Source organism: Hypanus sabinus, chromosome 10 (assembly GCF_030144855.1).
Source record: "Hypanus sabinus isolate sHypSab1 chromosome 10, sHypSab1.hap1, whole genome shotgun sequence".
NCBI lineage: Eukaryota > Metazoa > Chordata > Chondrichthyes > Myliobatiformes > Dasyatidae > Hypanus > Hypanus sabinus.
The window spans coordinates 136,238,210-136,382,388 of record NC_082715.1 but is presented as its reverse complement, the minus strand read 5'-3'; the positions used below and the strand labels follow the sequence as shown (position 1 = coordinate 136,382,388).

General features: G+C 44.9%; 2 protein-coding genes across 3 annotated transcripts; both read left to right on the top strand.

The window, feature by feature from the left end:
* The first annotated feature begins 26,639 nt into the window (after positions 1 to 26,639).
* Positions 26,640 to 54,528, top strand: ifngr1l (interferon gamma receptor 1-like). The gene is made up of 7 exons (XM_059983493.1): positions 26,640 to 27,051; positions 36,907 to 37,036; positions 37,135 to 37,316; positions 42,052 to 42,215; positions 48,168 to 48,324; positions 50,930 to 51,036; positions 53,471 to 54,528. The coding sequence occupies exons 1-7, from the start codon at positions 26,640 to 26,642 to the stop codon at positions 53,699 to 53,701; spliced, it is 1,383 nt and encodes a 460-aa protein (XP_059839476.1). The 3' UTR covers positions 53,702 to 54,528.
* Positions 54,529 to 61,782: 7,254 nt separating this feature from the next.
* On the top strand, positions 61,783 to 113,934 carry LOC132401164 (uncharacterized). Of its 2 annotated transcripts, XM_059983082.1 has the most exons (8): positions 61,783 to 61,947; positions 89,015 to 89,141; positions 89,225 to 89,400; positions 92,566 to 92,720; positions 94,847 to 95,003; positions 104,746 to 104,886; positions 110,060 to 110,169; positions 111,569 to 113,934. In XM_059983082.1, the coding sequence occupies exons 1-8, from the start codon at positions 61,863 to 61,865 to the stop codon at positions 111,986 to 111,988; spliced, it is 1,371 nt and encodes a 456-aa protein (XP_059839065.1). In that variant the 5' UTR covers positions 61,783 to 61,862; the 3' UTR covers positions 111,989 to 113,934. The 2 variants fall into 2 exon arrangements, with proteins under 2 accessions (XP_059839065.1, XP_059839066.1); XM_059983083.1 differs by lacking the exon at positions 104,746 to 104,886 and having other exon boundaries at positions 61,784 to 61,947.
* Positions 113,935 to 144,179: the final 30,245 nt, after the last annotated feature.

Sequence of the window (144,179 nt, the reverse complement as noted above, 5' to 3'; positions counted from 1 at the left end):
GTTGGTACCAGTGACGTAGGTAGAAAAAGGGAGGAGATCCTGAAGAGAGAATTCAGGGAGTTGGGTAGAAGCTGGGAAGAAGGACCTCCAGGGTAGGAATCTCAGGATTGCTGCCTGTGCCACGTGCTAATGAGTGAAAGAATAGCATGATCAGACATATTAATGCATTGCTGAGAGACTGGTGTAGGGGGCAGGGCTTCCAGTTCCTGGATCATTGGGGCCCCTTCTGGGGGAGGTATGACCTGTACAAAAAGGCCGTGTTACACCTGAACCCAAAGGGGTCCAATATCCTAGCAGGCAGGTTTAACGTAGGGAGGGTTTCAACTAATTTGGCAGGAGGGTGGGATTGATAGGGCTAAGGAAGGGAGAAACAGAAATAAATCAAAGATAGCATGCAACAGAGATGATAGGAAGGATAGGCAGGAGATGAGGCATAATCATAGCCATTGGGATAAGGTACAGGGCAATAGAGGCATGGTGCAGTTAAAGCAGAAAGCAACAAATACTGGACTGAATGCGCAATATTTGAATGCACGCAGCATAAGAAATAAAATGGACAATCTTGAAATTCAGCTACAGATTGGCAAGTGTAATGTTGTGGACATCTCCAAAACTTGGCTAAAGGATGGCTGTCATTGGGAGCTGAATGTCGGAAAGATAGGTTAGTAGGCGGGGGGGAGGGGGGGGTGGTGTTGCCCTGTCTATAAGAAATGATATTAAATCATTAGAAAGGGATGACATAGGATCAGAAGGTGTAGAGCCTCTATGGGTTGACTTAAGAAATGGAAAGAGTAAAAGGACCCTAATGGCAGTTGTATACAGGCCTCCAAACAGCAGCCGAGATGTGGATTACAAATTACAGTAGGAGATGGAAAAGGCGTGTCAGAAGGGCAATGTCATGATAATCATTGGGGATTTTAACATGAAAACCTGGGAAAACCAGGCCAGTACTGGACCTCAAGAGAGAGAATTTGTAGAATGTCTAAAGGATGGTGTTTTAGAACAGCTTGTTGTTGAGCCCACAAGAGGTTCAGCTGTGCTGGATTGGGTGTTGTGCAACGATCCGGAGGTGGTGAGAGAGCTTAGGGTTAAGGATCTATTAAGGAACAGTGATCAGAATTTGATTGAGTTCACATTGAAAATTGAGAGGGAAAAATAAAATCCAATGTGTCGGTATTTCAGTGGAATAAATGAAATTACAATGGCCTGAGAGGGGAACTGGGTAAGTTGACTGGAAAGGGACATTAACAGGAAGGACAGCAGAGCAGTAATGGCTGGAGTTTCAGTGAAAAATGATGGAAATGAGGGAAAAACAAGACAGATATATTCCAAATAAGAAGAAATTTTCAAATGGAAGCAGGACACTACCGAGGCTGACAAGTGAAGTCAGAGCCAAAGTAAAAGCAAAAGAGAGGGCATACAAAGAAGCCAAAGCCAGTGGGAAGACAGAGGATTGGGAAGCTTTTAAAAACTTTCTGAAAGAAATTAAGAAGACAAATTATGAAAGGAAGCTGGAGACTAATATCAAAAAGATACTAAAAACTTTTTCAAGTATATAAAGGGTAAAAGACAGTTGAGGATAGATATAGGCCCAATAGAAAATAATGCTAAAAATATTGTGATAAGGGAAACAGAGATGGCAGAGGAACTGAATGCGTATTTTGCATCAGCCTTCACATGGAAGACATCTGCAGTATACCAGAAATTCAAGTGTGTCAGGGAAGTGAAATATGTGCAGTGAAAATTTTGATTGAGAAGATGCTCAGGAAGCTTAATAGTCTGAGGGTGGATAAATCTCCTGGACCTGATGCAACGCACCCTCGGGTTCTGAAGGAGGTAGCTGGAGAGATTGTGGAGGCATTAACGATGATCTTTCAAATTGTACTGGATGACTAGAAAACTGCAAATGTTACTCTGCTATTTAAGAAGGGTGGGAGACAGCAGAAAGGAAACCATAGCCTGACATCAGTGGTTGGGAAGTTGTTGGAATCGATTGTTAAGGATGAGATTACGGAGTACCTGGAGGCGCATGACAAGATAGGCCAAAGCCAGCATGGTTTCCTGAAAGGAAAATCCTGTCTAACTAACCTACTGCAATTTTTTGAGGAAATTACAAGCAGAGTAGACAAAGGAGATGCAGTGGATGTTGTGTACTTGGATTTTCAGCAGGCCTTTAACAAGGTGCACACATAAGGCTGCTTAGCAAGATAAGAGCCATTGGAATTACAGGGAAGTTATTAGCATGGGTGGAGCTTTGGCTGATCGGCAGAAAATAGAGAGTGGGAATAAAGGGATCCTATTCTGGCTGGCTTCCTGTTACCAGTGGAGTTCCATAGGGGTCAGTGTTGGGACCGCTGCTTTTTACGATGTATGTCAATAATTTGGACAATGGGATTAATGGATTTGTGGCTAAATTTGCCAATGATTCAAAGATATGTGGAGGAGCGGGTAGTGTTGAGGAAACAGAGATCCTACAAAGAGTCTTAGATAGTTTAGGGGAATGGGCAAAGAAGTGGCAAATGAAATACAATGTTGGAAAGTGTATGGTCATGCACTTTGATAGAAGAAATAAACGCGCAGACTATTATTTAGATGGGGAGATAATTCAAAATGCAGAGAAGCAAAGGGACTTGGAAGTCCTTGTGCAGGATACCCTAAAGGTTAACCTCCAGATTGAGTCAGTTGTGAAGAAGGCGAATGCAATGTTGGCATTCATTTCTAGAGGTATAGAATATAAGAGCAGGGAAGTGATGTTGAGGCTCTATAAGGCACTCGTGAGACCACACCTGGAGTATTGTGTGCAGTTTTGGGCTCATTATTTTAGAAAGTTTATACTGTCATTGGAGAGGGTTCAGAGAAGATTCACGAGAATGATTCCAGGAATGAAAGGGTTACTGTATGAGGAACGTCTGGCAGCTCATGGTCTGAATTCCTGGCGGTCAGGAGAATGAGGGGGGATCTCATAGAAACATTTTGAATGTTGAAAGGCCTGAACAGATTAGATATGGCAAAGTTACTTCCATGGTGGGGGAGTCGAGGACAAGAGGGCACGACTTCAGGGTTGAAGGATGTCCATTTAGAACAGAGATGTGGAGAAATTACTTCAGTCAGAGGGTAGGAAATCTATGGAATTTGTCGCCATGAGCGGCTGTGGAGGCCAAGTCATTGGATGTATTTAAGGCGGAGATAGATAGGTTCTTGATTAGCCAGAGCATCAAAGGGCATGGGGAGAAGGCAGGGGAGTGGGGATGACTGGAAGAATTGGATCAGCCCATGATCGGATGGCAGAGCAGACTCGATGGGCCGAATGGCCTACTTCTGTTCCTATATCTTATGGTCTTATGGGAGCGGGACCTGAGTAGGGTGGGTGGGATTCTTCATGATGTAACTGTGGGCCGTCATGGCCTTTCCATCACCATGATTGTTCTTGGCAAACTTTTCTACAGAAGTGATTTGCCACTGTCTTCTTCTGGTCAGTGTCTCTACAGGGCGGGTGGCCCCGATGGTATAAGCAGGGCTTGGGGTTACGTGCCCGCTGCTCGTACGATCGTCCACCCCTGCTCCCATGGCTTCACATTACCCCGATTGGGGGTGGGTGAGGGGTAATCTTACCCAAGGATGACCTGCAGGCTGGAGAAGGAGCAGCTTACACCCAACATCCAGACCCCACCACTCTTAAAAAGAAACTTCATAAATTTCCTTTTAGTTTCCACCCCCCCCCCCCCCCCACAACAGTGCTTGACATTTCTACCCAGGGAAAGAAGACTCTGTCCACCCTGTGTAAGTTTCTTAATTTTATAAACCTCTGACCGGTCTCCCCTGCGCCAGGGAAAACAACCCTGTAAATCTGAGCGTTGGTGAACCTTTTCAAAGCCTGCAAACCCCTCCTGAACTAGGTGAACCAGAAATGCTGAGGTGCAGCCTAGCTGAAGTTTTGCATAGCTGCTCGCTGACTTCTTGGCACTTGCTTCCTCTCTGAGCTGTCACCGGCTCACGTTGCATTTCCTGCTCTCTCTCCTGATTGGCTCTTCGTAGCAACACCTACAGACTCGGAGCATGTAAATTGTCACGAGTGTCATGGGACGCGCAGGCAGTGGGTGGTGGGACGTGCGGTTCAAGGGCATCTAGGGCTGTGGAGATCAGAGGCACTTAGGGGGATGGGTATAGAGGAGTTATGGGGGGGTTGTTGTGGGGTTAAGGGGCACCCAGGGAATGGGTTCAGTGGTGTCCCCACGGGGTGGGAGTTGTGGGTTTCGGGGCACCCAAGGGGACGGGTGATGTGGGGTTCCCGAGTTGTGGGTGTTGCAGGGTTCAGGGGCACCCAAGGGGATGGGTGATGCGGGGTTCCCGAGGGATGGGTCCGTTGGAGTGGGCAGCATTGACCGAGGTTGCACGGTAACGGGGACCGGGACTGGGAGTCCGAAGACCAGGCCCCACCAGCAGCAAGTCGGCGAGACAGCCCGGACGTCAGACGGGGCGCCGTCACATGACTCGGCTGCATCTACTCAGTTACCTGGCAACTGTCAGTCATTGGCGGAGAGGAGTTTAACCAGTCCCGATCCAGATTAACCTGGAACATTCTAATGCAAACGAATTACTGAGAGAGAGAATAAAGCAAAGTTAAATCAATTTCTGCCGATTTTCTGCAGCAATACACCCACACACAATCACATGTGCACACCCAGACTCACACAATACTGGAGGAGCTCAGCAGGTCAGGCAGCATCTGTGAAGCGAAACAGTCAATGTTTCAGGTGGAGGCCCTTCATCAGGACTGGAAAGGAAGCGGTCAGAAGTTGGGGGAGGGGTAGGAATACAGGCGATAGGTGGGACCAGGTGAAGGGGGAAGGGAGGTGAAAAGGAATGATTTAGGAGCCCATCTCCTCCCTCTGGTTCCCCACCTCCTCCCTTTCTTCCAAGGTCCACCGTCCTGTCTTATCAGATTCCCTCTTCGTCAGCCCTTCCCCCTCAGCTATTACCTGCCAGCTTGTACTCCCCCCACTTCCCCCACCTTCTGTCCTCTTTCCTTTCCAGCCTTGATGCAATGCCTTGGCCCGAAACGTTGGCTGCTTATTCCCCTTCATATAGCACACTGTCTGACCCTGCTGAGCTCTTCCAGTGAGTGTGGGTGTGTGTGGAGCTGGGTATTTGATTTAGACTTTACAAACGATGAAAAGGGCTTGCTATGCCTTCAGAATGGACTGTAGATGGGGCAGTGACAGTCACTGCGTTCCAACGGGGGGTGGGATTGGCGGCATAATCAATAAATTATTTATCCATTTATCCTAGTGGAATTATGTAGTGCATGCAGTCACTGAGTTAAAAATAGCAAAGGCTTCAGCAGTTATGTGCCTCTGGTGTATGTGCAAAATCCGTTTTATTCTCCTTGTTATTCAACTGCCAGGGCAGATGAGCACTATATAACCTTATGGCTGCTTCCTAGACATCCTCCCTTCGTGTGGATAAGACCATGCATGCACAATATGCTGTATACTCCATAAAGTTACAGTTCCAATGTGTAAGTAATTTAAAACAAGGCAAGGATCTGGCCCTGGCACATTCTCAGGTGATATTGGTTTTTAACGCACTTCACTCCTTACAAAAATATTTTAAAATTCCTTTGCTACTTTCTGATTCAGCAGCAAGAGGTGGCAACAAACATAGGAGGCACCATACTCATGTTAAAGCATATAAAAAGCACATTATTGGAATTATATGATGAATAAAATATGAAAAGAAGGAAGAATGCTTAATGAAGCAGAGAAGGAAACAACACAATATTGTCATCCATTTAATGGACTAATCTATACAATGCCAGTGGCAACTAGAAACAACAGTGGCAAACTTCTCTTTACCCAGTGCCAGGGAAGATTCTGATTCCACCAAGAATATGCCCCTTTTTATATTCTATTTACCCTTGTGCTTCCCAAAGGGACAGTGCCAGGAGTTATCTGCACCTGCAGAGTCAATTTTCCCTTCCCAGGGAAGCATGTTTTTCACCATTAAGGCTGTAGACTAGTTCTCACAATAAGTTCTCAAAACATGGCTATGGAATCGTTCCCTTGTACTTATTCAAAACATTCCTACACCTACACTAACACAATTCAGTCTTACAAACTTCCATTTAGTATTGTACATTTTAGCATACCAAGGGGGAAAAAATTTAACTCTTTCCTTACATACCCCTCGGGGCTGTATCCTAAGCCTTTACTCTCTGCGTACCCATGACTGTGTTGCTACCCTCAGCTCCAATTTGCTGATGTCACTACATTGATTGGCCTAATCTTAAATGATAACAAGGCAGCCTACAGAGAAGAAGTCATCACCCTGACACAGTGGTGCCAAGAAAACAACCTCTCCCTCAATGTCGCAAAAACAAAGGAGCTGGTTGTGGACTACAGGAGGAATGGAGATAGGCTCACCCCTATTGACATCAATGGATCTAGTGTTGAGAGAGTAAACAGCTTCAAGTTCCTCGGTATTCACATCACTGAGGATCTCACGTGGTCTGTACATACTGGCTGTGTGGTGAAAAAGACCCAACAGGACCTCTTTCTCCTTAGACTGCTGAAGAAGTTTGGTATGGGCCCCCAAATCCTGAGAAATTTGTACAGGGGCACGATTGAGAGCATCCTGACTGGCTGTATCACCACCTGGTATGGGGACTGTACTTCCTTCAATCGCAGGACTCTGCAGAGAGTGGTGTGAATGGCCCAGTGCATCTGTGGATGTGAACTTCCCACTATTCAGGACATTTACAAAGAGAGGTGTGTAAAAAGGACCTGAAGGATCACTGGGGACCTGAGTCACCCCAACCTGCTACCATCTGGGAAACGGTACAGCAATATGTAAGCCAGGACCAACAGGCTCCGGGACAGCTTCTGCCACCAGGCCATCAGACTGATTAATTCATGCTGACACAACTGTATTTCTATGTTATATTGTTGTACATACTATTTATTGCAATTTACTATAAATTGCATATTGCTCATTTAGACGGAGACGTAACGTAAAGATTTTTACTCGTGTATACAAAGGCTGTAAATAATAGTCAATTCAGACCATTACTGCAAACTTGAAAGTTCAAAATTTAAAGTACATTTATTATCACGTATGTATACATTATGCAACGTGGAGATTCATCTTCCTACAAGCAGCCACAAAAGAGTCCAAAATAACCCATAAAAAATAAGGCTGCCAAACACCCAATGTGCAGAGAGGGAAAAAAGAATCAAATGTGCAAACAATAAAAGTAAGCAAATAGCATTCAGGACGTAAGTTTCAATGTGTATCTGATAAATAAATCTAATCTAATCCTATATGGTTCTGTGCTGTGAAATGCCTATAGCAGGCAAAGATCTAGAGTGGCACCAGCCATGTTGTGATCTCAGAACATGGCCAGTACAGGTACTGTGGGCTTGTTCCTGTATCTATGCCAACCATGATGTGAATATAAACTGTATATCTGCCTGCACATGTCTTTGTCTTTCTGTTCTCTGCCCAGTCTCGGGTCTGACTCTAAAAATGTTGCTATCTATCTGTTTGCACAAGCAGCCCCTGGCAGCATGTTCCAGGCACCCATCAGCCGCTGTGCAGAGAAAACTTTCCTCAGAAAGTCCCTTTAACCTTTCCCCTCCAACTTTAAAAGCCCTCTAGTATTTGGCATTTTTCCCCCTGGGGAATAGTCACTGACTACCCCATCTGTGAGTCTCTTATTGGTGGACTCATCACTGCGACAGAACTAAATGAGGCTTTAAAAGATGCCAGAAGTGGTAAAGCACCCGGGCAAGACAGCTTTCCATCAGACGTACTGAAGCCAGGTGGTCCTGCTCTGAAAACTGAACTGTTGAACTTATATAATCCTTGTTGGCAGAATCAGTGTCTCCCTCAGGACTTCAAAGATGTGCTGATAGTCACCATCTACAAGAAGAAAGGCGACTGTAGTGTTCGTGGAAACCACCGGGGAATCTCCCTTCTGTCCACAGCTGGTAAGATTATGGCAAAGATACTGCTCAGCTGGCTCAAGATCATCTCAGATGACGTGCTTCCTGAAAGCCAATGCATCTTTAGTGCTGGAAGAGCAACCACTGACATGATTTTTACTTTGAGGCAACTCCAGGAGAAGGCGGTAGAACAGCAGCAACCACTGTACATTGCCTTTGTTGATTTCTCACAAATAGTTTGATACGGTGGACAGAGAAACACTCTGGGAAGTGCTCAAAACTTATGGCTGTCCAGATCAGCTGGTTACGATGATCAAGTTGTTCCATGGGAACATGTTCTGGCAAAGTATCTATCGGAGGAGACGTCAGCGAAGTCTTCACCATCAACCACAGGGTAAAACAGGGATGCGTTCTTGCTCCAATTTGTTCACACTATATCTTGCTGCAGTTTTGGGAATAATGGAGCATAATTTGGACAAAGGTGTGTACATCAGGATGGAAAATTGTTCAACCTGTCAAGACTCAAAGCCTCAACCAAATGGAGAGAGATGTGTGTCAGAGAGGTTCTGTATGCAGACGGCTCAGCCCTGGTTGCTACTGACGTTAATGTGATTCAAGAAATTGTAGACAGCTTCTCATTTGCTGCCACTCTCTTTGGCCTAAGAATCAATCTCTCCAAAACCGAACTTCTGTACCAGCCTCCTCCTCTGTGTAATCCCAGTGAGACTCAACCACCAGTCATATCAGTCAATGGGGTAGCGCTGAAATGCACTGACTCTTTCGCTTACTTAGGAAGCACCGTGACCAACACCGACTCATCAGATCTGGAAGTTGAGAGGAGAATTCAATCAGCTACAAAAGTCTTCTGTGCTTTACAGAAGCGACTTTGGTCTGCGCCACGGTATTAAAATGGCAACCAAGGTCAAAGTGTATGACACAGCTGTTTTATCATCCAACTGAAACGATGACATTGTATCAGAAGCACATCAAGAAATTGACCAAAACACGACCCAGGCAATTATGCCAAACATTACACATCAAGTGGCAAGAGAGGGTACCAGATATGGAGATGCTCATACATGCTGGGACAGTCGGTGCAGAATCGCTCATCAGAGCTTCTCAGCTGCGTTGGACTGGTCATGTCACAAGAATGGGCGGTGATCGTTTACCCAAAGCTGTTTTCTGTGGTGAGCTACATGAAGGAATGAGGAAGCATGGTGGGCAGAAGCTGCGCTACAAAGATGTGCTCAAGCTCCATATGAAGAGCACTGACATGAATGTCAACATCTGGGAGAAAGATGCTTTGGACAGAAGTAGTTGGCACTGCATTGTCAAGAAGTCAATCCCAGCTATCCAAGAGAAAAGGCAGAAGAAATATGAAGCAGGTCATGAACGCAGACATTTGGTGCTAGATCAGTCAAATCACAAATGCAACCAATGTGGGAGACAGTGCCGATTCAGTGCTGGTCTTGTGGCCCATAGACGTGCCTGCAGAGACTAGACTCTCAGCGCAGTCAACATCGAACTCGAAGGACAGCCAAAGAAGAGAGAAGAAGAATATTGGTCTAAATTCCTATCAGACCTTCTTCAGCCTCCTACGCGCTGGAGAAAGCAGCCCAACTTTGTCCAACCTCACTTCATAGATAATACACTCGAACTTCGACAACATCCTGGTAAACCTTGTAAAAATTGTGTAAAGCTGTTCTAAGTTCACGTGCTTATGTGCCTGTGATGCTGCTGCAAGGAATTTTTTCAGTGTACCTGTGCTCTTATGTATCTGACAATAAGCTTGACTTTAACCTCTTCTGCACTGGTTAGGCCACATCTAGAGCATTACACAGTGTTGTAGTCTCCCCACTATAAGAAAGAAAGGCTTTGGAGAGGCTCCAGAAGAGGTTTACCAGGATGCTGTGCTAGAGACAGATACATTAGAGGTTTTTTTGGAGACATTTGGATAGCCACATGAATGCAAGGGAAATGGAGGGATATGGACATTGTGTAAGCAGAGGAGATTACTTTAATTGGTTTGGTACAACATTGTGGGCCAACATGCTGTACTATGATGTACAATGAGTTCTGTTCTATGACTTATCATCAACAACCAACACATTAAGGATGTGCTGGGCGAGCTCACAAGTTTCATCAGAATGCTCCATAACATGCCAAACCTACCTAACCGCCTCATAAAGTAAAGGCTCTTTCAGATTCATTGCAATGTTTTCAATGCGACGTTGCAGTCAGGAATGCAGCTGAATATGGGCTGGGCAGCACATTTCCACTGAACATAGCGTGTCATTTCCCCAAAGAATGATGAATCGGTTAAACCTGTTCACCTTTATTCAGGGATCTGTTATTCTGTTTTTTTACATCAACAAGGCCATGCCTGAAGCAGTATTCCTGAGCAAAGTCATTTTAGATGCGTCACACTGACGGATGTTACACATGTCTGCTATTCACCTTGGGAAGCACTGCAAACTTGTACACCAAAGCCTCTGATCTTTCAACTTCCTTTCTCTATTACTCCTTCAAATCTCACCCTTTTTCCCTGCTGTGATTCCCTCTGAACCCAAATGATTATTTCATAGCCAAAGCCTCAGCTTTAACCCAGGATGCCCTACCTCAGTAAGGCCATTCGTGCTCTTACTGTCATTCCTACTTCCTTAACCAAGATCTACCCACCCTCCCCAGCTATCGCCACACTGTCTTGTGGGCACAGCTTTATAATTTGGATTCTGTTGGAGCCGTCCCACAGAACGTCTCCCCCCTATATTGGCTTTCAAGAACTCTTCATCCCATGCTCTTAATATTTATTGTTTATTTATTTATTTTTATTATTTTGGGCTTTTTTTGTACTTGGTCAGTTTGTTGTCTTTAGCAGATTGGTTGTTTGCCTTCTGTTTGGTTTCTCAATGATTCTATTGTGTATCTTAGTACTTACTGTGAATGCCCACAAGAGAGTGAATCACAGGGCTGTACATGGCGACATTTATATACTTTGATAATTAATTTACTTTGAACTTTGAAGGTGGCGCTGGCCTTCATTTCTACCACCCTCACCTCTCCCTCGGAGCCTGGACTCAAGTCCGACCTAACCATTGCCAGACTTCAACTGGCAAGGTTGGCCCCAGGGCAATGTAAAGAGGCCTTCAGGGGATATCGGCAAGTGGAGTGAATAAATGAACAGCATGTAAAAGGTGCCACACCTGACGGAAGAGAGATCAGTTTGTTCAGCAAGGAGACATTAGGTAGGATTGATGTTTAAAGAGACCTACGAATACTCGTCCCAAGTCACTAAAGACTGATGTGTTAGTCTAGCAAATGGCATGTTAGTGTTCATTTTACTTTTTTAGTTTATATATGTTATTTAGAAATACAGTACAGAACAGGCCCTTCCAGCCTAGGGAGTGACACCATCCAGCAACCTACCTATTTAACACTAGCTTTATCACCGGACAATTTACAATGACCAATTAACCTCCTAACCGGGACGTCTTTGGACTTGGGGAGGAAACCCACACATTCCACAAGGATGCACAGATAGTGCAGAGCTGAACTCTGATGCCTCAAGCTGTAATAGAATCACGCTAACCGCGACGCTACCGTGGTGGCTCTTCCTCGAGGGTTCATTATAGAAGGACTTAAACACCTTGAGGATGTTTTATTATAGTTGTCTTGGGTTTTGGTGCAACACGGCTTATTGCGGAATATACAACAATATAAGTCTTTTACTGCAGAAAGGATGTATTTTCCATGGAAGGTGCAGTTTCGAGGAATGGCGGATTTGAACATGTCAAGAATGGCTGTGGAGGCCAAGTCATTGGGTGTATTTAAGGCAGAGACAGATAGGTTCTTGATTAGCCAGGGCATCAAAGGGTATGAGGTGAAAGCAGGGGATGGGGATGATTGGATGAAGTGGATCAGCCCATGGTTGAATGGCAGAGCAGACTCGATGGGCCGAATGGCCTACTTCTGCACCTATGTCTTATGCTGTAAGAAATTGAGTTGGCCGGGACTGTATTCTATAGAGATTCAAGATTTAACGTTCAATGTTCTGGTTTATTTATCATGTGTACATTGAAACGTAGGATGAAATGCAGTTGTTTGCATTAACAGCTAATACACCCAAGGGTATGCCGGGGGCAGCCCAGCACCCGTTCCAGTGCCAACGTATCACACCCGCAATATTCAGCAGAACAATACAGAACACAAGCTGTAAGACAACAGCAAAGCAAGCCTCTTTCCTCTTCTCACCCCACCTACCCACATACACAGACCTTTAACCCCAGGACAAGCCTCCAGTGGACTCAGATTTTCAGACTTTGGGAGAGTTCAGATATTTCAGAGACCACACCACAGTTTCCTAATGGGCTTGATAGATACAAAACTGGTCTAGGACCAGAGTGTACAATTCCAAAAACTGCAAGCAGATGAGATGAATGTTTGGAATTCTCTACTCTGACTTGACTATTTGCTCATTCAACAGGCTTCTTAATGTTACAGGTATGCAAAATTATGCAGGGTATAGGACAGATAGATGCAAGCAGGCTTTCCCATTGAGGTCGTGTGGAACTACAACCAGTGGTCATGGGTTCAGGGTGAAAGGTGAAAAGTTCAAGGGGGACATGAGGGGGAACTTCTTCACTCCGAGGGTGGTGAGAGTGTGGGACGGCCTGCCAAGTGGTGGATGCAGGTTTGATTTCAACATTTAAGTGAAATTTGGATAGGTACATGGATTGGGAAGGGTATGGAGGGCTATGGGCCAGGTGCGGGTTGCTGGGCCTCGACAAGTTAATAGTTCAGCACAAGTTCAGCACTCAGCCGGGCCAGAGTGCCTGTTTTTGTGCTGTGGTGTCCATTGACTCAATAAGGATGCAAGGGCTTGAGGGTGGTATTGAAAATGGGCACTGGAAGAGGTCAGCCAAGAACGATGGAGCAAGCTGAAAGGGATGGCTGAAACATTTCTATTCCCTACAGACGCGTGTTTCAGATTCATCAACTCCATTTGATGTCTGCCACTTTCCCCAACTTCTTTGAACAACCACTCGAATTCAGTGTTATTTTACAGAGCCAGGTAGGCGACACATTCCTAATGACTGTGGACATGTGGTTCAGCTTTATCAACTCTGCTCTATCTCCGCTAACAACGCCACTTTCCATATCTTCTTTCAAAACCACTCAAAATCAGTGTTATTTTACAGAGCCAGATAAGCGACACATTCCTAATGACTATGGACGTGTGCTTCAGCTTTATCAACTCTGCTCTATCTCCGCTAAACACACCACTTCCCATATCTTCTTTGAACAAGCATGATAGTGCAGTGTTATTTTAGCACTCTACAGTCTACCAAACCCATTTCCTAATTCCTCTCTAGTTGAAATAGAGTCATTGTCCCACGACCCTTTGACTATGCTGCATCCGGTATGGTAAATCCCACTTATCTATACTGTTTCAACATAGTAGCCATATTCAGTGTTTATGCATCTGTAAACTGGCTTCCTGTATTAAATAGACTGCATGCAGCATGTAACTCACAGATGCACCACTTATTTATAATTTTATATTTCTTATTGTAACTTACGGTAATTTTTACATTTTGCTCTGTACTTCCTGCTGCCGCAAAACAACAAATACCTAGTGATCTGAAAAAGATGGCGCAACAACGCAAAGATGCCATCCTGCAGACAGTTCACAAATCTGCTCCTTTCACTTCTTTCAAATATGATTCTGCTAACTATTGGAACCTGTGATTTCGGGCCGATTGAGGGATCTGGCACTTTGCTGTCTCCGAGGGAGATTGCTGAGGTTTCAAGTGGTGCGTGCGGCCTGGAGGCCAAGAAGCCAGGGGACGAGGCACAAGCCCATGATCGACTCCACTTCTCACTGATCTCACCAATTAAAGTGCCGAGCAATGTTGAAATCAACAAGCATGAGAGCTGAAGGTGAGAGGGCGTCCAGCACTGTTGGCCTTCGTTTGATCAGTCTCTCTTTCCCTCTGGCTCGATGCTGCCGGAGAATGGTGCTGGAGTCTTGGGTGTTGGACAAGGTTTAATTGACACAAATTGTGGTTTGGACTCTGTAGTTCATGTTGTTATGTGTTTCTGGTTTCTGGTCACCGCTATTTTGTGCGATTTTGATCGGGGCAGGCTGGCTCTGCGGCCTGCAGTCAAGGCTAAATTGAACTAAACTGAACTAAACTGAACATTCCAAGACCATTTCAATGACTCTGTGGTTTGATGCTTTACGTACTGTGTTCTTCGCCTGCTGTTTGCCGTTTGCGTGATTTGTTCTTTTTTTTTTTTTGCAAGTTGGGCATTTGATGTTTTCTTTGAATAGTTTCCATGGTGTTTCTTTGTTTCATGTCTGTCTGTGGGAAGACCTATCTTAGGGTTTATATGTTGCATACATGCTTTGATTATAAATGTACTTCGAACTTTGTGCTTTGTAGTGGCCACTTGATTAGGTACCTACTGTACCTAATAAGGTTGCCACTGAATGTATACTTAGCCGGTCTACTTCAAGGTTCAATGTGCTGTGTGTTCAAAGATGCCCTTCTACACATCATTGTTGTAACCTGTGGTTATATGAGTTACTGTCACCTTCCTGTCAACTTGAACCACTCTGTCCATTCTCCTCTGACCTCTCTCAGTAACGAGGCATTTTCACCCACAGAAATGACGCTCGCGGGATGTTTCTTCATGTTTCGCAATGGTCTCTGTAAACTCTAGAGACCAATGTGCATGAAAATCCCAAGAGATCAGCAATTTCTGAGATACTCAAACTGTACCATATCGCACCAATAACCATTCCATGGTTAAAGTCACTTAGATCACATACTTTCCTATTCTGACATTTAGTCTGAACAGCAACAGAACCTCTTGGTCATATCTATATGCTTTTATGCATTGTGTTTCTGCCACATGATTGGATGATAGATTTTAGCAAGACATTTGATAAGGTACCCCAAGAAAGTAAGAAGGCATGGGATCCAAGGGAACATTGCTTTGTGGATCCAGAACTGGCTTTACTACAAGAAGGCAAAGAGTGATTGTAGACGGGTCATATTCTGCATGGAGGCCAGTGACCAGTGGCGTGCCTCGGGGATCTGTTCTGGGACCCCTACTCTTTGTGATTTTTATAAATGACCTGGATGAGGAAGTGGAGGGATGGGTTAGTAAATTTGCCGATGACACGAAGGTTGGGGGTGTTGTGGATAGTGTGGAGGGCTGTCAGAGGTTACAACAGGTCATTGATAGGATGCAAAACTGGGCTGAGAAGTGGCAGATAGAGTTCAACCCAAATAAGTGGGACGTGGTTCATTTTGGTAGGTCAAATATGATGGCAGAATATAGCATTAATGGGTAAGGCAGTGTGGAGGATCAGAGGGATCTTGGGGTCCAAGTCCATAGGACACTCAAAGCTGCTACGCAGGTTGACTCTGTGGTTAAGAAGGAATATGGTGCAATGGCCTTCATTAATCATGGGATTGAGTTTAAGAGCTGTGAGGTAACGTTGCAGCTATATAGGACCCTTCTTACACCCCACTGAGAGTACTGTGCTCAATTCTAGTCGCCTCACTACGGGAAGGATGTGGAAACCATAGACAGAGTGCAGAGGAGATCTACAAGGATGTTGCCTGAACTTGGGAGCATGCCTTATGAGAATAGGTTGAGTGAACTCAGCCTTTTCTCCTTGGAGCAACCAAGGATGTGAGGTGACCTGATAGAGATGAACAAGATAATGAGAGGCAGTGATTGTGTGGATAGCCAGGGCTGAAATGGCTAGCATGAGAGGGAATAGTTTTAAGGTGTTTGGAAGTAGGTACAGAGGAGATGTCAGGGGTAAGTTTTTTACGCAGAGAGTGGTGAGTTCATGGAACGGGCTGCCAGTGGCAGTAGTGGAGGTGGAAACAATAAGGTCTTTTAAGAGACTCCTGGATGGTTTCATGGAGCTTAGAAAAATGGAGGGCTATGTGGAAAGCCTAGGTAGTACTAAGTTAAGGACATGTTCGGCACAGCTTTGTGGGCCGAAGGGTCTGTGTTGTGCTGCATGTTTTCTATGTTTCTATGATAGACACTTGCATTAATGAGCAGGTGTACAGATGTCCCTAATAAAATGGCCACTGAATGTAATTACTCTGCAAATAAAATAATTAGTAGTTTAAAATTATGTCAACCAGTAGTGTCTTTCAATCACAGAAAAGACTTAAAGGACGAACAATTACCCCTCTGTTTGGACCCAGAGTGTCCACTGCATCTGAGCCATTTTACCAGAAGGATAAGATTCTCAAACCTCCCCCTCTGGTACCAACTGGTTCCACGATCAATGTCAATTCAATTACATTTATTTCCCATTCTAATTTGTGGTCTGAACAACAACTGAACCACTTGATCACACCTGCCTGCTCTTACGCATTGAGTTGCTGCTGCATGATTGGCTGACTAGATATTTGCATTGATGGGCCGGTGTACGAGTGTGCCTAATAAAGTGGCTACTGAGTGTACGTCATTAATAGTCAACCTGGTTCTGATTCTGGGAGATAGTGGCTGCAGCTGAAAGATAACAAGAAATGCAATCAACCAGAGATACATGACGCGTGATTAACAGCATTAACCAGCACTTTGCTCTTGTTATCTGTGAGCAGCCAAATTCACTTCCTTCCCTGCTGAACTTCCCCTGCAGCCACCTCAACAGAAGATCTTGGCGTTCCCTTCATCAGCTGAGTTTTCTGGTGGGAAGGTTGCCATCAGAATCAGGAGCACAATGCTGGGGTTAACTCAAATGCACGATACTGATCAGTTACAAGTCCTGCTTGCCTCACATGGCCAAATGCATTAATACTCAATTCTGTGGTAGATTAAATCTGACCTCTTCTTTGACTGTATGCAACAATTCAGCATGAGAAACCAAAGAGCAGAAGAAACCATAGCAACACACACAGAATGCTGGAGGAACTCAGCAGATGAGGCGGCTTCTGTGAAAATGAGCAAACAGCCGACGTTGCAGGCCGAGAGCCTCCATCCGGACTGTAAAGGAAGAGGGAAGGTGGCGGAAGAAGAAGGTTAGGGGAGGGGAAGGAGAGGAAGAAGGTGATAGGTGAAGCCATGTGTGTAGGAAAGGCTAGAGAAGAAGGAATCTGATAGGAGAGGAGAGTGGTCCATGGGAGAAAGGGAAGAAGGAGGGTAGTGATAGGCTGGGGAGATAAGAGGCCAGAGTGAGAAATAGTAAAAGAAGGAAGGGGGAGGGGCTGCCAACAGCGGAGTCCTCTGTCCGGGGCTAAAAGATGATCAGCACTGCATCTTCCACTTTCACCACATGACATCACAACTCTTTTAGGTGAAGAACCTTCCTCCCCAAGATTAGGTCTTCAGAGCTTATGTTATCTTTTTGAAGCACTGGGTTTGCAAGCTCCATGCCTACCCTTCCTCCTTTCGCAGCCGGGCTTGAGACCGTCCAAGATGCCAAGGAATTTTGGCCATCGTCAACCATAAATATAATCAACACAGAACTAGAAGCCCGCAACAAGACAATGGCTCCCAAAACGCAGTCCATATCATTGACATCAGCTCTTGCTGCAGATGCAATGGCAGCCATTCCACACAATCTGCCACTTTGAGAACATTATATACTGCGTGTCAGAGAAAGGAATAGCTAAATGACAGCATATTAATCTGAAAACAAAACCCCCTCCCAGGGCAAAACTAATAGAATGTTTTTCCGTAACCTTTGACAGAGCAAAACTTTGCAGAGGGCACTGAATAAATCTGAATAAATTCAGACTTATTCAAAGTTCAAAGTAAATGTATTATTCTTTGTTCTACATCCATGTATATGTCACCATATGGTACCCTGAGATTCAATTTCTTGCAGGCATTCACAGTAGAACAAAGAAATAAGACAGAATCAATGAAAACCTACACATAAATATGTAAATACTGACAAACAACCAATGCGTAAAAGAAGTAAAACTGTGAAAATACTAAAAAAAAGTGAATAGTTAACTCTGAGAGCATGAGTTGTAGAGTCCTTACAGGTGAGTCCATAGGTTGTGGAATCAGTTCAGTGTTCAGGTGAGTGAAGTTATCCACTTTGGTTCAGATGCCTGGTGGTTGAAGGGTAATAACTGTTCCTGAGCCAGGTGGTATGGGTCTTCAGCCTCCTGTACCTTCTTCCTAAGAAGAAGAAAAGAGCATGACCCAGATCAGATTCAGAGTGAATCTGAATAATTTTTTTTGGCAGACAAGAAGTCTACGTAACTCTGAGGTCAATTCACATAAAGCAGGGCTAGACTTGCTTTGCGTCTATACAATGGAAAAGTCAGGAAACAAATCTCAAGATCAGGTATCGATAAATGACCAGCCAGTAGGGCTGAACATAAATCCGGGCTTATTCCTCTCCATAGATGCTGCCTGACCTGTTGAGTTCCTCCAACGTCTTTTGTACACATTGACTGTTTATTCCTCTCCATAGATGCTGCCTGATGGGCCGATTTCCTCCAGCATTTTGTGTATGTTACTCTAATGTAAAAATAGCAGAGAGCTGATCTGCCAAAGGTTACAGAAGAAAATTCTAGTATTTATTTATGAAGATACAGGGCTGAATAAGCCCTTCAGGCCCTTTTAGACAAACCGCCCTGTAAACTCAGCCTAATCACAGAACAATTTACAAAGACCAACTAACCTACTAACCTGTCCATATATACTGCAGATAGCCACAAGTCTATCTCCATAAAAACTGAAGATACTAGTTTAAATAAGATGTTACATTACAATGAGCAAAAATAGAATTGATGATAGTCAGAACCAACTAAAAGAACTGGGCAAGGACAGGATAAAATACTGAAGATCAGTTGGAAAGGTGTTTAGTGTTCAGTTGGGTGCAGTTCTGGTCATGTACCTACAGGAGATATGTCAATAAGATTGAAAGAGTGCAGAGAAGGTTTACAAGGATGTTGTTGGGACTTGCAGACCTGAGTTACAAGGAAAGGTTGAATAGGTTAGGACTTTATTCCCAAGAGTATAGGAGAATGAAGTGAGATTTGATGGAGATATACAAAATTATGAGGAGTATAGTCAGGGTAAAAGCAAGCATTTTTTCCCCCACTGAAGTTGGATGAGACTAGAACCAGAGGTCATGGGTTAAGGGTGAAAGGTGAATAGTTAAGGGAAACTGCTTCCCTCAGGGGCTGGTGAGAAGGCGGAGCGAGCTGCCAGTGGAAGTGGTGGATGCGGGTTCAATTGTGACACTTAAGAGAAGCTTGGATAGGTGCAGAACGCGGATGAGGGGGATATGGAGGAATATGGACCAGGTGCAGGTAGATGCGACTAAATCAGGGTGGTATGGACCAGGTGGGCTGGAGGTCCTATTTCGGTGCTGTAATGCTCTGTGACTGTGACTGTAGACGAGTATTGCAGCGGGTCACTGCTACCCTCAAGGTCATGTCATTTGACTAATGCTGATAAAGGTTCCTCCCTTATCTGGGCACAGCTAGTGACTATTGCCAATGAACAATGATACTCTAATGGCAGCTCAGCTTGGAGGGACACCGTTATTAATCTAATTCTGGAGAGCACATTTGCAGAGATGGCCTGGAACAGCTGCCTAACACAGAGACCATGATCCAGAAACAAGCTACGAAAAATTCTCTCGCCTTGCCGTGCCCAAAAGCTTTCTGGGAAACGTTACACATTAAAGCCCTGGGATTGCAAGCCAAGGGCTAAAATCAGTGTAATAAACTTTCAAACTGTTTAATCAAAGTTCAGACTGTGTGCCAAGGTAAACCGATATCAGGCTGACTGGAATCACATGGTTTGTCCTGAAAATTATGGCATTTTAATACGATGTATATTTGAAAATATTATCAATAAAGTAACATTTTTAAAAAAAATGTTTCTTGGCTGTACCTCTTCCCATCCTGTCTCCTATAAAGATGTGATTCCTTCTCAGTTCCTTTGCCTCTGCCGCATCTGTTCCCAGGATGAGGCTTTCCTCTCCAGGACATCAGAGATGTCCTCCTTCTTCAAAGAATGGGGTTTTCCCTTCCTCCATCCGCATCTCCTCCATTTCCCACATATTCCTGCTCACTCCAGCTTCCTGCTGCCTTAACGGGGCTGGAGTTCCTCTTGCCCTCGCCTACCACCCCATGAACCTCCGCATCCAACACATCATCCCCCACAACCTCCGCCATCTCCAAAGGGATCCCGCCACCAACCATATCTTTACCTCGTCTCACTCTCAGCTTTCCACTGAGATGGTTCCCTTCATGATCCCCTTGTCCGTTCATCCCTCCCCGCCAGCTCCCTCCTGGCACTTATCCCTGCAAGCAGACAAAACGCTGCACCTGCCCCTACACCTCCTCCCTCACCTCCATTCAGAGCCCCAAACAGACCTTCCAGGTGAGGCAACACTTCACCTGCAAATCTGCTGGGTTTGTCTACTGTCTCTGGTGCTCCCGTTGCGACCCTCGCTCCATTATGAGATGCATCGTAAATTGGGGGACCGCTTCATCGAGCACATCTGCTCTGTCTGGGTGACCAAGCATTTTTGTTCCGATTCTCACTCTTGTTCTGATATGTCGGTCCATGGCCTCTTGTGCCACAATGAGTCCACCCTCGGGGTGGAGGAGCAACACCTTCAATGCTGCCTCTGGGTAGCCAACAACTTGATGGCTTGAGTATTGATTTTCACATCCAGTGAAAAACCTTTTCCGTCCCCCTCCCCTCTTCTATTCCCCATCCTGGCCTATTCTCCTCTCCTATCAGAATCCTTCCTCTCCAGCCCGTGATCTTTCCCACCCACCAATCAACTTCCAACCATCTTCCTTTGCTTTCTGGGTCTTCTCTCTTCCTTTCCAGTCCAGATCTTGGCCTGACATGTCAGCTTATTCCTCTCCACAGATGTTGCCTGACCTGCAGAGTTCCTCCAGCATTTTGTGTGTGTTACTCTGCATTTCCAGCATCTGCAGAGTCTCTTGTGTTTGTTCTCTAGTTGACTTTGTAATGGCATCCTGTTGTTCACCCAACTCATTGGAAACTGCTTTCCATTAAATAGCTGTGTGTTTTTTTGTCTCAAAACACTCATTGCAAACCATGCAGAACTAAACAAATGACCATGTTTCTGGCATAATACATACTTACTTCAGCAATATCCACCCACATAACTAACGACAATCACAGAACAACTTATTCATCAGTGTGAAATAAAACAAAACTTCCTGATGCAAAGTTTAAGTTTTATTATCGAAGTATGTATACTATATACAACCTTGTGATTCATCTTCTTGCAAACAGCCACAAAGCAAAGAAACAAAATAGAACCATCAAAAGATCCTCACACAACCAACAAACAACTGAATGCGCGAAGACAGAAACAAATTTTTCAAACAGTAAAACAAGTTAACAAATAATACTCAGAGCATGAACTGCTGATTCCCCGAGAGTGAGTTCACAGCCATGGAACCACGAAGCACAATTGGCATTTTTTAAATAATAAGATATATTTAATCACTTACAAAATTGATCAGTGAAATGTCTAATTGCTGTATGGGGTTTCAAAATTGAATAATGTGTTGAAAGTCATATCAGTAAGTAAAAGTGCTTACTTACTGTGGTTACCTAATAATTTTGACTTATGTTAATTAAAACACACCAAGATTGTGAGGACTACTGACAGAATCATCAGGGTCTCTCTTCCACCCATCCAACATATTGTGGCCTTTCTGGTCATTAGAAATGGTCTTTCTAATCACAAGACAATTTCTTATTGTTCTTGTGTTAAAATGTCTTTGTGAGATTATGATGGGAAGTTCCAGTTCATTTATTGTTAGCTCGGGTTATACCGTTATTTTGCTGGTGTATTTGTGGGTCACCCCAACTGTAACCGGGGTGTGTGATGGTCACCTCCCCTGTTGGTGTGAGAGTGGCTGGGTTCACTCTCCGGGTCCTGGTGCCCGGTCTGTTTTGTGTTTATCACAAAAAAACTGTTAAAGAGCTTCCTCGTCTGGACCAAATGCTCGCCACATTGGTGTCAGGAGTGGGATGCGAGATTGACGACGAGATTCAAGAGCTACAACGTTGGATGAATAACCTGGGGAATAAGATGAGGGACAAAGCGGTATGCCCTGTACGCACGGGCAGGGCTTGTGAAGACAAGACCCCGAGGGAGGACCTGGGAGCCGAGCATTGTGCCTTCCCAGAGAGCCCCGATGGGTCGAGCGTACCCAGACTCCCCAACCAGGGGGACAGAGCGGGGCGTATCACTCGCCTTCATAGCAACCCGCACCGGAGAACCCGTGATGCCAGAGCCATGCGAGGATGGGCACCATGGCAGACGCCACCGGAGCAATGTGAAGATCAAAGGGCCTCGCTGATTTGCGTCTCAAAGTCTACTGGCCGGTTACAACGGCACCGGCCGCCTGGAGCAAGACAACCTTGCCACGTGGCACAACAGGTGGAGCCCCACCGAGACGGCACCGCACCTCACCCTAGCACCGGAGGGAGGTGCCCCACGGGTCCTCCTCGTCCTCACATTGGCAAAGTAGTGTGACCACAGGGCGCTGGAGCTGTGCTTGAGCAGAGGCCATTGGCGGAAGCAATGAGGGAAGAACTGCAGCAGACGGCGTCGTATGGGAGAAAATCTGGGGGTGCTTGCAGCAGATCTAGCCCGAGTTCCCTCCCGCGGCCCAGGAAGAGCTTGGCCCACATGCCATTGTAAAGGCGCTGGCGCCGGAGCGCCTTCGGCAGCGTGTTCTCCTGACGTCGCCATCATCGCCGGACGAGGCGGAGAGAGCAGAAGCGATCTTGGCCCCCCCAGAGTGTTCCAGCACGCAGCGAGTCTGGGCTCATGTCACCGAGCGGGAGGAGGAGAAGGCCGTGAGTCGGGTCCGACCTGCACCGCGCCGACCGTGAAACGACCTCCGCCACCGATGCGGTGAGGCAGGTCATTTGGCCCGGGTCTGCCCCGAACCGGCACCACGCCACAGCTCAGAGCAGCCATCGGGAAACACCAACTGGGCAGCGCTGCCCGAATCCTCCCGCAGAGCCCCTCCATTGTCGCCCTTGCGGATGGGCCGTTTAGGTGAAGAGCAGGGCTCGGTGTTCTCCCCAGCTACCCGGACCAGCCATCCCCATCTGGGCGGACAACAGTGGTCCATCTGGCTATGGTCACTATGGACAGTGGTCCAGCTGGATATGGTCACTGTGGACAGTGGTCCAGCTGACTATGGTCACTGCGGACAGTGGTCCAGCCGACTATGGTCACTGCGGACAGTGGTCCAGCTGGCTATGGTCACTGCGGACAGTGGTCCAGCCGACTATGGTCACTGCGGACAGTGGTCCCGCTGGCTATGGTCAATACAGACAGTGGTCCAGCTGTCTATGGTCACTACGGACAGTGTCCAGCTGGCTATGGTCACTATGGGCATTGGTCCAGCTGGCTATGGACACTTTGGACAGTGCTCCAGCTGGCTATGGTCACTGCGGACAGTGGTCCAGCTGGCTACGGTCACTGTGGACAGTGATCCAGCTGACTATGGTCACTGTGGACAGTGGTCCAGCTGGCTATGATCACTGCAGACAGTGGTCCAGCTGTCTATGGTCACTACGGACAGTGTCCAGCTGGCTATGGTCACTATGGGCATTGGTCCAGCTGGCTGTGGACACTTTGGACAGTGCTCCAGCTGGCTATGGTCACTGCGGACAGTGGCCCAGCTGGTTACGGTCACTGTGGACAGAGGTCCAGCTGACTATGGTCACTGTGGACAGTGGTCCAGCTGGCTATGGTCACTGCGGACAGTGCTCCAGCTGGCTATGGTCACTGCAGACAGTGGTCCAGCTGGCTATGGTCACTACGGACAGGGACCAGCTGGCTATGGTCAATACGGACATTGGTCCAGCTGACTATGGTCACTGGGGACAATGTCCAGCTGGCTATGGTCACTGTGGACAGTGGTCCAGCTGGCTATGGTCACTGCAGACAGTAGTCCAGCTGGCTACGGTCACTGTGGACAGTGGTCCAGCTGGCTATGATCACTGCAGACAGTGGTCCAGCTGGCTACGGTCACTGCAGACAGTGGTCCAGCTGGCTATGGTCACTATGAACAGTGTCCAGCTGTCTATGGTCACTGTGGACAGTGGTCCAGCTGGCTATGGTCAATACAGACATTGGTCCAGCTGACTATGGTCACTGTGGACAGTGTCCAGCTGGCTATGGTCACTATGGACATTGGTCCAGCTGACTATGGTCACTGTGGACAGTGCTGCAGCTGGCTATGGTCACTGCGGACAGTGTCCAGCTGGCTATGGTCACTGCGGACAGTAGTCCAGCTGGCTACGGTCACTGTGGACAGTGGTCCAGCTGGCTATGATCACTGCAGACAGTGGTCCAGCTGGCTACGGTCACTGCAGACAGTGGTCCAGCTGGCTATGGTCACTATGAACAGTGTCCAGCTGTCTATGGTCACTGTGGACAGTGGTCCAGCTGGCTATGGTCAATACAGACATTGGTCCAGCTGACTATGGTCACTGTGGACAGTGTCCAGCTGGCTATGGTCACTATGGACATTGGTCCAGCTGACTATGGTCACTGTGGACAGTGCTGCAGCTGGCTATGGTCACTGCGGACAGTGTCCAGCTGGCTATGGTCACTGCGGACAGTGTCCAGCTGGCTATGGTCACTGCGGACAGTGTCCAGCTGGCTATGGTCACTATGGGCATTGGTCCAGCTGGCTGTGGACACTTTGGACAGTGCTCCAGCTGGCTATGGTCACTGCGGACAGTGGCCCAGCTGGCTACGGTCACTGTGGACAGAGGTCCAGCTGACTATGGTCACTGTGGACAGTGGTCCAGCTGGCTATGGTCACTGCGGACAGTGCTCCAGCTGGCTATGGTCACTGCGGACAGTGGTCCAGCAGGATATGGTCACTGTGGACAGTGGTCCAGCTGACTATGGTCACTGCAGACAGTGGTCCAGCTGGCTATGGTCACTACGGACAGGGACCAGCTGGCTATGGTCAATACGGACATTGGTCCAGCTGACTATGGTCACTGGGGACAATGTCCAGCTGGCTATGGTCACTGTGGACAGTGGTCCAGCTGGCTATGGTCACTGCAGACAGTAGTCCAGCTGGCTACGGTCACTGTGGACAGTGGTCCAGCTGGCTATGATCACTGCAGACAGTGGTCCAGCTGGCTACGGTCACTGCAGACAGTGGTCCAGCTGGCTATGGTCACTATGAACAGTGTCCAGCTGTCTATGGTCACTGTGGACAGTGGTCCAGCTGGCTATGGTCAATACAGACATTGGTCCAGCTGACTATGGTCACTGTGGACAGTGTCCAGCTGGCTATGGTCACTATGGACATTGGTCCAGCTGACTATGGTCACTGTGGACAGTGCTGCAGCTGGCTATGGTCACTGCAGACAGTGGTCCAGCTGGCTATGGTCACTGTGGACAGTGTCCAGCTGGCTATGGTCACTGCGGACAGTGTCCAGCTGGCTATGGTCACTATGGGCATTGGTCCAGCTGGCTGTGGACACTTTGGACAGTGCTCCAGCTGGCTATGGTCACTGCGGACAGTGGCCCAGCTGGCTACGGTCACTGTGGACAGAGGTCCAGCTGACTATGGTCACTGTGGACAGTGGTCCAGCTGGCTATGGTCACTGCGGACAGTGCTCCAGCTGGCTATGGTCACTGCGGACAGTGGTCCAGCAGGATATGGTCACTGTGGACAGTGGTCCAGCTGACTATGGTCACTGCAGACAGTGGTCCAGCTGGCTATGGTCACTACGGACAGGGACCAGCTGGCTATGGTCAATACGGACATTGGTCCAGCTGACTATGGTCACTGGGGACAATGTCCAGCTGGCTATGGTCACTGTGGACAGTGGTCCAGCTGGCTATGGTCACTGCAGACAGTAGTCCAGCTGGCTACGGTCACTGTGGACAGTGGTCCAGCTGGCTATGATCACTGCAGACAGTGGTCCAGCTGGCTACGGTCACTGCAGACAGTGGTCCAGCTGGCTATGGTCACTATGAACAGTGTCCAGCTGTCTATGGTCACTGTGGACAGTGGTCCAGCTGGCTATGGTCAATACAGACATTGGTCCAGCTGACTATGGTCACTGTGGACAGTGTCCAGCTGGCTATGGTCACTATGGACATTGGTCCAGCTGACTATGGTCACTGTGGACAGTGCTGCAGCTGGCTATGGTCACTGCAGACAGTGGTCCAGCTGGCTATGGTCACTGTGGACAGTGTCCAGCTGGCTATGGTCACTATGGACATTGGTCCAGCTGACTATGGTCACTGTGGACAGTGTCCAGCTGGCTATGGTCACTATGGACATTGGTCCAGCTGACTATGGTCACTGTGGACATTGGTCCAGCCGGCTAAGGTCACTGCGGACAGTGGTCCAGCTGACTATGGTCACTGTGTACATTGATCCAGCTGGCTATGGTCACTACGGACAGTGGTCCAGCTGGCTATGGTCACTGTGGACATTGATCCAGCTGGCTATGGTCACTGTGGACATTGGTCCAGCCGGCTAAGGTCACTATGGACAGCGGTCCAGCTGACTATGGTCACTGTGGACATTGATCCAGCTGGCTATGGTCACTACGGACAGTGGTCCAGCTGGCTATGGTCACTGTGGACAGTGGTCCAGCTGACTATGGTCACTGTGGACATTGATCCAGCTGGCTATGGTCACTGCGGACAGTGGTCCAGCTGGCTATGGTCTCTGTGAACAGTGGTCCAGCCGGCTATGGTCACTATGGTCAGTGTCTAGCTGGCTGTGCGGTGATGAGACCGAAGAGGAGGCTGCGCATTGTATTGGGGGAAAACACATAGTGGAGCATCATTGGGCTGTCCCGCTGGGGGTGGGGGGGGGGGCGTGTGGATGTGTCGGGGGCAACCTCGGTGCCGAAGCCGTGGCTCTCCAGCTGGGCAGCTCCAGGAAGCAGAGACTGCCACCAGTTTCACAGCGGCCCGGGGCAGCGCAGCGCGCCCGGCAGTGGCCCAACACAACACGGCTAAACCACGAGCAAGCGGCGGTGACAGTGCTCCAGGGGCCAGCCAGCGACGATGTCCCCACCATGGGCCAGCAGCGGACAGGTGAGCGATCCCGCGTCGGCCCGGGTGAGGGAATGGCTAACTATAGGACAAGGGCCGGAGTGGGCGAAGCCACTGGAAGGGGCCGGGAGAGGTGCTCGACCGCATCTCCGATGTGGTCTATCGAGTGCGGTTCCCTGTGCGGCGGAAGACAGTCGTGCTGCACCGGGACCGGCTTGCACCGTGTCAGCCCTTGGCGAGGCTGAAGGAAGTAAGAGACACTCCGACTGCCCTACCTCCTGCCTCACCCAAACAGGCGGCAGTGCCAACGCCCACCAGGACTTCCGGACTTTACTGTTGCCCGGGATAGCTGACCCCTCGGGCGGGGGCAGTGTGACACTCCGGGGGCGGGGGGGGGGCGCATTTTTGACAGCCCACCCCTTGCATTTCTAATGATCGGTGCTGTTTATTGTTCTTGTGTTAAAACACTTTTGTGGGATTATGGTGGGAAGTTCCAGTTGTTACATTTTAGGGTTATTTTGCTGGTGTACTTGTGGGTCACTTTAACTGCAACCGGGGTATGTGATGGTCACCCCCCCTGGTCTGCGTATGACTGGCTGGGTTCACTCTCTGCGTCATGGTGCCCGGTCTGTTTCGTGTTCATCACAATAAAACAGTTTCGAGCTAACGAGCTCCCTCGCCTGTCATTAGGATTACATGCTCGCCAGAATATTTATCAGGAGCCCTGTCAATGATCCCTCCCCTTCGTCCGACAATCTCTTTGACCCCGTAGAATCAGGCCGCAGGTACGATTGCATTTGGACAAGAATTGTTCAGATGGGAAACTGCTATTTCCCCCAGGCCATGAGGTGGCTGAACTCCCCGCCACCACCCAGGTCCCATCACGTATGAAGCGCCGGTAATATTACACTGTTCACTTTTTAACTTGTATAGTATAAGAGCCTTATTCTTTGATACTTTATTTGTGGTAATACTACTTTACGTGTTACATGCTTGAATGATATGTGCGGTGTTCTGCTCCTTGGTCTAAGGAAAGATAATTTCATTTAGTGGTATCATGTGAACAGTTAAATGACAGTGAAGTTGAACTGGAAGATACTCTAACAGGATTACTTAATGAGGTAAACAACTACAGTTTATAATGAAGTGCACTTCTGCTTGCTCCTGGGAGCTTTTATGTTTGTATTTATGTAAATATATTGAACTGAAATCCCACTTTCTCTCGGTGAAACCTTGGGTTGCTAACTGCAGTGGAAAGGACGTACCAGCTCTGAATATCTTTCATAAACCAGCTGGTTGTTTGATCGGCAACGTAATTATCTTTTTGCTGAATTGACACTGAAGATTCAAAAGTTCGCATTTTTGAGGAGGCTTTGCGTGGGGAGAAGCATTTGAGTGTTTTTTTGTGATAGAGTGCGGGATAGGCCGTTCTGGCCCTTCGATCTACTTCGCCCCAGGGACCCCCCCGAGAAACTCAATGAACCCGAACCAAATCAGGGGACGATTTACCATGACCAGTGAACCTGCCCAGTATGTCTTTGGACTGTGGGAGGAAGTGGAAGACCTGGAGAGAACCCACGCATTCCAAGGGGAGGACATGCAAAGACTCCTTACAGAACGGTGTGGAATTGGACTCCGAACTCCAGAACACTCTGAGCTGTAATAACATCTATGCTACCATGGAACATCCTGCCAGATGTGGTGCTTGGGGTAGACACATTAAGATACTCTTAGATATGTGCATGAAAGACAATAATAAATCAATGCCAATAATCGTGGCAGAGGAGTTGCTGCCGATCTTTATTGATCCTCTGAAGCTTTCTATGCAAAGAGAGGAAGCAGACAGCCTAATTGAGATACCTACACAGTGGGGGAGGGAGCATTCAGTTAGCTTTGTAATGACACCACCATGCACTCAAACTAAACGGTCTACGACACTCAGCATCTCAATGGTGTATGACCACAGTAACAAGCTCTGCCTTCCGTAAGCGCGTCGCTCTCATTGTATCAGCTTCCTTTACATCACCGCCTCAAACCACAGCGAGGCGACTGGAGACAAGTGTTAGCCACGGCGTCACGGCTCGCGGTCAAAACACTCACAGCTGGGACACGGCAAGAACCACAACGCCGCAGGAGAGTCTGCACTCACTGGCCACTTTATTAGGTACACCTCGGCACCAGCATCGTTAATGCAAATGCCTCACCAGCCAGTCGTGTGGCAGCAGCTCGATGCAGAAAAGCAGGCAGGCATGGTCAAGAGGTTCATTTGTGGTTCAGACCGAACATCAGAATGGGGAAGAAGTTTGATGCAAGTGACTTTGATCGTGGGATGATTGTTGGTGCCAGTTGGGGTGGTTTGAGTATCTCTGAAAATGCTGAAGTAGCGATTGGTACTTCAGCAAGTAATATAATTTCAAGGTGTTTAAAAATTCTATTGATACACAAAATTGACGGATCCTGGACTGTAGACTTGGTTTCTGGCTGCAGTTCCTCATTCAGAAAACAGAAGAGGGGAAGGAGTGCTGGCCTGCAGGAACAACTGAAAGACAGAAGACTTAGACCCCACCCCCACACCTCACAATCCTGCTGGCAATTGTACATACAGCCTCTGGAAAATAAATTTTTCCACAGCAAGATAGCTGTACCAGGGAAACATCAGATGCTGCTGTGTTGTTTGCTTCATGGAAACATGGCTTCCCCCGCCCCCCCATTTTGTTCAGAGCTCTGCAGCCTGAAGGCTCCGCCATTCTCCACCAACGCAGGGTAGCTCAGTCTCTTAAAGGAAGAGGAGGTGGAGTAAGCTTCATGGTACTGTGCACAGATGTGGTGGTTGTGTCTTAGTCCTGCTCTCCCAACCAAGAACATGTGGTGGATAAAATGTCATCCATTTTATTTGCTGAGGGAATTTTCCTCCATCATCCTGGTAGCGGTGTACATTCCACCTCAGGGCAACGTCAGATAGGCAGTGGAGGAGCTGAGCACCGTGAGTAGCAGTCGTGAAACATCTTCCCCTGATGCCTTCCCTATTGTTGCAGGGGACTTCAACCTGGCCGGCTGAAAGAAGTCCCTGAATAACTATCACCAACATATCACCTGTGGAAATAGAGTCAACGCACTTAACCAGTTATACCACCATCAAGAACGCTTCGCGTGCCAACCCACACCCACACTTTTGGAAAGACTGATCATCTGCGTGTGCTGCACCTCGCCTATAGGCAGACACGAAAGACTGCAGTGCCAGTGGTGGGGACAAAGAAGGAATGGACAAGGGAGAGCACACGTGACTGCTTTGAGTTGGTGGACTGATCAATATTCAGGGATTCATCTTCACCTCTGAATGAATATGTCGCAGTTGTCACCGACTTCATCGAGACCTGTGCAGATGAGTGTGTGCCTTCGAGAAGATACCAGACATAGCCAAACCAAAGTCCATGGATGAGCCAGGAGATTCAAAGTCTGCTGAGGGCTAGATCTGTGGCATTGTTCCAGATCTACAGAAGGGCAAGAAAGCAATTCCAATTGAGGTTAGAGATGCAATTGATGGACGTGAGCTCTGGCAGTGTTTACAACATGAAACCTAACATCACGATACTGCCCTCCCAGATGAGCTCAATGCCTTTAATGCACACTTGGAAAGGGAGAATAGGTCCCTTTCCAGATCCCTACAGTGTCAGGTGACCCTGTGACCCCTGTCTCAGAGGCCGACGTCAGAGCTCCTTTCAAGAGGGTTAACCCTTTCAGGGCGTCAGGCCCTGAAGGTTCAGAAACCCGCGTCAACCAACTGGTGAGAGTGTTTAAGGACATTTTCAATCTCTCACTGCCGAGGTTGTTGCTCATCGTATGATCATACCAGTGCCCAAGAAGTCATTATTAAGGACAAGGTTTCGGGGTACTTGGAGACTAATCATAAAATAAGTCATAGTCAGCATGGTTTCTGTGAAAGGAAATCTTGCCTGGCAAATCTGTTGGAGTTCTTCGAAGAAGTTACAAGGAAAGGCAGTGGGTGTCTTGGACTTAGCTTCTCACAACGCATTTAACAAGGTGCCTCACATGGGGTTGCTTAACAAGTTAAAATCCTAAGGTGTTACAGGACATACACTGGCAAGGATAGAGGAATGGCTGACAGGCAGGAGGCAGCAAGTGGGAATAAAAGCAGCCCTTTCTGATTGGCTGCCAGTGAGTAGTGGTGTTCCTCAGGGGTCAGTATTGGGACCGCTGCTTTTCACATCGTGTGTCAATGATTTAGATAGTGGAATTGATGACCTTGTGGCAAGGTTTGTGGATGATATGAAGACAGGTGCAGGGTTAGTTAGTGCTGAGGAAGCTGTGCAGGACTTAGAGAAATTGGAAGACTGGGCAAAAAAGTGGCAGATGGAATACCATGTAGAGAAATTTATGACAGTGCATTTTGGTAAAAGAAACAATTGTACAGACATCAGAGATGCAAAGCAACTTTGGAGACCTCGTGTAAGGCTCCCAGAAGGTTAATTTATAGTTTGAGTCCGTGGTAAAGAAGGCAAGAGCAATGTTGGCATTTATTCAAGGGGAATAGAAAATAAAAGCAAGGAGATAATGCTGATCAACACACAAAATGCTGGAGGAACTCAGCAGGACAGGCAGCATCTAGGAACAGAGAGATGAGATAATGCTGAAGATTTATAAGACACTAGTCAGGCTGCACTTGGATTATTGTCAACTGTTTGGCGCCCCTTATCTTAGAAAGGATGTGCTGTCATTGGACAGAGTCCAGAGCAGGTTCACAAGAATGATTCTGAGAATGAAGGGGTTAACATATGAGGAGCGTTTGGCAGCTTTGGGCCTGTACTCACTGAAATTTAGAAGAATGCGTGGGAAATCTTATTGAAACCTACCGAATGTTCAAAGATGGATGTGGAGAGGATATTTCCTCTGGTGAGGGTATCCAGAACTGGAGGGCGCAGCCTCAAAATTGAGGGGCAACTTTTTAGAACAGAAGTAAGGAGGGATTTTTTAGTCAAAAGATGGTGAATCTGTGCCACAGACAGCAATTGAAGCCAAGTCCGTGGGTCTCTTTAAAGCGGAAGTTGATAGTTTCCTGATTGGTCGGGGCATCAGGGGATATGGTGGAAGGGAAGGTGTATGGGGTTGAAAGGGATCCAGGATGAGCCATGAAGAAACAGCGGAGTAGACTGGATGGGCTGAATGGCATAAATCTGCTCCTATGTCTTATGGTCAAGAACAGGGGGAGCTGCCACCCAATTGCACTCACATCTGCCGTGATGAAATGCTTTGAGGGGTTGGACGTGGCCAGAATCAGCTCCTGCCTAAACAAGGACCCGGACCTGCATTTTGCCTATCACCACAGTAGGTCGACAGCAGATGCAGTCTCGTTGGCTCTCCACTCAGCATTCGATCAAACTTACATCAGGCTGCTGTTTATTGACAACAGCTCAGCGTTCAATAAAATCATAACCTCAGTTCTAATCAGCAAGCTCCAAAACCTTGGGCCTCTGTACCTCCCTCTGCAACTGGATCCTCGACCTCCTCACCGAGAGACTGTGCGGATCAGAAATAACATCCCCACCTCACTGATAAATCAACACCGGCGCACCCTCAAAGACGTGTGTGCTTAACCCACTGCTCTACTCTCTCCGCATCCACGACTGTGTGGCTAGGCGGCAATATTCATGTCGCTGGACGGAGTGGTTTGAGTATCTCAGAAACTGCTGCTGTCCTGGGATTTTCAAGCACACTAGTCTCTAGATGATGTGCACAAAACAAAATTTATCCAGTGAGCAGCAGTTCTCTGGGCGATAATGCCTTGATAGTGGGAGGGGTCAGAGGAGAATGGCCAGACTGGTTCAGGTTGACAGGAAGGTGGCAGGCACCAAAATAATCAGAATCAGGTTTAATACCATTGGTGTAAGTCGTGCAATTTACTGTTTTTGCGGCAGCAGTACATTGCAATACATAATAATAAAAACTATAAATTACAATTGTAAGTGTATATATATATAAAAAATTAAATAAGTAGTGTAAAAAGAGAGGGGGAAATGGTGAGGTAGTGTTCATGGGTTCATTGTCCATTTAGAAATCTGATGGCAGAGATGAAGAACCAGTTCCTGAAACACTGAGTGCGTGCCTTCAGGCCCCTGTGCCTCCTCCTTGATGGTAGCCATGAGAAGAAGAAACTCCCTGGGTGAGGGAGTCCTTCAGGATGGATACTGCCCTTTTGAGACATTGCATCTTGAAGGTGTCCTGGATGCTGGGGAGGCCAGTGCCCACGATGGAGCTGGCTGAGTTTACAACTTTCTGCACCCTTCTCCAATCCTGTGCAATGGCCTCTCTATAGCAGACAGTTAAAACGCTCTCCATGGTACATCTGTCTAAATTAGTGAGTGTCTTTAGTAACATATCAATTCTCCTCGAGCTCCTAATGAAGCATATTCGCTGATCTACCTCACTCCTACGCACCTCCTCATTGCTGTCGGAATTTTTGCCATCAATAGTTGTGCCATTTGCAAGTTTATAGATGATGTTTGAGCTAAGCCTAGCCACACTATTGTGGATGCAGAGAGACTAGAGCAGTGGACTAAGCACACAACCTTGAGATGCTCCGGTGTTGATTGTCAGCGAGGAAGAGATGTTATTTGCGATGTGCACAGTCTGTGGTCTCCCGGTGAGGAAGTCAAGCTCACTCAGTCTACCTTCATCACACATGCAAACAAAGGTTGGATTCTGTCTGTGTGGAGTTTGCATGTTTTCCTCCATCATTCCCAAAGCAAGCGGGTTGAAAGGTTAAATAAGCAGCCCAACGTGCTGCTGGCGAGTAGGCAAGTGGTAGATTGAGGGCAGAGTTGATGAGAATGTAGGGAGGATAAAAATGATCAGATTGATGTCAGATTAGTAAATGGGTGGTTGTTGGTCAGCAAAGACTCAATGAGCTGAAGGGCCTTTTCCATACTGTATAAGTCTCTGACTGGAATATGCAGCTACCATTACACAATGCATATAAAAATAGATGCTTTTTAAACATTGTTACAAAAATACAGCAACAATTCTCTTCCTGTTCTTCTCTTCAGCAGTGCCAGGAAATATCACGGGCTATGCTCTGGGGAGACTGATGCAGCAAGGTCAATAACAATTGAGATTGCATATCTGGGATGTTTATATGACCTGAATTTCTGGAACGTTGATCCAGAAATATACCCCCAAAAAAACCAGAAAGTACTGCAGGTTATTTTCTCAACATTAATCAGTGTGATATCCTGTTGGTGGGAAATTTTCAGTTACGGGATTTGCTTTGACAGATTGCAGATCAGTCAATTGATTACGTAATACCCTGGTTCGAATGCTTACTGTTATGCAGTATGTGTTTCATTTAGCATTTCTGTACGAGCAGTCTGTTCTGTTTTCAGCCTGTTTGTTTATTGTTGAAGGTAAGAGAGAGGCAAAATGTGTGCCATCCAGTTAGGATGGTAGAACTGAGGGGAGGTTTCTCTGGTGAGCGACACTAAGGTAGGGCTTGGGGCTTTTGTTTGGTGGGAGATGAAGAGGGAAAATGCTGGGGAGAACCAGTCGTAGGATTCGACCTGGTACGGGACCGTGATTCGACGGAGCCAGGGGAGTGATCGATGGAGGATCATAAACATGGGGAAACCTTGAGCCCCAACTTGTGCACATTTCACTGCTTAGTTAAAATGGGCTCTTTTCGCTTTGTTTTCCCTTACTAACCCTCTAGTTAAGTTAAGATTCATAAATATTATCCCTTTAATCACGTGCAGTGTGCTGTCTGTTATTTCGTGGCACTAATCTGTAACAGGGATAGCAAATTACGCGGCACCCACACAAACTGGAGTTTGGGGTGGGAGAGCCGTTTGGTGGGACTGAAGACCCTAGATTTATGCAGCCAAGGAAACCAGTGGGTTTCAATTACACGTACAAGGAGCTCTGCCCCAAGAAAGCAGCATCCACCATCAATGATCCCCACTATCTAGACCATGCTCTCTTCTCGTTGCAGCCATCGGGCAGGAGGTCACCACGAGGTTCGGGAACAGTTATTACCCCTCAGCCTTCAGAGTGCTGGGGGGTAACTTCACTCACCTCAACTCTGAACTGATTCCATAACCAGTGGACCCACTTTCAAGACTTCTGCAACTCATGATCTCAGTTTTGTTTATTTACTATTTGTATATTATTTTCTGTGTTTGCACAATTTGTCTTCTGCGCATTGGTTGTTAGTCTTTGTTTTTGTGTAGCTTTTCATTGATTCAATTGCAGTTCTTTTTGCTACTGTGAATACCTGCGAGGAAATTAATCTCAGAGTGTTATACGGTGATGTATATGTACTTTGACAATAAACTTGCTTGCAACTTGGAACTTCAAAGGACCCCTGCCATCCCCCTTCTCATTACCACCGTAAGTCGTTTCCAATATTATGTATTGCACTGTGCTGCCACTATAAAACTCCATTTCTGGGGGTTGATTGTCGATGGGGTTAGAAGTATGTGGTTGTTAGTGCTCAGAACTCTTTCAAGCCCAGTGACCTGAACATAGGTACTGTAGGTGCCAGAGTGGTGGGCGTGCCCCCCGAGGGTGTCCAAGCTCTCGGTAATGAAGGTTATTGCAGTAGAAGTTACTCTAGAGTCTACGGCCCGTCATTCCCAGCAGCATGTCCTGTTCCCTCCTGAGGCAAAGCTGTGTTTAGCTCCAAGGAGGAAAGGCAGACCGAGGGCCAGCAGACCCCTGCCTCATTGAGAGACCTGAGGTCTCAACAGAGGGATTGGGGTAGGGAACTGTTGGCAGAAGAGGCTGAGGCAGAAACAGGCAATGAGCAAGATGTACATGATCGAAGGGAGATAAAGGCCCAAAAGACTCAGGTTAAAATCTATGAAAGTGCCCGAGCAGAAGGAAACACAGAAAAGTGGAAAAGTGACATTAAAGTGTTCTGTTCTGACTAGGCAGTTGCTGCTTGGAGCAAGACTATTGTATGTGTGTGTGTGTGTGTGTGTGTGTGTGTGTGTGTGTGTGTGTGTGTGTGTGTGTGTGTGTGTGTGTGTGTGTGTGTGTGTGTGTGTGTGTGTGTGTGTGTGTGTGTGTGTGTGTGTGTGTGTGTGTGTCTGAATCCATGAGTAATACACAGGTTCCGGGATGTAGAGACAGAGGAGTGAAGCTAAGTGTTGCCAAGAGCTGCTGAGGTCACATACAGAATATACCTGCACGCAGTTCTGCTCTCGATATCAAGCAAATTATATATTTTTAGTGGATGCAATAAAAAGCAAGTTCAGCTGGTTGAGGAGATGGCATTTGGAGAGAGGCTGAACAGGTTGGGTATGTTTACTGAAGTTCCAAAGAATGACAGATGACTTTATTCATCTTAAGGCCCATGACCTTTGTCATTCCAACATATGTCAGAAATTCACAATTTCTTTTTCTTTGGGCTCAATAGCAATTTAACTTCTACCTACTGTCTATCTTTTTCTTAAAAAAAAACACCGTGACTGGTTAATTACTTTGACAGGGATCCATGATTTAGTCATAATTAGTCCTTTGATGGGAAGTATGGCAGATAGGAACATGAAAATGAATTGTGGCTAATAAAGTGCACTTACTCATCTTGTTTATGGTGGCACAATATTGTAGCAGTAGTGACCCAGGTTCAATTCCCACCGCTCTCTGTAAGGAGTTTGTACATTCTCCCTGTGACCATGTGGGTTTCCTCCGGGTGCTCTGGTTTCCTCCCACAGTCCAAAGACGCACACGTTAGTGGTTAATTGGGCACACGGGCATAATTGAGTGGCGCAGGCTCATTGGGCCGGAAGGGTTTCTTAATTGTGTTGTATCTCTAAATAGAATAACCTGCAGGAATCTTGTAAATTCATTCATCTTCCTTACACTTGAATGCTATTTATTTTGCAGATTACCAAGGGCTTCCTCCTCCAGTGAACCTCTCTTTATCATCTTACAACTTTAAGACCATTTTAACATGGGATTATGTAGGCCAAACGCCTGCGACGACAAGCTTTACAGTTGAGGCCAGGAATTATGAGTATGTATTGTTCATTGTTATTAACTTGCTCTGTTTGCTCCAGACAGGCTGTAATTTGACAAGGCCAACATGAATAACAAATATTTGTGTCTTTACAGAACGGCTCAGTGGGCGGTATTCTCACCTTGCTCAAGTATCTCATCACATTTCTGTGATGTCACCGAAGCCTTCAGTGTGAACCTCAGTGCGACTAGCTCATATTACGCTAAAGTCAAGGCCGTTACACAGTTACAAGAATCACAGTTCGCTTTGACTGACAGATTTTCTTTCAAAGACAATGGTATGTTGATTGTGTTAAACAGAACTTGGGAGAGTGACTTTCATAAGTAGTCATATAGCCCAGAAATACAACTTCTCGTCCACTGCGACTGTGCTGATTGTAAAGATGCTTTCTACACCAGCCGTTCCCTCTCAACTTTAGTAAAGCATTCAACAAGGTTCCTCACGGCAGAATGATCTGGAAGACTCTGTCACACGGGATCCACAGTGAGTTAGAAAGTTGGATCCAAAATTCTCAGTCGCAGAAGAACATAAGTCCAACAGACCACAAGACATAGGAGCTAAATTAGGCCATTCGGCCCATCAAATTTACTCTGCCATTCCATCATGGCTGATTTATTATCCATTTCAACCCCATTCTTCGGCTTTCTTTCCATAACCTTTGACACCCTGACTAATCAAGAACCTGACAACCTTTGCTTTAAATATATTCAATGACTTGGCCTCCACAGCTGTCTGTGGCAAAGAATTCCACAGATTCACCACCATCTGGCTAAATGAATTTTTCACCACCCTGTGGTAAATGGATGTCCCTCTATTCTGAGGCTGTGCCCTCAGGTCCTAGGCTCACCCACCATAGGAAATATCCTCTCCACGTTCACTCCAACTAGGCCTTTCAATATTCTATAAGTTTCAATGAGACGTCTCCTTATTCTTCTCAGCTCCAATGAGTACACCTAGAGCCATCAAATGCTCCTGATATGTGAAACCTTTCATGCCCTGAACAATTCACATGAACCTCCTCTGGACTCTGTCCAATGGCAACACATATTTTCTTAGATAAGGAGACCAAAGCTGCTCATAAGACTCAACGTTCTGTCTGACCAATGCCTTATAAAGCCTAGTATTACATCCTTGCTTCTATATTCTAGCCCTCTCAAAATGAATGCTAATATTGCATTTGGCTTCCTTACCACCGACTCAACATGCCAGTTAACCTTTAAGGAATCCTGCACAAGGACTCCCAAGTCTCTATGCACCTCTGAGTTTTGAATTTTCTCCCGATTTAAAAATAGCTACCCCTTTATTCCTTCTAACAAAGTGCATGGCCATACACTTCCCCTACACTAATATTCCACCTGCCATTTCTTTGTCCGTTCTCCCAATCTGTCTAAGTCCTTCTACAGACTCCCTGCCCCTGCACCTTTCTTCATATCATCCGCAAGCCTAGCCACAAACCATTGAACTGTCAAGGTAATGGGAGAGGGGTATTATTCTGACCAGATGTCTGTGGCCAGTGGTGCTTCTCGAGGATCAGTGCTCAGACTTCTGTAATATTTAAAAAAATATATTAATGATCTAGATGAAAAGGTGAGTGGTCTGGTTAGACAATGTGGATATTGGTGGAATTATGAATAGTGAGGAAGGTTGTCAAAGGATACACAGATCAGCTGAAAATTTGGGCAAAGAAATGGTACATGACGTAAAGTGCAGTAGTTGAGTTTCAGGTTGTATTCTGCTAGAGGGGAGGTTCAAAGCCACGAGATTAAAGCAGTCTCACGGTCTGTGGGAAAAGCCAAGAGATCCACGTTCCAGACGGTCTCCGTGCACACGAGCTGAGGTTTAGCTCTGTGTCTCTCCTTCAATTGGAACGGGTCGAAAACGTTTACTCTTGTTTCCCGATGTGTTGAGGGGCAGCCCGCATTGCAAACCGACAGCAAGTTCGCAATTTCATAGCGCATAGAAAGAAATAAAAATAATATTAATTGAGCAATAGATATCAAGAACGTGAGATGAAGAGTCCCTGAAAGTGAGTCCATTGGGAACAGTTCAGTGACGGGGTGAGTGAAGTTATCCTCTCTGTTCAAGAGGTGCAGGGGTAATAACTGTTCTTTTGGTTACCTGTGGGGTTTAAAGAGGGAACAGTTGTAAGCAGATTTGGAGACTTAGAGTAAAGAGGCTGAAAAAGCCTGCACCAACAAGTAGACAAAGCCTTCAGAATTAATTCCTCTGTCTTGCTTTCATACAAATTCAAGGAAAGCACGAGGAGTTATCAACAAATTCTCTTTGCTGCTCCATTCCAACAGTGACTGAGTGTATGATGAATTCCAAAACTTCTAAATAAATGAGTGCCTGATATTGAAATTCTCAGTTCCACTCAGACTCCATGCAATTCCTTATTGGGCTTGTCTGCACCACGACAAGCCCATGTCATCAACGTGAGATCTGACTGTACCATTGGAGCAAATGAAAAGATCAGGTTGAATTAGTTTAATTGTTCTATGAAAAGAAAACTCTGACTGAACTTTTGACAGATAAACAAACATGAAACCAGACCAGCTGTATACTCCGTGCAGATGGCTGGAATTTTTTATTTCTTAAGCACAGTTGGGAAGGAAAGTTTTTTTAATCTGAGTCATTGTTTGTATTTAACTGGGAGTGTTTTTCTTCTCCGTACATTTGCATTCTTGACACAAATAAGGGCAGATGAGTTTCACCTGGATTTCTAAGTTGTTATAATAGTGCAATCACTTGAGTTGAGGAAGATGTTCACCAAAGGGGCTGTCTGTTAGTGGCTCTTCATTCTTTATGCCAAGGAGTCTTACCATTAACCGAGGGGTCCATGGACCCCAGGTTGGGAACCCCTGATGTTGCGGCCGATCTGAGGTCCACATATTCTGTTGCAGTGGATAGTAGTTGGGTCTTTTGGTTGCTTAGTCTCTGCTTTCACGGCTGCTGCCTGTTCTCCACGGCACAGTGGAGGTGGCTCTCGTGTAGTGCAGCTGCCTCTTCACTGGTGAAGGAGACAGAATTTTGTAAAGTAAATCTACTTCACTTACTACAGTTTTGCCTCATTTAGAGACTTTTGATCTTCTCCAAATGATCTTTCAACCAGTATATTTTGGTGTGAGAAGGTACAAGACACGTTATTATTTTAAGACACAGGGAATGGCCAGAGAATATCACCATGAAATATCACCAGAGAGACTAGTGCCAGGACACACGGGCTCAAGAGTCGGCGTCACGGTAACGTAGCAGTTAGCGTGACACTATTACAGCTCAGGGTGTCAGGATTCAAAGTTTAGTGCTGGTGTCCTCTGTAAGGAGTTTGTACATCCTCCCCATACAATGTATGGGTTTCCTCTGGGTGCCCTGATTTCCTCCGGCATTCCAAAGGTGCACCAGGCAGTAGGTTAATTGATCGTTGCACATTGTCCCGTGATTGGGCTAGATTTGGACTGGTGTGTTGTTGGTGGTGCGGATCATAGGGCCAGAAGGGCCTATTCCAAACTGTATTTCCGAATTTTAAATAAATAAATAGATAGATAAATAAACATGTAGATATATAGATAGATAAATAAATAAATAGATATATAGATAAATAAATAGATAAAGTTTGGTGGGGTAGATTTAGGATAGAGGTCAGCCGCGAAGGAATGGCAGAGAAAAATCAATGGGCTGAATGGCCTCTGCTCCTCTGTCTTTTGGTCTTATGGAGATGAGGAGAAACTGCTTTTACTGGAGAGTAGAGAATCTGTGGAATTTTCTGCCCAAGAAAACAGTAGAGGCCACCCCATTAAATATATTTAAGAAACAGTTAGATAGCTTTTTGCCTAGCAGGGGAATTAAAGGTTCTGGGTAAGAGGCAGGTGAGTGGAGCAGAGCCCACAGTCAGATCAGCCATGACCTCATTGATTGGCAGAGTTCACTCGATGGGCCAAATGGCCGAATCCTACTCCTGGCTCTTCTGTTCTTTTGTTCCAATCAATATAGTAATCAGGACTATCAGAAGCAGAGAAAGAAAAGGCCCTGCAAGCCTACCTCACCATTTAGTCAAGCTGACTTTACGGTTCAAATTCACTTCTCCCTTGATCATGTTGGCGTTGAAGTCTATCAGTTGAATGTACATAAGCACCGAACATCTACAGCACTTTGAGAGAAAGGAATCTAAAGACTGACAACCCTCATTTGAGGATTAAGAGGCTGGCCTCTCTTCTGAGATCTGCTGCTGGATATAACAACCTCTTAGAATCTCACCCTGTCAATCCCCACATTCTTCTCAACTCCAGTGAGTGTAGGGTGCAAACCAATCTCCATCAAAGACTCACAAAGCTTCTTTCAATGAAGCATTAACTTCAATCATTGTCTCAGTTTAAGACAACTGGAAAAACGTCCAAAGCAGGAAGAATTAGTTTTTACTGATGCAGATATTTGGAACGTAGAATATTAGAGTATGAAGTTGTACCACCCTTTTAACCAACTCTAATGTCAATCTAACCCTTCCCTCCCATGTAGCTCTCCATTTTTCATGGGATCTATTACTTAAAGTGCATCAGGACCTCTGCTACTGATTGTGAACCGTAACTTCTATCAGAATAAGGTTTATTATCAGTGATTTGTGCTGTGAAATTTGTTGTTTTGCGGCAGCAGTACAGTGCAAAACTTAAACGATACTATAAATTACAATAAGAAGTATATAAATAAGTAGTGTAAAGAAAAGGGAAAAAATGAAATAATGTTCATGGGTTAAGGTCCAACCAGAAATCTGATGGCAAAGGGGAAGAAGCTGTTCCTGAAACATTGAGTGTGTGCCTTCAGACTCTTGTACCTCCTCCTTAATGGTAGCAATGAGAAGAGGGCATGTCCTGGATGATAAGGGATCCTTAGAGATGGACGCTGCCTTCTTCAGGCATTGCCTATTGAAGAGTCCTCAATGGTGACGATTCTAGCCTTTAAGTAGACTTGAGCAGGTTTCTGAATATTCTTTTATTATAATGTTGCCCTGTTTTATATAGCCACACTGGGTGCTCCAACAGTTGCTGTGGCGATTCGTGGACAAGAAGTTACTTTAAGATGCATTTATCCCCGTGTTGGAAACGTGACCACAAAGACCGGTTTGAACATCAACAATGACTTTAAGTGTAAAATTTGTGTTGAGCAGGAAGGGCACAATGTATTGGTGAGTGCTATTCAATAATTAAATGTCTTTTGTAAATCCAGATTTAATGCACTTATTAAGCAAAGCTGTTATAATTACATTGTGGTTATAATTTTCTAAAAATTATTAACAATATTTAAGCAATTATGTGAAGCAGGTTTACATAACAATATTATAGCATTATTTTTCCCATATCATTTAGAAGTTTTATTTAAATATTTATTCACAGCACTTTCTAATAAAGCTTTTATGGACATAGTATTTCCTTCAACTGATCAGAAGCAGGTTTATTCTCACTGACATACATCACGTTGTTTTGCGGGCAGCAGTACAGTCCAATACATACAAATTACAAAAAAGGTACGTTTTCACAAATCAAATGGCAGAGGTGTTTTACGTTTAAATGAAACCACAGCAACTCATTTATTGTACTCCAAGCACTGTGTTCAAAGCACAGTAAAGCTACTTTACGTAATTCTGTCATTACACCTTCAAGTCGGTGGTTGTGAATTATGTACGTTTCCAGCAATTATATTGTCCTACAGAGTCACACGCAGAATTCGGCGTGGTGAACCTGTCTGGAGCTGGGACGAGCTGTGTGGGTCAGGTCCTATGTTGCACGGGCGGAGGAACTGCAGGTGCCTCTGGCTCATCCACAGGCGTGTTGACACACTCATGGTCATATCGTGACAGCAGGGGCATGGTAGTGGAAGCCTCCAAATCTTGGTGGGCCGGTTTAAAGCCATCTACCGAACTACATCCAGGTTTACCCCCTCATCTGTGATAAAAGTCTTTTCTGTCTGTTCTAAAATGTTGAACAGGCCTATGGGGATGTCGGTGCGCATCGTGGCAGATGAAAACAAACGAGGCAGAGCGTAGGTCAACAGGAATGCAAGATTGCTGTGTACCATGAAGGGAGGTAGGAATAGGTGCAAAGGAATTGAATTTATTGAGAAGGGCGGAATGCTGTTGAGTGGCCGAGCAGGCAGTCAGGAATAGAATCACCTGGCAGTTGTATCAGCTGCCCATATACTGCAAGTCCTCTTAGGGAGCTGTTCTGAGCCCCAGCATGCCAACACTTATCAGTCAGGGAGGCTCTCAGGGCAGCCTTTAAGGAGCGGTGAAACCGCTTGTGTGGTGAACTACATATACCTGTCTGGACACGCCCCTCTGCTGACTGCTCCTGTGGCTCCTCCCACAGACCCCCGTATAAAGGCGATTGAGGCCTGAGCCCGGCCTCTCAGTCTCCAGGATGTAGTATGGTGGTCAACCACTGCTTGTTCCTTCTTCAAGTCAATAAAAGCCGATATCTCGCCTTTACGTCTCAGAGTGAGTTGTTGATGGTGCATCAGCTTGCTCAGGCCATTGGACTGGGGGTGATACACCATGGTGTGATGTAGCCTAACACCAAGGTTCTAGGCCATCGCAGCCCAGTGGTCTGATATGGGCCAGGGACTTGTGGTCAGAGAAAAGATCGGATGGGGTGTCAAAGTGAGTAACGCAGGTGCTGACGAACACCCAAGCCACATCTGCGGCTATTGTTGATGCTAGAGGATAACCACTGTGGTACAGTCCACCATGGTAAGGAGGTGTGTGAAACCACAGGAGGGGGAAAGAGGTCCAACAAGGTCCACATTGGCATCGTCAAACCTTCACTCAGGGTCCTCAAAAGGTGCCAATGGTGCCTGAACATGACCGTTACTTTTCACCCACTGGCACCCCACACAGGCTGCAGTCCAATCACACACACATTCTTAATAAGGCCGTGCCACAGAAAACTTCAGTGCAGCCAGTTTCTGTGAAACCCTCCTGCCTGGATGCAAGAGGTCACGAATGGAGATAAAAACAGTCCAGCTCCAGTTTGCTATGGGGTGAGGGCAACCGGGTGAGACACCACACAGCAGAGAAACCGCAGCTTCCCTGAACTTAATGTCAGCCGACCGCAGGCCTGTGACTGCTGTTCAGTAAGCCTGGGCCTCTGAGTCAGTAGCTTGGTTGGCTGCCATGTTGGCATAGTCAACCCCGATGTGTATGGCCTCAACAGCTGGCCATGAGGGGCAATCAGCCACGGCATTATTTTCCCCTTGATGTGCTATATATCAGTCGTGAACTCTGATTTGTAGGCCGGGGGGCATTGCTGCCGTGCAGACCAAGGGTCTGATATTTTGGCCAATCTGTGCACAAGGGGTTTGTGGTCAATGACCGTTGTGAAATGGTGACCCTCTGGAAGAAAACAAAGATGGCGGATGACAAGATAGAGACCAAGAAGCTCACGGTCTGACGTGCTTCACTTCCTTTCAGGAGGATGGAGCTGCCGGCTGAAGAAGTCAAGCACCCACAGCATAGTCTGAAACGTTACTAGTAATCGTTATGGGTGCATTGGGGAGTGGGTGCGCCAGTAGGGTCACATCGGAAAGAGCTTGGTTGACGTCATCAAATGCCCTGGTCATGTCCACTGACCTGTCAAGCGCTTGATTAGGGGTATTGTCTTTAAGTGAACTATATAGGGGAAGCATAAGTTTAGCAGTTCGTGGAAAGAAGTAGAGGTAGAAATTCACCATGCTTAAAAACTCATGTTTTTTTTAGTAGTGAGGGGTGGTGGGAAATCCATGATAGCAGCTATATTTGATGGGAGGGGTTTTGCACCTTCTGCGGAGATGTGAAGGCCGAGAAAGTAAATGGTTGACAACACACGCTGGCATTTAGCAGGGTTAATAATCAACCCTTGTTGATTTAAGCGCTTGAAGAGTATGCGGAGATGTTCAGACTTGGATGCACAGTATGTCATCCAGGTAAACAGAAAGAAGTTCTGAGTCTTTTAATACAGGGTCCATCAAGGGTCAGAAAACCTGCACTGCGTTCCTCAGTCCAAACAGCATGTGCAGACGCTCAAAGAGGCCAAGTCGGGGGGTTATCGCTGCCATTTTGGGAATGTCCTCCGAGCACACAGGCACCTGAAGGTAGCCTCTAATTAGATCGACTTTGGAGAAAATTTACTTTTCAGTTAAATGTGCTGAGATGTCCTGGATGTGTGGGACTGGGTAACGATCAGGGGTTACAGCCTCGTTAAGGCATTAGTAATCAACACATGGATGGTATTGGAGCTAGGGACCATATGGAGGGGTGAAGCCCAGGGGTTATTTGACCAGTCAGCAATGCTAAGTCTTTCCATGTTGGCAAACTCGGCCTTCACGGTTGCCAGCTTTTCTGGGTTCAGTCTACACACACGGGGGCATGGACTGGCAGGCCAGGTGTGGAAATGGGGTGCTCAACCCCATGTTTTGTGACTGTCATGGAGAATGCGGGCTTGGTGAGCCCTGGGAATTTGCCCGACCGTCAAGTAAACTCAAATGCGGTGGTGCATGCACGTGGCAGAGTTGTTGTGAGGAACTTACTGGGGGAGCAGGGTAATGACCTAGAGTCCTTGACATCCACAAGCCAGCTGTTCCGAAGATCAACTAATAGCTCTTGGGCACACAGGAGATCTGCACCGAGCAGAGGTCTGGCCACTTTAGCCAGGACGAAGCCCCCATGTGTAACGTCGTCCACTGAAGCTGAGCGTCACCTGTCGTGTCCTGTAAGTCTGGATCCTGCTGCCATTGGCGTCTTCCAGCGAGGTTTCAATGCTCTTTGCCTTCTGATCAATGTCATGCTGGCAGTACACTCACTTGAGCACTTGTGCCACATAAGAAGCATTGCCCTGAAAGGGTCTCCGCAATGACCAGCTGACATCCCTGGCAGCCGGAACCCATGGTGTTCACAGACCTCTGGCGTCCTGATGCGCTGGCACCATTGAAGCTGCAAGGCGGTCAGCACTTCCTAGCGTTCATATGTTGGGGTCCCTTATGTTGGGACCCCTTATGTTGGGGTCCTTTCTGACCAGGCTTATTGAGGTAGAGAAGGGAGCAGGAATGGTGCACTGCTGCCTAGCTGAGTGTACACTATCAGCCACTGTAGCAAGCTCTCTATAGTCATTCATGGGTGCAATAGTGAAGGCTACGTAAACTTGATCAGGCGCTTGCTGTATGAGGAGTTCCTTAAAAATAAAACAAGGATGGTGATTTCCCGGGAGAGACAGCATGCGGTCCATTAGCTTCAATGGCTTATCATTGCCAAGGCTGGGCAAGGAGAGCAGCTCTGATAGTCCAAAAGTCTGATAAATGTGAGTTTTCAGCGATCAGTATTTATCGTGTATAGGCAGGTGTTCTAGTAGGCGCACCACTCTCTCAGCTGTGGAACTGCTGAGTGATGCTACCACATAGTAGAATTTGGTATCATCAGCGGTGATTTCTCACAGCACGAATTGGGCCTCAGCTTGTACAAACCCAGCGATGGCATTTTACTCCCAAAACTCCAGCAGGTTCAAAGCGACTGCATTGGCCAACATATTCTATAGCTCCAGAATCGTTTGAGAGAAGCAGGTTCACCAATGTAAATAGTGTAATGTTTACAAAAATCTGTAGCAACTCACTTATTGCCATCCAAGCACTGAACACAAAGCACATAAAAGGACTTTACGTAATTATGTCATCACATCAGACCAGCCCCTTAAAGTGAGCCCCAATTCAGTGGTGGTGGCCATGAATTGTGTATGTTTCCATCAGTTACGTTACCCTACATAATTAGAAATATACAGTGTAAAAAGTAAATAGTCCAAAAATAATACCGAAAATAGTGCAAATAGAAAGCGAAACAGTGAGGTAATGTTCATGTGTTTGTGGCCCATTCAGAACTCTGATGGCAAAGGGAGAAGAATCTGTTCCTAAAAAGTTGGATGTGGGTCCTTACTCCTCCCTGATAGTAGTAATGAGAAAGGGCACGTTCCAGACGGAGAACAACACTCAAGCTCAGGAATTCCTGCGCTATGCCAATCTGCTTTTCTATGTCTGTCTCCTCTAACTTTTTTGTTCAAGTTTCTGGGTAACTGTTCTAATGCATGATGTGAGTCTTTGTTAATTTGGTAATGATAGTTCCCAGGTACTGTGAAGAACCAGGGAACAATCAACCACGCTCAGAAGCTACAGTCAGTTGTTGGCACTATTAATGAAAGGTCATAAATCTGAATCATTATCTCTCACTCTTCCTCTAAAGTTCAAATTCAAGTTTATTGTCATTCAACCATACACAGGGATACCACCAAATGAAACAATGTTCCTCTGGACCAAGCTGCAGAACACAATACATATAGCTCCCACACAACTTGCACAGTAATATTACCACAAACAAATTAACAGATAATAACGAAGGGTCTCAGCCCGAAACGTCGACAGCGCTTCTCCCTATAGACGCTGCCTAGCCTGCTGTGTTCCACCAGCATTTGTGTGTGTTGTTGTTTGAATTTCCAGCATCTGCAGATTTCCTCGTGTTTGCTAACAGATAATAAGGTGCATTTAAGACGTAAGTTAAAAAGTAAGCAGAATAATGACCCTGGTGTAACCTACATGGGTGAGACCTGGGTGGTGGCAGGGAGTTGAATGGTCTCACAGCCTGGTGGAAGAAGCTGTTTCCTATCCTGACCGTTAGTGTCCTAATGCTACGGTACCTCCTGCCTGATGGTAGGGAGTTAAAGAAATTGTTGGACGGACGGGAAGGCTCATTGTTTATGCTAAGGGCCCTGCAAGTACAGTCCTGCTGATTTACAATAGTATGTGTCCGAAGGGTGAGAAATGATCCTCTTAGGAGCCCTCGCAATCCTTTGTAAGGTCTTGCAGTCAGATACTATCTGACCTATTGAGTTCCTCCCGCATTTGTTGTTTTGTTTCAGAATTCTGAATATCTGCAGTATTTATATATTCTGCATTCCAACCTTTTTTCCGCCTAACAAGAGCTATTCTATTTTTTAAAAAATGGAATCCTTCCTTATGAACAGATTAATCAGAACATACAAACACGGAACTAATTTTAATTTACATAAAGCATTAATGTGTATCACCTTGTAATCTTGCTCTTTCATTTTGCTATCTCTAACCCAAGGCAAATTGCTCAATCAGAAGATTAAAACTGAAGTTTAATGTAACCCAGTCAAGAGTTACTTTATGTGTGTCTGCTCGAGTGAATTCAGAAAAATGGAAAATGAAAGCAGAATGGTCAAGGAAAAGATGCTTCAAAGTTTATTCCTTAAATCTACAAGGTAACGTGACCACTAATATAGTTAGAGAGGCATTTTGCATCACAGTGTAATTGTCCTTATAAAATGGCTGAATCAGAATCAGATTTATTTTCACTGCCTTCTATAACATGAAATTTGTTGCTTTATACAGTGCAAAGACATAAAGTTACTATTAATTATGAAGTAAATTAATATTGCCAAAAAAGTTCCTACGAGGTTGTGGTCCATGGGTTCGTGGACTGTTCAGGAATCCGATGGTAAAGGGAAAGCAGCTGTTCCTGAAATGTTGAATATGAGCATTCAGGCTCCTGTACCTCCTCTCTGATCATAGCAGAGGAGAGAGACAGGGCAGGTCCTGGATGGTGAGGGTTCTTCGTCATGCCCTGCATGAGACCATGTTAAGGATGGGTCCTCAGAGACCATGTTAGGGAACTGGAGCTGCAGCTCAATGACCTTTGGCTCCTATAGGAGAACGAGGAGGTGAAGAGATAGGAGCCACAGGGAGGAAGTCACCCCTAAGTTGCAGAAAGCAGGTACCTGGGTGACCGTTAGGAGGAGGAAAGGGAATAGCAGGTCGTGCAGAGTATACCTGAGGCCATCCCCCTCAATAATAAGTATACTGCTTTGGGAACTGTTGGAGAGGACAACCTACTGGAGGGAAGCCACAGCGACCTGATCTGTGACACTGAGTCTGTCCCTGTGGCTCAGAAGGGAAGGGGGTTGGAATCCAGTGGAGCTAGGGGATTTCATAATTAGAGGAGCAAAAGGCAAGCTTTGTGGCTGTGAAGGAGACACTGGATGGTACGTTGCAGGGGTGTATCAGATCGGGTCCACAGCATTCTAAAGGGGGAGGTTGAGCAGCCGGAAGTCGTGGTACGTATTGGCACCAACAACATAGGTTGGAAAAGGGGAGGAGGTCCTGAAGAGAGAATTTAGGGTTCTAGGTAGAAAGCTGAAAAGCGGAACCTGCAGGGTAGTTATCTCTGGATTGCTGCTCGTGCCGTGCACCATTGAGAGTAAGAATCAGATGGTCTGGTAGATGAACGTGTGGCTGAAGAAATGGTGCAGAGGGCAAAGTTTCAGATTACTGGACCATTGGGATCTCTTGTGGGGAGGGTACAACCTATACAGAAAGGATGGGTTGTACCTGAACCCCAAGAGGACCAATATCTTTGCAGCCAGATTGGCTGAAGCTGCTGGGGAGGGTTTAAACTAACTTGGCAAGGAGATGGGAGCCGGAGTGACTGGGCTGAGAATGGGTACTTGATATACAACTAGATGCAGTGAGACTGTGACGGAAGAACAGGCTGATGTTAGGGCAAAATTGCAGTTAGTTGGATTTTAAATTGTAACAAGGGGCCAAAATCATAAAGGGTAATGAGTACAGGACTGAACCTGTTATACTTGAATATAACCAGTATACAGAATAAGACGGATGATCTTTTAGCACAGTTACAGATTGGCATGTATGACGTTGTGGCCATTGCTGAGTCATGATTCATATCTCTATGGAATGAGCAGCCAGAGGGAGTGGCTGAGGGAAGTACAGCATTTAAAAGGTGCTTGGACAGGTACGTGGATAGGATAGGTTTCGAGGGATCTGCGCCATGTGTGGACAAAGGGGACTAGCTCAGACAGGGATCTTAACTGGCATGAGTCAGTTGGGCTGAAGGCCAGTTTTCATGCAGTGTGATTCTATGATGCTTTCAACTGTAGATCCCGTTTAATTGATATTTCAAAACTGCTGTTTGCCATCAAAGATCTTACTCAAAGTAGTCAATGTAGCTTGTATTAAGGTTACATCTTTTTGATCTTTTGAATCTTAGGTATGAAACCTTGGCATGAATTTTAAGCTGAAAAAAACTATGACGATGTACAATTAATGACTAAAAACTACATCTAATATATAAACTAAAATATATATAGAAGACACTGCATTATTCTCTCAAAGTTTTATTTCATTTTGATGTTAGTATAAGTGAGCTGCCTATTCCATTGTCCTTTACTCTCTGAACACATCCTGATTCCTTTTCAGACCCTAATTATCATGCAGTTTCCTTTCATTCAGGTGCCGCATAATATTGCCATCGAACTGAATGGCAAATGCAAAAGCTGTACCTAATTAACCTGCAATAGGGTACATAAGCAGATTCCCTCAACCTAAATGTTATGAAATCTATCTAGTTCTAGAGAACCACAGTAAGTTTTCTCTCTGCTGTACTCCAGTAGCAGAGCTGCCTAACTTACCAGTTGCAATCCAAGACCTCCAACTATAGTTACACACGCATTCATGTCTTACATTTGCTTACATTCCTAGGTGAAAAATGCCCACATTTTGTGTCAGCGTCTACCAGTAGAATTCAGCACAGTATATTTTATCTTTTCTATAACACATGACATCCAGCAATACTGGTATATTTATTTTTGATTTACTGTTATATGTGCAAATGATCCAATGCTTAAATTTGAAAGAGAGTCATGGACACCTTCATGAATTTCTGGCCACGATGCTACACTCTGACTTCAATTTAGATTATTCTAAGGCGATAGTAGTGTGGTAGACTTATTCCAACCTTATTTCCAAAAGCCTTCTCACAGTGGTTTTAATGGTTTCTTCTCCATCCAGAGATATTAATTGCCCTTTTGGCTGTGGTTGCCTTTGCCCTGGGGCTCGCCAGTGCAGCTATTCTCTGGAAACTTTTAAAGAAGGAAGCAGTCTTGCCAAAATCTTTGGTAAGTAGATCTGTTTTGAGTAAGTTGGGAAGATGGTCTCAGGGAAATGCACAGCAAAAATGTGAAGGTTGTTTAGGGAGCACTTGCAAGGGGTTATGGATAGGGTTGTCCCATTGAAGCAGGGAAAGAATGGTAAGATGGAGGAACTATGGTTGACAAGGTAAGTGGAATATTTAGACCACAAGATGTAGGAGCTGGATTAGGCCATTCAGCCCTTCAAGTCTTCTCTGCTATTCCATCATGGCTGATTTATTATCGCCCTCAATTCCACTATTCTGCCTTCTCCCTGTAACCTTTGATGCCCTTACTATTAATGAGCCCATCAACCTCTGCTTTAAATATACCCAGTGACTTGGCCCCACAGCTGCCTGTGGCAAAGAATTCCACAGATTCACTTTAGACAAGAGGAAGGAGGAAGTATACTTAAAGTTTGGAAAGCAAGGATCAGGAAGGACTCTTGAGAGTTATAAGGTAGCCAGGAAAGAGCTTAAGACTGAACTTAGGAGAGCAAAAAGGGGGCATGAGAAGCCCTTGATTAGAAGGATTAAGAAAAACTCCAAGGTGTTCTCCATGTACATGAAGATCTAGAGGATGACTAGAGTGAGAGTGGGACCAGTTGGGGCTAGAAGAGGAAAGATGTGCCTGGAGTCGGAGAAAGTAGGGGAGGTCCTTAATGAATATTTTATTTCAATGTTCCCCAGGGAGAGGTCAGTGTAGAAAAGACTGATGTAAATGAACGTGTGGTTAAGAAAGTGGCAGTGTTGGAGCTTTTGAAAAATATCAGAATAGATTAGACCATGGTTGCTACAGGAACCAGCCAGTGGTGTAGTGGCATCCGCACCAGTCTTCGAGATGAGTGGTCCTGAGTTCGAATCTGGCCAGCTCTTTGCATGCTTTCCATCCGTGCTGGGTGGACCATCAAGCTAGCTACTCAAGCTCATTAAAAAAACAGACAGAAGTCCTAAAGAAATGGCAAGGTTGCCACCCGATGCGCCACAAGGAACAAGTACCAAAAGTGAGTGAAGAGATTGCTGAGGCATTGAAGATGATCTTTGCATCCTCACTGGCCGTAGGAGTAATGTCAGACAACTTGACGGTGACAAACGTTGTTCCCTTGTTCAAGAAAGGTGATGGGGATAATCCTAGGATTTATAGACCAGTGAGCCTTATGTCAGTGGTGAGAAGACTAAAGCTGAGGTTTGTTATGGGCAGGATTTGGGAGCATTTGAGAAGCATAGTCTGATTAGGGATAGTTGTCATGGTGTTGTGAAGGGTGGGTCGTGCCTCATTAACTTGACCGACTTTTTTTGAGGATGTGACAAATCACAGTGATGAAGGTAGAGCAATGGATGTGGTGCATTTGGGTTGTAGTAAGGTGTTTGACAAGGGTGGTGGGGTGGAGATACAGCCCTACCAAAGGAGGTGTAAGGTGCTCCTTCCCTCTTCTAGCCTGCAGGCATAGCACCTGCTTAGACCCCACCCCCACCCCACCGATCAGGGTCAAGTGAAGTCATGGGAGCAGTTGGTGGGTGGTCGTACGAGCAGCTGGTGGACAGGAAATGGAAGGGTGGGTTAGCAAGTTTGCACGTGATACAAAGGTTAGTGGTGCTGTGGATAATGTAGAAGGTTGGTGTAGGTTACAATGGGCCATTGATAGGATGCAGAGCTGGGCTGAAAAGTAGCAGATGGAGTTCAACCTGGACAAGTGTGAAGTGATTCATTTTGGAAGGTCGAATTTGAAGGCAAAATACAGGTTTAATGGTGAGATTGTTAGCAGTGTGGAGGAACAGAGGAATCTTGAGGTCCATGTCCATAGATCCCTCAAAGTAGCCATGCATGTAAATAGGATGGTTAAGAAGATGTATGGTGTGTGTTGGCCTTTAATAGTTGGGGGATTGAATTCAAGAGTCATGGGATAATGTTGCAGCACTATGAAACCCTGGTTAGCCCACATTTGGAGCATCGTGTTCAGTTGTGGTTGCCTCAATTTAGTAAAGATGTGTACATCTTAGAGAGGGTGCAGAGATAGGTCATGAAATGTGTTGCATTACAGCAGCAGTACAGTGCCATACATACAATTAAAATGGGAAATACGAAAAATGAGTAAGTACAGCAAACAGAGGGCAAAAAGTGAGGTCGTATATATGGGTTCATTGTCCATTCAGAGATCTGATAGCGGTGGGGAAGAAGGTTTCCCTAAAGGACTGAGTGTGCCTGTTACCCCCTCTCTGATGGGAGTAATGAGAAGAGGGCATGTCCTGGCTAGTGAGGTAATGATGTATACCATGTCTTTGAGGCATCGCCTTTTGAAGGGTTGCACTGAAATCAGATATGTCTGTACTTACTATGTAACTCTATATTGTTACTATGTACTTGTTTAACCAGTCATAACATGTCTATTGTGTGCTCTGACTTTGACCCTTCTGCTTCCTAGATACTAATTGTAAAGGCCATCAAGCCACATGTAGAGAAGATTGAAGAAGACACTGTATCTATTGTGATTAAATATGAGGAAGTGAGTTCTGGTGAGCATGATAACATCACTGAGGAAGTTACTAAACCCAGCACAGGTCCCGAGGAGCCGAAACCACATGTTGCTGAACTGAAGTATGCTGGGAAGGTCTATGAATATGATAGGCCTCAAAATCTGGGGAATGTTCTTTAATTGTCAAGGATGCTGCCTCCTTTCATTGCACCTCCTTGTCCCAGGCAGATACTGTACATCATTATTGCCATGCTCTGGAGATGATTGGTGTGAAAAAAGTACAAAATAAATTAGAGAATGCTCTGTAATGAATCATAATCAGACTCACACTCAGAATTATGTTTATTATCAATTATATAAGTCATGATATTTATTATTTTGTGGCACCAGTATATTGTGATACATAAAATATTATTATAAATTACTGTAAAGAAATACTAAAACATTAGTTAAATCACCCTGAATTAGTTAAATCAACTTAGAAAGGAATTCCTAATGCAAGCCCAACAACTTAAGGTTTAGAATCTTTTCAGGATCCAGCTGGTATCAAGAACCATACAGCCATAAGACACAGGAGAAGAATTAGGCGATTCAGCCCATCAGGTCTGCTCCACCATTCCATCATGGCGGATTTATTATCCCTCTTACTTCCATTCTGCTGCCCTCTCTCCATAACCTTTGATGCTCTGACTCTTCAAGAACCTATCAACCTCAGCTTTCAATATCCCCAGTGACTTGGCCTCCACAGCCACCTGTTGCAGTGAGTTCTAGAGATTCACTGCCCCCTGAATAAAGAAATTCCTCCTCGTCTCTGCTCTAAATGTACATTCCTGTACTCTGAGGTTTCGCCCTCTGGTTCTAGACGCCCCAGCATCCTATAGGAACCATCCTCTCCACATCCATTCTATCTGGTCCTTTCAATGTTTGGTCAGCCCAGGATTAAGAGAAGAATGTTGGCTCAATATCCAAGTTTTAATAAAAATAGAGAAGGAACAAAAACATTTGTTTATTTTTTGTATATCATAATGTTGTGGTTTACTTTGAAGTGGTCATTATTGTTATGAAGGCAGGCACACGCTTTCACTCAGCAAGTAACATAAATAACCATTTTGGTGACATGGACTGAAGGGCAAATGTTGACTGGGAAAGATTCAAAGTGTTGTCTCCATCACCATCTAAATTAAGAGATTTCTATTTTCACCAGAATAGGGTGAGTGGATCAATCACCTGCTGGGGCTTGCAAGGCCTCAGTGGAATATCATCACAGGCCATGTCATTCCAGTGCTAACTCAAGTCTCCCCAAGCAGACCATTTATCCCCAGTAGGAGGAAGGTCAGCGAGCCCCTGGTGGGCAAAGGAAACGATTCAACGCTAACATTAAAATCGGTCTAAAGAAATTCAACATTACCTTAAAAACTGCAGTCAATAGATGCGAGAGAAAACCTGCAGATGCTGGAAGTCCAGGCAACACACACAAAATGCTGGAGGAACTCCGCAGGCAGGGCAGCGTCTATGGAAGAGAGTAAAGAGTCGACTGTTCTCTTTTGCATCGATGCTGCCTGGCTTGCTGAGCTCCTCCAGCATTTTGTGTGTGTGTTACTCAATAGATACAGCTGGAGGAAATCTGCTGAAGGGGAACTTGCACTACATGAGAGTGACCTCAGTTGTACTGCAGACAACTAGTGGCAGTTGTGAAAGGGGAGATTGAGCAACCAAAAGATGCAACCATTAACCACAGCCACCCCTTACTCCTGTCCACACTGCAACAGAATACGTGGATCCCAGATCAGCATCTACAACCACCTGACCACCCACCAACGGTCAACGCCTCAGGAGAATGTCAGACCCAACTCAAGTGATCATACTACTATTCCAGTGCAATTCTGTAGCTTGCCAGTCAGGTAAATGAGACATAAGCAAAGGGGAAAGCAAATTCTATAAGAGCATTAGGAGTAAATCCTCCAAACCAATTGTGTCCTAACATCAATGAGTCCCTGGCCTACTAGATTGGGAATTCTGGCAGTCTATCTAGTTTAACACACTATGGGGGAATGCAAATTTTAACAAATGAGCTACATTTAAATGAGACTTTCTCCCTGTTGTTTGAGGATTTCCCATCTCTATCCCTATTGGGTAATAGGGTGGTGATCCATCACCTCTTGGGCAAGGGGTAGCACTTGCTTAGACACCCCCCCTCCCCCATCATGTGAAGCCATGGGAGCAGGTGGTGGATGGTTGTATGAGCAGCTGGTGCATATCACAAGTCCTGGCTATGCGACCACTGACGCCAGGCAGACTATCTCTGAAGAGCTTCAATGAATGAGTCAGCCATCTTGTAAAGGCACTGCCCAGAAGAAAGCAAGGTCAAACCACTTATGCAGCCAAGAACAATCTTGGTCAATAGACCACAATTGCCCATGTCATACAACACGGCACATGATAATAATTTCTGTTGAAGTCCTATATTGGGATAGATATCTTAGTTGTGCACCTTTCTGCTGCAGAGCGTAACTTTTAATATGTTCACCTTCACACCTTATTCTTCTTCTGTAGTTTAGAAAGGAAAATCAGAATAATCCTAGAAACTATAGGCCATAAATTCCATTTTCTGGCCTTAAATCAGTGGCAGGGAAGTTTTGGAGAAGGTTCTTAGGAAATGGACTCACCCACATTTGGAAAAGCATGGACTCATGAGGGGCAGTCAGCATGGCTTTGTGTGGGGGATGTCACATCTCACAAACTCAACTGAAATTTATGTGGAGGTAACAAAGAGGAAACATGCAGTTCAGGAAAACACTTGACAAGGTCCCTCAATAAGATTAAACTGCATGGAATCTGCAGGGACTTAGTAGATTGGATTCAAAATTAGCTTGGTCATAGAGGATAGTGTTGGGGTTGTGTTATAGTGGCTGGAGGTCTGTGATAAAAGATCAGTGTTGGGACCCCTGTTTGTAGCATATATGTAGGTGGGCTGAGGAGCAAGCTTGGAGACAACAGAAAAATTAATGGAATTGCAGGTAGTCTACACCAGGGTTTAGTCTAGTTGGAAATTTGGGCAGAGAAATGGCAGAAAGAGCTTAATCTGGACAAGAATGAGATGTTGCAAGAATATAGTGAGTATCAGCATCCCTAGAAGTATTGAAGTACAAGGGTATCTTGGGGTGCTTCTTCGTCACACTGTCTACCTGTGATGCTATATTCAGGGGATCATACAAGAGACTCTTTCTGTTCAACAGCACTCTCTTTGTCTGTCCTATCCTTGCTGTCTTGTCTTGTGTCCCTTTCTTGATGCCACACGAAGGCATAACTACTACATCGACTCGGGCCTAGGAGGCCGGCATACCTTACAAGGCGTGAAACTAAAGACTGTGTGGCACGCCACTCCTCACACAAACCTTGGGACAAGATGCAAAAGTGACTAAATTATTCCAAAAATGAAGGATTTGAAGTCTATAGATAAGATCTGAGTCATTCTCCTTGGAATAGAAGAGATCGTGAGTAAAACAGATAAAGGTATTTAAAATCATGAAGGGTGTAGGCAGAGTAGATCAAGAGAGATTGCTCCTGTTGGTGAAAGGATCAAGAATTAGAGGACACTAAAGAAAGGTGACTGGCAAAAGAACCACATATGGAAGAAGTGGTTGAGGTTTGGAGAGGAACAACAGGCATTGTAATGCAGATAGGTTCAACTGCGGTGGTCAAAAGAAAAGTTAAGTATTGGAAAGAACTTGCAGGACAACATGGAGTGAGCAGCAAGGTTGGACTGAACCTGTACCTTTATGTTAAAGAACAACATGGTTAATTTAACAAAATAGTCACTGGATCTAGTCACAAACAAGAGAAAATCTGCCCATTGTTATGAACCCCGTAACTGGGTTACTTACCAACAAAGATAGAGAGGTCCGTTGAAGTCTGATGGTACTATTTTAACAGTATTTATTGATAAAAATACACAAAATAATATCAATGCAAACATACAGATGATATATGTCATCAATACTAAATCAAAAAGCGCGGGTATAATAATAATCAATAAGAAATAGCTCTATCGTTGTCTAGGGGATAATGTATTGTCCGATGGAAATATAAAAGTCACTGTTAGTTCGTTCAAGCTGCAGCGTTTTGGTTTGAGAGAAAGACGGGTTAAAACTTGCCCAATCCTTTTATGATGTTAATCTTTCGAGTCGTTGGGAGTTGGTTTCCCCGTTGTTAGCTAAAAGCCGTTCTTCCATGGTAAAGGGCACTGGTTCCGGGGCAAATGGAACTGAACGCACGTGACCTCCCCACCGGCTTCTGCTATTACGGGATCGCTAGCGTTTCTTCTGGTGCGTCTGAGGGGTTGTTCCCACAGACCCTCTTTTATCCTGACTCACAGGGTCTCAGATGTCAATCAGGTTGGGGTGTTGCAATCACTCCCTCAACCAGCCCACTTTGCCTGAGTGCTTCCACGTAGCACAGGATTGTAATACACAAGTCCGTCTCCAAGAGACAATGGCCGTTTCCCGTAGCTTTTATATCGCCGGGGGGGGGGGGAGTCAAGACATTCCGCACGTCTCTCTCTCATTTCCTGGGTCTCCTGACCCAAATCAATAGTGATCCTGCGATTCTCAAAAAGGAGGGGGCTGCAGGCGTAACACCAGGCTGTAAATCCAAGCAACACACACAAAATTGGGTATTGTTTATTGAATCTAGTCACCTTATATTGCACCAGAAAGCAGGGCAGGGGAAGGTAATCTGGTGCTGGGTCAAATTCATACTCGATTCGAGTTGAGCATGCATTTGCACATGCACTGTGGAGAGTTATCCACCCACATGATATCACATTAGCCTGATGTTATCTGATCTATGCTGTATGCACAGTGTTCAGTACGTTGACAGGAAAATAACTACGTGTGGCCATATTGAACAGCTAACCACATACTGTTGCCAAGGAAATGGCACCAATACATACAACTGTATTAAACTCATAATATTTTTGCTCCTGTGAATGCACTCTATTTTTCTCATGATTTGCATCTTTGTTCTTCTTGGAATACTGAAAATTAAACACACAGACATACAAATAAATAAGGATTGTTTGGGAAGAAATATATTTTTATATATTCATTTTCTGAGATCTAGATATCACCAGCAAAGCTAAAATTTTTTGCTCATTCCTGGTTCCCCATCTTGAATTCCTGCTGTCCTTTTAAAGTATCGCTGTTTGAGGATTTCCACAGAAATGGAATTCAGGTATATGTCTGTACTTACTAAGGAACTCCACACTGTTACTATGTCCTTGTTTAATCAACCAATCCTAACATCTACACTCTGTGGCCACTTTATTAGGCACACCCATACACCTGCTTATTGATGCAAAAATCTATTCAGCCAATCATGAGGCAGCAAGTCAATGCAGAAAAGCAATACAGACATGGTCAAGAGGATCAGTTGCTGCTCATAACAAACATCAGAATGGGGAAGAGATGCGGTGAAAGTGACTTTGACTGTGCAATGATTGTTGGTGCCAGATGGGGTGGTTTGAGTATCTCAGAAACTGCTGATCTCTGGGGATTTTCAGAGTCAGCTGCTTCTAGAGTTTACAAAGAATAAATAACATCCAATGTGAAGCAATCCTGGGGGCTAAAATGCCTGATCAATGAAAGAGGTCAGAGGAGAATGGCCAAATTGGTTCAAGGTGACTCAAATAACCATGTATTACAACAGAAGAGCATCTCTGAACGTACAACACATCTAACCTTGAAATGCTTGGGGTACAACAGTGGAAGACCACAAGCATACACTCAGTGGCCACCTTATTAGGTACAGAAATGTACTTCCACAGTGTAGCTGGGGATTTTTTGTGCGTATCTCTAAAACTTGTGCAACAGCACACGGCCCTTTTGTGCAATGAAGTGAACATTGTGCTCATCATGGAAAGGACATTAAATTCAAATCAGGACAAAAGATCATTTGATACATAAAATTTGTACTGGTGTTTTGAACAGTGAATGTTCCATATAGCTGCCTGATAAAGAACCACTGATATGTAAATGGACTGAACATCTGAACATCATTCGTATCGAGAAAATGTGTACAACCTGTCCTTTCATAGACTCTGCACAATTTATTTAATCACCTCAGGAAGAGACTAGCATAGGTTAAAAAATGCAATAAGTGCGTGAGATGGTATTGAGGATGAAATATTGAATAGTAGAACCTATCAGATGGGTTTAATGAGCTCTGTACCCTCCAGTAGAATTAATTTTAATAAACACTTCTGTTGCAACAGCCTAAAAGCTAGCTGCATTTAAAGTCATAGAGTTATAGAGGGCAACAGCACAGAAACAGGCCCTTTGGCCCATCTATTCTAGTCCCATAGAACTGCACCCAGACCATAGCCCTCCATACCCTCCTCATCCATGTACCATCACTGGAATTTAGAAGAATGATTGGGGGGAAGGAGAGGGAAATCTCATTGAAACCTATCAGATGTTGAAAGGCCTAGATAGAGTGGATGTGGAGAAGATGTTTCCTATGGGGGAATCTAAGATCAGGGGGCACAGCCTCAGAGCAGAAGAAGTTGACCCCACATCTACCAGTTCTGCTGGCAACTTGTTCCACACTCTCACCACCCTCTGTGTGAAGAACCTAGGTTACCCTGAAATATTCCACTTTTCACCCTTAACCCATGACCTCACCCAACCTCAGTGGGAGGGGGGGGGGAATCCTGCTTGCATTTACCCTATTTAAACTGGTGATAAAACACAGAATGTTGGCACATGGCCAAGTGGGGAAGTTTTTGGGCTGGTGATCTGAAGGTCATTAGTCCGAGCCTCAGCTGAGGCAGCGTGTGTGTCCTTGAAACAAGACACTTAACCGCACACTGCTCCTGCGTGTTTATGGCCAGTGGCAGCGGTTGGTGCAGTCCAGACAAGACAAGACTGCACAATCATCATTTTATATCAAAGTGTTAGATTCAGTTCAAGGACATTCTATACATTTGCCTATCAGCGTTCTTGGTATTCTTCTATTAACACATTTTCTAGTTTTTCTGTAGTTTGTCATATACTCAAAGTCCATGAGCATAATGTTGCACAAATACTATTACACTCTAGTACAACCCAGGTTCCATTTTGTTACAACAGGTAAACTACATTTCCACAGCACACTGCCCATCATAAATCAAAGTACTAAGTGCAGGAGATGGGATGTTATGTTGCAGCAGTACAGGAAGTTGGTGAGGCCTAACTTGGAGTACTGTGTGCAGTTTTGATCACCCAGCTGCAGGGAAGATATCAATAAGATTGAACGAGTTCAGAGAGTTCAGAGTTCAAAGATAACTTACAAGGATATTGCCAGGACTTGAGGACATGAGTTGTTGGGGAACAGGGAATAGGTTAGGACTTTATTTCCCAAAGTATAGGAGAATTAGGGGTGATTTAGTACAGGTATACAAAATAATGAGGGGGTATAGATAGGATAAATGCAAGCAGGTTTTTTTCCCCACTGAGATTGGGTGAGGTCATGGGTTAAGGTTGAAAGGTGAAATATTTAAGGGGACCTGCCTGTGAACTTCTGGAGAGTGTAGAACAAGTTGCCAGCAGAACTGGTGTTTGTGGGGGTCAATTTCAACATTTAAGAGAAGTTTGGATTACATCGATGGGAGGGGTATGGACGGCTGTGAGTTGATGAGAATAGACAGAATAACAGTTCAGCACAGACTAGATGGGCCAAAGGACCCGTTTCTGTGCTGCCGTGCTCTATCACACTATGCCTTGAACCTTGGTGCTCGGCTGCTGCGTTTGACTTCCTTGGTTGCCTGTTCCCATTCCCTTGAGCTAAAGGCTGGGGGGGGGGCGTCTCTTCCCCTCTTGCATCTTGTGTACAAGATGATGAGAGGCATTGATCGTGTGGATAGTCAGAGGCTTTTTCCCTGGGCTGAAATGGTTGTCACAAGAGGACACAGGTTTAAGGTGCTGGGGAGTCGGTACAGAGGAGATGTCAAGGGTAAGTTGTTTTTTACTCAGAGAGTGATGAGTGCATAGAATGGACTGCCGGCAACAGCGGTGGAGGCGGATACAATAAGAGTCTTTTAAGAGACTTTTGGATAGGTACATGGAGCTTAGAAAAAAAAGAGGGCTACGGGTAAACCTAGTCATTTCTAAGGTGTATTGTGCTGTAGGTTTTCTACGTTTCCATTACCCACGCCGATTCAGCCCTCTGCTCCAGGGAGTGTCTGAGATCTCGTGGCACGGAGAGGGTTAACTATGCGGAGGCGCTGACGCAGGAACCACCTCCCAGCCCCGGCGCTGTTGGATCGGCTGGGCGGTTGCCTCCCGGACCCAGTGAGTGGAGCTGAATGGCAGACAGCTGCTCCGTGTCGGCGGCCGCTGCGGTATGGCGCAGCCTCTGCCTCTGCCTGCTAATGGCAGCGCCGAGCTGGGGTAAGTGTCCAAGCCGCTGCCCCGTCCCGTCCTGCCGGCCGCCCGAATGGTCGCGTTGCCACACCGCCGTCGGGTGCAGCCTTGTTCTGGCTCGGTGTCGGGGCCGGGGGCCGGGGCAAAGCGGCAGCTCGGGGAGGGGGGCATTCGCTGCTGGTGATCATGGGTGGGGGTTCAGTGTTCAGCCGATCTCTGCTCGTTTTAGTAATTGAGAAGTAAAACGTACATGTGTGTATATATATATATATATATATATATATATATATATATAAAAGGCGTCCCTAAGGCAGCGCCACTTTAATTTTGTATACGTGCTTTAAGCAGTCAGATTTTCGCGCAGTAACAACGAACGCTGGGCCTCCAACAAAACGAGGGGAATTTTCAGTGGCGCAGGGGAGTTAGCAGTGAAGGTCATTTCCTTTTGGGAATTGGCACGGCACACAAAGAATGGTAGGAAAACCCCGGCCAAATGCGGCTTATTTATAAACGGGGCCCGGCTGTAATGGGCGAGAAGCGGGTCTCTTTCTCCGTGCTCTCTCTTTTTCCTCCTTTGCGAGCTCGCACAGTTTTGTTGTGTTTCGCACGTTGGTTATTTGTCGGTTTCTGTCATCAGTGGGGGTTTTCATTGTTTCTGTTTACTGAATACCCGCGGGGTGGGGGCGGGGGCGAATCTGAGGGTTGTATCTGGTGACCTGTAGGTATTTTGATAATACACTTACTCAGCGCACAGACTGCTTTTGGGGGTTGGCTGGGTCAGACTGTGGCGCAAGGAAGATTGCAAAATGTCTGGTGGCTCCGCTCTGGGCAACACGTTCGCCTAGATGTCGCGAAAATTGTTTTGCGGCAGCAGTACATTTTGTGAGAATAAAAAAAACCTATAAATTATAGTAGGAAGTACCTCTGTGTTAAAAATAAATCAAGTATTGCACAAAGAGGAGGAAGTACTGAGGGGGTGTACATGGGTTCATGGTCCATTCATAAATATGGTGGAGGGGAAGAAGCTGTTCATGAAATTGAGTGAGTCTTCAGGCTCCTGTACCTCCACCTTGATAGTAAAGAGAAGAAGGAATCTAACTGGGGTGGGGGGGAGGGGGTTGTGGGTGGGCTGCCTCCCCTGGGTGAGGTGGGCACCAGACATCACTTGGAGGCAAACCACTGGAATATAGAACATGGTACAGCACAGTGAGAGAGGCCTTTCAGTCCAGCAGGTCTGTGCTGACCATGTTGTCAAGTGAAATCACCTCAGCCTGGGTATAATCCATATCTTCCCCCACCCCTTTTTCATTTGCCTATCTAAAAGTATCCGGAAAAATAAGTATTTTGCATCAGTCTTCACTGTGTAAGACACCAGCAGTATGCTGGATGTTCAAGTGTGTCAGGGGGCAGAAGTGAGTGAAGTTGCCATTAATGGGGAAAAGGTTCTTTGGGAAACTGAAAGGTCTGAAGGTAGATACTTCACCTGGGCCTGCTGGTCTACACCCCAGGGTTATAAAAGAGGTGGCTACAGAGATCAGGAATGATCTTTCAAGAGTCAATGGATTCTGGCATAGGTCCAGAGGACTTTGGCTTTCATAAATTGATGTATTGAGTACAGAAGATGGAATGTCATTTTGAAATTGGGTAAGATGCTGGTGAGGACTAATTTGGAGTATTGTGTGCAGTTTTGGTCACCTACCTCCAGGAAAGATGTAAACAAGGTTGAAAGAGTGCAGAGAAAATTTACAAGGATTTTGCTGGGTCTGGATGACTGGAGTTATTGAATAGATTATGACTGTATTCTTCAGAATGTAGAAGATTGCAAGGAGATTTGATAGAGGTGTACAACATTATGAGGGATATAGATAGGGATATAGGGTGTAAAGAGGGTTTCTTCTTTTTGTTAACTAGCAGGAATGCTAATTTACTGATAACGAGAATGGTATTCCTTTGTAAACCAAATGGGGATTAATGTTCTTTCTTCTGAGTCTGTAAGCTTTTGTTGACGGGATTTTGGGCAGATCGGCGCGAGGGGGTCGAGAGAGAGGACGCAATGCTCTAAGCTGGGCGAGGATCGGACCCCAAAGGGGGGTCCGAGGCCGGGAGATTCTCTGGGGGGGGGGGGGGGGGATGAAGCTAGATGTGCTTGGTTGACCACTCGGAGGGTCCTGAGCTGTTTGGAGAGTCGAGGAGTTTGGAGGGTCCTGAGCTGCGAGTCGAGGAGTTCGGAGGGGAGTGAATGGTGGCCAGAAGACTTCAGTAATTGAGCTCCAACGGCTGTGCACGAAGTGGTTTGGACTTTGATAAGTTTGGCGTCTTTTCTTTAATTTTCTCTTCATATATTAATCACTTAGTTATAGTAACCTTTATAAATTGTACTCATTTAATCGCATATGGTGTACTGTCTGTTTTTGGGCGAGGCGGGGACATCACACAGCATCCACGCCAGCTGATTACCCAGTTTGGCGGGGCCGAAGGCTGCTCCCCCTAGATAAGAACGAGCTGAGTGAGCCTGAGGCGACCCAGGGGGTTACATTGTGGGGTGCTCGTCCGGGATTGATTTCTGTGGAAGCTGTGTGATCACCCTCTTTAAATTGTGTCTGCGGCGAAGAGCTGGTGTGCCTTTGAGGGTGTGTGATTGCTGGTTATCACTGCGTGTGTGTTGGGTGGGGTGGCTGCTGTTAGTAGCCTCGAGGTCGTTGTTCGAGTTCCGACTAGTGCTGACGAAATGGTAGTGGGACCATGGGTTGTCCGTACTGTTTGGAGAGTGAGGAGTGACAGGTTGGGATGTTTCAGCAGTGGTGGGCTCCGCCCGGTTATTGGAATAATGTCCAGCCCTAAAGGGGTGGAAGCGTGGGCGGAGCGGACCCCTCAGTTGTTGGGTGAGTGGCAGTGCTTGGCTGAGGAAAAGCAACAGGGACGGGCTGGTGACTTTGTTAGAACTGTCGGGCGCAATTACCTCGAAGTGACCGCTGCCAGTTCTGGGAAAGTGTGGGAAAATGCGTGTGGTTCGACTGGAAGTCAAATGCCGCAGCTGGGGGGCTTATTATATCTGTGGCAGGAGATTGGTGGGAAGTTTTTAGGGTATCCCTTTTTGCCTAGGGGGGCAGATAAATTGCCTGTGGTGCCAAGGGGATCTGTCAAGGGGATCAGTTGTTCCGTTGATTCGAGAGGTGTCGGGAAACTTAGAGGAGGCCCAGTGGGGGAACGGCTTGGGGTCTCTGGGGGAGCACGTTCCCAGCAATGTACCAAGGAACTCCCAAAAGGAACAGACCCTAGTCCTGAAGGCTTAGAGGGGCCATGCGCACAGGTGTTGTTACGGATGGATGGAAGTCAAGTTAAAGCCATCCTCGGCACCGGGGTGCCGGTGAAGTTGCTGTACAGTTTGTTTCATAACCGTTATTGGAAGCATTTACCCTTGACAACATTGAGGACACTGGAGATTCGGGGTACCAGTGTCGGTGATTATCCAGACGACGGTTGTTGGTCAGTGAAAATGGAGTTCTTAGAGGCAAATGTGGAGGAGACTGAGGTTCATGAATCGTTAATGCTGATGTGTCCGGACCCTGTTGAGACGGGCAGCGTTTCTGTTCTAGAGAGAACCAATATCCTGCTGGTGCGCTTGGGAGCCTGCCCGGAGGAGGCGGGTGAGCGCTGTTTGGAGGCATTGTCGATGCACCCAGGGTTTCGAGCTGCTTGTGCGGACATGTGTAGCAGCATTGGGCTGATAACGAATTCAAACAAGAGCCAGTGGTGGTACGGCCTGGGGGAAGTATCTGATGGTGAGACCCTCTTCGTGGACGCTGCCAAATACCACAAGGGAGGGGAGTTGACTGCTGAAGACACCTTGGAGAGAGAGAGGTTGCGGCGACTGGCCCCTGAAGCCGTGGAAGACGTAGGCAGCGTGTGTGTGGATTATATTGCGTTGAAGAGGCGCACTGTCAGTGACCAGAATATGGCCCTGAGGGCCGGAGAGGCGATGGCCTGTCTGAGTGGTGCGAAATGGTTTAAGGTGCTGGATCTGAGGAGTGGATGTTGCCAGATCCCGATGAGTGGGGCCAACAAGGAGAAGACGGCCGTTATAAATTCCCTAGGAGTCTTCGGGTCCGAAAAGATGCCACAGGGCATATCTGGAGCCCTTGCAACCTTCCTGCGGGGCAGGTGGAAGACCATAGGGGATGTGGAGGCGTTTGGAGTTTTGGTGTATGTGGATGATCTATTGGTATTTGGATTTGCCTCAGGAGAATATGAAGTGAGGTCGTTGCAGGAGCAGCTGAGAACTACCGAGTTAAAGTGTTTTCGGGACACGTGCCAGGGCTGGCGAAGGTCGCAGCTCGTGAGAGACTGTCTCTACGGAATCAAGTTTGAAATGAAGACGGAGAGACTGGAGAAAGTGATCTGGAACCATTCGGAAGACTTACAAGTTGGAGAGAATGAAGAAAGTTGTCTGACTGAGGGTAATAGCAAACTGAGAACCCGGAGAGGGGAGTTTGCGGAGGTGAAGAAATTACAGACGAATCTCAGAAGAGAGAAGCGGAAGCTTGAAGGGAACCTGAAGATGACCATCGACAGTTCAAATGAAGTGCAAAACCTGAAAGTTGATCTGGAAGAAGTCATGAGGAAGAAAAAGCTGGAGAGAAGTGCAGTGAATACTGAACAGGAGGCTGAAGAGACTGCAGGAGCAGTGCAGGCAGGCCACGTGTTTCCGTTTGGAGAAGATGAAACAGCAGCTACCGATCACAGGAATGAGGAAGAATACAGATTCGATGGATGATGTGCTGGATGTGTGGTACATGCTGCCTTTTGCTGACTTTCCCTCGATTGAGGAAGAGACCTTTGGCCCTTCTCCCATTGAGTCAGGTGTAGCGGGGAGGGTTAGCTGTGTGCAGTGTGGGGCATGAGTGAGAGGTTGAGAGAGGAGTTGGTAGTGGGCCCAAGGTATCCCCAGTTGTGTCCGAGCCTGAAGGGTTTAGGTGAGGGGGTACGGAGGTCTCAGAAGGGTTAGGGAACTCCCAGATAGTTGGCCTAAGTAGCGCCTGAGGAACAGGGCGTGAGGGTTACTGTGTGGGGAGGAGATGTCACTGTTTGTGCTTGGGTTACGGTGTGTTGGCAGGAAAGGTGGCGAGTTATTTAGTAGTCATGAGGACATGACTTTTATTTGGTGGAGGGAGAGTGTAAAGAGGGTTTCTTCTTTTTGTTAACTAGCAGGAATGCTAATTTACTGATAACGAGAATGGTATTCCTTTGTAAACCAAATGGGGATTAATGTTCTTTCTTCTGAGTCTGTAAGCTTTTGTTGACGGGCTTTTGGGCAGATCGGCGCGAGGGGGTTGAGAGAGAGGACGCAATGCTCTAAGCTGGGCGAGGATCGGACCCCAAAGAGGGGTCCGAGGCCGGGAGATTCTCTGGGGGGGGGGGGGATGAAGCTAGATGTGCTTGGTTGACCACTCGGAGGGTCCTGAGCTGTTTGGAGAGTCGAGGAGTTTGGAGGGTCCTGAGCTGCGAGTCGAGGAGTTCGGAGGGGAGCGAATGGTGGCCAGAAGACTTCAGTAATTGAGCTCCAACGGCTGTGCACGAAGTGGTTTGGACTTTGATAAGTTTGGCGTCTTTTCTTTAATTTTCTCTTCATTTATTAATCACTTAGTTATAGTAACCTTTATAAATTGTACTCATTTAATCGCATATGGTGTACTGTCTGTTTTTGGGCGAGGCGGGGACATCACACAGCATCCACACCAGCTGATTACCCAGTTTGGCGGGGCCGAAGGCTGCTCCCCCTAGACAAGAACGAGCTGAGCGAGCCTGAGGCGACCCAGGGGGTTACAAGGGTAAATGCAAGGAGGCTTTTTCCAGTGAGGTTGGGTGGGACTACAAGCAGAAGTTATGGTTTAAGGGTGAAAAGTGAAAAATTTAAGATGAACATGATGGGAAACGTCTTCAGTCAGAGGATCGTGAGAGTGTGAATGAGTTGCCAGCACAAGTGGTGCACGCGAGCTTGATTTCAACATTTAAGGAGAGCTTGGATGGGTTCATGGATCGTAGGGATATGGAGGGCTAATGGTCCTGGTGCAGGTCGTTGGGAGTAGGCAGCCTGAATGGTTCTGGTATGGACTAGATGGGCCAAAGGGCCTGTTTCTGTGCTGTACTTCTCTGTTACTGGAAAATTGCAAATGTCATGCCACTCTTCAAGAAGGGGCCGAGGCAGGAGAAAGGAAATTATAGGCCAGTTAATCTGATCTTAGTGGCTGGGAAGATGTTGGAGTCGATTGTTAAGGATGTGGTTTCGGGGTACTTGGAGGCACGTGTTAAAATAGGCCAAATGGGATGGTTTCCTTGAGGGAAAATGTTGCCTGACAAATCTGTTCGAATTCTTTGAAGAAATAATAAGGATAGACAAAAGAGAATCGGTGGATGCTGTGTGCTTGGCTTCTCAGAAGGCCTTTGACAAGGTGTCACACATGAGGTTGCTTAACAAGTTCTCATGGTATTACGGGAAAGATACCAGCATGGGTAGAGCATTGGCTGATTGGCAGGAGGCAAGGAATGGGAATAAAAGGAGCCTTTTCCGGTTGGCTGCAGGTGACAAGTGGTGTTCCACAGGGGTCTGTTGTGACTGCTTTTTAGGTTATATAATTTGGATGATGGAGTTGACGCCATTATGGCCAAGGTTTTGGACAATATGAAGATAGCTGGAGGGGCATGTAGTTTTTAGGAAGTAGAGAGGCTACAGAAGGACTTCAATGAGAATGGTCAAAGATGTGGCGGGTGGAATACAGTGTTTGGAAGTGTTTGCTCATGCACTTTACCAGAAGAAATAAAGGAGAGAACATTAAAAAAATCCGAGGTGCATGGGACTTGGAGTCCTCACGTAGGGTTCTCTGAAAGTTAATTTGTTGGTTGTGAGGAAGGCAAATGCATTCTTAGCATTCATTTCGAAAGGACTAGAATATAAAAGTAAGGATGTAACGTTGAGGCTGTATAAGGCTCTTGTAAGGCCTCATTTGGAGTATTTTAAGTAATTTTGGCCCCCTTATCTAAGAAAGGAAGGGCTGACATTAGGGAATGTTCAGAGGAAGTTCACGAGAATGAAAGGATTATTGTATGAGGAGTGTTTCTTGGCTCTGGGCCTGAATTCAGAAGAATAAGGGTGACCTTATTGAACATTGGAAGGGTTAGATAATAGTGGATGTGGGTAGTATGTTTCCTATTTTGGGTGAGTCTGGGACCAGAAGGCACAGCATCAGAATAGAGGAATACCCATTTAGAACAGAGTTGAGGAACTTCTTCAGCCAGAGAGTAGTGAATCTGTGGAATTCGTTGCCAAGTGGAGGCCAAGTCATTGGGTATATTTAAGGCAGAAGATTGGGGCTGAGGGGGAAATGGATCAGCCATGATGAAATGGTGGAGCAGACTCGATGGACTAATTCTGCTTCTGTGTCTTACCGTCTTATGAATGTGAATTTGTTATTACAAATGGGAGCCAATTTTGAACTGACTAGATATTCAGCAAGCTAATGCTGACCCCACTTTTTCCCCATTACCACTTGACCTCTGTGTTTCAGATGTCTGAATATATACAGTGACTGTCTCCGCAAGTTAATGTGGTAAAGAACTGCGAAGAGTGAAGAATGAGAAAAGAAATTCTTAAGCTCCCCTTGGATAGATAAACTTTTGGGTCTAAAGCTCTGACCCTGGATTTGGATATCTCACTTAAGCCCATCACTGCTACCCGTACATAGCCCTCTTGACAGCTTGCCAGAGTCCTCTATCCTGGGCCAGTCTTTCAAGTTGTCTCCAGGTGCAGCCCATCTTGATGTACCCTTCCTATCCCAGGGTTGAAGTCTTTGGAGCTGCTGTTGGCGTTTCTGTAGCTCTGGGTTTTTACGGAATGGGTTTCCTAGCCCCAAGTCCAACCCTTCTCCTTATGGGCTTGTTTTTTTAGTCCCTGGCGGAGTTAGTTTTAGATTTCCCCGCAAGCCTGGTATGAAAACACCAATAGCCTTGACTGGAGAGTCCTACAAAAAGTGGTGGAGGTGGCCCAGACCATCACGGGTGAAGGCCACCCCATCATCGGACACATCTACGTGAAGCGTGGTGACAGGAAAGCAGCATCCATCATCAAGGGCCCCCACCACCCAGACCATGCTCTCTTCTCACTGCTGCCATCGGCAGGAGCCTCAGGATGTCAAATGTTTTCATTAGTTCACTCCTTTCTACCTCAATGCATCAATCCCTTCATCCCCAATCGACCTCGTGAAACTGCTATCCACTGCAAAGTATCCTTTCTAAATTGTGGACAGCAGGCCTGTACGTGATAATCCAAGTGGAGTCCCACTGGGGCCCTGTAAACTTGTATCAGAAGTCTTCTAAGCTTCTGTGTTCAGAATCGGGTTTAATATCACTGGCATATGTCGTGAAATGTGTTAACTTTGCTGCAGCAGTACAATGCCATTCATTACAAATATAGAAGTCAAACTGAATTACAGTGAGTATATTAAATAGTTAAAATAAGTACTGCAAGAACAGAAAAAAAAAAGTAGTGAGGTTGTGTTCCTGGGTTAAATGTCCATTTAGAATTTGATGGCTGCAACACACTCAACAAAAGTTGGGACAGAGGCATGTTTACCATTGTGTTACATAACCTTTCCTTTTAATAACACTTTTTAATCGTTTTGGAACTGAGGATACTGATTGTAGTAGATTTGCAATTGGAAATTTTGTCCATTCTTGCTTGATATAAGACTTCAGCTGCTCAACAGTCCGTGGTCTCCGTTGTCTGATTCTCCTCTTCATGATGCGCCATACATTTTCAATAGGAGATAGATCTGGACTGGCAGCAGGCCAGTCAAGCACACACACTCTGTGTCTACAAAGCTATGCTGTTGTAGCCCGTGCAGAATGTGGTCTGGCATTGTCCTGCTGAAATAAGCATGGACGTCCCGGGAAGAGATGTCGCCTTGATGGCAACTTACGTCTCTCTAAAATCCTAATATACGCCTCAGAGTCAATGGTACCTTCACATACATGCAACTCACCCATGCCGTGGGCACTGATGCACCCCCATACCATCTCAGATGCTGGCTTTTGCACCTTTCGCTGATAACAATCAGGATGGTTGTTTTCATCTTTGGCACAGAGAACTCGACGCCCGTTTTTTCCAAAAACTAGCTGAAATGTGGACTCATCTGACCACAGCACAGGGTTCCACAGTCTTTCGGTCCATCTGAGATGAGCTCGGGCCCAAAGAACTCGCAGGCGTTTCTGCATAGAGTTGATGTATGGCTTCCTCCTTGCGTAATACAGTTTCAAGTTGCATTTCTGGATGCAGTGACAGACTGTGTTAAGTGACAATGGTTTTCCGAAGTACTCCCGAGCCCAGGTGGTTATAATTGTCACAGTAGCATGACGGTTTCTTAGGCAGTGCCGCCTGAGGGCTCGAAGATCACGGGCATTCAACAGTGGCTCCCGACCTTGCCCTTTACGCACTGAGATGTCTCTGAATTCTCTGAATCCTTTCACAATATTATGTACCGTAGATGTTGAAAGACCTAAGTCCCCTGCAATCTTGCATTGGGAAATGTTTCTTTTGAACTGACTAACAATTCTGTCACAAATTTTGGCACAAAGGGGTGAGCCACGACCCATCCTTGCTTGCAAAGACTGAGCCTTTGATGGACACTACTTTTATTCCCAGTCATGATACCTCACCTGCTAGCAATTAGCCTGCTTAATGTGGAGTCTTCCAAACCGGTGTTACTTGAATATTCTGTGCACTTTTCAATCTTATTTTAACTCTGTTAACTTTTGAGTGTGTTGCAGCCATCAAATTCTAAATTTGTGTATATTTACAAAATACAATTAAGTTGGTCAGTAAAACTATTGAAAATCTTTTCTTTGTGCTTTTGTCAGTTAAATAAGGGTTCACGTGAATTAACATATCACAGATTTTTGTTTTTATTGCATTTTGGAAAATATCCCAACTTTTCTGGAAATGGGGTTTGTATATGTCTGTATGTATACATCTGTGTAACACCAGGCACGTCTTTGGACTGCGGGAGGAAACTGGAGCACCTGGAGCAAACCCAAATGGGGCAAATGTATAAACTTCTCACGGACAGCAGCGGAAATTGACCCTAGGTCGCCAGTGCTGTAAAGTGTTATATTGACCACTACACCTTGATTCTTTCTGTGGAACCACGTATAACTACTGTCTTATGATTTAATAAAGATCCTGTTATAATCTTTAGTAAGGGATTACAAAATGCACCCTATGACAGATACTTAATAAAGTGGGCATTTATGGAATAACATGTTGCTTCCTTGAATAGGCTGAGAGGGCTATCCAGAATCTTGGAATTCCTGGTAGATTATGGTCTGCATTTTGGTCCGAATTTTGAAAGGCCTAGACAGAGTGGATGTTTCCTGTAGTGGGGGAGTCTATGTTCAGAGGGAACAGCCTCAGAATAGAGAGACATTCCTTTAGAACAGAGACGAGGAGAAATTTCTGTTTACCAGAGGGTGGTGAATCTGTGGCATTCATTACCGCAGACGACTAAAGCAGAGATCTTCGAGTCTTCTCCTTTGCCTGTCCTATTTCCATATTCTTCCAATGTCTAAAAGTCAATTGATCTGCATTTGGAAGGAAACCAAAGACGCACTGCATACTGAGTGAAGGAAATTCTCTTCCTTATTTTGAACCCGTAATCCCTTAGTTCCAGATTCCCACATCAAGGAATGATGTGTATTTGTCACATTCCTGTATTTATCCTGTTGTGATTCCTGTACATTTTAGATGTTCCAGTAAGGCCAACCCTTGTTTTGATGATGAGTAGAAGCCTAGACTATTGATCCTGCACCCCAGGCAGTCTATGCGGCAACGATATCAAAAATTTACCTTTCTTTTTATCCTGAATATTCTAAATGACTCTGCTCTACATTCCTCTTGGGCTGAGAATTCCAACAGTTTGTCACCATTTGTTGAAGAAATTTCTCATTGGTGGCCAGTGGTGTTCTCCACGGATCAGTGCTGGGATCTATTTATGATATATATTGACTTGGATAACAATTTTGTTGGACTGATTAATAGGTTTGCAAGTGACACAAAAATAGCAGAGTTGTGCATGGTAAGGAAGGTTGTCAATGGATTTGGCAAGGTGTGAATCAGTTGGAAATTTGGGCAGAGAAGAGGCAGATGCAGTTTAATCTGGACAAGTGTGAGATGTTGAATTTTGTGAGGTCAAATGTAAGGCAAAAGTATAGAGTGAATTATAGAACCCTTAAGGAGCATTGATGTACGAATGCATCTTGGGGTGCAAGTCATGGGTTCCTGAAAGTAAATCTGGTAGTAATAAACGAATGCAGCAACTTGCCTGCACATCCCAAATAAACAGTTGCCAAGGGGTGTTGCAGTTGTATCAAACTGAGGACTCTTGTGACATTTGGATTACTGCAAAACAGAAAAAGAGACCTTCAGTAACTTGCCAGGCAAGATGTTGTCTTGAACAGTATATAGTGTGGGAGGGTGCTACAATGTACTGATGTTCTGGCACAAATGGAAGGTCGGCTGGTGAGGGGTCTCGGCCTGAAACATCGACCTTTCAGAGAATGCTGCCTGACCTGCTGAGTTCCTCCAGCGTTTAGTGAGTGTTACTCTGGAAGGCCAGCTAACAGATGGTTGCTCCAGTCCCCAGCTGTTGATCATCTCCAATCTGAATCCGATGATGGGGCTGAATGTAAGAATTTAGAGATGATATAAAGTCAGGTGATGTGGATTGTAAGGAGGTTGCTGCATGGTAATAAAATATCTGGTACCCTTTGGAATTCATTACTCAAGTGGCGTGTGGCAACGTGAGCTGTGATATTCCTCTAGTTTTATTTCAATGGCTTCCTTCACCAGGCAGTCCCAAAAGCCATTGGCACAGCACAGTAGTCTTGTGTAGAATTTCAACAAAGATGAAGGTCTCGTTGTAAGAAATGAAATTTGATTGTAAACAAGGTGGGAAAGCGGAAACCTGATTGGATGAGGACTAACCAATCAGGAGGGACAGATGACAAGGGTATAAATACCACTGGACTAGATGTGCCCAGGCATCACACCTGACAAAGATGGCAGAGTTTGTCATCAAACTGTTGTGTAATCGATATCTGTACCTGGCTGGTAGCAGAGAAAGCACTAGATCCTTTTTCAGATAGGAGCCCTGGTATCACATGAAAAGTTTGTTGGATGCCACGTTTTTATTCAATCCAGGTGCTGTTTGGTTTTATCCGCAGACAACCTTTTAGATCATTTTTGAGAGATTTAATCCCAGGCTGGATGTGAAGGAGCCAGAGAGAAATGTGCAGTGGGGGAAAAGGCCATTTGGCCCGACGACTCTATGGCTACTACACTGATCTCATTTCCTTGCACTTGACGCATGTCCACTTACTCCTTTCCAAAACATAAGCAAAAGCTCTTCAAACACTGTACGCATACCTACCTTGACCACCACCTCTGGCAGCTTGTTTAATGTCCCCACATTCTGTGTGGGGAAAATCCGCTCTTCTGATCACCTTCAAATATTTCCTCTCTCTCGTTAACCCCACTTTCCCCTAGTTTCAAGCTCCTCTGTCCTTGGAAAAAGGTGACTATCTGTCCCGTCCATGCCTCTCAGTTTTATAAACCTCCTGCACTATGTTGTGAGCAGTCTCAGTGTGTTCAAGTTCTCCTTGTAATTAAAGCCCTCCATTCCAAACAACATCCTGGTGGTGAATCTCTTCAGCACTCTCTCCAGCGCTGCCTTTCTGTAGTGTGGTTACCAGGGCTGCACTTTCCAAGTGCGGCCTAACAACGTCTTGTACAACTGCAACAGAGTTCAGAGTAAGTTTGTTATCAAAGTACATAAACGTTACCATATACAGCCCTGAGATTTGTTTTCTTGCGGCATTTCACAGTAAATAAAACAAAGTACAATCCATGAAAAACCTTACGTGACAAATACAGGCAAACAGCCAGTGTGCAAGAGATAGACTCTGCACGTATATAACAAATAATAATAAGTAATAAATATCTAGAACAAGAGTTGTAGAGACCTTGATAGTGAGTCCATTGTTGGTGGGGGAAAAGATTGATGTTTGGGGTAAGTAAAGTTACCCCCTCTGGTTCAAGTGCCTTATGTTTGAGGGGTGGTAACTGTTCTGAACCTGGTGGTGCAGGGCTTGATGCTCCTGTACCTCATTCCAGATGGTAGCAATAAGAATAAGTCCTAGATGGTGGGGTCGATGATATTGGATGCTGCTTTCTTGCAACAGCACTCTTTATAGATATGTTCGGTGGTGGGGAGGGCTTTACCTGTGATGGACTGGGCCATATCCACTACATTTTGCAGGATTCAAGGGCATTGGTGTTTCCGGACCTGGCAATATATTCTCCATTGCGCATCTGTAGAAACTTGTTGGTTTTAGATGGCTTGCTGAATCTGTGCAAACTTCTAAGAAAGCAGAGGTGCTGCCAAGTCATTCTTTGTAATGGCACATGCTGGAACCAAGACAGATCCTCTGAAATAGAAACGCCAAGGAATTTAACGATGGTCCAACTCTTGTGCTTAATATCCCTGCCTATGAGTGGAAGCAAGTTAGTTGTCTTATTCACTGCCCTATCCACCTGTCGCAGTGTTTCTTAGAAGCTGTCACTTTGCCTGCCATGATCTCTCTGCACCTCATCCCAGCACGTATTCTAATCGGTGTTCTGTGCCAATGAAACAACAACACTTCATGAGGAGTCTCAATGCTCGATGACTCAGCAGGATGTTTATGAAACAAATCGCTAACATCTTTTACTGCATTCCAATATGTGGTAATGTCTGTTGAGCCTGACTTAGTGTCAGGACAACCATCGGACATCGAAGTAGAGGTAGGCCATTCAGCCCATCAAGTCTTCTCCATATTCAATCATGGCTGATTTATTATCCCTCTCAACCCCATCTTCCTGCCATCTCCCTGTAACCTTTTTAATGCCCTGACTAATCAAGAACCTGTCAACTTCTGCTTTAAATATACCCAGTAACTTGGCCTGCACAGTTGTCTATGATGAATTCCCCAGATTGACCACCCTGTAGCTTAAGAAATTCCTCCTCATATTTGTTATAAATGGAAGTCCTTGTGCTCTTCATTATTTCTTCCATGTGTTGTCTGAATGGGGAAAATACAAGGTATCTGTTGAACGTGGTAGAACTGAGTCAAGTTACCTACTGCATCAAGGAACATTCTTGTATTGGCTTGTTTTCATGTTCAGTGGTTTCTAAATGAACCCCTTTATCTCATTTCCATCTCCCTAGTTTTGTATCACACATTCATAGCTTATGTTCAAGCTGCTTGCAGAGATCTAATAAAAAAAATGCAAATTAGGTTTTATTAAACAAAAATAAGATAATGTATTTCTAACTGCAGATACTATAAGCATAAAATTGTGCATTTTCACACCAATGATGAGCTTTTTTACTATTCTTCCTTTCTTTTGTGTTTGAGAAATATTATTGGCAGAATTGAGTGTTACCTCTTACAGGATTAAATTAGGTGTCAACAACTGTTAATTTTCTCACAATAAATAGCCAGCTGAGATGCCTTTTGACCCATATCTGAGCATTGAGTGCCGAACAAAACACTCTAGAGTTTAGTATGACATTAGCTGTTAGTTCTCAGGTTACTGAAGCATGTCTATTCCACTAACACCTAATAATTTTGCATTTGGTTTACCGTTCCAGTTTATCGCTTCTTGCATTAAATCACAACTGCCTCTCTTCTCACTACTGCCATCAGGAAGAAAGAACAAGAGTCTCGGGACCCACACTGCCAGGTTCATGAACAGTTATTACTCCTCAACCATCAGACTCTTGACCAGAAGGAATAACTTCACTCACCCCCATCACTGAAATGTTCCCCCAACCAATGGACTCACTTTCAAGGACTCTTCACCTCATATTCTCAAAATTTATTGCCTATTTATTCATTATATTTTTTTCTAGTTGCACAGTTTGTCTTCTGCACTCTGGTTGAATGCTCTAGTTGGGCGGTGTTTCATTGACTCTGCTATGGTTATTATTCTATAGATTGACTTGTTTTGGCGCTTTATCTGGGGGTCAATGTTGTTGGATTTTCTTTGTGCAGTGAGGGGGTTTTGGGGTCTACATTCTTGAGGTTTTTTGTGCGGAAGAGGAGTATTTTGGGGCTGGTGTTCTTGTGTTTCATGCGGGGGGGGACTTGTGGGCTGATGATCGCATTGCTATTCTTGGTTTCGTGCCTATCGGGTAAAGAAGAATCTCAGAGTTGTATGCTTGGTTAATAAATTAACCTTTGAATCCTTTGAAAATGAATCTCATGGTTGCATATGGTGACATATACAGTGGCATACGAAAGTTTGGGCACCCCGGTCAAAATTTCTGTTACTGTGAATAGCTAAGCGAGTAAAAGGTTACCTGATTTCCAAAAGGCAAAAGGTTAAAGATGACACATTTCTTTAATCATTTAAGCAAGATTACTTTTTTTATTTCCATCTTTTACAGTTTCAAAATAACAAAAGAAGGAAAAGGGCCCGAGGCAAAAGTGTGGGCCCCCTGCATGGTCAGTACTTAGTAACACCCCCTTTGGCAAGTATCACAGCTTGTAAACACTTTCTGTAGCCAGCTAAGAGTCTTTCAATTCTTGTTTGGGGGATTTTCTCCCATCCTTCTTTGCAAAAGGCTTCTAGTTCTGTGAGATTCTTGGGCCGTCTTGCATGCACTGCTCTTTTGAGGTCTATCCACAGATTTTTGATGATGTTTAGGTTGGGGGACTGTGAGGGACATGGCAAAACCTTCAGTTTGCACCTCTTGATGTAGTCCATTGTGGATTTTGAGGTGTGTTTAGGATCATTATCCTGTTGTAGAAGCCATCCTCTTTTCATCTTCAGCTTTTTACAGATGGGGTGATGTTTGCTTCCAGAATTTGCTGGTAGTTAATTGAATTCATTCTTGCCACTACCAGTGAAATGTTCCCCATGCCACTGGCTGCAACACAAGCCCAAAGTATGATCGATCCACCCCCGTGCTTAGTAGTTGGAGAGGTGTTCTTTTCATGAAATTCTGCACCCTTTTTTCTCCAAACATACCTTTGCTCATTGTAGCTAAAAAGTTCTATTTTAACTTCATCATTCCACAGGACTTGTCTCCAAAATGCATCAGGCTTGTTTAGATGTTCTTTTGCAAACTTCAGGCGCTGAATTTTGTGGTGAGGATGCAGGAAAGGTTTCCTTCTGATGACTCCTTCATGAAGATCCTATTTGTGCAGGGGTCACTGCACAGTAGACCAGTACACCACCACTCCAGAGTCTGCTAAATCTTCCTGAAGGTCTTTTGCAGTCAAACGGGGGTTTTGATTTGCCTTTCTAGCAACCCTACGAGCAGTTCTCTCAGAAATTTTTCTTGGTCTTCCAGACCTCAAATTGACCTCCACCGTTCCTGTTAACTGCCATTTCTTAATTACATTAGGAACTGAGGAACCAGCTACCTGAAAACGCTTTGCTGTCTTCTTATAGCCTTCTGCTGCTTTGTGGGCATCATTTATTTTAATCTTCAGAGTGCTAGGCAGCTGCTTAGAGGAACCCATGGCTGCTGATTGTTGGGACAAGATTTGAGGAGTCAGGGTATTTATAAAGCTTTGAAATTTGCATCACCTGGCCTTTCCTAATGATGATTGTGAACAAGCCATAGTCCTAACAAGCTAATTAAGGTCTGAGACTTTGGTAAAAGTTATTAGAGCTCAAATCTCTTGAGGTTCCCATATTTTGTATGGTGCTTGTTTCCTTTTTTTCCCCACTCTAAAATTGTACAAAACAAGAATAATACACTAATCTTGCTTAAAATGGCGAAAAGAATGTTTCAGCTTTAACTTTATGACTTTTGGAGATCAGTTCATCTCCTACTCTCTTAACTATTCACAGTAACAGAAATTCTGCCCAAACTTTTGCATGCCACTTAGATAATACCACTTACTTTGAACTCCTAGTTTGGACTAGCTTCCTGTATGAAATCATTGCCATTGTTAGTGGATTTTAAACTTCCTTGTCTTTGTTTTCAAATCCCTCAAATTGTGTTTCGCCATCACTAAATGACTCACGGACACGTGTCCTTTCTGCCATTGATGGCCTATTGACCTCTGCTCTGAAGTTAATTTCCTGAACATTTCTTTCTATCTATCCCATTCCTTTACATTTACCTTGTTGACTAGACATGTAAGCAGCCATCCTGATTTTATTTTGTGGCTTAGTATTGCGAGCTTCTCGACTAATTTTTTTTTGTGCATTAACAGTGCCGTGTTGTTCAGGTGATATTGGGAGAAGTGACTCAGGATGCCAAAATCAAAGTAAACTTATTATTTAAGTATGCATATGTCAGCATATGCGACACTAGGATTCATCTTCTTACGGGAAAATAAACAATGGTATGAGAACTATGCATTGACATTGTGCAAATACATGCTAATATACTTTGTGTACTTGCATACTACACATGAACACATCCAGGAGTTGTAAAGAGTCCTTGAAATTGAGTCAGTGGGTTGTCAAATCAGTTCAGTGTTGAGGTGAGTGAAATTATCCACACTGGTTCAGGAACCTGATGGTTGAAGGGTTAGTAAGGCTCCTGTACCTCCTGCCTGATGGTATTAGTGAGAAGGGGACATGGCCTGGATGGTGGGGGTCTAATTAATGCTTAGAACTTTTGACTAGTGTTCTCTGTTTTCAAAATTAACCATGTGAAGCATATCATTGTCCAGACATGACTAAAAAAATTTTCAAATGTAGTCATATCCACTTAATCTAAAAAATATTTTATCTTGGAAATGAGTAAAAGAAGGTTGCCAGTATTTTCCTGTGGGTGTTTAATGTTATGCATAAAGTATGCTCATTGCTAGTTTTTGTGGTTACCATAAAATCTGACCTACTTTGTAAAAGTTGAATTAAAGAGATGTTTTCATATAAAGTTGATGACTAAATGTCAGAATGTCATTTTGGTCTTCTCCCACTACTCTTGGTACATAAGACCAGAAGACTCGGGAGCAAAAATAGGTCACTTGGCACATGGAGTCTGCTCTGCCATTCAATAATGACTGATCTATTATCCCTCTCAACTCTATTCTTCTGCCTTCTACCGTATCCTTTGATGCTCTAACTGATCAAGAACCTATCAACGTCGACAGCCAACTGTGGTACTGAATTCCGATGATTTGCCACCATCTGGATAAAAAAAAAATTCGTCCTCATTTGTTCCAAATAGACGTCTCTCAATTCTGAGACTATGCCCTCTGGTCCACTACAGGAAATATCCTCTCTACGTCCACTCTGTCTAGGCCACTAGATAGGTTTCAATTAGATTCCCCCTCCCCTTCCTCACTCTTGTAAACTCCAGGAAATTCAGGCCCAGTGCCATCAAACACTCCTCATATGTTACATGGGAAGTGTCTTCTCAAGTAGCATACTCAGATTTTGCTTACCGTTCATGTTGAAATGGCCAGTACATTCCTGACCATGGAACTAGATTGGCTGGTGATGTTTTGTTCAGTATTTCATGAATAAAATTTGTTAAGTTAAGCGCAGTGAAGTCCAATTCTGGGTTGCATTGCATAGTGAGAAATCTGACTGGACGCTCCTCAGCCTGACTCCTACGACTGAGTTAGTCAGGCCTTCTAGAGAACTCACTGCCCTACCCGGCATAGGCAACAAAAGCTAAAACATTTGCATTAATTACCATGCAATCAGATTTTAGAACACTTTTTGTCAGTGAAATAAAATGTTTATTGCACCATCCTCTGTAAACTCTATAGAATATTGTGCATGAAAATCCCAGGAGCTAAGCAATTTCTCAGGTACTCAAACTCTGCACCAACAATAATTTCACAGCCAACATCACTTGGAGCACATTTCTTTTCCATTCTGATGTTTGGTCTGAACAACAACTGAATCTCTTGACCACGTCTGCATGCTTTAATACATTAAGTTGCTGCCACATGATTGGCTCATTAGATACTTACAGTAACAATTAGGTGTACAGAGTACCTAATGAAGTGGCCACTAAATGTAATTAATCTGTGAATAAGATAATTAGTGGGTTAAAATTATGCAATTTAAGCAAAGTTATCAATAAAAACATGCATACTCAATAAACATATTTGCACCTGAATATTGCTGCCCCCAGACCATCCCTAAATTGTAACAGTTGTTAATGCAGCTGAGATATTTGAATGTACTTGTGAAGAATGAATTAATATGAACATTTAATATAATTTAAGCGAGTATCCACCTACACACAATATTGATTTCAATATTGAAGTTCCTTGGCAGACACTATAATTTGAATCCAGTGTGAAAATGTAAAGATTGTTTAGATCTCCAGTTCTGGAGCAGCTAACATGTGGTTGACCATGGGGAAAAATAATTGTTTTTGAGATCAAGACTAGTAAATTTTAGTGATCACCCTTGCATCTTCTTTAAAGTGCCAAGTTCAAAGTATAAGAAAATTACAAGAGCTCTGGGTACCACCCCAAAACTCTTATCTCACTGGTGGTGGCAATAACAGACTAAACTTGTATCCATGAAGACTGTTCAACGGTCGTGGCAGAATTTGAATACTATCTATAAAGTCAAGCGACACAGGTGACAACAGGGCTTCACTTCCAGGTGAGCTCAATGCCTTCTATGCTTGCTTTGGCTGTCAAAATATGGAGGAACTGTCACAAACTCCCACAGGCCCCAATAATCCTGTGATTTCAGCCTCTGAGGCCAGTGTACGAGCAGCCTTCAGAAGGGTGACCCCACGATAAGTATCCAGGCCAGAATGGGAAAACTGGCCTCGTAGTAAAGACCTGCACTGATCAACTGGCTGGAGTATTTACTGAGATCGTTAACCTCTCGCTTTGACAGTCTGAGGGGGAAAAAAAACCTGATTCAAGTGGTCTGAATGTATACTGATTCCTGGGAAGAACATGGTAACCAGCCTCGGTAACTACCATCCAGTAGCACTTGCATCCGCAGTGATGAAGAGTTTTTGAGGTTTGTGATGAAACTTATCAACTCCTGCATGAGGAATTATTGGATCAGCTCCAGTTTGCAAAAGGTCCACAGCAGATACCATTTCATTAGCTCTACATTCAACCCTGGAACATCAGTACAGTGAAGGTGCCTACATCAGGATGCTCCTTATCGAATACAGGTCAGCATTTAATACCATCATCTCCTCAAAACTAATCAATAAGCTTCAAGACCTTGGCTTCAATACCTCCTTGTGCAATTGGATCCTCAATTTCCTCACTTGCAGACCCCAGTCAGTTCGGATTGACGACAGCATCTCCTCCGTGATCTTCATCAGCGCGAGGCTGTGTGCTTGGCCCCCTGCTCTGCTCGCTTTACACTCTTGACTGTGAGTCTAAGCATAGCTCCATTGCCATATTCAAGTTTGCTGACAGTCACTGTCATTGGCTGAATGGAGGGTGGTGACGAATCAGCATACAAGAAGGCAATTGAAAACCTGGCTGAGAGGGGCAACAGCAACATCCTCTTACTCAATGCCAGCAAGAGCAAGGAGCTGATTAGGAGGAGGAAACCAGGGGTAAGGTAGAAGGAGATGAGTTATTAACTTCAGACTTTCTGCACTTTCACTCAAAGAGTTGAACTGCGCATGCATGTAACGAGAGCTGTATAACTCATCTCCTTCTACCTTAGGCCACAAACTTGTCAATCACCCATGCTGTGGACCACTTCTGGAGGTCCAAGACGCCGACTTCTACAAAGAAGGATCCGTATGCTCCACGACCGCTGGACTCAGTGTGTAAATGTAGGCGGGGACTATGTTGAAATATAAATGTGCTAGGTTTTCTAAAATGGACTCCTTCTGCCGTAGGCCGCAAACTTATCAATCACCCCTCATATTGCTTATTTATTTATTATTATTTCTTTAGTTTTGTCTTTGCACAGCTTGGTGTCTTTTGCACACCGATGGAATGCCCAAGTTAATGTGGTCTTTAATTAATTCTATTATGGTTATTATTCTATTATGGATTTATTGAGTATGCCCATAAGAAAACGAACTTCAGAGTTTTATCTGGTGATATATATGTACTTTGATAATAAACTTTGAGCATTTATTATCAATGCATGTATACTATATACAACCTTGAGATTCGTCTCCTTGCAGCAGCAAGGTTAATGCCCGTTTAAAAAAAAAACTAACTTTTAAGTTCAAATAAAAATTTTTATCAAAATACAGTATGTTTCACCATAAGCAACATTGAGAATTAAATCATAACTATGCTTACTACTGGTACACCAGAATTCCTGGGCAATGTGATTTGAGCTGCTTCAGTTCCCATCTCAGGTAGATAGGGTCCTTAAGAGAACTTTTGGCATGTTGGCTTTCATAAATCAAAGTATTGGGTACAGGAGTTGGGATCTTATGTTGAAGTTCTGTAAGATTTTATTGAGATCTAATTTGGAGAATTGTGACCAGAACTGCAATCTATGCTTCTTATCATCTTGTACACCTCTATCAAGTCACTGCTGATCCTCTTTTGCTCCAAACAGAAAAGTCCGAGCTCGCTCAACCTCATATTAAACATGCTCTCTCGTGCAGGCATCATATTCTTTGATATCATTCTTCTTGGAAAGGTTGAGCACTGTGGAACTAACGTTCTCCGTTTTCTCGATTTCACTGCAAGGAGTATTGGACGTCAGGTGGCTGAGCTTAAGGCATGGATCAGCATCTGGGGATTATGACATTATTGCCATTAGTGAGACCTGGTTAAAGGAGGGGCAGGACTGGCAGCGCAATGCTCAGGGGTTCTGTTGTGATGGGATGAGAGGGATTAAAGGAGGAGAGGTGGCATTACTAGTCGGGGAAAATGTTACAGTAGGTGCTCAGTCAGGACAGACTGGAGAGCTTGTCCACTGAGACTATATGGATGGAACTGAGGAATAAGAATGGGAGGACAGGCCAATGGAATTGTATATTATAGAATTTGGTGGAACAAATTACTAGAGAAGTTGCAGACAGTTGTAAGAAATATAAGACCCTAAGCACATGGGAGCAGAATTCGGCCATTTGACCCGAGTCTGCTCCATCATCTCATCATGGCTGATCAATTTTTTCCCTCAGCTCGATCATCTGCCTTCTCCCCATATCCATTTGTGCTTTGACCACTGAAGAATGTTGACGTCTGCCTTAAATATACATCGGGTTGTGATAGTAGGTGGTTCAAATTAGTAGAGAGATTGCAGGCAGTTGTCAGAAATAATACGTTGTGATAGTAGGTGATTTTAAGTTTTCACACATATTGATGGGGCTCCCACACTCTAAAGGGACAGTTTGTTCTGCTGAACTGAAGTCGTTGGGGCAGGTGAGGGTACAGCAGACTGTGATGTAATATTTTGAGACTGTCTTCCTGCGGTAATTCATAGCAAATAAGTAATGGTGACTGAGTTTCATTTCTGGATTTTCCCAAGCAGAGAACCATTGGGGGATCTACAAGGACTGCGGGGTTAAAGGAAGTGGCTCACAGCTGGACTGGGCTGTGGTTAGTTCCCAGCTAGACTAATGTGTCCAGTTCTGGGCACCAGACATCAGGGTTGTGGATCACAGGCTACATTGCTGCTGTGAAATAGGATAGATCCATGTTCAAAAGTTCAAAGTAAATGTGTTATCAAAGTATAAATATGTCATTATATCCTACCGGGAGATTCATTTATGTGTCTTATGTGAGTGTTACATACTGTTGTGCATCTCGGTCTGGAAGCCAAGTTCTTGAACATTGTTTTATTTGGCGGTGTGTGTGTATACGGTTAAATTGAGAATAAACGTGAATTAGAACTTGAACCTGATTTTCTTGCAGGCATTCACAGTAGAACAAAGAAATACAATTCAATGAAAAACTACACGCAAAGACTGACAGCCAATGCACAAAAGAAGATTAACTGTGCAAACACAAAAACTAAATGAGTAATATTGAGAGCAGAAGGTGAAGAGTTCATACTAGTAAATTTGATTAAACTTTGGCTTTGTAGCTAGCTGTCGAGGCCTGTGCTGGGTCCGTTGTTGTTTATCACCCGAGTTGTTAATGTAGATGACAATGTGCTTAACTGGATCAGGAAATTTGCCAATGAACCCAGAATGAGTGTGTAGTGGGCAGCGAGGAAGACTATCAAAGTTTGCAGCAGGAGCTAGACCAGCTTGATAAATGGCAGATGGAATTTAATACATCAGTTACACTTTGGGAGGACCAACCAGTGTCGGCCTTACACAGTGAACGGTAGGGCATTGGGGAGTGTGTAAAATCAGTGGGGGGATCTGGGAATACAGATCCATAATTCATTGAAAGTAGTAGGCCAAGAAGATAGCATCATGAAGAAACCCTTTGGCACATTAGCCTCTATCCATCAATGTATTAAGATTGTATAAGATGTTGGTGAGGCCTAATTTGGAATAGTGTGTGCAGTTTTGGTCACCTACCAACAGGAAAGATGTAGATAAGATTGAAAGGGTACAGCGGAAATTTACAAGACTGTTGCCAGGAATGCAGGACCTGAGTTATAGGGAAAAGGTGAATAGGGTAGGACTTCATTTTCAGGAGGAAGGAGAATGAGTGGAGATTTAATAAGGGAATATAAAATTACGAGGGGTGTAGGTAGGGTTAATGCAAGCAGGATTTTCCCCACTAAGTTTGGGTGAGACTACAAATGGAAATCATAGGTTGAGGGTGAAAGATGAGATATTTAAGGGGAAATTGCAAGGGAACTACTTCATACAGAGGGTGGTGCTTTTGTGGAACAAGCTGCCAGCAGAATTGGTGGATGTGCCCTGTAACCACATTGGCTTCCTATCAGTGGTGACGAATGTGTTGGACCAGATTCTGAGGGGCATTCTGCATTCACTTTGGAGAGGCAAGGACTCATTTGAAGGAGCCCGCATGGTTTTGTACAGGAAGATCATATCTCATGAATCTGACTAAATTTTTCTATTAAGTTAACTGAGGAAATTGATGAAAGCAGAGCAATAGACATTATTTACATGGACCAGGAAGGATTCTGATAGGGGTCCGCATGGTAGGCTGGTCCAGAAGTTAAGTCATATGGGACCTGAAGACTGTGGCCAAACTGGATTCAAAATTGGCTTGGTGGTAGGAGACAGAGGCTTGTGGACATCCATAACAAGTAGTGTACTGCAGGGATTGGTGCTGGTGAGACGGTGGTAGGGAAGGCAAATGTTAGTCTCCATTTTAAGAGGACTAGATTATAACACACCACTCTTGTGGGTTGTATCGAAGGCAGTGATGAATCAGCATACAGGAGGGAGAGCAAAAGCTTGGCTGAGTGGTGTAATAACAACAACCTCTCACTCAATGTCAGTGAGACCAAGGAACTGCTTGTAGACTTCAGGAGAAGGAAGCCAGTAATCAGAGGTGGAGAGTTTAAATTCCTGGATGTCCCTGTCTCAGAGGGCCTGTCCTGGGCCCATCAAGTAAATATAATTGTGAAGGGAACACGGCAGTGCCCCTACTTTCTCGGGAGGCTGTAGATTCGGTATGCCATTGAAAACCTTGGCAAAATTCTATAGATTTGTGGTGGAAAGTGTGCTGACTGACTACATTATGGCCCAGTATGGGAATACCAAGACTTTGAGGGGAAAGTCCTACAAGAGGTAGTGAATTCGGCCCAGTACATCATGGGCAAAACCCTCCCAACCATTGAACACCTCTACATGAAACATTGCTGTAGAAAAGCAACGTCCATCATCAAAGATCCTCACCACCCAGGCCGTGCTCTTTTCTCACTGCTAACATCAGGTAGAAGTGCCTCAGGACTCGCACCACCACGTTCAGGAGCTGTTACTACCCCTCAATCACCAGGCTCTTCAATGAAAGGAGATGACTACATTTCAATAACTCTTATCTTGTTGTTTAATGCTCATTATTTATTGCTGTTTAATTATATTTGCTCAGTTTGTTTACAGTTTACCAATCATGTTTACAGTTGCTGTTCTGTAGATTTGTTCAGCTTGCCCACAGAAAAAGAATCTCAGGGTTGTAAGTGGTGATAAGCACTGGGATATGAAGCTGAGGTTTTATAAGGCGTTGGTCAGACTGCACTTGGAGTATTGTGAGCAATTTTGGGCCCCTTATCTAAGGAAAGATGTGCTGGCATTGGAGAGGGTCCAGAGGAGGTTCACAAGATTTATCCCAGGAATGAAAGGGTTTGTTTGATGTACTTGCATGTAGGCATGTACCTGCTGAAGTTTAGAAGAGTGAGGGGTGGGGTGTGTCTCATTGTTGAAACCTATGAATATTGAAAGGCCTAGATAGAGTAGTTACGGAGAGGGTCCTTCCTGTAGTGAGGAAATCTCAGTCCAGAGGGCACATCCTCAAAATAGAGGATGTCATTTAGATCAGAGATGAGGAATTTCATTAGCCAGATGGTAGTGAGCCTGTGGAATTCATTGCCCTGGATGGCTGTGCAGGCCAAGGCATTGTATACGTTTAATGTGGAGGTTGATGAGTTCTTGATTAGTGTGTCAAAGGTTACGGAGAGAAGGGATGAGAATGGGGTTGTGAAGGAAAATAAATCAGCCTTGATGGAATGGCAGAGCAGACTCGATGGGCCAAGTGGCTTCATACAATCCTATGATTTTATTTTTGCACATTTTTCACTGGAATGTCGGTGGCTGAGGGGTGATTATCTTTGCATGTCACGTGTACGTCAAAACCTAGTGAAGTGCATTGTTTGTGCCAATGACCAACACAGCCCTGTAATTATGCTGGGGGCAGCTCGCAAATGTTGTCATGCTTCTGACACCAAAACAGCATGACCACAACCTGCTTACCTAACCTTACCTCGCGCCTTTGGACTGGAGCACTCGGAGGAATCACGGGGAGGACGTACAGACTCCTTGCAGAAGGTGGAGGGAATTGAACCCCAATCAGCAATCGCTGGCGCTGTAGAGTAATTGCACGAGCCACTGCGCTATCGCGACACCAGGTAAAACTGAGGGGCAGAGACAGAGAAAGGCAGTCTTTTTCCTAAGGCAGAGAAGTCGAGCACTAGAGAGCAGGTTTAAGGCGGGGGGGGGGGGAGAAACTTAAAGATCGCGGGGCCGAATTTTTTCAGAGGGTGGTGAGTGAGTCGGCGGTGGAGACTGATACAGCTGCAGCTTTCAATGGGTGTTTGAACACGAATGTAAAAATGTGTTCAGGAATATGTGCGTCATTCAGGCAAATAGGACTGGTGTAGGTAAGCAGTCAACAGGAAAGAGCTGGGCCTAAAGGGCCTGTTCCTGTGGTAAATGTTTCTGATTCTTCAAACAATTATGTTCCTGTTGTGTGTATGGAACAGAATTATGGGGCATCTGGTCAGTCTGAAATTGAACTAAATATGGTTTGCTTAAAACACACTCAGTGACCACTCAGTGCCTCTGGTACCCAATAAAATGCTGCCGAGTGTGTTCATGGCCGTCTGTTGCCATAGCCCATCCACTTCAGGGTTCGACACCTTCATTTGCGGGTGCTCTGCTGCTCACCACTGTTCAACGTGTTATTTCAGTGCGTGTCGCCTCCCTGTCAACTTGAACCAGTCTGGCCGTTCTCCTCTGACCCCTCTCGTTAACGAGGCACTTTTGCCCACAGAACTGCCGCTTACTGGATTTCCTTGTTTCTTGCGCCATCCTCCGCAAGTTCTAGAGAATGTTGTGCGAGGAAAATTTCAGGAGTTCCACAGTTTCTGAGATTTTGAAACCACCCCATCTGGCACCAACAATCATTCCACGGTCAAAGTCACTTAGATTGTATATCTGTTCTGATGTTTGGTCTGAACGACAACTGAACCGCTTGACCATGTCTGCGTGCTCTTATACATTGAGTTGCTGCCACATGATTGGCTGATTAGATATTTGTATTATTGAGCAAGTGTACAGGTGTACCTAATAAGTTAGCCACTGAAAGTGTGTGTGTGTGTGGGTTTTCGCTAATTCCAAGATTAGTTTCCAATCAAAAATGTAATTCTGTGAGGGGGGAGAAACTGACTCATTTTAATCAAAATTATTTTAAACAGGTCAGCTAGAGATCTCGACTCCAGTGAATCTCACAGTCAAGTCGCATGACTTCCACACTGTCCTGAAATGGGATGTACGTAATTCAAGTGAAAGAACTAGGTTTAATGTCGAGTTTCGTGAATACGTGTAAGTTTATACTTTCTTTTATGAGTTATGGTTAACAATGGAAGCAATCTGAATTGGAGGTTAATCGAAGCTTTTGTTTTCAGGACTGCAGAATGGAAGCCAGTTTGTGTCAATGTTTGGACACGTTACTGTGATCTCAGCAATGTTTTCATCGCCTCTGAGGATCAAGTGGGTGGTTACTATGCCCGAGTTAAAGCGGTTACGGGATTGCAGGAGTCAAAGTTTGCTTATACTAATCGGTTTACTTTTGCTCAAAATGGTAAGTTAGAATTCAAAGAACAGCCACAATCTTTATCTCAGCCAAAATCTGTCAATATTGCATAATGTATCTGAAGAATTATGACAATGAACATTGGCTTTGAGTGTAAACAAATGTGCTTTTGAAAATATTAAGGTACTTGTCTTTATTTCAGTTTTAAAAAGGGTTTTTCTAAGCATTCTATGCATTCTATTTTTCTAAGCATGGCACACGTGCAAACAAGGGGCAGGGGGTAGAGAGGGAGGGACGGACGTTGGAAATCTAGATTAGCACAAAAAACTGCTGGAAAAACTCAGCAGGTCAGGCAGTAAAATATTAATTGTGACACGGCGTGTCTCTTTAGAATCTCCTTTCTTAGCCGACTGCTTTCATAAGAGAACAGGAGGCAAACTGCAAATATTGTCAATGATTGTTAATCCTCTTCTTACCAAAGTAGCAAGAGATTGGGACAATTACTGAGTGACTGTTAGGAATCTGAGCCTTTCTCAGTTTTTACTTAAAATAAATCACTGTTACCTGTTAGTTTAAAAGGTGCGACCTTAAAGAATAAATTCAGATTTCTTTCTCCAATTTCACAATTCCAGTAGTATCATTTGAGTGTGGGGATGGATATTACCATCAGACATTTACTGTTCTTTCTCAGCATACAGTCATTGCCACACAACAGCTGTGTGTCAAGGAAGTGCAGATGTTAAAGAGAGTGAAGCTGCTGCCTCACACCTTGAGTGACCATTGGAAATGTACAAGGATGTTGCCGGGACTTGAGGAACTGAGTTATAGGGAAAGGTTGAATAGGATAGGACTTCAGTTCAAACTTCTCTAAAGTTATCATCACAATACATGTATGTCAGCATGTACAGCCCTGAGATTTATTTTATTGCAGGCATACATAATAAATCCAATAACTAATGGAATCAATGAAAGGCCACACCAACAACAAACGAGGGGATGATAGTATTGAATGCCAAAGTGAAGTCAGTAAAGAGCAACCTGACATATGCATCTTTGCTGTCCAGAATTTAAGGGTTGAGTGACGAACCAATGAGATGGACCTGTTGTTCCAGTAGGTAAATTGGAGTAGATCTAAGTCACTTTCCGAGCAGCAGTTAATTTTTTTTTATCACCAACCTCTCAAAACGCCATCACTGTGGATGTAAGCACTTACTGGACGATAGTCATTGAGGCGGGTTTTCACGTTCTTCTTGGGCACTGGAGCCTGGTTGAAGCAGGTGGATAGCTCAGACTGCAGAAGCAAGAGTTTAAAGATCTCAGTGAACGCACCGGCCTTTAGTACTCGGCCAGGTACCCGCATCTGTGCTGGATTCTTTCCGTGGGGTCAGCCTCCTGAAAGGTGCATGCACATTGGCCTCAGAAACTGAAATCACAGGATTATCGGGGCCTGTGGGAGTTTGTGATAGTCCCTCCAAGTTTTGATGGTCAAAACGAGCGTAGAAGGCATAGAGCTCATCTGGAAGCGAAGCCCTGTTGTCACTTTGAAGGAGATGATAGTCAAGCCTTGCCACAGCTGTCGAGCATCCTTCTTCAATTCAAGTTCAGTCCAGAATTGCCATTTTGCCCATGAGATGACTTTCCAATGATTGTAGCTGGCCCTCTTGTTAACTTCCTTGGACATCGAACTTGAATTCCTCTTAACTGGCCCTCCGCACATTGGGGATCTCGTGGTTCATCCAGGGCTTCTGGATGCAGAAAATTCATCAGCAAAGGAGAATGAGGGGAGATTAAATGGCGGTAACTAGGGAATATGCAAGTAGGCTTTTTCCAATGAGGTTGAGTGGGACTTGGAACAAGAGGTCAAGGGTTAATGGTGAAAGGCAAAGTGTTTAAGGGGATCATGAGAGGGAATTTCTTCACTCAGAGGGTGGTGAGAGTGTCAAACGAGTTGCCAGCAGCAGAAGTGGATTCAGGTTAACATTTAGGAGAAGTTTGGATAGGTACGTGGATGGGATCCAGGTGCAGGTGGATGGGACAGTGCCAGACAATAGCTCAGCATGGACTAGATGGGTGAAAAGCCATGTTTCTGTTCGGTGTGACTATGTGAGCAAATTTGGACCATGGTAGAATTGATGGGGGATTGGGTGGGGAGGAGGGAGGTGTGTAGAATGTTCAGTGGTAGAATTGAGACTGCGATTGGGAGGAATGGGGTCTGTGGAATGGTTTAATTGTAGAATTGATGGGGGATTGGTTGGGGAGGAGGTGTGTAGAATGTTCAGTGGTAGAATTGAGACTGCGATTGGGAGGAATGGGGTCTGTGGAATGGTTTAATTGTAGAATTGATGGGGGATTGGTTGGGGAGGAGGTGTGTAGAATGTTCAGTGGTAGAATTGAAGGGTTGGGTGAAGAGGAAAGGTGTTATAGAATGGTTTAATTGTAGAATTAACTGGGGATTAGCTAGTGAGAATGGAGGAAGGGTGAAGGGAATGCAGAGAGAAAGAAAGATTATGGAGGGATTAATGATGAAATATGATTGCTGAGGGAGCTAATTATTATGCCTTAGAGTTGGTTATTATTTCACCTAAATATCATCTCACTCCATAATACATAAATATTGAGCTTCATCGTTTGTGTCTGAAATACAACTATGCCAATAATTTTACAAGAACGGTCCATGGTTGTTCCATGTTCCTACCACTCTGTTGTAGAGTCAGACACGTTAGAGACATTTAAGGGACTCTTGGGTAGATACATGGATGATATAAAAATGGAGTTTATTTAGGGGGTTATGAAGGGTTAGAATGATCTTAGTTCTATAAGTTAACATTGCTGCACATATCAACCAAAATATTGTGGCAAAAGGAACCTGCAGGGCAGGATATTTTTACAAAATTAGGATTATAACTGATCAGCTTTGGGTAGAAAGATTTAACTTTTCATCCGTGATCATTGATTGAGTTGAACGCGAGATTTTCCCCTTGTCACGCATGTGGATAACTAAAATACAACTGTATGTATGTTGCTTCTTTATTTTAAAATGAATAGGCTAAGGTTGCGATTGATATCGAATAATGTGTTGCACAGAGATAATTGTTCTATCTGTTGGCACGTAATTAATTTGTTTCTTTCTGTAGCTCTAATGTCTGCTCAGTGTTTGTTGAAATTTTCACAAGGGGACTGTTAAATGTGTAATTGTAACTTTGTCTTGTGCAGCTTCCTTGGGAGCTCCTATTGTGTGGCTTAGAGCTGATGGCAGTCAGTTAACTGTGGAAGTCAAATATCCACCTCTTAATTCTACATCAAACAGCGGGCTTCAGGAATCTTTATCCTACCATGTGTACTGCAGGCGCCCCAACCAGACCGATCCGGTAAGATTTAACAAAAACTATTTTAATTTGTTGTCGCATTGAGTACTGCGATTTATTGTGCATCTTGAATCGTCCTTTGGAAGTAGTGGTGAGTCTGCTGTCTGTCTGGTGGGCACTGCTGCCTCGGGGCTAATGGGCAAGGAATCCCAGGATTCAGGCTTGGTGCTGAAGAAGGGTTGATGGTATAAGACTGCAAGACATGGGGATTAGGCCTTCAAGCCTGTTCTGCCATTCCATCATGTTTGATTAGTTGCCTCGGGGCGGTGTGTGGCTTAGTGGGTAACCAGCAGCAATGGTTTCTCATATGCCTACCACCCTCATCCTTTCCTGTGTTTAGTGGTCATGGGCTTGATGGCTGTGGTCAGACTAGCCTGGGTTAGTAACCAGTGCATTTTGTCAATAGGAGGTGAATATTTTAAGGTGGGTTATGTGGGGCCAATGACGTGAGCTGCCTTGCTCCGGAATTCTTTTGTTTTTCTATCAGCTGTCATTTTTGTTAATTTTTGATTAAACCATTGAAAATAAACCATTTTTGATTTGGTGTGGAAAGTGTGAACAAGTTCAATGAGTTCAAAGCAATTTTTCACACTACTTTCATTTAATTTTTTTGTGTAAAGATGAGCGCAGTACCAGTCCCAGAGAGCCCACAAGCTCTGTTACGCCCATATGACCATTTAACTTACCGACCCTTACCTCTTTGGCATATGGGTGAAAACCAGGGCACCCAGAGGAAATGCACACAGTCACGGAGAGAATGTGCAGACTCCTTACTGTAGTGGCGGGAATAGAACCCGCGTCGCTGGTACTGCAAGGCGGTGCCCAAACTGCTACACCACACTGCCGCCCCAAACTGTTAGACAGCATTGCCTCATCTTGTTTGTTCTGACTAAGGTCAGTAACCAAAATATTCTCTGTCCTTGCCACCACAGCCGCACCTCGACCATCATGGTTTGCATTTGTCTGTGTCTCACTTCTGATACTGCCGTAGCAATCCACAAGTCATAACGTGCAGTCTCAGCACTGGAAGCTGTGAATCTGAACTCAATAAGCCTGGTGGTTTGGAAACAAACATCAGGGCAAATCTTCAGTTTGCCTTGGATTACAGTCTCCCTTTGGGAGCTCAGCTCCAGAACTCCTGCACGTCTGAACCGCGCACGGGTTGTCTCATCGTAGACTCGTGCTGGTCTTCTGACAGCTCTTGAGACCTGACCTTGGGCATCTGGCCTGTCAGATGTGTGGGTGTGACCTGTATCTTAATGCCTATCCTCAACATTCACCGGCATTCAGACGTGCTTCTCAAAGACAAAGAGAAAAGTTGTTTTAAAATTCTTTGGCTTTGAAAAGCTCAAGGACACGACTGCACACTGAAGCAAAATAAGAAAAACATCTTAACACGTTAAAATGTAACATCACAGCTTTTGTCGTTCGTGAGTCCAAAAGCGTGGTCATCAGGTCGTCCATTTGTTGGGTTTGACCATGGATGTTGCGTCCTAGCTATCGTACGCAACCCCCAGTACATGAGTCAGGGCCGTGTGATACAGAGAGCAAGCCATTTCCCATACCGCAGGTTCCCACTCTCAACGCAGCTGATGCATCGAAACAAATGGCAGGGACTGGGACAGTTTGACAGCAACAGTGTCGCAGGAGTTGCCAGTCAGTGTAAGACTGACTGCCTTAGGGACTCTAGCTCTGGATTTTTCCTCGAGGATTACTCCCAAATTAACATATCACAGATTTTTGTTTTTATTGCATTTTTGGAAAATATCTCAACTTTTCTGGAAAGGGGGTTTGTAGATGAGCTGCCATCTACGGCTGATGAGCCCCATCTGCCCTAAGAGAATGGTTTTAGATGCCAGTAACCCGCCTTTGTCCCTTCTCCTTGTCCCTTTATTTGTACTCCAATAGGAAAATACAGTGGTGCCAGAAATCTGAAAAAGTAAAAAAAGCATTGGAATTGCTCAGTAGGTGACGGAGCATCTGGGATGTGTAAAACATCAAGAGCTACGTTTTCGATTCATGACGAGTTCACGGTTTCTGTCTCTGTGATGTTGTCTGTACTAACTGCACACAGTAAACTTGTGAAGTATTTCACTACGTTGACTAATCAAGTATTTCATTTGCCACAGATTTGTCTGGCACTGACTCCAGAGAACCCACTTCATCAAGAGGAATTTGTTGAAGGAACCGTTTGTGTATCTGCTGAAGTAGAAATATCGGCCATTCATCTTACTGGAAAGAAATCTAACGAAACGTGTTTGAGTATGTCCCAGAGAAGCTACTCAGGTACACTTTAATCTGGTAGTTTGCTGCTGAAATTGAAATGAAGTTGCACGTTATCACTGTTTTCTGATTGTGCACTGTTCCAGTGGCAGGCTGGTGCATCGTATCGGCCCCAGTAAGAGCATCTCTACTCAAATCTGTTGGGCAGGGCCAGTGTAGACTGGTGGAACTGTTAAATCAATTAGTTAAAATTAATAAAACAAACAGATGCAAGGCCTCTTGTTCTATATCCTACAGAAAATCTTGCTGATGAAGTAATTCAGGCATTGGTTGCAATTTTTCAAGAATCCCCAATGTTTAGCGAGGATTGTCAGATTCTCAAATGAATATCATGTCACCTTCAACGATATTGGCTCTGAATCCAGTTTACCATCACTGCCCTATGTGACATGAGATTTGTTGTTTTGCAGCTGCAGTAGAGTGCAATAGCATAAAATTACAAAATAAATCATGCTAATAAGAGAATAATGAGGTAGTTTTCATTGTTGGTTCAGAAACCTGACGGCAGAATGGAAGAAGGCCTTCCGAAATGTTGATTGTAGTCTTCAGACTCCTGTACCTCCTCCCTGATAGTAATAACAACTGAAGGGCCCTTAATGCCACATTTAAGCTTACTGAAATACTGTATTTCATTTTTCTGTAAATATCTGCAAGAAAAATGACCTCAAGGTGGTATATGGTGACATATATATATATATATATATACTTTGATAATAAATTCGCTTTGACTTTGAAATTTCATTATGGATGCTGCCTTCTTGTGGCAATGCCCTCAATGGTGGGAAGGATTGTGCCCATGATGGAGCTGGCCGAGTCTACGGCTGCAGTCTCTTTGTGCATTGAGGCTTCCATACCGGTCTGCGTTGCAAGCAGTCGGATTGTCCTCCACCGTATATCGGTAGAAATTTGCAAAAGAGTCTTTCACCTACCAAAGCTCCTCAAACACCCGATGAAATGGAGCCGCTGGCGTGGCTTCTTTGTGTTTGCATCAGTGTTGGGCCAGGCTAGATCTTCAGCGATGTTGATGCCCAGGAGAGTGCGAAGGCAAGGAGCAGGAGGCAATTAAGCTAACCTTACAGTCAGTCCCATGCTGCAGTAATAACAGGACACCAAGAAAACTCTAATACCATTAACGAGTCAACATAGAAGGAATAAAAATGCGGGGAATAAAAGCTTGGATATTAAGAGTTCCTCAACAATGTTAACTGTCGTAGTGGACAACAGAAAACTGGGTGAAATAATGGATTTGGATTTAGTAAAAGATACTTAATAAGACATTGTATAAAAGGTTTCCCCACAAGGGTTCACTTTATTGAGGATAATGTATTTACCATCAATGGAGGATTAGTAAATGACACAATGAATGTGTTAATTTCAGGTTTGAAAATTGTTATTAATCATATCCCAGTTGATCAATGCTAATTATTTTATAAGTAATATGGAGATTTCTCTGTCACATTTTGATTATATTTTAGATGAAAAATTTCTTATTTTTTTATTCCATTCCATTTTGATTAGAAAATAGCTGGACAGCAATCTTTTTGAAAGAATGACGGGCTTGAAGATGCCCAAGTCAAATCCCAACAACAGAAGCTTTAATTAAATAAATAATACGGGATATAAAACTGGTGTCACTAACAATGACAGGAAAATCTGCTGGATTGTCAAAAAAATATCCAAATATCTCCTGTCAGTAATCAGTTGTTCACTCCTGCGTCAGGAAGCAATTCAGACCTCTCTTGGACTGTATATTAAAGTATTGACCTTCTAATGACTACATCCCATGAATAGAGTAAAGGGAATATCAGGAGGATGTCCTGCTCCTTAAATGACGGTAACTCTCCCTAAGAGCAGAGAACAATCAAATACAGTACTCTCAAATCTATAAAATTTCACTGAAAACATGTAGGACATAGAATAGTGCAGCAGATGAACAGACTATTTGGTCCACAGTTTTATGTGGAACCAACTGAAAAGCAAACCAGGAACACCCCAATGCTAATCTCTCCTACCTAGACCTTGTCCATTTCCTCCATCTTCCTTACATTCATGTGCCTATCCAAACATCTCTTAAAAACCTCTAATGTATCTGTCTCTACCTCCATATCTGGCAGCACATTCCAGGCATCCATAACTCCTGAGTATAAAACTTGCCCCTCACATTCCCCTTGAACCTATGCCCCTTACCTTCAATGCATGCCCTCAGGTATTAGACATTTCGACCCTGGGAAACAGATACTCTCTGTCCACTCTAGCTACAGTGCCTGTAAAAAATATTCACCCCCTTTGGAAGTTTTCATATTTTATTGTTTTGCAACATTGAACCACAGTGGATTTAATTTGTCTTTTTTTGACACTGATGAACAGAAGGACTCTTTTGTGTCAAAGTGAAAACACATCTCTACAAAGTGATCTAAATTAATTACAAATATAAAACTCAAAATAATTGGATGCAAAAGTATTCAGCCCCTTAATATGGCAGACCAAATCATCATGCAGCCAATTGGTTATAGAAGTCACGTAATTAGGAAATGGAGATCACCTTTGTGCAGACAAGGTGTTTCAGCTGATTGTAGTAAAAATATACCTGTGTCTGGAAGGTCCAACTGCTGGTGAGTCAGTATCCTGGCAAAAACTACACCGTGAAGACAGAAGAACACTCCAAGCAACTCTGTGAAAAGGTTGTTGATAAGCACAAGCCAGGAGATGGATACAAGAAAATTCCCAAGTCACTGAATATCCCTTGGAGTACGGTTATGTCAATCACCAAGAAATGGAAAGAATATGGCACAGCTGTAAATCTGCCTAGAACAGGCCGTCGTCAAAAACTGAGTGACCGTGCAAGAAGGGGACTAGTGAGGGAGGCCACCTCGAGACCAATGACAACTCTGGAGGAGTTACAAGCTTCAGTGTCTGAGATGGGAGAGACTGTACATACAACAACTGTTGCCCGGGTGATTCACCAGTCGCAGCTTTATGGGAGAGTGGCAAAGAGAATGCCCCTGTTGAAAAAACTCACATGAATTCTCGGCTAGAGTTTGCGAGAAGGCATGTGGGGGATTCTGAAGTCAGCTGGAAGTAGGTTCTGTGGTCTGACAAAATCAAAATTGAGTGTTTTGGGCATCAGACTAAACGCTATGCTTGTGGCATAAGCCAAATACTACACATCAAAAACCACAGCATCCCTACCATGAAGCGTGGTGGTGGCTGCATCATGCTGTGGGGATGCTTCACTGCATCAGGCCCTGGAAGGCTTCTGAAGGTAGAGGGTAAAATGAATGCAGCAAAATACAGGGAAGTCCTTCAGGAAAACCTGATGCAGTCTGCAAGAGAACTATGACTTGAAAATTTGTTTTCCAGCAAGACAATGACCTCAGGCATAAAGCCAAAGCTACACAGGAATGGTTTAAAAACAACAAAGTTAATGTCCTGGAGTGGCCAAGTCAGAGTCCAGACCTCAATCCAATTGAGAATTTGTGGCTGGACTTGCAAAGGGCTGTTCACTCACGATCCCCAAGCAATGTGACAGAACTTGAGCAATTTTATAAAGAAGAATAGGGAAAAATTGCAGTGTCCAGGTGTGCAAAGCTGATAGAGATCTATCCACGCAGACTGAAGGTGTAATTGCTGCCAAAGGTGCATCTACTAAATACATGAAGGGGATGAATACTTGTGCAGTCAATTATTTTGTGTTTTGAATGTGTAATTAATTTAGATGGCTTTGTTGAGATCTGCATTACTTTTGAAATGAAAGGGTCTTTTTCTGTTGTTTGGTGTCAAAAAAAAAGCCTAATTAAATCCCTCAGATTCAATGTTGTAAAACAATAAAACAGGAAAACCTCTAAGGGAGACGTGGATACTTTTTATAGGCACTGTATGCCTGTCACAGTCTTGTAAATTTCTATCAGATTTCCCCATGGCCTCCAGTGCTGCAGTGAAAACAGCCCAAGTTTATCCAGCCTCTTAAGATAGCACATGCCCTGTAAACCAGGCAGCACCCTGTTAACCCTCTTCTGCAGCCTCTCCAAAGCCTCAACATCCTCCCTAGAGGGGGGTGGGGTAATAAGAACTGTACAGGGGATGTGGCCTAACCAGAGTACTATAAAGTTACAACATAACCTCTTGACTTTTGAGCTCAGTGCCTTCACAAATGAAAGCAAGCTTTCTATACACCTTTTTAACCACCTTATCAACCTGCATAGCCACTTTCAAAGAGCTATGAACTTGGATCCCAAAATCGCTCTGTTCAGTAACTAATACTGTGCTGTCTAGTTGCATTTATCCTCCCAAGGTGCAACACCTCACATTTTTCTGGGTTAAACTCCATCTGCCACTTCTCTGACCATATCTGCAATTGATCTACATTACACTGTACTCTTTGCCAGTCTTTTACATAATCCACAACTTCACCGATCTTGGTATCATCCGCAAAACTTGCTAACCCATCCATCAACATTTTCATCCGGGTCATTAATACACGTCACAAGCAGCTGAGGTCCCTGCAGGACATCCACTAATTTCAGACCTCCAGCTCGAATAAATCCCTTCAACCACAGCCCCCTGTCTTCTCTGTACAAGCCAGTGCTGAATCCAAACAGCCAAGACCCCATGCAGCTTAATCTTTTGGATTAGCCTCCCATGAGGGACTTTGACAAACACCTTATTAAAATCGACTTGGACACCATCCACATCAATCTTTCTCGTCACCTTGTCAAAAAACTGGTAAGGCATGACTGACCACTCAGAAAGCCGTGCTGGCTCTCCCTAATTAGGCCATGGCTTTCCAAATGCTGATATATCCTAACCCTAAGAATTTCCTCCAGAAATTTCCCCAACAGCTGAAGTGAGACTCACTGATCTATAGTTCCCAGGATTTTCCCTTGTTCCCTTCTTAAACAGAGGCACAACATTAGCCACTCGCTGGTCCTCCAGGACCTGCCTGTGGCTGGAGAGCACATGAAGATGCAGGTCAATGGGCTCAGCAACCTCTTCTCTCGCCTCCTTCAATAACCTAGTGTAATCCCATCATGCTCATTAGGAGGCCCAAAACCACCTCCTCCTCGGCCTCGAAATGGCCTAACTTATTTATGCACTCAGTACTGATCTCCTGGTCCTGCATCCTTTTCCTTGGTAAATACTAATACAAAGTTCTCATTAGGTATCCCACTCACATCCTATGCACCCAAACCAATGTTCTCGCTTCTCTCTCTCTCTCCTTCCCCACCCCCCCCCCCCCCCCCATCCTTGAGTGGTCTCACCCTTTCCCTTTCCCTAGTTATCCCCTTGCTCTTAATGTATGTATTGAACGCCTTGGGATTGGGATTCACTTTCCTCCTGCTTGCCAAGGACTTTTCATGGCCCCTCCTGGCTTTCCTAACTCCCTTTAATTCTTTTTAAGCTTCTTTATACGCGTATGCTTCCTTTGATCCTTCCTTCCAAAGCTCTAATACTTTTCCTTTTTCTTCCGGACTAAACGCATCTCCGGACATTCAAGGTTCTCTTATCATTCCATCCCCGTCCGTCCTTCTAGCACACCACAAGACCACAGCCAAAACACAATGACTGCAGTTGCTGGAAATTTTAAATCTGAGTACTGCAAGTACTCAGTGGGTCAGCCAGTATCAATGTCTTCCATGACTGTTCAGGCTTGACCAATGTCGGGAACATTTGGTAGCTGGCACGCAGCAGCTTTCCTGGAATCTTTCAACGGTTCATGTACTGGCATCTCCCTGGCCTCAGTCAGCCTGGTAGCACGTTCTTCTTGACCCATGACTTCCGAGGAGAAGAATTTACCCAGCCACAAAATGGGCGTGCATGTTAGATTTTTGGAGGGTGCAAGCAATTAGGATCAGCTTTGGGTCATTGTAACAGACGTGTCGTGAAATTTGTTGTTTTGTGACAGTGGGGTAAATTTTTAAAAATATTACACATTTCAATAAGGATATAAAAAATTTATAGCGTTAAAAAAAAAAGGAGCAAAATAGTGAGGTAGTGTTCACAGAAATACAAGATATTAAGAGGAATAGATAGAGTGGACAGCCAGCGCCTCTTCCCCAGGGCACCACTGCTCAATACAAGAGGGCATGGCTTTAAGGTAAAGGGTGGAAAGTTCAAGGGGGATATTAGAGGAAGGGTTTTTACTCAGGGAGTGGTTGGTGCGTGGAATGCACTGCCTGAGTCAGTGGTGGAGGCAGATACACTAGTGAAATTTAAGGACTACTAGACAGGTATATGGAGGAATTTAAGGTGGAGCGTTATATGGGGGCAGGGTTTAAGGGTCAGCTCAACATTGTGGGCCGAAGGGCCTGTACTGTGCTGTATTGTTCTGTGTTATAAATCTGATGGTGGAGGGAAAGAAGCCATACCTAAATAGTTGAGTGCGTGTCTTCAGGCTCCTGTACTTCCATGAAGCTTGAATTGAACGTAGAAGTGGAGCTAGGTTTACCTGACAAATTGCTGGGATGACAGGACTGCCGTACCAGGAGAGATTAGTTAGACAAGGTTTGTGTTCCCTAAAATTTAGAAGAATGAGAGAGGACCTTGTTCAGAGGTATAAAATTCTATAGAGCTAGGCAGACCAAATGAGGGTAGGATATTTCTCCTATCTCAGGGTGTACAGATTGAGAGTCACGATCTTGGCTTAAAGGACGAGAGAGACTAAACTGAGATGGAAATTTCTTCACCCACTCATTGGTGAACTTTACTACCTCAGAGGCTGTAGAGTCATCAAGTCAAAACACCACAGCACAGAAACAGTCCTTGAACCCATCTAGTCCATGGCGAACCATTAATCTACCAAGTCTCATTGACCTGCACCCAGACCATAACCTTCCCATCTATGTACCGCTCCAAATTTTTCTTAAATGTTGAAATTGAACCTGCACCTATCACTTGCAGCTTGCTCCAGTCTCTGACAACTGAGTGAAGATGTTGCACTTAAACATTTCATCTTTCATCCTCAACCCATGACCTCTGTAGTCCCACTCAACCTCAGAGGAAAGTGCAAACACGAGGAAATCTGCAGATGCTGGAAATTCAAACAACACACACACAAAATGCTGGTGGAACGCAGCAGGCCAGGCAGCATCTATAGGGAGAAGCACTGTCGACGTTTCAGGCCGAGACCCTTCGTCAGGACTAACCGAAAGGAAAGATACTAAGAGATTTGAAAGTAGTGGGGGGAGGGGGAAATGAGAAATGATAGGAGAAGACCGGGAGGGGGTGGGATGAAGCTAAGAGCTGGAAAGGTGATTGACGAAAGTGATACAGAGCTGGAGAAGGGAAAGGATCATGGGATGGGAGGCCTCGGGAGAAAGAAAGGGGAAGCACCAGAAGGAGATGGAGAACAGGCAAACAACTAAATATGTCAGGGACGGGGTAAGAAGGGGAGGAGGGGCATTAACGGAAGTTAGAGAAATCAATGTTCATGCCATCAGGTTGGAGGCTACCCAGCCGGTATATAAGGTGTTGTTCCTCCAACCTGAGTTTGGATTCATCTTGACAGTAGAGGAGGCCATGGATAGACATATCAGAATGGGAATGGGACGAGGAATTAAAATGTGTGTCCACTGGGAGATCCTGCTTTCTCTGGCGGACAGAGCGTAGGTGTTCAGCGAAACGGTCTCCCAGTCTGCGTTGGGTCTCACCAATATATAAAAGGCCACACCAGGAGCACCGGACGCAGTGTACCACACCAGCCGACTCACAGGTGAAGTGTCGCCTCACCTGGAAGGACTGTCTGGGGCCCTGAATGGTGGTGAGGGAGGAAGTGTAAGGGCAGGTGTAGCACTTGTTCCGTTTACAAGGATAAGTGCCAGGAGGGAGGTCGGTGGGAAGGGATGGGGGCAGACGAGTGGACAAGGGAGTCACGTAGGGAGCGATCCCTGCTGAAAGCAGAAAGGTGGGGGAGGAGGGAAAGATGTGCTTGGTACATCTGTCCGATACGCCCCCAATCTTGGTGGCATCCACAAATTTGCTGATCCGGTTTACCACATTATCATCCAGATCATTGATATAGATGATAAGCAACAATGGATCCAGCACCAATCCCTGTGGCACTCCTCTAGTCACAGGCTTGGAGTCAGAGAGGCAGCTATCTACTACCTCTCTGGTTTCTCCTGCAAAGTTAATATCTAATCCAATTTACTACCTCATCTTGAATGTCAAGCAACTAAACCTTCTTGAACAGCCTCCCTTGTCTCAGGCCTAGTAATTGTACCCACCTCTACCACTTTCCACATCCCCACCACCTTCTGCGCAGACAATGTTGTCCCACATGTCCCCTTTAACTCTTTCTCTATTCACCTTAAATCTATGCCCTGTAGATTTAGACTCCCCTGCGCTTGCAAAGGTCTGTGTCCATCGCACTGCATGTCCTCTTTAATTTCACCCTGCATCTTCCTAGCCTATGCAGTCTCGCCTTGTACCTCAGGCCTTTCAATCCCATAATAATCATGGTGAATCTCCTCTCCAGTGCAATCATACTCCCCCTTCTAGGGTGGCCCCCACAACTAATATTTTTAGAAGTCCTTCCAAGACTTCCACAGGTGTCCCATTGGCCATTTTCATCATCTACCTGTTTTTGCCTCCTTTGAGGGATCTCCATACAGGTAAAAAAAAAACACAATAATAAGAAAACGCAATAAATATAAATACATAAGATAGTTTATATACATAGATTGTCTCTCCATAAAGAGATACTAGGCACAGGAGTGTCTGTACAGAAGGTGACTGACAGTGGTGGTTGGAGGTACGGGGGGGAGGGTTAGTGGATTGAGGGGTTGATCAGTCTTACCGTTTGGGGAAAGTAACTGGTTTTGAGTCTGCTGGTCTTGGCGTGGATGCTGTGTAGCCGATGGAATTGGAACAAACGGTCCATGGGCAGGTGCCTTCTCCAGCACCTTTCTGAATATAGGTTTCCCCCGCTGTCCGAAGGTAGGGCATTCCTATGAGACCGTTCGTAAGCCGAAATGTCGTAAAGCGAAGAAGGAATTACCTTTATTTTATATGGAAAAAATTTTTGAGCGTTCCCAGACACAAAAAATAAACTGCCAAATCACATATAATAAAAGCAGGACTGATATGATAAATATACAGTCTATATAAAGTAGAAATATTTTATGTACGATGTAGTTTCACTTATCAAAATCAGGAACACAGTGAGCTGAAATCGATTTGGAGAAAAAAATTGGCGCATACACGCATGCGTACACAACTGCCCGCACAAGGTTTCACAGTCATGGTAGTCGTTCTTGGGGTAAACACATATAAAGAGGGCGTCTTTTTTTTCAGAAAAGCGAAAATTCTCTTTGGTTTGCGAAATCAGGTATGAATGTAGGTCTTTCAGAACAGCGAGCTGTCGTAAAGCGAACGTTTGAAAAACGGGGGCCACCGGTGCACATCCTTGATGGTGGGTAGGCTGGTGCTGGTAATACGTGGGCCAGTTTTGAACTTCCCGTCCAGTTTTTAACCGCAGTTCAATTTCCTGTCGAAAGGCGTGCTGGGGGCAGCCTGCCAGTGTCGCCACACAACATAGCATGTCCCACAATGTTTGACAGAACACAACAAGCAGCAACGCAGATCAAATCCACTCAGCTGTGTGCTCGGGGCAACTTCCAGTGGCTAATTAACTGGTCACCCTGCACCTTTTTATGATGTGGGAAGAAGCTGGAGCACTTGGCCCTGTTTGAAGTTCATCCACGTGAAAGTTAACGCCATTTCTAAATGCCGTACTATATTTTGTCAGATTCAGCAATTCTGACTTGGCCGTATCCACAAAAGTGTGACTATTATGATCAGAATGATGATGATGAAGAAGATTACGAAGATGATGACTATACCAGAAAGGATGATGATGGCAAAGTTAAGGATCCAGAGGATACCGTAGGTCAGTTGGAACATGGAGTCTCTCCCAGAAGGGAAACCCCCTTCCAGGGTTATGTCTATTATGCCTGGATATGTGTTTAGTTTGCATTGCTTCTGAGGTGCACATTCAAAGCTGCTGTTTTGTTTTCCCAAAGATTCTTCCCTTCATTGAAGCTGGCGAGCCATTCCTGCCAAAGTTGCCCTTTGGAACAAAACTTGCCTTTCATTATTATTTGTAACAAATTCCAGACTCGCATTTTTTTAATTTGCCCCTTTTAACCTCAGTTTTGTTCCTAAAGACTCCGAATTTCTGAAATGCCAGTGCAGCCACACACAAAATGCTGGGAGAAACTCTGAGCTGAGACCTAACGAAGGGGCCAAAATGTCGGCCGTCTGTTCGCTTCCGTGGATGCTGCCTGGCTGCTGCTGAGTTCCTCCGGCGTTTTGTGTGTTACTCTGGATTTCTAGCGGCTGCAGAACCTCGTGTTTAAAAGTTGCTTTGTATTTGCCTGGATCTGAAGAGGCAGCCAGTGGGGTTGAGCCCGTGTTGAAGACTTCTCTTTGGCCAATCCCACTGGTATCTGTGCCACACGGCTGGCCATGCAATTTATACCATTCTCCCCTGGCATCCATGCAATGCCTGCTGATGCCCATGTGATGTAACCTTTGGGATGATGGATTTGGGGCCAATGAAATACCATAATGAGCACCATTGCATTGACCTTCCCAATGCCACCAACTCCTGTTTCACCCTTCATTGCTTTTGTCGTGAGTTGTGCTGAGAAGTGGCCTTCAATGTACTGCCTCTTGTTGCCTGGATACTAACCTGCAGATGAGCTCGCTGCCTTGCCCAGACCTGTTCATGCGCAGTTGCTTCCGGCGAAATCTCTTCACACCTTCACTGCAGACTGGCGGTTCTCTGAGAACGCCACTTTGTTAGTACAGGCGCGAGTGTTCTGCCACATCCCAAGTAGCCCCTTTAAATATAAAGTTTTAAAAATACTTCGATTCTGCGCATGATTGCCTCTGTAAACGGTGCTGAGTGCTAGGTAGCAGTGAGGTAGAAGAGCAGGTGCAGTTGGCAAAGGCAGCACAGAATCACTGCTTACGCACACATTGTACACGTAGGTTGATCAGTGGCAGGTGAAAATGTATTACAGTGAAGTAAAGGGGTCTGCAGAGGCAGCTCTATGTCTTATGGCCTAAAATAACACTTCATACCCACAGGGAAAGCTGGGTGTAAGTTTTCATTAATAGAAAGGGAAAGAAAACCTCTTGATGCCAGATCTCGACCCATGTCTCCTAACTCTCTGCCTCCGCAAGTCTGCCCAACCCACTGCACTCCCCTGGCATTTTGTTATTTTGCTTAGCATCTAACGTACCTAAACCATTCAGAATAGCAGCGTAGGTTCACGAGGTTAATTTCCTGGGATGGCAGGACTGTCATATGTTGAAAGATTGGAGTTACTGGGCTGGTATACACTCGAATTTAGAAGGATGAGAGGGGATCTGATTGAAACATTATTAAGGGGTTGGATACGCTAGAGGCAGGAAACATGTTCCCGCTGATGGGTGAGTCCAGAACCAGAGGCCACAGTTTAAGAATAAGGGGTAGGCCATTTAGAAAGGAGTTGAGGAAAAACTTTTTCACCCAGAGAGTTGTGGATCTATGGAATGCTCTGCCTCAGAAGGCAGTGGTGGCCAATTCTCTGGATGCTTTCAAGAGAGAGTTAGATAGAGCTCTTAAAGATAGCGGAGTCAAGGGATATGGGGAGAAGGCAGGAATGGGGCACTGATTGTGGATGATCAGACGTGATCACAGTGAATGGTGGTGCTGGCTCGAAGGGCTGAATGGCCTACTCCTGCACCTATTGTCTAATAGCGGTCAACAAATTCTGCCCTCTGATGGAGTTTGCCAACTCCACATCCTCACCACCAGGAAAAACTGCTTTGCTCTTTTGCTTCTACAGGCCCAGGTGCTGCCGTTGTAGCTTGCTCCACAGCCCTATATCGCACCATTGACTAATATTGCTGTTCATGTCATAGCACAGGCACCCCTCATCCATGACCTTGTTCAGACACATCAAAAAAAGTTCCTTCAAAGACGTTTCTATTCCTTATTCTCCTTTCCTGCCCAAGCTTGCTACGATGGCATGCACATCAATTTCTCTAACTTCCAGTAATCTTTCCCCCCTCCTTTTCGCTCTTCAATTCTCCACTCTAGCTCCCCACTCGCCTCTCCTCTTCCCCTAACCTGCCTATCACTTCCTCCTGATGCCCCTCCTCCTTCCCTTTCTCCCATGCTCTACTCTTCTCTCCTATCAGATTCCACTTTCTTCAGCCCTTTACTCTTTCCACCAATCATCTCTCAGCTTCTTACTTCATCCCTCCTTCTCTGCCCACCTGGTTTAATCTATCACCTAGTTGATCCACTACCCCACCACCACCTTATTCTGGCTTTTTGCCCCTTTTCTCCCAGTCCTGATGAAACTTCGACTATTTATTTATTTCCACAGATGCTGCTGACCCGAGTTCCTTCAGCATTTTGCACTAGTTGCTCTGGATTTCCAAGATCTGCAGAATCTCATGTAACCGGGCTTGCTATCCTCTCGGAACAGTCTGATCTGTGCCTCTGCCACATTTTTCCCACACAATAGCTGTGCCTGGAGCCACAAAGAGTATATTCTTCAGAATTCTATTCTAAACCCCCCCCCCCCCCCCCCCCATATCTCCCATTTTATTTAGCGATACAGCGTGGAATAGGCCCTTACAGCATGAGTCACACCACCCAGGACACACCTACTTCAAAGGATTCAGTGTACACTTGTGAACAAAGTATGTATACATTACGCAACCTTGAGATTCACCCCCTTACAGGCAGCCACGAAAGAAACCTGAAAGAACCCAGTTTAAGAAAAAAAAGACGTACACTTAACCTTGACCTAATCACAGGACAATTTACAATGACTAACTACCCTACTAACCCATAGGTACAGTGTCAAAAATTCACCCTCCTCCCCCCCCCCCCCCCCCCAGAAGTTTTCATGTTTTAATATTCTACAACATTGAATCACTGGATTTAATTGGGCTTTTTGACACTGCTTTCGTGCCAAAGTGAAAGCAGATCTCTACAAAGTGATCTGAATTAATTATGAATATAAAACACAAAATAATTGATTGCATAAGTATTCACCACTTTCAAGGCAGTATTTAGGAAACTCACCTTTGGCAGGAATTACAACCTTGCGTCTCTGTGGATCGGTCTCTTATCAGCTTTACACATCTAGACACAGCAATTTTTCCCTACAAAACTGCTCAAGCTCCGTCAGATTGCATGGGGATCGTAAGAGAACAGATCCCTTTTCAAGTCCAGCCACAAATTCTCAATTGGACTGAGGTCTGGACTCTGACTTGGCCACTCCAGGACATCAACTTTGTTATTTTTAAGCCATTCCTGTGTTACTTTGGCTTTATGCTTGGGGTCATTGGTTTTCCAGCAAGACAATCTTCTACCAAGTCGCAGTTCTCTTGCAGACTGCATCAGGTTTTCCTCCAGGATTTCCCTGTATTTTGCTGCATTCATTTTACCCTCTATCTTCACAAGCCTTCCGGGGCCTGCTGCAGTGAAGCATCCCCACAGCATGATGCAGCCACCACCTTGCTTCACGGTAGGGATGGTATGTTTTTGATGTGCGGTGTTTGGCCTATGCCAAGCATAGCATTTAGTCCGTTGGCCAAAAAGCTCAATTTTGGTTTCATCAGACCATAGAAACTAGCTGATTTCAGTGTCTACCACATGCCTTCTGGCAAACTCTAACTAAGATTTCATGTGAGTTTTTTTCAACAGTGGCTTTCTCTTTGCCACTCTCCATAAAGCTGCGACTGGTGAAGCACCCGGGCAACAGTTGTTGTATGTGCGGTCTCTCCCATCTCAGCCACTGAAGCTTGTAACTCCTCCAGAGTCGTCATAGGTCTCTTGGTGGCCTCCCTCACTAGCCCCTTCTTGACTAGTCACTCAGTTTTTGAGGACAGCCTGCTCTAGGCAGATTTACAGCTGTGCCGTATTCTTTCCATTTCTTGATGATTGAATTAACTGTACTCCCAAGATATTCAGTGACTTGGAAATTTTCTTGTATCTGTCTCCTAACTAGTGCTTTTCAGTAACCCTTTCACAGATTTGCCCAGAGAGTTCTTTTGTCTTCATGGTGTAGATTTTGCTAGGATACTGACTTACCAGTGGTTGGACAGGTGTATTTTTACTACAGTCAATTGGAACACCTTGACTGCACACAGGTGATCTTCATTTAATTAATTGTGACTTCTAACTCCAATTGGATTTAGTGATGATTTGGGATGTCATATTAAAAATGAATGAATACTTATGCAATCAATTATTTTGTGATTTATATTTGTAACAGATCACTTTTTACAGATCTGTTTTCACTTTGACACGGGGGAGTCTTTTTCTGTTGAATGCCAAATTAAATCCACTGTGATTCAACATTGCAAAAAAAAATCATGAAAACTTCTGGGGGTGGGGTGAATACTTTTTTTTATACGCACTGTATTTGGACTGTGGGAGGAAATGGGAACACACAGAGGAAACCCACATGCAAACGGGAAGCTCGTACAAACTTTCTGACAGAGAACACTGGAATTGACCTCCGATCTCCGCCTGAACTGTAATAGCCTCCCGCTAACCGTTACGGTACCGTGACACCCACACATATATCATCAGATTTTTATCATTTATTCATTTTTGAGGATGTTACTGCCACCACTGGCACTTGGAAATGGTTGTAAAGCTGTGCTGACTTTCTTCGGTCCTGTGAAACTTTGAAACCCATTGTGCAATGTTATTCTGGACATCCCACCAACTCTGGGTGACTGGTTGGAGGGAAAAATTGGATAATCTGATGATTTATGTAGTTTACTAGCAACAAATTGCACCTGCGTAACACCTTAATGCACACAATATTTCAAGAGAACTCTCAGAAGCGTAACTTAATCTGAATAGCTTTGTGCTTTTATAGAAAACTTCATTGGAAAATGGTTAATTCACGACACTGTGATTTCAACTTTGATTAGGAATCGAAGTTTTTTTTGATTAGGCCTTTGAGTATGTTTCATGTGGAAAGGATGAAATGGCTGTTGTTCCTGTGTGACTGTTGCCTGACGTTCTTCCTTTGTTCTAGCTGCTGCAGCTGCGATTTCAACAGTGGTCATAGTCCTCTTGCTCATTTTCATATTTGTCGGTATTTACCTATGCAAAAGTAAAAAGAAGCTTGTACTACCCAAGTCTTTGGTAAGTTATGTTTTATTGGTAAGACTGATACAATGGTGTAAGATATGAGTGTACAAAAACCTGAGACAGCTGGACTGGGGTACGATATGAGGAATTCAGCTATTCTGTTAACCGGTAAACTATAAGCCGACCATATAGGAGCAGAACTGGGCATCTCGGCCCATTGAGTCTGCTCCGTCGTGGCTGATTTATTATCCTTCAGAACCCCATTCTCTTGCCTTCTCCCCATATCCTTAGAAACCCGGACTAATCAAGAATCTATCAGCCTCTGCTTTAAATATACCCAATGATCAGGTCGTCTGTTGCAATGAATTGCACAGATTCACCACCCTCTGGCTAAATAAATTCCTCCTTGTTCTTGCCCTCTATTCTGAGGCTCTTCGCTCTGGCCTGAGACCTTCAGAAACATCCCCTCTATCTAGGCCTTGCAATGTTTGATAAGTTGAGTGAGATCTTCCACACTTAGCAAGTACAGGCCCAGAGCCATCAAATGCTCGTCACATGTTAATCCTCTCATTCCTGTAATCATTCCCATGTACCCTCTCTGGACAGTCTCTAATGCCAGCACATCCTCCCTTGGAGAAGGGGTCCAAAGCTGCTCGCAGTACTCGCAATAGTGTGGTCTGAACAAAATGTGCAGCCAGTGGTGTGTAACGTTGCATGTGTTTGTACCTTGCATATTTTGATTGCCCAGAGAGAGACTAGTGCAGAGCAGGCTGTGCACCTTTGTAAAATGGGGAAGAATTAAATCTGTAAGCTCAAAGGGAACAAAGGCTTGAGGTAGCTGATCATCACGGTGATGGGTGATTGGCTACCGCAGAGATAAGATCAGGAAAAATAGCTGGTGATGAATAAAGGCAGACATGATATGGAGCTCTAAATTTATAAGAGCGAGGTAGAAATCAGGAAAAAGGATGTCTTAATGAAGAAAAGAAAAATAATTTTTAAACGCATTTCAGGATTTAAGATTGCTTAATGTCCTTTCCTGCACCCAAGTGCAAGGAGAACGAAATATTTTTTTCCCTCTAGATCTGATGCAGCAAAAAGGCACATAGGATAGGTAGGATATTGACTGCATGTCCATAGTGACACTAGCCTGTATATAAGGTGACTGACATGAAATAATAAATTAGTGGTGGAGTTATTGGGTGGAGGTGTGGGTCAGCCTTACTGCTTGGGGAAAATAACTGTTTTTGAGTCTGAATACCTTTCAGAAGTGCTGTATGAGGTTAAAATTTGTGCACGGTGATACACAACTCAGGAAAAAGCGGCTCTTCTGTATTGTATTCCTGAGATTTTTATGTACAAGAGTTTAATGAAATACAAACATGAGAACATTTAAATAGAAGAGATTATGTGATGTTTAAATTTAACTTGAGGTTTATTATCTAACTTCTAGGTGCAGGTCATTGTGAGTGATCGGCAGTACAATGTGATGAACTCCAAACACGAGGAGAGCAGCGTGTGTGTAGTTGTAAAGCCAGAGGAGGTGACCAGCGTACCTGATGACTCACATGACTTTCAGGTTCAAGAAGAAACCCTCATCTCCTCAGACACTCTGGACCATAGTACAGCTCTTATCGATGGAGGGAGCAGTCAACATGTAAATACTGACTTGAGTGATCCTTATGCCGCAAAAATAAATATAGGTATCATAGATCAAAACTCCGACAGCACGGACCATATTGATCAAGAAGCTGGCAATAATCAAGGGAGCAGCCATGACTTGTGTAAGACACATTGTGACAGCATTAAGCTGAGTTGCACTGCTGATAACTGGGGCTATGATAAACCTCATGTACCACTTGATATGCTCTAAGTAACAGTGCAAAGACTGAGTTAGTACAACCGCACAGCATCATACTCTTCAGTGGAATGGACTAGAAACTGACCCCAGTGCTGAGGATGCTTTCATGAGAGGCCACAGTCCAGCTCCCACAGTTCCATTATCCAAAATGTGCCATTCTTGAGAGGATGCTTGGATCACATCTTTGCAGGTTCTGGTGACGCAACCAGGGGAGAGATGTAGGTTAAAACCGGCATGCTTATGTGGTTTGCAAGTACTTGACTGCTCCGTTGTGTGACTGAGGGTAAATTTGTGTCTGGAGAATATATGGAACAGGGAGCGTTTTTGATTCGGGGGAGCTGATTTTTCTTCCAAGTTAAATGGTTTGTGTATTCAAGCACTGCTCAGGAGAACTGAACTTGTAATTCAGACCAGCACTTTACTACAGTACTGAGGGAGAACTGCACTGTCACCAGTGTTGGCTCAAAAAAAAGTTAGTGTAGAGTTGTATTGGCAGGAACTGTAAACAATTATATCAAAAGACAGCACAAGCAATAGATCTAATTTTCCTTTCTCTAAAGCCAATAATAAAAAAAATGTAACATACAGAATTCTGTCTGTTATTACAGCCTGAGAGATTTATATCCCATTCAACCTAAACCTTAACTATTGATTGTCAATATTGATTACGGTTAATTGGGACCAGCACATTTTGGCCTAATTAGGTGGCTGCTCCAATTAGTTGAAATTTCATGGAAATATGGAAATAGTTAAATGGAATAAAAATGACAAACTATTTTTTACTGAGCAACAAATTATATATTTAAATGAAATACAGAACAAATTCAAACACTACCAATACTACTGCAGTAGTATAAAACTGTCCATTGGTTCCTCATAATTATCAACGGAAGAATCCATACAGTGCATTCTGCTGTGTTCTTTTGATTGTAAGCGACCAAAATTAGCCAGATGGGTATTGCAGATAATGGACCACCTTCATACAATACTTTCAATTATGTGTATCCTCCAAATTTTAATTTACCTTATAACGTTCAAGATGATTGTGTTCCTGTGCTGTACTGTTCTCTGATTGTCGATAACTTTAAATGTTTTTGTAGCTCATAACTGGAAGTAGTGAAATGTTTCATTTTCACTGCTACTCGTTTCTCACGTCTCAAGCCTGAATGTTTGAAACCACAGTGACCGAAACAGTTTTGAATTGACTTGCTGTTTAATTCTCACCAACTATTGGTGATATAAATAACTGCTTTTTTGGACACAAACACACGCAGCTAATAGTATTTTAAAAGCTGTTTGCTCTAAGCTCAGTGTAGTGTCTAACGGCCACACAAGTGCACCTGACCAACACTAGTTAGAAAGTATCCAGTAACCGACCCCTGTCCCGATTAAGCGGCACAATGTCCCAAATAAACTAAGAGAATCTCAGTTATTTTCCTGACTAGTTCTTGTTCTTTAAGGGTTGTCCAAATAAGCGGGTGTTCCAATTAACTGATGGTCCAATTAACCAGAACTATTGCGTATATACAAAAAAAATCGCAGGGTATTATTCAAATCCGAGGAGGAGAGTTGTGCTGTGTCACATTTATCCTTCAAGTAATACAGTTAAAAACATTTTATCTAATCACAATTTTATTGAAATCTAAGGCAGGTAATTGCTAACTACTTTTCACTCTGAAAACGTCTGCGCTTCAGAAACACTCCATTGGTTGTGAAATGGTATATTCTTTAATTTAGCAACACTGCACAATGCAGGCCATTCTAGTCTTTCAAGCCTGTACCGCCCAAACACAAGCAAGTGACTAATTGACTGACTAACCCACAAGTCTTTCAGATGTGGGAAGAAACTGGAGAAAACCCATGCATTCACAGGGAGAATGTACAAACTCCTTACAGCGACGGGAATTACACTCCCATGCCACCCTTTCTGTAAAATATATTTAAACTGCATTCCTTAAGTTTTGTGTGTGTGTGGTTATTTTTATCTCCAAACATCGCAATTGGGTTCCCTTTCAACAACCTCTTTGAAATGAAGTTAACATTTCACTCCAAGTTTCCAGCTGTGTAAAAAAAAAATAATAATAATCCATTGTTGGTTCAGCCAGAAGTGCTTTTTCTTCCTGCAAATCTTTTCTGTAAATTCCTCGTGAAAGGTTTGATTTATGTTTTAGACAGTGAAGGACTCATTAATGTTATAAACAGTTATGTTTCTATTCTGTTACTGCATAACAAGTCTCCAGCTAGAGAATGGAAAGTGCTGGCCACAGGTGAGATCCCAGACTCCGGGGAATAGCCAGTGTTGTTCCATTGTTCAAGAAGGGCAACCAGGACAATCCAGGGAGTTTCATAGCAAAGGACATTTGAGGAGATGATTCTTAAGGAAAGGATTAATTTGAATTTTGGGAAAGCAGAGAGTTACTACGCTTTGCAAAGGGGAATTTCTAGCTCACAAGTCTGATTGATTTCTTTTGAGGAGATGACAAAAATGATTGCGGGTAGAGCAACAGATGACAAGGCATTTGACAAGGTCCCTTATTGGAGGCTAATCCGTAAGATTGAGTCAGATGGTATGCAGTGAGTTGGGAGGTTCGGTACAGAATTGGCTTCATCATAGAAGATGGGTAGTGGTAAAGAAGTGTTGCATTTTGAACTGGAGGTCTTTGACCACCAGGCTTTCACAAGGATCACTGCAGTGGCCTCTTGTTTGTAATGTATATTAATGAATTGGATGAAAATATGAATAGTTTGATTAATAAGTTTCTAGATGACCTGAAAATAGGAATAGAGCTGTTGGAAAGTTGGGCAGAGAAATGGCGGATGGTGTTTAATCCTGACGAGGGTTTGGTGATACATCTTAGAAGGTCAAATGAAGGAGGAAAATACCTAGTGGATAGCAGGACCCTGAGAAGCATTAATGTACAAAGAGATCTTGAGGTGCAAGCCTAGCGCTCTCTGAAAATGGCAACACAAGTGGGTGGGATGGTAAAGAAAGCACTTGTCTTCATCAGTCAGGACATGTTGTATAAAAGCTGGTAAAGCTTCATAATGCTGCAGCTGTATGATAGATTGGATGAGGTTTCCATCAGTCGGGGTCAACCATGGGACATTGCATCCTAACTGTAGATATGCAAGCCTGGGCAGTACAATATGGACAGCAATATGAAGTCCATGTAGCAAGCTCCCCCTCTCAATGCATCTTGACGAACCCAAAGGAATGGCAGAGACTGATGCAGTTTGGTACCAGCAATGTCGCAGGAGTTGATGGTCAGTGCTGAACTCAAGACTACCGTAAGGACTCCTAATGTAGATGGACAATATTTGGAGTGCAATCTGGAGAGCATAGTACATGGAGGATTTGGAGAGGGGACTGACAGGGTTCACCAGAATCCTACCTGGATTGAAGAGTGTTGAGCAGACTTGGATTGTTTTTTCTGGAGGGTTGGCAGCTGAGAGGCAATCTGACAGTACAGGCCCTTCAGTCCACTTTGCTGTGCTGACCCTGTAATCAACTCCAAGCTCAATCCAAAACTCCCTCCATTTTTCTTTCATCCACGTGCCTATCTAAGAGTCTCTTTAATGCCCCTAATGTACCCGCTGCTACCATCACCCCGGCAGTGTGTTTCATGCACCCACCACTCTATATAATTAAATATCTACCTCTGACAGCCCCCCATACTTCCCAACAAACAACTAAAGGTTACAACCTCTCAAATTAATAATTTTCTCCCTGGGGACTATCCATTATATCTATGCTTCTTATTACCTTGTATCCCTCTGTAAAGTCACCTTTCAATCTTGTAGAAGTCCCAGAACAGAAGTGTGTAAAATTCTGGGAGGCAAAGGTAGGACAAAGAGAATCATTTATCCAGGCTAGAAATGTAAAATAACAGAGGGTATAAGTTTAAGGGGGGGGGGGGGGGAGTTTGAAGGAGATGTGTGAAGTAGTAAAAGCTCTGTTGGGGGAGTACGTAATCGTAGATATGGCAACAACATTTAGACAGACTGTTAAAGGGGCAGGCCAGGTAATGGGACTACTGCTGCAGGTAAATGGGATCTGTTAGATCAGGTCACTGGCACAGATGCGAGTCAAAAGGACTGTTGCTATGCAGGAGAGTGATTTCATTCTACAAGCATACAATGGTGACAGCCACTCCCTCTTCAAAGCAGCAGAATGTTTCATATACTGTTAGCGGTATTTATTGAAATAAAATGCAAAATTCGCCCTTCCTCTGCCTATTGACAACTAGTATCATAAAGGTAGAAAATCAACAGCTGAGACAGAAAAAGGGGAAACGAGCAAGGTGTGAGTGAAGGGTAAAAGACACTGAGGGAGAGCATTTCATATTAGCCATCAATGACTGAATAAGCTGCTGTTTGAGTAATCAACAGGAAACAGTGTGCGCACTCCAAAAGACTTGGAGATTTGAAATGGGTTGCTCATTTTGATAACTTGATGGGCAGGAGGTGATTAATCAGCCCTCTGAGTCTCTTCTCCTGGTGTTCTCTCAGAATCAAATGTCCTGTTCTCCAAATATCTCTTGAAGTCTTTGGTGTTGGGATGTCTATCTCAGACATATTCAGCAAAGTGCCTTCCATGGAGTTTTGTGGCTCTCTGGGTGATGCAATTTCTCCTTATCTTGATCTTAAATCAATCTCTTGTGCTATGCCAAAAGTCAGAGTCAAGTTCATTGTCATCTGCACAAGCATAATGGAAAAAAAATTGTTCGGAGCAGCATCACGGATGCAAAGCATCAGATAAGCAGCCTTCACAAGTAAAATATGAATTCTACACGAACTTACAAGAAATATAACACACACAGCGAAAACAAGCCAAGTTTACTGTGGTGCAGAGTGGTCATAGCATTGCCATGATGAGGGTTGTACTGGTTGGTTCAGGAACTGAATGGTTGAAGGGAAGTAGCTGTTCCTGATCCTGGTGGTGTGAGACTTAAGGCCTCTCTACCTCCCGTAATAAATACAAACCCTCAGTCAACCCCACAGTTAGTCCCATGTTATCCACTCGCTCTCTGGCAGTGGATGCCCTGGATAAAGAGACCAAGATTGCACAAAATAAACTCAAGATTGTTTAAAGTCATTTCCAGTACACAAGTAAGGGAGAACAAAGTAATTGTTACTCTGGATCCAATGCATCACAAAAAAAGTACACAGGATTGGCCACACAGTAAGTTTAAAAATGTGATAAATATAAATACAAAGTGTTTGTACATAACTTATATCCATAGATTGACTCTAGGCACAGGAGTATCAGTACATAAGGTGACTGACAGGAAATGATAAAGTTGTGGTGGTGGAGAGTGTTTTTCAGTTTTACTGCATTGGGGAAAGTGTTTCTGTGTCTCATGGTCTTGGTCTGGATGTTACGTAGCCTCCCTAATGGGAGTGGGACAAACAGTCCTTGAGCAGGGTGGGTGGGATCGGTCACCCCTGGAGTGTATTATAATTATAACAGGGTATCCTCTTGCAATGAATTCCAAATAGCCATTCACTGCCCTAACTGCTTGTTGTACCCGCACTCTTGATTGAGTCAATGATGCCCAGATCTCTGTGTAATTCAGCATTTCCATTCACCATCCAAATAAAGTTCAGCCTTTCTTTTTACTTACCAAACTAACACTTAACATTGTAAAAGCCACATATCTTCTTAATTCACACAGAGTACTGGAGGAACTCAGCAGAATCTCTAGAGGGGAATAAGCAGTCAACATTTTAGGCGAGGTCCTTTATCAGGATTACAAGGGGAACATGGCAGGAGGTTGATAGTTTGTGTAGCGGCTTTAGTGACTTCTTCCTCCTTAATGCTCTTTAGGTTTCAGCTGAATGCTCTTAACAGCTGCTTGGTTCCCCTGCCTGTCTCTTTGGAAAGTACCAAGGGATTCCCCCTCCCCCCATCTTATGTACAAATTCATGGTTTGTTCACAGAATGTGCTGAAGTCATTTGCTGTGGCCTAGTTTCCAAACCTGTCCCTTTATCAGATGGGGTCACACGAACAAGAAGGGTAAAAACAAGCAATATAGTACTAACTCTGTCATGCAGGGTCCCAAGCCTGGCCGTGAAAGGAGAAGAGTTGGGTACGGGGCTAGCAACCCCATTCCATAAAAACCCAGAGCTACAGAAACACCAGCAGCAGCTCCAAGAACGTCATCCGTGCGAGAGGAAGGATGCACCAAGAAGGTGGACAACACCTGGGAACAGCGTGAAGGGCAGAGGTCTGACGACCTGTCAGCGGCCTGTGCCCCAGCAGGGATGACGGGCTTAAAACTTGGACTTCTGTTATGAACTGAACATCAATCCAGTAAAATCTAGATGAATGGATAATTAGTTCTGAGGCAGTTGACATGGAAAAAAACATAGAAACAGCACAATACAGGCCCTTTGGCCCACAAAGCTGTGCTGAACATATCCTTACCTTAGCAATTACCTAGGGTTACCCATAGCTCTCTATTTTCCTGAGCTCCATGTACCTGTCCGGGAGTCTCTTAAAAGACCCTATCATATCCGCCTCCACCACCATCGCCGGCAGCCCATTCCACACACTCACCACTCTCTGAATAAAAAACTTAGCCCTGACATCTCCTCTGTACCTACTTCCAAGCACCTCAAAACTGTGTCCTCTCACGTCAGTCATTCCAACCCTGGGAAAAAGCCTCTGGCTATCCACACAATCAATGACTCTCATCATCTTATACACCTCTATCAGGTCACCTCCATCCTCCATTGCCCCAAGGAGAAAAGGCCAAGTTCACTTAACCTATTCTCATAAGGCATGCTCCCCAATCCAGGCAACATCCTTGTAAATCTCCTCTGCACCCTTTCTATGGCTTCCACATTCATCCTAAAGTGAGGCGACCAGAATTGAAAACAGTACTCCAAGAGGGATCTGACCAGGGTCCTATATAGCTGCAACATTATCTCTCAGCTCCTAAACTCAATTCCACGATTGATGAAGGCCAATACACCGTATGCCTTCGTAACCACAGAGTCAACCTGTGCGGCTGCTTTGAGCGTCCTATGGACTCGGACCCCAAGATCCCTCTGATCCTCCACACTGCCAAGAGTCTCACCAGTAACACTATATTCTGCCATCATATTTGACATACCAAAACAAACCACCTCACACTTACCTGGGTTGAACTCTCTCTGCCACTTTTCAGCCCAGTTTTGTATCCTATCAATGTCCCGCTGTAACATCTAACAGCCTTCCACACTATCCACAACACCCCCAAACTTTGTGTCATCAGCAAAATTACTAACCCATCTCTGCACTTCTTCATCCAGGTCATTTATAAAAATCCACGAAGAGCAGGGGCCCCAGAACAGATCCCTGAGGCACTCCACTGGTCACCGGCCTCCATGCAGAATATGACCGTCTACAACCACTCTTTGCCTTCTGCGGGCAAGCCAATTCTGGATCCACAAAGCAATGCCCCCTTGGATTGCATGCCTCCTTACTTTCTCAATAAGCCTTTCGTGGGGTACCTTATCAAATGCCTTCCTGAAATCCATATACAGTACGTCTACTGCTCTTCCTTCATCAATGTGTTTAGTCATCCTCAAAAAATTCAGTCAGGCTCACAAGTCACTACCTGCCTTTGACAAAACCATGCTGACTATTCCTAATCATATTATGCCTCTCCAAATGCTCATAAATTCTGCCTCTCAGGATCTTCTCCATCAACTTACCAACCGCTGAAGTAAGTTTATTAATGAACTGAGCTCAACTTGGGTAATTTCCCCTCGTGTCGGAAAGTGAAGGGTTCAGCCTGAACCTTGGGTCTTGTGTATGTAACTGAGATGGTTCATCGAGTACTGGGGGAGTGCTGCAGATCTGAGAAAGCTGAAGGCGTTTCTCTCTCAGGTGGAGGTGTAGGTGACTGGGGCACTATTTCTCTCAGGTGGATGTGCACTGCTTTGGAGAGGAGCCAGAAGCCCCTAGTTTCCTAGCAGATGGTTATTCCCTCACTGTACATCTCGGCAGCAGACCAGGTCGTTTTATCTCCTGGCCGTCTGTAGGAATTCTGAGAGGCCCCATTTCAACCACTGCCATGCTCCGGAGCTTGCTGCCATTCGCTAAAGCAGCCCCCTGTGTGGCCCGCACAGAGTGGTGGGAAGACTCGGCAAGTCAGGCAGCGTGTGTGGAGAGGAAACAGTCGGCGTTTCAGTTTGAGACCCCTTTTCTTGCCGGAACGTGGCTCCAGGCCAAATTCCGTGCACCGTCAGTTTTCAGGTGATGACACGCAGCAACTTGGGTTATGTGTTTTTTTTGTGACTGTTTGTTTCTCTGTTATCATAAGCTTACAGGCTACGTGCGCTGTGTGTGACTGTTGGTACAGTGCTTTGCACCCTGATCTCAGAGGATCACTATTTTGTTTAGCGGTATTCATGCGCACAGTTGAGTAAAATGAAACTTGAACTTGATCAGGACGGAATAATGCACATAAATTCCAAAGGATCTCAGCAGGTCAGGCAGCATCTGTGGAGGTTAAGACAGAGTCAACCTTTTCATCAGGGCAGAACCTAGCAACATTATTATGTGGTCTAGCTGTGTGTTTTCCCTGAATAGATTGCCTCTTAATTAAAAAAAACTCTTGGGAATCCTTGTGTGGGATTCTCTAAAGGTTATTCTGCAGGTTGAGTCAATGGTGAGGAAGGCAAATGCAATGACAGCATTCATTTCAAGAGGACTACAATACCAAAGCAAAGGTGTGATATTGAGGCTTTATAAGGCACTGGTGAGGCCTCTCTTGGAATATTGTGAAGTGTTTTTGGCCCCTTATCTAAGGTGGATGTGTTGACTTTGGAGCGGGTTCAAAAGGGGTTCAAAGAAGTGATTCCAGGAATGAAAGGGATACCATATGAAAACCAATTGAAGTCCCTGGGCCTATACTCACTGGAATTCAGGAGAACGGGGGGGGGGGGGGGGGGGGGGATCACATTGAAATCTGTCGAATGTTGAAAGGCCTCAATAGAGTAGATATTGGGAGGATGTTTCCTATATTGAGGAGTCTAAGACCAGAGGGTACCGCCTCAGAATAAGACCATAAGATAAAGGTGCAGAGGTAGGCCATTCAGCCCATTGAGTCTGGTCCACCATTCAATCATGGGATGATCCACTTCTTCCAGTCATCCCCACTCCCCTGCTTTCACCTCATACCCTTTGATGCCCTGGCTAATCAAGAACCTATCTATCTCTGCCTTAAATACACCCAATGACTCGGCCTCCACAGCTGCCCGTGGCAACAAATTCCACAGATTTACCACCTTCTGACTAAAGTAATTTCTCCGCTTCTCAGTTCTAAAAGGACGTCCTTCAATCCTGAAGTCATGCCCTCTTGTCCTAGAATCCCCTAACATGGGAATTAACTTTGTCATGTCTAATCCATTCAGACCTTTTAAAATTTGGAATGTTTCCCTGAGATCTCCCTTCATTCTCTTGAACTCCAGGGAATACAGCCCAAGAGCTGCCAGATGTTCCTCTTATGGTAACCCTTTCATTTCTGGAATCATTCTCGCGAATCTTCTCTGAACCCTCTCCAATGTCAGTATATACTTTCTACAATAATGAGCCCAAAACTGCACACGATACTCCGAGTGTGGTCTCACGAGTGTGTTATAGAGCCTCAACATCAAATCCCTGCTCTCATATTCTATACCTCTAGAAATGAATGCCAGCATTGCATTCACCTTCTTCACCATCGACTCAACCTGGAGGTTAACCTTTAGGGTATCTTGCACAAGGACTCCCAATTTTCTCCCCATCTAAATAATAATATGCCTGTTTACTTCTTTCACCAAAGTGCATGACCATACACTTTCCAACATTGTATTTCATTTGCCACTTCTCTGCCCTTTCCTCTAAACTATCTAAGTTTGTCTGCAGGCTGTCTGTTTCCCCAACACTACCTGCTCCTCCAGCTATCTTTGTATCATCCGCAGATTTAGCCACAAATCCATTAGTATTGTAGTCCAAATCATTGACGTACATCGTAAAAAGCAGCAGTCCCAACACCGACTTCTGTGGAACTCCGCTGGTAACCAGCAGCCAGCCAGAATAGGATCTCTTTATTCCCACTCTCTACTTTCTGCCAACCAGTCAAAGCTCCACCCATCCTAGTAACTTCCCTGTAATTCCATGGGCTCTTATCTTGCTAAGCAGCCTCATGTGCGGCACCTTGTCAAAAGCCTTCTGAAAATCCAAGTACACCACCTGTACTGCATCTCCTTTGTCTACCCTGCTTGTAATTTTCTCAAAGAATTGTAGTAGATTTGTCAGGCAGGATTTTCCTTTCAGGAAACTATGCTGGCTTTGGCCTATCTTGTCATGTGCCTCCAGGTAGTCCGTAATCTTATCCTTAACAATCCATTCCAACAACTTCCCAACCACTGATGTCAGGCTAACAGATTTATAGTCTCCTTTCTGCTGCCTCCTACCCTTCTTAAATAGCAGAGTAACATTTGCAGTTTTCCAGTCATCCGGCACAATCCCAGAACCTATTGATTCTTGAAAGATCATTGTTAATGCCTCCACAATCTCTCCAGCTACCTCCTTCAGAACCCGAGGGTGTATTCCATCAGGTCCAGGAGATTTATCCACCCTCAGACTATTAAGCTTCCTGATCACCTTCTCAATCAAAATTTTCACTGCACGTACTTCACTTCCCTGACACTCTTGAATGTCCGCTATACTGCAGATACCTTACACTGTGATGACTGATGCAAAAAACGCATTCTCTGCCTCTCTCATTACAATATCTTCAGTGTCATTTTGTATTGATCCTATATTGATCAATACATCATATTGATCATTTTATATTGACCCTTGACTCTCATTTACCCTTTATATACTTAAAAAAACCTTTTAGTATCTTCCTTGATATTAGTCGCCAACATCCTCTCAAAATTCATCTTTTCCTTCCTAATGACCTTCTTAGTTTCCTTCTGCAAGTTTTTACAAGCTCCCCAATCCTCTATCTTCCCATCAGTTCTGGCTTCCTTGTATGCCCTCTCTTTTACTTTTACTTTGGCCCTGACTTCACTTGTCAGCCATGGTAGTGTCCTCCTTCCTTTTGAAAATTTCTTCTTATTTGGAATATATCTGTCTTGCACTTCATTACATTTTTCTCAGAAACTCCAGCCATTGCTGCTCTGTTGTTCTTCCTGCAAATGTCCCTCTCCAATCAACTTTGGCCAGTTCCCCGTCATGCCATTGTAATTTCCTTTATTCCACTGAAATACCAACACATTGGATTTTATTTTTTCCCTCTAAAATTTCAAAGTGAACTCAATCATATTGTGATCACTGTTCCCCAAGGGTTCCTTAACCTTAAGCTCTCTTATCACCTCCGGATCATTGCACAGCACCCAATCCAGTACAGCCGATCCCCTAGTGGGCTCAACAACAAGCTGTTCTAAAAAGCCATCTTGTAGACATTCTACAAATTCTCTCTCTTGAGGTCCAGTACTGACCTGGTTTTTGGAGTCCACTTTCATGTAAAAATCCCCAACAGTTATCATGACATTGCCTTTCTGACATACCTTTTCTATTTCCTGCTGCAATTTGTAATCCACATCCTGGCTGCTGTTTGGAGGCCTGTATACATCTGCCATTAGGGTCCTTTTACCCTTGCCATTTCTTAACTCAACCCATAGGGACTCTATACCTTCTGATCCTATGTCATCTCTTTCTAATGATTTAATATTATTTCTTATAAACAGAGACACACCAGCCCCTCTGCTTATTAACCTATCTTTCCGATACACCGTATATCCTTGGACGTTCAGCTCCCAATGGCAGCCATCCTTTACCCAAGTTTCAGAGATGGCCACAGTGTCATATTTGCCAATCTGTAGCTGAATTTCAAGACTGTCCATTTTATTCCTTATGCTGTGTGCATTCAAATCTAACACTTTCAGTCCAGTACTTGTTGCTTTCTGTTTTAACTGCACCACACCTCTATTGCTCTAAAACTCATGCCTCTGGCTTTGATTAATAGGGGAACATCCATTCAGAACCAAGCTAAAGAGAAATTTCTTCAGCCGGAGGGTGGTGAATCTATGGAATCGATTGTCACAGGAGGCTGTGGAGGTCAAGTCATTGTGTATATTTAATGCTGGATTGTTCAGGGATGAAGGGATACGAGGAGATGGCAGGAAGGAGGTTATAGCTGAAAAGGAAATGGATCAGTCATGATTAAACAATGGAGCAGACTCAATGGACCAAATGGTCTGATTCTGCCTCTATATCTTACGGTCTTTTAAAATTCATCAATTTTCACGGCCATCATTCATGGAGAAGCAGGAAGTCACACATGTTTTCTTTGGGAGATGCTTGAGCCTGTGTAATATAATCACACGCGGGAATCTGTTCCAGTATGGTGCAAGTGGATGCAGAGCTTTCTCCAGGACACTGATGGGGACTGTTGACGTGATCCTGACCAAGGGAAAGACTCAAGGATTAAATGTGTTTTGGAAAATTGCTCAATATTTGTGTTACTGTATATTCTGAGTCACACAATGATAAAATGAAAGTGAGAGAGGAGGGGAGGAGAGGGGAATCCCTAGCGTGCCTGTCAAAGGTTTTCTGTGCGCTTATGTCGTAATTCTGAATTACTGTTACAGATGACTCATCCACCAGTGGACAGATTCCAGGAGCGGCAGGCACAAAGCTCAATTGTGAGCATTTGTTCTTTAAAAACATTGGGGACATTTTCCACAGCTGGACCCACGGGTAATGCGCAGTGAATGACAAGACTGTCTATACCGACCAGCCCTCCAGCAGAGCAACTTCCTAAGCCCTTTTTGTAACACAGCCCATCTTTCCAAACACAACGTACATACAGTTCCCTCCAGAAGTCCACAACAGGCTCTCCTTCTGAGAAACTGAGGATATAAAAAAAATCATTTTGAACCTATGTAACCTCTGGCTAAAAGAATAATTGGGACTGAATAGGAATTTTTGGACTGTTTCTTCAGCAGTTAGCTAAGACAGCCTCATTATCAATTCTCCACGGCTTGCAGAGGGACATTGAGAGTTTGATAACGTTGTACATTGTACCCTCGATTGAGTAGGGGAAAGAGGGCTCACTGATAAGGACTGGACATCACATCCATCTGTAATTAAGCCTTGATCTAACAGATTCTCTTATCTGTAACTAAGTTTTGCACCAACAGACTTGGTGGGCGTACCAGTTCAAATGCCACCTTGCAGCAGGCTTACTATGTATAAATATACGGCTGTAATCGGAGAGAGTTGGCCCACTTCTGGGATGGTGGCAGTACTTACGTGCCTTCCCTTCGACAACTGGGTCTCAAATTCCTGCAGGAGGGTGTGTGAGAAACTGTTGTAACTATAAGAAGCTGGTCTCCCGGGTTTTACTCAGATTCGACTTTAACACTTCCAGCATCAACTGGAGCACCAACTTTCCAGAATCCAGCATATGTGCCTTGTAAAAATACCTCAATAAACTACTCCTCCTTCTCTCTTGCACCGACTGGGAGAAGATTGAAAGACCCATTGACCAGACTCAGAAACCGTTTTGCTCTCAGTACCGGGCCAACTACCTGGTCGAAATCACCGTCCCACTGTTGCTGCCACCTTCTTGGACCCCTACATCGTGTTATTGTGACGTTGGCATTTCTTTTTGCATGACCGCTTTGTGGCATTCCTTTGTTTTGGACTCTCTGCTGCATGATCTATGACACTGTGACTCATACAGCACAGAAACAGGCCTTTCAGCCCATCTAGTCTGTGCCAAAATATTATTCTGCCTAGTCCCATCAACCTGCACCTGGACCATACCACTCCCATCCATGTACCCATCCAAACTTCTCTAAAGTGCTGAAATCAAACCCTCATCCACCACTTTCGTTGGCAGCTTGTTCCACATTCTCACCACCCTTTGAGTGAAGTTCCCCCTTATGTTCCCCTTAAATATTTCACCTTTCAGCCACAACCCACAACTTCTAGTCTCACCCAACCTCAGTGGAAAAAGACTGCTTGTATTCAAACCTATCTACACCCTCATAATCTTGTACACCTCTATCAAATCTCCCCTTATTCTCCTACCTTCTAAGGAATAAAGCCCTAACCTTTTCAACCTTTCCCTGTGGCGCAGGTAGTCAAGTCCTGGCAACATCTTGTAAATTTTCTTTGAACACAAGAGATTCGCAGATGCCGGAAATCCAGAGCAATACACGCAAAATATGAAGGAGTTCAGCAGGTCAGGTAGGGAGGGATCTATGGAAATGAATAAACAGTCAGCATTTGGGGCCTTCCTCAGAAATTTTCAATCATATTGATACCTTCCCTGGGGGTTGTGACCAGATCTGCACACAATACTCCAAATTAGGCCTCGCTATTTATTGTTTCATTTGTCAATACTCTATATACTGGTCACTCAATTTCACACAAGCAAAGGATTTCACTGCCGCCTAGCGTACACGAAGATAAATCAGTCTGACACGAATCTGCTGGATAAAAATGGACGACGGACATTGTAATGCTGCCAGTAGGTGGCGCTCTCGTCTCGTAGAAACCTTCGACGCTGACCAAGCGAACGAAGGAAACGTTCGCCAGTGCAGATGGATGGAAATTTTATTTTATCTGCACTGTGATCGATAATTGCTATCTGCAAGCTACCAGAAAGAAATCAGCCAGAGAGGATCTGCACAACTGTTTCCTTCTGTCAGCACGGACACACCCTTTCGGCCCATCTAGTCTGTCCTGAACAATTTAAACTATCTAGTCCCATCGACCTGCACCGGGACCAGAGCCCTGCACATCTACCTATTCACTTCTCTAAAATATTGAAATCAAAATCACATCCACCACCTCAGTCCACACACTCACCACCCTCTGAGTGAATAAGTTTCCACTCATGTTCCCCCAAACCTTTCACCTTTTACCATTACCCCATGACTACTAGTTGTTGTCTCAGCCAACCTCAGTGGAAAAAGCCTGCTTGAATTTACCCTATCTATACCCCTCATAATTTTGTATACCTCTATCAAGTTTCCCCTATATCCTCTATGCTGCAGTGAATAACCTAGTGAATAACTCAGGTCCTCAAGGCCTGCCAACGCCCTTGTAAATTTTTGCTGCATCCTTTCAATCTTATTTACATCTTTCCTGCAGGTCATCTTTTCTGACCAAACCTGGACACAACACTCCAAATCAGGCCTCATCAACAACATCTCAAGACCATAAGGCAATAAGGTATAGGAGCAGAATAAGGCCATTCAGCCCATCGAGTCTGCTCATGGTGGATCCATCAATCTATTCTGCCCCATATCCTTTCATGCCCTGACCAATCAGGAATCCATCTTCTGCTTTAAATATTCATAAAGTCTTGGTCTCCACAGCTGCCTGTGGCAAAGAATTCCACAGATTCGCCAATCTCTAGCAAAATAAATTCCTCCTCACCTCCATTCTAAAATGATGCCCCTCTATTCTGAGGCTGTGTTCTCTGGTCCTAGACTCTCCCACCAGAGAAAATATCCTCCCCACATCCACTCTATCAAGACCTCTCACTATTCAATAGGCTTCAATTAGGTAACATTTCATTCTTCTGAATTCTGGTGAATACAGGCCCAGAGCAACAAAATGCTGCTTATATGACAAGCCATTCAATCCTGGAATCATTTTGGTGAACCTATTTTGAACCCTCTCCAGTTTCAGCCCATCCTTTCTAAGATAAAGGCCCAAACTGCTCACAATACATGGTGAGGAGTCACCAGTGGTTTATAAAGCATCACCATTAAACCCTTGATTTTATATTCTAGCTCTTGAAATGGATGCTAACATTGCATTTGCCTTCCTCACCAGTGACTCAACCTGCGAATGAACCTTCAGGGAACTCTGCTCAAGGGCTCTCTAGTCCCTTTGTGACTCACATTTTTATATTTTCTCTCCACTTAGAAAATAGTCTTCACCTTTATTTCTTCTACCAAAGTGCATGACTTCCCAACACAGTATTCCATCTGCCACTTATTTGCCGCGTGGCCTGAAGGTCACTGGTTCGAGCCTCAGCTGAGGCAGCGTGTTTGTGTCCTTGAGCAAGGCATTGTTAACATTGCTCTGCGACGTCACCGGTGCCAAGCTGCATGGGTCCTAGTGCCCTTCCCTCGGACAACATCGGTGGTGTGGAGAGGGGAAGGCCTGCAGCATGGGCAACTGCCGGTCTCCCATACAACCCTGCCCAGGCCTGCGCCCTGGAAACTCCAGGCGCAGAACCATGGTCTCTCAAGACCGACGGATGCCACCACTTATTTGCCCAATCTCCTAATCTGTCTAAGTCCTTCTGTAGCCTCTCTACTTCCTCAATACTACCTGCTCCTCCACCTATCTTCATATCATCTGCAAACTTTGCAACAAAGCCATCAATTCCATCATCCTAATCATTGACATATAATATAAATAGAAGCAGTCCTATATAACGCCAGAAAGAATCGGTCCCAACACAGGCACCACTAGCCACTTGCACCCAACCAGAAAAGACTCCTTTAACTCCCATCTTTGTCTCCTGTCAATCAGCCACTGCTTTATCCATCCTAGTACCTTTCCAGTAATACCACAGGCTCGTAACTTGTTTAGCAGCCTCATGTTCATCACCTTGTCAAAAGCCTACTGAAAATCCAAGTACACAACATCAACCAATACTTCTTTGTCTATCCTGCTTGTTATTTCTTCAAAGAATTCCAACAGATTTGTCAGGCAAGATTTTCCCTTGAGGAAACCATGTCTATTTTATCATGTGCCTCCAAGTACCCTGAAACCACATCCTTAACAATCGACTCCAACATCTTCCCAACCACCAAGGTCAGACTAACTGGCCTATAATTTTCTTTCTTCTGTGTCTCTCCCTTCTTGAAGAGTGGGGTAACATTTGCAAATGTCCAGTCTTCCAGAACCATTCCAGAATCTAGTGATCCTTGAAAGGTCATTTCTTATGCCTCCACAATCTCTTCAGCCGCTTCTTTCAGGACCCTGATATGCACACTATCTGGTCCAGGTGACCTATCTACCTTCAAGCCTTTCGATTTTCCAAGAATTTTCTCCCTAGTTATGGCAGCTTCACACACTTCTGACCCCTGACACTTGGCTCTTCCACCATACTGCTAGTATCTTCCACAGTGAAGACAGATGAAAAATACTTACTCAGTTTGCCTGCCATTTCCTCGTCCCCCATTACTACCTCTCCAGCATCATTTTCCAGCAGTCTGATATCCACTCTCGCCTCAGTTTTACACTTGATATCTGAAGAAGCTTTTGATGTTCTCTTTAATACCATTGGCTAGCTTACTATCATATTCCATCTTTTCATTCTTAATGACTTCTTTAATTGCTTTCTGTAGAAATCTTACACAATTTCAACACTACATCCTAAATCCTGTACTCAATACCTTGATCTATGAAGGCCAATGTGCCAAGAGCTTTCTTTATGACCCTATCTACCTGTGATGCCACTTTCAATGAATGGTGGAGCTGTATTCCCAGACCTCGGTTCTAGTCCACTCCTCAGGGACCTTCCACTCACTGTGTAAGACCTTCCCTGGTTTGTCTTCCCATAGTGCAACACCTCACATGAGTCTGCATTAAATTCCATCTTCCACATTTCAACCCACTTTTCCAGCCGGTCCAGATCCCACTCTGATAGTCTTCCTCGCTGTCCACTACACACTCAGTCTTGGCAGTTTACCACATTATTAACCATATTGTTGATATAGATGACAAAGAACAATAGACCCAGCAGTGATCCTGCGGCGCTCTGCTAGTCACAGGCCTCTGGATAGTGAAGCAACCATCTACAACTGCTCTTTGGCTTCTCCCGCAAAGCCAACGTCTCATCCAATTTGCTCTTCACTTTCTGTTTTCACTGTAATTTATTTACTTCTTCTTGTGTTTGCAGACTGAGATACGTGACACAGTATGTATTGTTCAAATAGAACACACGAACGAATCTCACGGTAGTATATGGTGACACATATATATACTTTGATAACACATTCACTTTGAACGATTCAACTTGAATCTATCCTATATCACACCAGTAGAGTCATGGTCAGGTCCGTGAATTCTGCGTTCCGGTTCACGGTCCAGTCCGTGGACTCCGGACTCCGGGTCTTCTGGCTGTCCATTGTTTCAGTTGGGTTTAATCACAGGCACCTGATTCTCATATTGGGGCTGGAATATAATTGGCCCTGGGTTCGTGTGCGGTGGCTGGTTCGTCTTGTTGGTATCCTGACCTTGCCTCTGTGGGGTAAGTCAGGCGTCCTTGCTGTTACCTCACGGTGGGATCTGTCCCTGCCTCCATTGGGTAAGTCAGGCTGTCTGCTGTTACCCTGAGGCTGGACTGTTCCCTTCCTTCCCTCTGAAGCCCTGCTAGCTACCCACACCTGAAACCCAGCCAGCAACTTCGCCTGTGTCCTCGCCTGTCCTGAGTCTGTTTAAAGCCCCAGCCCTATGTCCTGCTCCCGAGGAGGGGTCCCAGCACTGTGTTCTGTGTTCCTGTGCTCCAGTCCAAGGCTCCGAGGAGGTTCCAGTCCGTATCCAAGTCCAAGTTGTAGCCTAGACCCTGAGTCTTGGTCTTGTCCTGGGCCAGTGTCTGTGTCCAGCTACACCTCTCCCCGCTTCTGCTTTGCTCCCCCTCGACCCAGGCGCGGGGTTCCTGCTCCCCCTCGACCCAGGCGCGGGGTTCCTGCTCCCCCTCGAGCCGGGCGCCGGGTTCCTGCTCCCCCTCGCCCCGGGCGCCGGGGTCCTGCCTCCCCCTCGCCCCGGGCGCCGGGGTCCTGCCTCCCCCTCGCCCCGGGCGCCGGGGTCCTGCCTCCCCCTCGCCCCGGGCGCCGGGTTCCTGCCTCCCCCTCACCCCGGGCGCCGGGTTCCTGCCTCCCCCTCGCCCCGGGCGCCGGATTCCTGCCTCCCCCTCGCCCCGGGCGCCGGATTCCTGCCTCCCCCTCGCCCCGGGCGCCGGATTCCTGCCTCCCCCTCGCCCCGGGCGCCGGGTTCCTGCCTCCCCCTCGCCCCGGGCGCCGGGTTCCTGCCTCCCCCTCGACCCAGGCTCTACGGACCCAGGGTCAATCAAGACCAAGTCTGAGCTTCATGTCCTCATCCAGCCTTGCAGTCCCACGTCCTGCCCCCACGTCCAGTCCTCGTCTGGATCCGGAGTCCGAGCCCGGGTCAAGAGCCAGGTTCCGGGTCCCTGTCCAATCTCTGGCTCGGAGTCCTTGTCCGGGTTCCTAGTTCTTAGTTCCCAGTTCCTAGTTCCTCGTCCAGGTCCTGCTTTTCTACTCTAGTCCTAGCCCATGCCCTGTCTCCTAGTCTTGGCCAGGGCCTGTGTCTTGTCCAGCGTCGTTTCTTCCCCACTTCCCTTGCTTTCTTGATACACCATGTCCTCTCCCAAGTACCTCAGTGTCTGTGTCTTTCATTTGGGTCCATTCCCAACGCCCACCTTATGACAAGTGTTGTCCACAACCCTGATGTCTGGTGCCCAGAACTGGACACATTAGTATAGATGGGAACTAACCACAGCCCAGTCCAGCTGTGAGCCACTTCCTTTAACCCCGGCAGTCCTTGTAGATCCCCCAGTGGTTCTCTGCTGGTGAAAATCCAGAAGTGAAACTCAGTCACCATTTCTTGCAGATAGGTGAATTAAGACAGGAATTCTTAGTCTCAGTTTTACATCTACCACAGCCTGCTGTGCTCTCACCTGCCCCAGGGACTTCAGTTCAGCTGAACAAACTGTCCCTTTAGAGTGTGGGAGCCCAGTCAGTACATGTGGAAAGTTAAAATCACCTACTATTACAATCTTATTTCTTATAACTGTGTGCAAACTTCTCTACTAATTTGTTCCACCAAATTCTACAATATACAATAAATTCCATTGGCCTGTCCTCCCATTCTTATTCCTCAGTTCCATCCATATAGTCTCAGTGGACAAGCTCTCCAGTCTGTCCTGACTGAGCACCTACTGTAACATTTTCCCCGACTAGTAATGCCACCTCTCCTCCTTTAATCCCTCTCATCCCATCACAACAGGACCCCTGAGCATTGCGCTGCCAGTCCTGCCCCTCCTTTAACCAGGTCTCACTAATGGCAATAATGTCATAATCCCCAGATGCTGATCCATGCCTTAAGCTCAGCCACCTGACGTCCAATACTCCTTGCAGTGAAATCGAGAAAACGGAGAACGTTAGTTCCACAGTGCTCAACCTTTCCAAGAAGAATGATATCAAAGAATATGATGCCTGCACGAGAGAGCATGTTTAATATGAGGTTGAGTGAGCTCGGACTTTTCTGTTTGGAGCAAAAGAGGATCAGCAGTGACTTGATAGAGGTGTACAAGATGATAAGAGGCATGGAGAGCCAGCGATTTTTTCCCAGGGAGGAAATGGCTAATACTCAGGGACATAATTTTAAGGTGACTGGAAGGAAGTACGATGTGGTGGGGTGGAGGTTTGGAGGATATCAGAGGTAAGGTATTTTCACACAGTGTGATGGGTGTGTGGAACCCTTCCTGGAGTGCAGATGCATCCGGAACTGATACACCTAGGTGATTGAAACGTGATGGGCAAGGAACGGCTGGGTTGATCTTAGAGTAAGGTAAAAGGTCAGCACAACACAATGGGCCCAAGAGCCTTACTGTGTTGTAGTGCCATATGTACTATAGCTCTGTGATGCACAGCTAAAGTGTCAATCTTTGCACAGGTGGAGAGCTAGGAAGAAAAATAGAATAGTAATTAATTTAAAAAGTAAGGATCTTGGGCACTTTTTTTTCAGATGACACATAATTTCTTCTTTTGTTTTGAACTATACAGAACTCTGTCATCACCTCGAACATATGAAACCTGAAACCCAATCCTCTTACTGCTTGTATACCCAAATTAACATCCCATGATCGCTGTTGATAAATATGGTGGAGAGAAGTCTGTGACACGGGGCATAGAGGGAGCCTGAATGGATAGAAATTAACAGATTTAACATCACCTTGTGGACTGCCAGGGCTGCTTTCAATTAAATGTAATTCTGGTAATAATATTCTGTAAAACGTTTGGGTAGGTATTTGTTTTATCCCCCTTTCCATCTCCATTCCCCTAATCTGTCTGCTTCCTCAACACTACCTACCCTTCCACCTATCTTTGTATTGTCTGTAAACTTGGCCAAAAAGCCATCAATTCCACCATCCAAATCATTAGCATATAGTGTAAAAAGAAGTGCACCCTGCAGAACACCACCAGTTATTGGCAGCCGACCAGAATAGGCTCTCTTTATTCTCTCTCTTTGCCTCCTGCCAGTCAGCCACTGCTCAGTCTATGCTGGTATCTTTCCTGGAATAGCATGGGCTCAACTTGACAAGCAGCCTCGTGTGTGGCAACTTGTCAAAGGCCTTCTGAAAATCCAAATAAACAACATCCATCAGTTCTCCCTTGTCTATTCTGCTTGTTGTTTCTTCAAAGAATTCTAACAGAAAGATCATTACTAATGCCTCCACAATCTCATCAGCGACCTCTTTCAGAGCCCTGGGATACAGACCTTCTAATCCAGGTGATTTAGCTTCCTTCAGAATTTTCAGGTTCCCAAGCACCTTCTCCTAATGGCAACCTCACATGCTTCTGACCCCTGACCCTCTTGAACTTCCGGAATCTCCTGGTGTCTTCCACAGTGAAAATTATGCAAAATACCTGTTCAGTTTCTCTGCCATTTCTTCCTCCCTCATTGCTACCTCTCCAGCATCATTTTCCAGTGGTCCAATATCCATTCTCATCTCTCTTTTAGACTTTATATATCTGAATAACCTTTTGTTATCATCTTTAATATCATTAGCTAGTTTATTCCATCCTTCTTTATGACTTCATTGTCTGTCTTCTGTTGGTTTTTAAAAGTTTCCCAGTCCTCTAGCTTTCCATTAATTTTTGTGCTATTATTTCCCCTCTCTTTGGATTTTATGTTGGCCTTGACTTCTCTTGCCAGCTACAGTTGCATCATCATGCCTACTAATTCTTTGGGGTGTATCTATCCTGCACCTTTTGAATTGCTCCCAGAAGCTCCAGCCATTGCTGCTCTGCCATCATCCCTTCCAATCAATTTTTGCAAGCTCTACTTTAATGCTTCTATAATTCCCTTTACTCCACGAGAATACTGATACATCTGACTTCAGCTTCTTCTTCTCAAGTTGCGGGGTGAATTCCATCTAATTATGATCCTTTACTCCTAAGGGTTCCTTAACTTTAAGCCATGGACCCCTACCATTAACCAAGGGGACCCCTTGGTTACCCCTGATAAAGAGTAACTTGGCCCCTACAAGTTGAGGCAGGAATTGGATGAACTCCGGATCATTCGGGAGGCTGAGGGAGGGTTAGATAGGACACATAGAGAGGTAGTTACACCCTAGGTGCAGGACATGGGTAACTGGCTGATTGTCTGGAGGGGTAAATGCACAGGCAGCCAATGCAGAGTCCCTCTGTGGCAGTTCCTCTCAACAAAGGGTATACTGCTTTGGATACCCTTGCAGGGAGATGACCTAGCACAACTCCGGCTCTGTGTCTCAGAAGGGAAGGTGAACTGCAGTGATAGGGGATTCATTAGCTAGAGAAACAGGAAGGAGGTTCTCTGGACAAGAGTGAGATTCCCGGATAGTTTGTTGCTTCCTGAGTGCTGGGGTTAGGGACAGCTCGGACTGAGAAAAGTATTCTTCAGTGGGAGTGTAAGCAGCCAGAGCTTTGGTCCACTTCAGTACCATTGACGTGCGGAGAAGGAGGGACAAAGTCCTGCAAAGTCAGTTCAGGGAGTCAGGTGCTAAGTTAAAGGACAGGAACTCCAGGGTTATGACCACACGATTGCTACCCCGGCCACGAGCTAGTGAGGCCAGAAATAGGAAGATCGAACAGTTTAACATATGTCTAAGGTATTGGTGTAGGAGCGAGGGCTTCAGATTTTTAGATCATCGGGCTCCCTTTCAGGAAAATACGGGACTTGTACAGAAGGGACGGTTTGCATCTGAACTGGAGGGGAATCAATATCCTAGTGGGAAGGTTTGCTAATGCTGCACGGGAAGGTTTAAATAGAGTTACAGGGGGATGGGAACCAGAGCCCCAGAACAGATAGTATAGTGGTTGTGGAGAAAGATGATGTTAGGCCTACGTACAAAGTCAGGAATCAGAAGGTTGAGCTTGGTGGGACTGATGTTCTGAGCTGCGTATATTGCAATGCAAGGAGTTTTGTAGGAAAGGTGGATGAGCTTAGGGTATGTATCAGCATGTGGAATTATGACATTGTAGCCATTAATAGGAGGGGCAGGACTGGCAGCTCAGTATTCCAGGGTTCCATTGTTTTAGATGTGATGGAGTGGGAGGCATGAAAGGAGGAGGGGTGGCATTACTAGTCTGTGAAAATGGATGAGCAGTGCTCTGTCAGGACAGACTGGAGAGCTCGGCTATTGAGGCTTTATGGATAGAATTCTTCTTGTGCCCTTAACTCCTGGCAGAGCCATTGGGGCGCCATCACGACAAGCTGTACACCAGTTTGGTGTGCCCATCATGCGACGTGTCTTGGGCATCTGAAACCTGGTGCAGCCCATCCCTCTCCAGGTTAGGGATAGAATTGAGAAATAAGAAATCCCTTGTCAATGGATTATATTACTGACCACCCTAAAGTCCACAGGATTTGCAGAGAGATTGCAGACTGTTGCAAGAAGTGTGAGGTTGAGATAATAGGTGCTTTTGCCTTTCCACATATTGTCTGGGACTCCCATCTTGTAAAGGGGCTTGATGGGAAAGAGTTTGTCAAATGTGTTTAGCAAAGTTTCCTTAATCAGTTCATGGATGTCCCAATGAGAGTGTGTGATACCAGTTCTCCTATTAGGGAATGAGTCAGGGCAGGTGGAAGAAGTTTGTGTGGGGAAACACTTTGCTTCTAATGATCATAATGCCATTACTTTCAAGTTAATTATGGAAAAGTATAGCTCTGGTTCTCGGATTGAGATTCTAAGTTGGAGAAAAGCCAATGTTGATGGTATTAGAAAGAACCTGGAAAGCGTGGATTGGGACAATTTGATTTCTGCCAGAGGTGTACTTGTAAAGTGAGAGGCCTTCAAAAGTGAAATTTTGAGAGCACCAGATTTATTTGTTCCTGTCAGAATAAAAGTCAAAATAACAGCTTCAGGGAAGCTTTGTTTTTGAGAGCTTGGCCCTGGTTAAGAAAAAGAAGCTGCATAGGAGATGTAGGCAGGTAGAAACAAATGAGGTACTTGAGGGGCAAAACTGATGAGGGAAAGTCAACATGGCCTTGCGCGGTCAGTCAAGCCTAACCAACCTCAGAGGAACTTACCAGGGAAGTTGATGAAGGCAAGGCAGTGGCTGTTGTCTTCATGGATTTTCGAAAGGCTTATCCCAGATGGGAGGTTGGTAAAGAAGGTTCAGTCACTCAGCATTCAAGTTGAGGTGGTAAATTATGGGCGAGGTTAGAAAGTGGCAGTAGATGGTTGCCCCTCTGACTGGAGGCCTGTGACTAGTGGTGTGCCACTGCGGTCAGTGCTGGGTCCATTGCTGTTTGTCATCGATGTCCAAGGTCTGGAGGAGAATGTGGTAAACTGGATGCGGATGACACCGAGATTGGTAGTGTGGTGAACAGCAAGGAAGTCCATCAATGCTTGTAGACGGACCTGGACCAGCGAGGGAAAAAAATTGGGCTGAAAAATGGCAGATGGAGGTTAATGCAGACAAGTGTGAGCTGGTGCAGTTTGGGAGGACCAGCTAAGATAAGTCATACAAGCAGAGGGGCCGAATACTGAGTAGTGCAGTGTAACAGCGATCTGGGTACGCAGATCCATGATACATTGAAAGTGGCCTCACAGGTAGATAGGGCCAAAAAGGAAGCTTTTGGTACATTGACTTTTATGAATCAATGTATTGAGTACAGGATTTGTGATGTTATGTAGAAATTGTATAAGACACTGGTAAGGCCTAATTTGGAGTATTGTGTCCAGTTTTAGTCACCCACCTACAGGAAAGATATGGATAAGATTGCAAGAGTGCAGAGAAAATTGACAAGAATGTTGCGAGGCCTTGAGGATCTGAGTTAAAGGGAAACATAAGAAATAGGAGCTGGAGTAGGCCATCTGCCTGTCGAGCCTGCTCCACTAGTCATAAGATCATGACTGATCTGAACATGGACTCATCTCCACCTACCTGCCTTTTCCCCACAACCCTTAATTTCCCAGATTGAATAGGTTAGGGCTTTAGTCCACAGAACATGGAAGATGGAGGGGGGATTTGACAGAGGTATAGAAAACTATGAAAGGCATACATAGAATCACTTATAAGCAGGCTTTTTTTCACCGAGCTTGGGTGAGACTACAGCTAGAGGTCGTGGGTTAAGGGTGAACTGTGAAAAGTTAAAAAGGAACGTGAGGGGGAACTTCTTCACAGCAGATGGTGAGAGGGTGGAATGTGATGAATTTGGGGTCGACTTCAACATTTAAAATGTAACGCCCTGGGTCGCCTCAGGCTCGCTCGGCTCGTTCTTGTCTAGGGGGAGCAGCCTTCGGCCCCACCAAACTGGGTAATCAGCTGGTGTGGATGCTGTGTGATGTCCCCGCCTCGCCCAAAAACAGACAGTACACCATATGCGATTAAATGAGTACAATTTATAAAGGTTACTATAACTAAGTGATTAATAACGATACAGTATATATGAAGAGAAAATTAAAGAAAAGACGCCAAACTTATCAAAGTCCAAACCACTTCGTGCACAACCGTTGGAGCTCAATTACTGAAGTCTTCTGGCCACCATTCGATCCCCTCCGAACTCCTCGACTCGCAGCTCAGGACCCTCCGAACTCCTCGACTCTCCAAACAGCTCAGGACCCTCCGAGTGGTCAACCAAGCACATCTAGCTTCATCCCCCCCCCCCCGGAGAATCTTCCGGCCTCGGACCCCCCTTTGGGGTCCGATCCTCGCCCCACTTACAGCATTACGTCCTCTCTCTCGACCCCCTCGCGCCGATCTGCCCAAAAACCCGTCAACAAAAGCTTACAGACTCAGAAGAAAGAACATTAATCCCCATTTGTTTTACAAAGGAATACCATTCTCGTTATCAGTAAATTAGCATTCCTGCTAGTTAACAAAAAGAAGAAACCCTCTTTACAAAAAGAAATCAGGAGATGTACAGAGATGGAAAGGGGTGCGGAGGACTGTGAGCCGTGTGCAAGGCAATGGGACTAGGCAGATTAATAGTTCAGCATGGACTAGATGGACTGAAGGGCCTGTTTCTGTGCTGCAGTGTTCCATGACTCAATGACTCTACTCCCTCTGTGGGAGCAAAGATCTCCAGCTTCCCCACCAAGTGGGTGAAGGAATTACTTCATCTCCCGACCTTTAAGCAGAGATTTTGACATTTCTCCAGACAGGAGAAATATGCTACCCTCGTTTGGTCTACCCAACCCTTCTGAATGTTACCCCTCTGAACAACATCTTCTCTCATTCTTCTAATCTCCAGGGAACACCAACCTCAGCTAACTGATCTCTCCTGGACAGCAGTCCTGTCGCCCCAGCAAACTGTTTGGGAAGCCTTTGCTCCTCTCCCTGTGTTCAATTCAAGACTGTTTGTTCTCATTCTTCAGCACACGAGTGTAAAAGAGAACAAAATAATTCTGGCTCCGAATTCGATGCAGCACAAAAAACACAACAAGCATAAAGAACACAGTTTAAAACACAGTAAATATACAAAATAAAAGCGATCCTATAAAACACAATACACAGGCAACTCTTTGAGTGTGGCCACATGGATTAGATTATAAACATCGACTGTTTGTATGTAAAGTGACGTCAGATGCAGGAGTATCTGTACAAAAATAACAGATGACAGAAATGACGGATTTCCTGACAGGAAGTGACGAAGTGACTTTGGCAAGAGAATCTCTCTAGGCAGCAGCGAGGCACATGAAAACACAGTAGGGCAGTAACTGTGTCAGTGTGGGTACGAGGTGTGGAGTGACAGTGAATGGGGGATGAAGGGGTGGTGAGGGACTGTGGAGAGGAGTGTGTCAGTGTGGGTAGGAGGTGTGGAGTGACAGTGAATGGGGGATGGAGGGGTGGTGAGGGACTGGAGAGGAGTGTGTCAGAGTGGGTACGAGGAGTGGAGTGACAGTGAATGGGGGATGGAGGGGTGGTGAGGGACTGTGGAGAGGAGTGTGTCAGTGTGGGTACGAGGTGTGGAGTGACAGTGAATGGGGGATGGAGGGGTGGTGAGGGACTGTGGAGAGGAGTGTGTCAGTGTGGGTAGGAGGTGTGGAGTGACAGTGAATGGGGGATGGAGGGGTGGTGAGGGACTGTGGAGAGGAGTGTGTCAGTGTGGGTAGGAGGTGTGGAGTGACAGTGAATGGGGGATGGAGGGGTGGTGAGGGACTGTGGAGAGGAGTGTGTCAGTGTGGGTAGGAGGTGTGGAGTGACAGTGAATGGGGGATGGAGGGGTGGTGAGGGACTGTGGAGAGGAGTGTGTCAGTGTGGGTACGAGGTGTGGAGTGTCAGTGAATGGGGGATGAAGGGGTGGTGGGTCTCTGGAGAGGAGTGGCTGATAAAGATTGTAGGGGATGTGGAGGGGTGGGTTAGAGGGTGGAGGTGTTGGTTAGCCTTACTGCTTGGGGAAAGTAACTGTTTCTGAGTCTGGTGCTTCTGGTGTAGCCTCTTCCCTGATGGGAGTGGGACAAACAGTCAAATAGCAGGGTGGAAAGTATCCTTCATGATGTTTCTGGCCCTTTTCCATAATTTACTCTTTGTGCACGAACAGTTCCCAATCCAACACCATTTAGGGTGCCTTTCGGACATTTGATATTTATTCATGTTAAACTGAAAGTTACTTTGGTTTTGTTTTGCTCCTTCCTCTCAATTCATAGACCACCTAGTCGGAATCAGAATCATGTTTATGTCATCGGCATATGTCATGAATTTTTTTGTTTTGAGGCAGCAGTACATTGCAATACATAATAAAAGCTAAATTATAGTAAATATATTTGTGTGTGTGTGTGTGTGTGTGTGTGTATATAAAGCTTAAAAACTTAAATTTAAAAAATAGTGCAAAAACAGAGGGAAAAAAAGTACTGTGATAGTGTTCATGTGTTCACTGTCCATTCAGAAACCGTTCCTGAATCATTGAGTGTGTGTCTTCAAGCTCCTGTATCTTCTCCCTGATACTAACAATGAGAAGAGGGCCTTAATGTTGGATGCGGCTTTTCTGAGGCATCTCCTTTTGAAGGTGTCCTCAATGCTGGGGAGGCTAGTGGCCATGAGAGAGCAGGTTGAGTTTACAACTCAGCTTGCCCTCATGATGTTCCCTAATTTTACCCATTCGGAAGTCCACAACCAGTGGACTTTGGTCCTACCGACGTTGAGTACAAGGCTGTTGTTGCGACACCACTCAAACAGCTGATCTAGTTCACTCTTTTGTTCCTTCTCATTACCATCTGAGATTCTGCCAACAATAGCTGTGTCATCAGAAAATTTATAGATGGCATCTGAGCTGTGTCCAGCCACACAGTCATGGGGATAGAGAGAGTAGAGCACTGGGCTAAGCACACATCCACGAGGTGTGTCAGTGTTGTCAGTGAGGTAGAGATGCCATTTCCAATCCACACAGATTATGGTCTTCTGGTTAGGAAATTGAGGATCCAGTTGCAGACAGAGATACAGGTTGTGGAGCTTTCAATCAGAACTGTAGGAATGATTGTGTTAAATGCTGAGCTGTAGTCAATCAACAGCATACTGACGTAGGTATCTGTATTGTCCATGTGATCCAAGGCCGCATGAAGAAGCAATGAAAACGCATCCACTGTAGAGCTATTGTGGCGATAGGCAAGTTGCAGTAGGTCCAGGTCCTTTATTAGGCAGGAGTTGATTCTAGCCATGAGCAAGCTCTCAAAGCATTTCATCACAATAGATGTGAGTGTTACTGGATGATAGTCGTTAAGGCAGCTCACCCTGGTCTTCTTGGGCACTGGTCTAATTGTTGCCCTTTTAAAGCAGGTGGGAACTTCTGACTGTAGCAATGAGAGTTTGAAAATGTCTCTGAATACCCCCGCCAGTTGGTTGCCACAGATTTTCGAAGCCCTACCAGGCATACCATCGGGGCCAGGTACCTTGTGGAGATTCACCCTCTTGAAAGAAAATCTGACATCAGCCTCTGAGACAGAGGTCACAGGCTCACCAGGTGCTGTAGGGATCCTCAATAGCTGCAGTTCCATTCTCCCTTTCAAAGCAAGCATAAAAGGCATTGAGCTCATCTGGAAATGAATCATAACAGCCATTCATCATTTTAAGTTTTGCTTTGTAGGAAGTAATGGCCTGCAAACCCTGCTAGAGTTGGTGCACATCTGATTCCATAAGACCATAAGACAGACAAGCAAAAATAGGCCATTCAGTCCATTGAAGCACCATTTCATTCATAGCTGATCCATTTTCCTCTTAATTCAATTTTCCTGTCTTCTCCCATAACCTTTCACACCCTAACTAGTCAAGAACCTGTCAACCTCTGCCTTAAATGCTCCCAGTCACCTGATCTCCATAGCCATCTGTGGCAATTAATTCCACATATATACTTACCAGCTTCTGGCTGAAAAAAAATCGCTCTGATCTATATGGACATCCTTCTATTTTGAGTCTGTGCCCTTTGGTGCTAAACTCGCCCACTGTCAGAAACATCCTCTCCACATCCACTCCATCTAGACCTTTCAACATTCAATAGGTTTCAATGAGATCCCCTCCCCCCATACTTCTAAATTTCAGTGAGTGCAGGCCCAAAGCTTGGTCGCTGCTCGTATGATAACCCTTTCATTCCCGGAGATATTCTTGTGAACCCCCTCTGAACCCTCTCCGATGTCAGCGCATCCTTTCTTAAATAAGCGGCCCAAAACTGCTCACAATACTCCAAGTGAGGCCTCAGCAGTGCCTTCTAAAGCCTCAACATTACACCCTTGCTTTATATTTTAGTCCTCTTGAAACGAATGCTAGCAACTCATTCGCCTTCCTCACAGTGATTCAACCTGCAAACTAACCTTCAGGGAATCCTGCACTAGGACTCCCAAATCCCCCCGTACCTTGGATTTTTAAAATTTTCTCCGTTTAGAAAATAATCTATGCTTTTATTCCTTCTACCAAAGTGTATGACCGACTCTTTTCTGCCACTAAGCTAAATCAGAATTGTTCTTATGCTCTTTAGATCATCCTCCATAAGTCGTACCTGACCACCTTGTGTAGTCCTGGATTACCAGACTTGAATGCCACAGATTTAGCCCTCAGCAGACTACGAATCTCCTGGTTCATCCATGGCTTTTGATTTGGGTAGGTACAGTATGTTCTTGTAGGCATACACGCATCCACACAGGTTTTAATGACAACTGTGACGTATTCATTCAGACTCGAAGATAAATCCCTGAGTATAGTCCATCCACCAATTCAAAGCAGTTCTGTAAGCACTTCTACACCCCCCCTTGTCCATACTTTCTTAATCCTCTATAGTGGTGCTGCAGTCTTCAGTCTCCACCTGTACTCAGGAAGTTGAAGTACAGCCAGGTGATCAGACTTCCAAAGTGCGGGTGTGCGATGGCATGGTAAATACCATGTGGGCGTTTGGATTAGTTTAGTGACAAGGGGAAATTTTGAAGAACAGAAGTTGTTTCATTTGTGCATTGTTATATTTTAGAAAGATCTGAGATCCAGGCATTTGTCTGCAGTTATATACTGCCACCCTGAAAATATACATCAATAGCAAGAGAGCAGAGAATATTTCTATTCGACATTTCCTGTCTGTGACAATAAATTACCTCTAATACCAAAAAATCTAATTTTATACACCAGTACCTTATGTGGGACTTTGGATTGTGAAAAGGTTTTCTGAAAACCACACCCAGTTGTGTCTGCTTATCTATTCTACAAGTTACATCTTCAAAAAATTCCAAGAACATTATCAAATTTGATATCTCTCAACTTTTATCAAACTTTCAATAACTTATGCTGTCTTTCTGTTGTATCAGGATGGGTTGTATTTGCTCTATGCCCTCTCTTCCTCTTCATGTTCCAATAAACCGGAGGACACAGTGTAACAGGCACTGCTCACCATTATCAACACTACACAGGGAAAGCTATCTAACCATTCCATATTGACATTATTTCACCCCGTTATGGAGATCCTTTTTGTTCCACCCATTACACTCCCCACTGCAGAGGATGTCATCAAAAAGCAATGCCTCAAAAAGGTGGCTTCCATAGAACCATAGAACATTACAGCACAGAAACAGGATTTTTGGCCCTTCTTGGCTGTGCCGAACCATTTTTCTGCCTAGTCCCACTGACCTGCACCTGGCCCATATCCCTCCATACACCTCTCTTCCATGAACCTGTCCAAGTTTTTCTTAAATGTTAGCAGTGAGCCCCATTTACAACTTCATCTGGCAGCTCATTCCACACTCCCACCACTCTCTGTGTGAAGAAGCCCATCCCTAACGTTCCCTTTAAACTTTCCCCCCTTCACCCTTAACCCATGACCTCTGGTTTTTTTCTCCCCTGGCCTCAGTGGAGGCAAAGTACAGCCCCAAGGCCATATTTACATGTGCTGATGACACCACAGTCATTGGCTGAATCAAAGGTGCTGACGAAGGAGGTAAAGGATTGGAGGGGAGTTGCACTAATAATCAGGGATAACCTCATGGCTGCACTCAGGAGAGACATAATGGAGGGTTAAAACACTGAGTCCATTTGAGTGGAACTCAGGAGTAGGAAGAGAGCAATCACACTGATGAGGTTGTACTACAGCCACCGAGACATCGAGGAACAGATACATAATCAGATTAAGGAAACGTGTAAAAATAATAGGGTTGTTGCCATGGGGGATTTTATCTTCCCTAATATAAACTGGGATCTTCTCGGAGCAAGGGGTTTAGATGGGATAGAAATTGTTGGGTGTATTAAATCAATATGTGGGTGGTCCGATGAGAGGAGAGGCTGTTCTGGACCTGGTGTTGGGTAATGAACCTGGCCAGGTGAGTGACCTTTCAGTGGGTGAGCAGTTAGAGAACAGCGACCACAACTCCTTAACTTCCAGGATAGCCATAGATAAGGATGGGTATGGTCCAAGAGGGAGAGTCTTAAATTGGAAACACGAGGAAATCTGCAGATGCTGGAAATACAAGCAACACACACAAA

Excerpts from the sequence above, each read along its gene's own strand:
- ifngr1l (XM_059983493.1), top strand. The coding sequence starts at position 26,640 with ATGGTCACTGCGGACAGTGGTCCAGCTGGCTATGGTCTCTGTGAACAG. Across the intron at positions 27,052-36,906 it reads CATGGGCCAGCAGCGGACAG|ATTACCAAGGGCTTCCTCCT; the intron begins GTGAGCGATCCC and ends TTTATTTTGCAG. Across the intron at positions 37,037-37,134 it reads GTTGAGGCCAGGAATTATGA|AACGGCTCAGTGGGCGGTAT; the intron begins GTATGTATTGTT and ends GTGTCTTTACAG.
- LOC132401164 (XM_059983082.1), top strand. The coding sequence starts at position 61,863 with ATGGCAGACAGCTGCTCCGTGTCGGCGGCCGCTGCGGTATGGCGCAGC. Across the intron at positions 92,721-94,846 it reads GCCCCAACCAGACCGATCCG|ATTTGTCTGGCACTGACTCC; the intron begins GTAAGATTTAAC and ends CATTTGCCACAG. Across the intron at positions 110,170-111,568 it reads TTGTACTACCCAAGTCTTTG|GTGCAGGTCATTGTGAGTGA; the intron begins GTAAGTTATGTT and ends TCTAACTTCTAG.